Source organism: Sphaerodactylus townsendi, linkage group LG11 (assembly GCF_021028975.2).
Source record: "Sphaerodactylus townsendi isolate TG3544 linkage group LG11, MPM_Stown_v2.3, whole genome shotgun sequence".
NCBI classification, from domain to species: Eukaryota; Metazoa; Chordata; class Lepidosauria; order Squamata; family Sphaerodactylidae; genus Sphaerodactylus; species Sphaerodactylus townsendi.
The window spans coordinates 30,129,356-30,273,534 of NC_059435.1; the positions used below are offsets into that span (position 1 = coordinate 30,129,356).

The 144,179-nt window shown below is 42.8% G+C and overlaps 3 protein-coding genes across 7 annotated transcripts; 1 reads left to right on the forward strand and 2 right to left on the reverse strand.

Annotated features, from left to right (window-relative positions):
- The first annotated feature begins 4,728 nt into the window (after positions 1-4,728).
- ZNRF2 (zinc and ring finger 2) lies at positions 4,729-68,513 on the forward strand. Of its 2 annotated transcripts, none has more exons than XM_048511121.1 (5): positions 4,729-5,675; positions 39,025-39,120; positions 64,258-64,363; positions 66,625-66,699; positions 67,187-68,513. In XM_048511121.1, exons 1-4 carry the CDS (start codon positions 5,216-5,218, stop codon positions 66,680-66,682), a joined length of 720 nt encoding a protein of 239 aa, XP_048367078.1. In that variant the 5' UTR covers positions 4,729-5,215; the 3' UTR covers positions 66,683-66,699; positions 67,187-68,513. The 2 variants fall into 2 exon arrangements, with proteins under 2 accessions (XP_048367078.1, XP_048367080.1); XM_048511123.1 differs by having other exon boundaries at positions 66,625-66,695.
- A 16,231-nt stretch (positions 68,514-84,744) lies between these two features.
- On the reverse strand, positions 84,745-123,679 carry NOD1 (nucleotide binding oligomerization domain containing 1). The gene is made up of 12 exons (XM_048511739.1): positions 123,222-123,679; positions 116,570-116,909; positions 113,851-114,025; positions 110,416-112,219; positions 109,579-109,662; positions 106,019-106,102; positions 104,709-104,792; positions 102,292-102,375; positions 92,889-92,972; positions 89,343-89,426; positions 88,042-88,125; positions 84,745-85,964 (listed from the first exon to the last, which is right to left on the reverse strand). Exons 2-12 carry the CDS (start codon positions 116,783-116,785, stop codon positions 85,892-85,894), a joined length of 2,856 nt encoding a protein of 951 aa, XP_048367696.1. The 5' UTR covers positions 116,786-116,909; positions 123,222-123,679; the 3' UTR covers positions 84,745-85,891.
- Positions 123,680-125,495: 1,816 nt separating this feature from the next.
- Positions 125,496-134,765, reverse strand: GGCT (gamma-glutamylcyclotransferase). Of its 4 annotated transcripts, none has more exons than XM_048511929.1 (5): positions 134,667-134,765; positions 133,076-133,259; positions 132,271-132,416; positions 129,195-129,330; positions 125,496-125,666 (listed from the first exon to the last, which is right to left on the reverse strand). In XM_048511929.1, exons 2-5 carry the CDS (start codon positions 133,241-133,243, stop codon positions 125,520-125,522), a joined length of 597 nt encoding a protein of 198 aa, XP_048367886.1. In that variant the 5' UTR covers positions 133,244-133,259; positions 134,667-134,765; the 3' UTR covers positions 125,496-125,519. The 4 variants fall into 4 exon arrangements, with proteins under 4 accessions (XP_048367886.1, XP_048367885.1, XP_048367884.1 ...); XM_048511928.1 differs by having other exon boundaries at positions 134,654-134,758; XM_048511927.1 differs by having other exon boundaries at positions 134,638-134,732.
- Between the last annotated feature and the right edge of the window lie 9,414 nt (positions 134,766-144,179).

The following is a 144,179-nucleotide window of genomic DNA, read 5'->3' on the forward strand; positions in this document are numbered from 1 at the left end:
TCCCTCTGATTGGTTTCTCATTATACATTTGTTCAAGGGCACTGGAGAGTTGAAGAATTTCAATAGTTGGGTTTTAATTGTGCAGTTTGATTTACTTATTGTAGTAAATTGGTTGTTATGAGCCGTCTTGAACCTGTCTTCATGGAAAAGGGTGGGCTAAAAATCCAATAAATACAAACAAATACTCTAGTTCCAGGTTTTCAAGGTGATTAAAAATCAAATGATTAATGAGACAATCCAAATAAAGCTACCTAAACTTAGTTCAAACCTATAGTCCAGTGATAATGAGTGGTTTGTGTTGGCTGAACAGCCTATAATTTTGTGGGTTGGGTATACAAAGAAAAGAACTGATACGAAGGGTACGTTCCTTATCTTAAAGTCATTTGAGGCACTGAAGAAGAGTTGTGGAAAAACCCTCAGGCCGTTTCCGCACGGGCAAAATATGACGTCGTCGCAACGGAAAAAGAAGCGTCAGAGCGAGAGCGTTCGCACGCGCAGCGGCGGAGGTGCGCAGTCGCGCCGTCGCGAAAACGCTAAACCGGCGCGAAGACGGTGTATTCAGAAAACGCTTAAAACCACTCTTTTTCCCCATGTGACGCATCGACGCCGCACTCGTGCGAACAGCCGCCACGGAGCTGTCGTCACAAATGGCGTCGGGCCTGCACGGCTTCGCAAGTGCGCAGGCGCAACGTCGCGAGACGCCGCTTCCGCAGCGCTTCCGTGCGAACCGTCACATTTCTGCGGGGCTGCGGACGCCCGCAGCTCCGCCTGTCTGTGTGAACGCTTTTTTTGGGATGCGTCGCAATTTGCGACGTCATCGCGTCGCTGCTTTTGGCCGTGCGGAAACGGCCCTATATTCTATTTTTGAGAAACAAAACTTATGTTGACAAAGCAGCAGCCTAGTCTATAACTTCTCTGCCTACATAATGTCTTGAAAACTGGAACAAGGCCACTAGTGCCACAAAAAAGCACCCCCTTCCCCCAACCACAAACATTTGATGATGTTTACATTCCAGAAGATGTTGCTCAGGTTTTGCTGTGCAGCTAGCTAATTTGAAAGCACAGACTTAAAATTTGAATTATCATGCAAAAATTTCCATCCCATCCAGTATAACTCAAATATACATTATTCACTTTTAAAGTGAAACTTAATATTCAACCTAGGACTTTGCACATGTCTATTTGTCATGTTTTTAGAAGCTTTCCTTGCATGTACAGGTGTTTGCCAACAAATATACTATACCAAACTGCCAATAAAGTCATTTTTTTATGTTTGAGAGAATGAAATGTGTTTAATGGAGTTTGTGACTCTATAATAACACTGAAAAGCTCTATACTTTCTCTTAGAAAGCTTAGAGGAGCCTTTGCCTTCATTTTTTCCTTTCATAATGTGCATTATTTGGGTTCCAAGGTCAATTTTTGTGCCCATTTATTCAATAATTATATAGAAAGATAATGAAATCATTATTGAGAGCTATGTAGAAAAAAGCACCTACACATCACACATGAACCCTTTTTGATAGTGTGCACCTGGTTATGGCCATGTATAAATGGGGCTTTTAGATACTGCAAGTTCTGCTACTAACCATGCCTCCTGGTAAGGTCTGCAGATTGCTTTCCAGTATTTACACTGCCACCCTGCGCACTGACTCCCATGAAGTATTGAAGCTAAGAAAGAGCAACCGGCTCTTTTACCGGCAAGCTTTTACAGAAGGCCTCCCAAATCTGAGATTTTTAGTGCTGAACTACTCTGATTACTCAGAGCCACTTCACACATGACATTAGGCATACACGTCAAACATAATGGGCATTTACCAGAAATATGCACGGCCAGAATGCAGGTCTCCAATCCTGCTTACGAGTCTTTTCTGCAGCTTGCTGGATTGCTGGGGAGTATGTGCAGAATGTGTGCAGAAGTGGCTGGCACAGTTTGTCTATGGCTTCTTTAGGTTTATTTTTTAAACAATGGAATTCAGGCATTTTCCAGCTAGAGGCAGCAACACACCCCAAGGCTCTGATGTGTCCTTTTTACAGTTTTCGTTGCTGGTCTCGTACATACTGGTTAGGCAAGGTGAGTAACACAAGCCCAGGTGGCAGACAGAAAATGTCTATTGTTACATTTACATCTGCTGTATCAGAGGTATCAGATTTAAATGGCCTTCAACTGATACATATATAGTTATGATTTTAGGTTTCTGGAGAGTCAGTGGTTAGAGTGTCAGGATCTGGGCAACCAAGGTTCAAATCTTCACTCTGCCATGGAAACTTGTCTGATGACTGTTGGCCTAGTGCACAGCGGAAGGACTAGGTGCCAACTCACCCTTGTGGGGGGGTCATTCTAGACCAGCATATGACCACCTTGCAATTTTCAATATCCTGACAATGACTTTAGGCCAGTCACTCAGTCTCAGCCTAACCTACCTCACAGGGTTTTTGTGAGGATAAAATAGAAGAGGAGACTGTGTAAATGCATTTGGGGTCCCTTTAGGAAGAAAGGTGGTGTATAAATGAATCTGAAGAATCTGGCTTAAAGCATGGGTCATCTGGGCTTATAGCCAGAACCTTGCTTTAGGCACACACATGCATTTTGAACATGTGTACACTGCATTTTCCTTTCCTCTGGTTTAGCAAACCAAGCCTGCCTCTATATAAAGCGATGATTAGAGTTTCCAAAGTGGGATGAATGATTCAAACATGCTCTAGTCCAGGGGTAGGGAACCTGCGGCTCGAGAGCCGCATGATGCTTGCATTTCTCTACCTCTTGTGACCAAGGCGGCTCCATCTTGAGCCGGGAGCCTCCTCTTGGTCTCCCATCCTGCCTCGCCCTGCAGGCAGCAGGGTGGACGCATCCACGCGCTTCTCAGAATGAGCGGAGTAAAAGGTAAAAAACCCCAATATATACAGTGTTATCTTTATTTTAAATGTCAAAAATTATTTGCGGCTCCAAGTGTTTTCTTTTCCCATGGAAAACGGGTCCAAGTGGCTCTTTGAGTGTTAAAGGTTCCCTACCCCTGCTCTAGTCCTTTCTTTATTTTGCTTTGAAAATAGAGAGGTCCCTCTTTGCCTTGAACTGGGGAGAGATAGAGCAGGGCTTATTTATTTACTTTTACATTTTTAGGCAACCCTTTCTCCAAGGAAAAGCCCTAGAAGACAGCAAGAAATCCAAGGTCATCCAGTGAGCTTTATGGGTACAGAAAACTTATTGCCCCTGTGTGGCCCAGGTCAACACAACTCAAAGCAAAAGGAAACAACTTGTTCTCCTGTCTGATAGATATCCACAACTTACAAGCTTGGCTGCTCAGTACTTCTCAGAGATTTTAAAAATGAAAAATGTCATTATTAAATCTAAAAAATGTTTAAAGTGAAGATCTATATCAGTGTTTCTCAACCTTTTCGAGGTCAGGGTACCCTTGACCTCACTCTTCATATCTCACGGTACCCCTGCCGCCACCCTCCACCTTACCCTCCCATTGCCCCTGCTTGCCACACACCCCACCTTCCCCTGCCAGGGTGAAGGGTAGCACTGGGGGTGGTGGTGGCTGCTGACCTTGTGGCAGGCCCTACCCCATGGGCCAGCTTCATGTCCTTGCTGGCGCCAGCGGGAGACACCACAAAAATTGGGGGCGGGCGGTAGTGTTGCTGTGGTACCCCTGGGACATTCTCACGGCACCCCAGGGTACCAGGGAACCCTGGTTGAGAATGGCTGATCTATATGAATTATAATAGCTAATTTTACCTTTTTATGAAATCAATTTTACCCATAACTATTACCATTTTAACCTATAAATTTTTCTGACTACTTGTATATTTTAATTTTATGCCAATGAAGGTATTTGTGGTGTAGTGGTTAAGAGCAGGTGGATTCTAATCTGGAGAACCAGGTTTGATTCCCCACTCCTCCACCTGTGGCAGAGGCTTATCTGGTGAACCAGATGTGTTTCTGCACTCCTACATTCCTGCTTGGTGATCTTGGGCTAGTCACAGTTTTTCAGAACTCTCTCAGCCCCACCTACCTCACAAGGTGTCTGTTGTGGAGAGAAGGGAAAGGAGCTTGTAAGCCACTTTGAGTTTCCTTGCAGGGGTGAAAAGTGGGGCATAAATCCAAACTCTTCTTCTACTCTTCTACTTGTACTCAAGGGTGCAACAACTGTACCAGATGCAAGGCTAACCCTGAGGTTAACCACTGCACTGCCTGCTCTCTTATTCTTTTGTACGTGCGGACACATCCTTGATGCCCTGTACCCCTGCTCTGAATAAAGTCGCTGACTACATGTATATTTTAATTTTATGCCAATAAAGATATTTGTACACGTATTTATGGGTGCAACGACAGGACCAGATGCAAGGCTAACCTTGAGGTTAACCACTGCAATGCCTTCTGTTTTATTCCTCTGCGCTTGCTGAAGCATCCTTGATGCCCTGTACACCTGCTCTGAAAAATCTCTCTGCCTCCCGTCTTTAACACCCGCAACCCGGACAAATTAAAGGGGCGCATTTCCCCACGACTCTGCTAAGACAAGCTCCACCTGTTGAATTTCTGTCTCATGTCACAGAGAGAGAGAGAGTGCGTGTTCGTGTGAGAAGGGAGAGAAAGGAGACTGATATCCTCAGTTTCGTGCCAAACTGGGCTGTCTCTCGGGTGGAGGAGGAGGGGGGGGGGGATGTGACTTGCGGGCCCGGAGGCGGGAACGGGAGGCGCCTGAGCCTCCTCCTCCTCCCGCCTCCATGATGGCGCCGCGAAGGTAGAGAGAAAGGGAGCGAGGCCAAGGAGCGGCTGCGCAGAGGTGCCGCCCCTCTCGCCTCACACTTGAGCGAGCGCGGGGGAAAGTCAGCCCGGCCAAGGCGGCCTCTCAGGCGCTCTCGCACTTGGCCGCTGTTGTTGGGTCGTTCCCCCCGTCTGCCACGACGGGGGGACGGAGAGGAGGATGGCGGAAACGGCGGGGCTGAGCCTTCGGGCCAAAGCGGCGGCAGCAGCACCCCCCTCAGCGACGGCAGAAGCAGCGGCCGGAGGCTGCCCCGCGGCCGACAGGATCGCTCTGAGGGACTCGCCGCGCTGGAGCGACCCCGAGGACGCCAGTTGAGCGCGGCCCTCTTCGGGTCTTTCTTTTCCCGCCCCTCGGCCGCTACTGGAAGGACAGGCGGGCGCTCGGCCGGTCTCCACGGCGGGCCCCTCAAGGCGGCGGGACCACAGCGAGAAAGGGGAGGAGGCGGGAGCATGGGCGCCAAGCAGAGCGGCCCGGCCGCCGCCAATGGCCGCACTCGGGCTTACTCCGGCGGGGATTTGCCTTCCAGCAGCAGCGGCGGCGGCGGCGCTAACGGGACCGGCGGCCGGCCGATGGGTGGCGGGGGCAGGTACGCGCACTTGGCGTCCGGGGTGCACCACGCCGGGCCCGGCAGCTCTGCGGCGGCCGCGGCTCCAGCGCCCCGGAGCAGGTCTCTGGGTGGGCCGGCAGCGGCCGGAGCTCGAGCGGCGCACTCCGCCTTCAACATCCCCAACAGCAGCGGCGGCCTCTACGGCTCCCAGGACTCGGTGAACAGCACCCCCGAGGAAGGCGGGCGGGAGCGGCCCGTTGCGGGAGGAGGAGGCGGCGGCGGAGGACATGGCGGCGGGAGCGGTGGGCCCCGGCTTGTCATCGGCTCCTTACCTGCCCACCTTTCGCCTCACCTGTTTGGAGGTAAAAGTGCCACCGAGCAAGCACGGGGCGCTGGGGGGTGGGCTTGGAACTGGAGCAACGAGTGCGCCTTTCTGGTATTTTTTATACAATTTGGGAGTGTGAGAGAGGCAAGAGAGAGGAGAACCAATATTCTTTATCTCGCCAAACATCTAGGTGGCTGAAGTGTCAAGTACGAATCCATCTGTCTTTACAGCACCACCCCTAAGCATCAGAAACTAGGATAAGATCCTTCCATTGGATGCCTCTGGATCGCCACAGGAGATGTGACTAGCAGACCATTACTAGCAAGGCTGCCGCTGGTTATAGACACACCCCCTTCCAGCCCGGTCCTGAAAAGGTTTAATCGGAATTAGTCTTGTTGAGACGGGTGGAAGCTTCCCAGCAATTTGTTTTAAAAATTCAGCTTTTCTGGCAGTCGGCAAGACTCTAAGGGGCTTAAGTCAGTGAAAACCACATACAACTTTAATTAGCAGAAGTAAAAAGGGGGAAAAAGCAGACTGTGACCTCTGTCCACAAGCTATATTAACTGCATGTTGGAAAAAGTCTACTTTGTGAAGCCTCCAAGATCTCTTTATAAGGTCGGGTTTTCCTTGTATCCTTGGGAGACTTGTTCTGCAGCGCAGGTGCAGCCACTGGGAAAGCCTAAGGAGAAACAGATCTAAGTGACCTGAGTGGAGGACTGCTACGGTACTAATCCCTGGTCTGATTATCGGAGCTGCCTTGGGTGGAGGGGCTTTAAATAAGGACCAGGGAGGAATGCCAGAACCAGAACATGAAGACTACTGTGCACTTACTGTCAGTGGTCTGAACACCATTGGTTGCTTTAAAAAAAGGTTTTAATGTTGTGCTGCTTAGTAATCCTAGACAGGTAGATACTGTAGTCTCTTGCAGCAACAACAAAACTGGACTGTTGTGTAACAGCATTTTTTCCGGTACAAACTTTTGTAAGCCACAACCTGCTTCTTCAGGTGCAGACGTATTGCTTAGTTATTCCTACCCAACAGGAAGTGCCTATACCCGTGTTCTTAGCACAGTAACAATGATCAACAAATGGTTGTACAGGAGTCCTTGGTGATTGTAATTGTTGAAAAATGATTCCCCTTTTTGATGCACCTGCATCTTGCCACATTCCAAGAGATTCTGCAACTTTTCAATGATCAGTTTTTTTCTGTTCTTCTCCTTGATCAGTAAAAGACCTTTGAGTGTAATGTGTCTTGTTTTACACAGACCTGTGCTGTTTTTATAGCCACTTCAAGGATTAAAAAAAAAACCAAGAGAATCTTCCTCAAATTTGAGGGAAGTTTCTCCTATTCTTGTTTGTCGCTAGTTATGTTTTAAAAATACCCTTGAAACAGAACAGGAACTAGAAAAGTGAAACCGAGCCATCAGCACTGTTCTTAGTATCATGTGTGTTTATTTGGCCTTGCAGTGGCTGCTGTCGTTGGATCTGTGAATTCTCCTCTCTTCTACTTATATAATTGGACTTAATTTGATAGCTTATTCATGTATCCATGCAATGTATTTTAAACCTGACCAAAGTCTGTTTTAAGTGCTAATTTGAAACCTGAAAGCAGATGGTTCCTTTTTTAAAGGCTAATGAATTGCCCATACTGAGAAGTTATTGCAACTATTCAACTAGTTTTCTGCCAACAGATGAAATATTCTGATAACACATTTTGTGCTTTAAAAAAAATCCCCATAGTATAAATTAAATCTACAATATTGAAATACCGATGAAAAGTTGAGGCTGAACATTTTTGCAGTATTATAGCTTTCTATGTTAGGAGCAAGGGCTATTAAACTCAATTGGACAGACCTGAAAGTAAGGATACATTGAATTTCAGTCTCAGTGTAAGCATGCTTGCATTATCTTATGAGAGCATATCAAAGGTACAATACTCTAAAGCAGTGCCCAAATGTCTGCATTTTCTGAGTGTTGAGTGCCTGTTTAATGGCCTTGCTCTTAAGTCCATTTAGCACTGGAATGGGTAATGTGACTGCTGGTTTCTTTCTTGTAGTACATATGCTCTGTAATATGGTGGTAGCCTCTGGGTTGGAATGTTGAGTCTTGGAGATTCCAGTATGACAGCCCTGATATATAGGAGAAGCAGTTCTTGCTTTGCCTCTAAAATTGTGGAAGGTCAGTTTGTTGGACCAGCATTACAGCTACAGATCAGGAAATGTCCTCAATCACTAGTCCAGTGGGCCCACCACTGAGTTTCCAATGGCCAGTTCATGATGATGATTATTTTGTGGCGGGGGAGGGGGTTGCTGTGAGGTATTAGTGCCGTTTGAATGTGCAGAAAATGGGATAGGTGTACCTGGAGGAAATGTGAGACTTTCTTAGATAGTAATTAATAAGGTGTGGTGATTGTTGTGTAGAATGCAGGCACGCTAACGCCACAGGCCTGTGTTGAATATGTTTGTGATGTAACAGGAGTGAGTGACATTACTTTCCTCCAGTATGCCTGTACTATTCTGTGACATTTTAAAAAATTATTTGTAGCTTCTATGGAAAATATATAAGTAGAATGTATAACTGCTAATATTAATTCTATAATGTTACTCAGTGAAAATTTTGAGTAATGTTTGAAAACTGAAGTTCTTCCCAACCTTTTAGACTACCAGAGGCATATGTGAGCCCTGCTGAAAATCAAAACAGCTAGGAAGTGTGCCACTTAAATGTTCTGTTATCATGTATCTCTCAATTGAGAGAGGCTGGGCACAGCAGTACCAGGTATTGGCAATGTGTTGGGCAGGAAGTGGTAAACACAGCTGGTTACTCAGTAACTGTCACAGGGAAGAGCTTTTGAGTAGTGCCGACATTGAAGTGGTAACATCTAAACTGCCAGTTACTTATGCTTGCTGTGAAAACCACTAAAATATGTCAGTAGGAAGTAAATGCAGATTTACTTTATCTGTGTTTACATGCAAGTTTGTTCTAAATTTGTTATAAATTGCTCCCTCAAAGATGCTGTGGAGGAGTCATAATTGGAACAATGCATCTGAAATCATGTGTCCCCCCTCCATGGAGCATACATCACTGAACCTCATGGTGACCTATAACCATTGAGAATGAACATTGCCTTATTTGATGTTACCTTGGTACTTTTAGAATGGAATCTTACATGGAGATAAGGTAGTCCAATGGCCCACTAAGTTCCTAATGGTTGAGTTCCTGTTGACGCAGCAAGGGTGTGGCAAGGTCGTTCCTGGGGGTGGAGCCAATGTTAGTCAGCTTCCATCCCAGGTTTGTGGGGAAGTGCATGGTAGCCTGGACCTTGGACAAGACCATTGAGCTCTTTGGAAGGCTTTCTGGCGGCAGGAAGATTTTTGGGGTTTTCCTTTGCACAACCTGAAAGCCCTCTGGAGTTGGCAGGGCAGTGGCACCATCCTCAGCTGCTTAGGGCTCTGGATTGGGCTGCCAGTGTTTCAATTTATTCATCAAGCAGTTACCTTTTTCTAATTTAAGCCAAGGTGTGCATTTAGAACCAACTAGATTGAGCTTGGTTTCTGTTAAACTGAACAGTTTTGCGTAGTGCAGCCTATAAAGATTTGAACTCACCTGATTGACTTTTAGTGGCTCTGGCGTATGAAAGTCTGCATAGGATTTCAGCACTGTCAAGTCACAGTTGACTCATGCACTGATTGGTGTTTTGCACGGTCAAGTCACAGTTGATTCATGGTGACCCTGTAGAGGGCAAAACTTCTCACAGGTGGTTTGCCGTTGCTTGCCTCTGCCTCACGACATTGGTATTCCTTTCAGGCCTCCCATCCAAATGCCAGCCAGGGCCAACCCTTACTTAGCTTCTGAGATGTGGTGAGTTCAGGCTATCTAGGTCAGGGCGTTGCAGCATTCGACCCTTCTTTTTAAAAGAATAATTACAGTCTAATGCTGCAATTCAAAACTTTCAACTTATAAAAAAGCCTGCCATGTATACATATTGCTGTTGTTTGCATAACATGGCCCCACAATGAAAGCAAGCAGGGCTCCAGATCTAATCACACAAGTTTATTATAATGCTTGCCATGTGCACATGATCTCGTAATTTATATGTTAATAAAGATTGTCTTAGTAGTAGATGGGTTGGAGGGCTGCTAGCTCAAACTTGTCTAGGTGTGAGATCTTTCCTTGCCATGTATAGTGTGAATATGCTTGAGGTATGTCATCGTTTCATAATCTGGAACTTAAATCAAGGGTGGTTTTTTTTAGTGCTGAACACTTTGAAATTTGACTTAGCATTTGCGCTGAATCAAATTGATAAGCAAAAGCTTTGCTACCCAAGAAGCTACCAGTATCTTTTATAATTTAATTATTATTTCATTATGTCTGAAATTAATTTTGATCTTGGCTACAGTTGATTTGTGATTAGAAGTGAATATTCAAATCTCTCAGTTAATTTTGCAGCAGAAGGACTGAGATCTCTGTAAAGAGAATAAATCTATGTAAGTATTTTCAATTATGTTCAAGGCATTTAATACGTACTGCAAAACTGATACTTTCAATAGCTTTAAAAATAATCTAGCCTACAGGAAGTAAGGGTTTGAGTTGTGGTAGAACAGTTACCTATAAATGACAGTTTCAGATCTCTGAGTTTACCGTCAACATTGGTGCTGAATATGAGAAATGGAGCCATCACCTGGATGCCTCATGCAAGCCCTACCTCGGAAGCTAAGCAGTGTTGCCCATCATTAGTACTTGGATGAGAGATTATCAAGGAAGTCCAGCATTACTACACAGAGGCAGGCAACAGAAAATCACCTCCAATTGTCTCTTGCTTTGAAAACTTTACAAAGTTGCTCTAAATTGGCTTCAACATGGCACTTTCAACCATCATGAAGGATAGAAGAGCACATGGAAAACTCAAAAGAAAATTTTGGTCAGGATCTAAAGTGCTGTTGATTACCTGCTTGTGCACAGGGTTATTCAGTTCCTCCTTGGACTGCATTGTAAGTTTCTGTTGGAATCAAATATAAGCCATCCCCTATGCTTTCTGTGGTGCTTTCTGTTGAGTTCTGAGCCACCACCAGTGTCTCACTTTAACTAGGCCCTCTGTCACCAATGTGCATAGTATTAGCATGTAGAACTTCCCTGGGTCTGCGATGCTGGTGATGTATGATTAGGTGAGATTCTGAAACTGACTTTAAATCTGGCCATACATAATCAGTAGATGTGCAAATTCTGCATCCATGCCTGATAGGGTGTTCAAATTGGGAATTACTCTCAGATTATGCTGTGCAGAAATCTGATTACCATGCACACCTGAAACTGCCTTATACTAAGTCAGATCATTTGGTCAGTCTAGCTCTGCGTTTTCCACATTGGCTGTCAGGACCTCTCAGGATCTCACTCCATTTCTTTTTATATTCCTTTTTGACTTCCATCTTCAAAGCAGCTCACAGCAGTTCAATTTTAAAATCTTACGATAAAAACACTAAAACTCTGAAATGTAATGGGAAAAAGGAAACCAGGTTTTGAAAACCTTTAAACCGCTGACTTACATGATGTCTATAGTCATCAATGGGAAGCTTAGGAGAGGTTGCTGATATTCTTTGTGGCCTCTGCTTATCCTGCCTCTTCTCATAGGCATTCCGGCTTGGGCTTTACTTGTGTTTTAATACTTAGCTGGTGGGGGATGCTGTTGGTTTCCAGATTGTTCTTGTCATGCTGACCACCTTGGCAGTTCTTCTGAATACCTTTGATGTTTGTGTTGAGAGTTCTGTTAGCTCTCATCTAGAAACAGTTCTAGTATATTTTCCCAGTTCTAAAAACTGGTGGTGAAAGCTGACATTTCTTATTTCACTAGCTAAGCTCTGGGGGACGAGACAAATGTTTTCTTTAAGTTTGAAAACCTATCTTGTTGTATAGCAGCTGTTTTGAGAAAATGAACTGCAGGTAGTTATGCAGATGTAGTCTTTGTGCTTCCATTAGCCATATCAGTTACAAAAACTTGTTCTTAATACAAATATAGTAGAGGCTGATAGTGTTTGCAGAGTCTAAGGGTGTCTGGTTTTTTTTGACAGTTAATAGTATATTAATTAGCTGTTTCTCTTATGTGTATCTGTCAAATAAACTAGTTAAATCATGTTTCTGCAGGAATACGGAGTAAAGTTATATTCAAAGTGAAAACAATCTTAACACTTAAAGTTTAAAATGCAGGGAGCCCAAAAGATTGGACCAGCAGGATATGTGGTTTAAGTTAAGGGGAATCTAAAGAGATCCTCAGAATCAATAAACATTCTGAGATGCATATAAGTCCAGAAAAGGGATGCATATAAGTTCCAGAAAGGGGAGAGGAGAACAGTCACTAAGGGTGATGGTGTCCAGGAGTCCATGAAGGACAGGCTACACTGCGAGGGATGGTAGTCAACTGGGATGGGAACATTCTGAAATAAGGAAAGGGTTCTGCCTCTTGAGATCCTGAAGAAAGGGAAGCCTCCTCCTCCTCCAGAGACAAGGGACAAAGTTTCCCAAATGCTGCAATACCAATTTGTAACTCTGCATTTTGGATAAGAATTCATTGATTTGGTCTTGTTGAGATCAAATTGGATGAGGCCTCATCCCAGGCATGGAATTAAGAAGAACAATAATTACGATGGGCAGATCCGTGCAATCTACAAAGTGGGGGAAAAGGCACATACACCACCGATCCTCTAACCTGGATCACTCAGGCTAGCTAGATCTCAGAAGCCAGTCAGGGCTGGCCCTTGTCAGTATTTGGTTGGGAGACCACCAAGGAGTTCTAGGGTCACTATGTAGAAGATGGCTATAGCAAACAACCTTTGTTAGTCTCTTGACTTAGAAATCCCACAGGTTCGCCAAAAGCCAGCTGCGACTTTATGGCACTCCATGTGCACATTTATAATGATACATAGCTAGTCATTTATGACTAAAATGGTACATGCTTCACTACATATCATTTTCCATGCATATATTATAAGGGAGTTGCACCTGTCACATCAGGGCAGACGTTGTTCAGCCTGTGGAAGCAATCAGCTATGATACTAATTCTTTTTGAAAAGCCATCTTAAGTTTTCTAAAACTGAAATGATGGCACTAAGAACCAGATCCCAGGGACATTCCTTGGAACTGAAGATGGATGAGTGGAATTATTAAAACAGTTGCAGAGGGAGTTTAACTGGATAGGGTCTGTGCTTGGTAGAAAGGAAGGAGACACTGACCATTTTTAACTTACATGGATGCTTATTTGGGCTGTCAAAATAATGATAATATCAGGTTGCGTTGGCAGCTAAATTAGAATGTCTGTGTGAGTTTGCTGTTTTTAAAGAGTAAATATAATGTCTTGATATTTGTGAGTGTGATGGACAGGAGGCTGTCCTGCCCCTGAAGGGAAATCAGCCACTCAGATGAGCCCATAGGAGTGCTGCTCCAGCATCCAGTCATCTTTGAAAAGGGGGATTAGATGTCTGAGGGAGCACAGGAGAAGGGGAGTGGCATTTTGTCTCTGGAAGAGTAGTGACAGCTCAGGTCTGGCTCAGGAAAAAAACAGAGTAGCAATTCTGACTGATAGTGTGGTAGTCAGATAGTTCTGACTTGTACTGTGGCAGAGCAGTTTAGCTCTATCTCTGGGAGATAAGAAGGTGTTTGATTGTTAGACCTGCCTCTGGTGATGAGCAGACCTTGTACAGTTTAGTCTGACTCTGGGAAAAGGGCAGACTGGTGTGTGTGTGAGAGGATCCAACCCACTGGCTAGTCAATAAAAGTCTTTTTGTGGCTGAAGGCATTATAGAAAAGTCTAACTACTCTGTGAAATCATAACAAGTCAAAAACGTTGTGCCTCATCTGGCATCCATTTCTACTTTGTCTACCTAGAGACCTGTGCTTCTGGTTTGTTCCTTTAAAACTAACCTGGTAAATAAATAAATCTCAGTTGTTTATATAGTAATCCAGCCTCAGTGATCTTGATAATCTCCTTGTGCACCACAAAACATACCTCACAGCAGCAAACCCAACGCCTATATACTTGCCACCTGGAAACTGAGGGGAAGGTTTATAGGTCAGAACAAACCTAGATTACAAAAGTCTTAGGAGGCTAAGCAGAAAAAAAGTTTGTCACAGTTAGGTATACTGTGTTTGGGAAAATGAAGATAATGAGGTTTCTGATATCTTGAATTTTAATGTATTCTGCCCTCCCCCACACAGTTGAAGACCTGAAGTACTGGCATTCTTTCAAGTAGGATGATTTTAATGTACCTGATATAAAAGTGTGAGACAACTTTCAGCATCATCCCAACATGCTATATAGTTTTGACTTATTTTCAAGTATGGTTCTCTTTTTGAGATTGGAAACTTAAATACTTGCTCGGGGAACTGTGTTAAATAGAAGAGAACTGGGTGAATTTACTAGACAAAAAGGTTTCTTTTGTGTGAAGATAAGGTGAGTGTGTAAACAAGCAATAGCCTGTTCATTTACCTTGCGTGTGGATTGTTCTATGACCTTCAAAACAATTTGCCTGAAGTTTAGTTTCTATAGGTTTCTACTGCTAATGTTACTTTAGTCTTCTGTGAAAATTTGTTGAATACTCAAGCTCCTGTTTATCTGGCATTGGTAAATCACACAACATACCAAAGAAAGGTTAGACAAACTAGAGTGAACCTGATTTGTAATATGCACTGAGACGTCACTACTGAAACCAGTATTTCTGGAGGAGATGGAAATGTACTGGGAGAAAAAACCAGGATGTGAGAACTTTGATCCTGGGTTTTTCTTGTGTCAGATAGAAACAATTGCCCAATCACTGTCCTGCCTTCATAGGAAAATAGAATGCCTGGCAGCGGTTCTCTCCTTGGCACTATCTGTAACCCAGGTACATACAAAGTCTTGAAATAGTATGAAATAAAAGGGTGTGCTTTTATTTATTTGCTTCTTTCATATCCAGCCTTTCTCCCCAGTGGAAACCCAAACCAGCTTACATCAATCTCCGATCTTCATTGTATCCTCATAACAACCCTGTGAGGTAGGTTAAACTGAGTGTGTGTGACTGGCCCAAGATCACTCAGCAAGCTTCTGTGACAGAACAGAGTTTCAAGTTTGACTCTTCAAGATAGTCTGATAACTCTAATTTCTAGACTTCAGTGGCTATCTTTGTATATGTGGTAGGTCTTATAAGGCTTAGCTAACTGGCTCAAATCTTTATATATTTGTGGGTTTTAGATTTATCATGCTCCCCAGACATTTTCTATGTAAATTTCAATTTTTGTAAAGGTCTTTAGCCAAATAAGCAGAGTCCTTATTATCCTATTGCTTAAATATGAACATTTTACCAGTATAATTGCTGCTACGGCTTGATCCTAGTGAAAGAAATTGTATATTTAAGAAAGTATTTTTGTTTATATTAATGTGTTGGCACGTGTGATGATTCTGCTTCTTCTAATAAAGACCAGGCAAGGCTAAGAGTCCAGTAAGTGGACTCATCTCTGTTTCTCAGCATTCCTGTTGCTAAAGCCAATTCTCTACCACTCTGTATTATTAGCAGTAAAGCCCATTTTATGAAAAAATAAAATGGGCTCTAGATGGGGAGGGCGGAGGGCTTTCTAAAGGCTCCAAGATGAGAATTTGCATTCCCCTTCTTCCTGTTCCCCTTCTTTGCCTCAGCGAGTGGTATTCAAGCTGCAGAGGGCCTGTCCTGGCTGTGGAGTTCTCCAGCTGCTTGATGACCCTAAAGAGCAGGAAGAGCAAGTAGAAGAGTAGCACCAGGTAGACCAGCAAGTTGGTTTTGGAAGGGCTAGTGCCAGGCCCAGGAGGGTAGTGGGTGGCTTGCTGCCATTGCCCCTCCAGGCCTGGTTTGGTGTTTGGGGGGGAGGGCAGGCAGGGGAATGGAATGTGTGGCGATTGGTTAGAAGTGAGTTGTTGCCCCATGTTCCTTCCTTAGGCAATTATGTCTAAGGATAGCAATGTAGGTTTGGGGAAGAGGTTATCATACTTTCCCCTATTTCCTACATGGAAAACTGGTCTCTGAATTCACCTTATAAATCCACTGAAGACTAAAAGCTTCATATAAATGAATACTTCAGTACTTGCAAAAACCACAACATTTTGAAAATAATCCTTTGCAGGTGTGAGTAAAAATTCCTTGTAGTCATACTAACTTTTGTGCTGCAATTTTCCAGCTTTAAAAATAGCATAGGAGAGGAGTTGCTTAATGTAGTAGCAGCAGTAGAGCTGTAGAAGAGACTTACTTCACCCTGTTTCTGAAAGTAAGTGGATGGGAAAGGTGAGTAGTGGCCCTTTTCTAAAATGAGGCCAACACATCTGGTTGAAGCCATAAAAAAGAAGAAGAAAATCTTACCCTGCATTGTTGCATACAAACTGTTTTATCTTCTAGGACTATACTTGTATTACTTTCAAAGATCATGTTACAGCACTGTAAATTTATTTTCTCTGAAAATAATTTTCACAGTTAACATTTTTCTGTAATGTAATGAACCCACAAAGTCCATACTGTATAATCCTAGATTAAAGCAGCTATCACACTGTCTTAATCACAATAATGGAGGTTTTAAGAAATGACATAATATTTAAAGTAAAGACCAAAATTGTTAGGCCATCTCTTGCAATGGTCAATGATGATCCTGTGCCTATTAATAAAATAGACAATAGGATTGTATTGTCGAAGGCTTTCACGGCCGGAATCACTTGGGTGCTGTGTGGTTTCCGGGCTGTATGGCCGTGTTCTAGCAGCATTCTCTCCTGACGTTTTGCCTGCATCTGTGGCTGGCATCTGAAGATTATCCTCTGAAGATGCCAGCCACAGATGCAGGCGAAACATCAGGAGAGAATGCTGCTAGAACACGGCCATACAGCTCGGAAACCACACAGCACCCAAGACAATAGGATTTCTGTTAAATGAGCAGTCTTAAGCCTGTTCACCCATGAAACTGAATCTTGGTAGCCAGCACAGTTGTGGTTCTGGACTGGGTGGGCCAGATGCTATTTGTGTAGATGTGGCATAGAGTTTTGTGACTGGAACTTGTGACAAGTAATTTCACTCTAGAAGAAGCTAAGGGAATATATTTCATGAGGAAAAGGGAATTGCTGGAGGTTTAATTCTTCTCTTTCCTCAGGGTTTTCGTCCCAGTCCACATTGTGACATCCACTGCAGTGGTTTGCTGTGACCAAAGGACATATTAAGTATTCCACTCACATAAAGTTCACTGTTGTGTAGTCTAATTTTAGGGGTAAAAGGCTTTTGGGGAAAATGTTAAAGTAATTACACGTGAACGCTAAATATAAGAGAAACGGAATACAGTGGGCATTCTGATAATCCAGGGGTTCAAATGCTGAAGGTAGCTGTTTGATCAGATGTTGACAAATAATGATTAAGCTCTAATAGAGAACTATAATAGCAGATTTTTTTTAAATGAGCAGGTTGATCCTGTCCTCACATTAAAAATAGCTAAGAAAAGGATATGATTGATGCTAAATTTGTCGGGCTGGTGTAACTCTGTATGAAATTGCCTTGAATTGAGGCAGACTGTTGGTTCGTCTAACTCAATATTTTCTTCACTACCAATGACTTTGTAGGATCTTTGACAGAGATTCCTTTTTCTTACCTGCTGTCTGCAGTTCTTTAACTGGCGGTGCCATTGGTTTACTCTTAGGAGACATGCTTTGTGTGCAGAAGACATTACACATTACCTATCTTCCAGATTCTTCCTGCGCAGGGAAATTAGAAGGCTGTTGTTTAATCAGTGAATGTGAATACATCTCAGCATTCCATTATTGGTGTGTGTGTTGAGATTTGAAAATGTCAGTTGAAGTGGGTGAAGGAGAGTAACGGAGTTGGGGGAGGTAGGCAGGACTGAAAAAGGCAGCAAAATGAGACCAGTTGGTTGACAGAGAACAGGGGAAAATTTGGCATAACAGAAGGAAGAACAAAGGAAGAAGTAGTGTAGTGAGGAAAGAAAAGGACAGGCTAAGTAAAAGTGCTTAAAGGCATCTCAAGCATACTGATCATTTGAGGTGCATCTTCTGTATGGAGAAAACTGGTCAATGGAAGACTGAAGGTTGCCAATTGGAGAATAATTGTTAGCCTACATAGTGAGATACTAAGCAGTTATCATAACTTTTTTTTCTGCTCCAGCACAGGACTTCTGTCAGTGTATATTGTATCATTATTTATTTCATCTATAGACCACACTTCCCCTCACAAGCTCAGGGCAGCTTCCAACATACAAAAATACAATAAAAGCAGACTTATTGGAACTAGTAATCTATAACTGCCCTGAAAGATCTAGATGGTGGCTAAAAGTCACAGTACAGTAAATAGGATGCATTCCTATTATCCAAGAAAGAAAATAGGGTGGGGATTAGATAGTAAACTGTTGCGGCCTCAGCCATAGGCCTGGTGAAACAGCTCCATCTTACAGAATCAAGTCCCACTGGGCCTGGATCCCATTACACAAAGTGTTCCACGAGGCTGCCCTGGCCCTGGTTGAGGTCAGCTGGACATCTCTCAGGCCAGGGATCAGTGCTCTTCAGCGGATGTACTGGGAGAGACTGTCATGCAGATAGAATGACCCCAGACCGTTTAGGGCTTTGAAGGTAGGTATCAGATTTGTGAACCTGATTCAGTACTCTACCTGGAGCCAACGCAGTTGAATGTGCATCCACCACGGGGTACCAGTAAGGATCTGTGCTGCTGCATTTTGCACCAGCTGGAGTTTCTGGAGCAGCCCAAGGGCAGCTCTGCATAGAATGATTTGCAGTAGTCCAGTCCAAAAGTGACCATTGCATGGATCATTGTGGCCAGATTGGTCCCAGTAGCCAGGTTCCAGTAGCCCCAGGAGGTCCCAGTAGCCAGGTGCGCCACACGTGTGACTTGAACCTCCATGGATAAGCCACTGTGTGGTCAGATTAGTTGCTATGTGGTCAAGGATTGCTTTGTAGCACATGGTTAGTTCTTACCTAGTTGTGCAAATAGTTATAATAGCTTTATTCGTTTAAAATTAATTGTAATGTCGAACCTCAGATCAAAAATGTGTAATGGCTATTAGAATTGAAATATTACTTATTGAAACACAAAAGTAATCAATTGAAATAGCACTATTGTGTGGTGATATAGTGTAGTGATATAATAATGGTGTTATGTCCGTTGGCAAGAAACATGTGTTATCTCTTTCTTCTCTGATGCTGGAGGAAGGTAGGATCCTAGCAAGTTATGCTTATGCAAGTTCTGGATCTGGAGCAGTTCTGTTAACTGCTGTAAGATGGGACAGACATGTTATTGTTTTGTAACAGTTGACCAAGCTTTAAACCACTCTTATCAAATATTATTGCTGGTTTTAGGTGTTGTGATAGATACAAATGGCAGCAGTGTGCAGAAGATTTTACTGTTCGTGACTCTGGTTTGGAACCCCAGGGATAGCCTGAACAGTTACAGGTTTATTCAGAATGGAATTAATCATCACACTTCAGCTGTGGTTGTAATTATAGGGCAGGGAGTACCTGCTTCTGAATTAATGGAAGTAGGCAGAAGAGTATATGTGAGGCTGACGAATGGGTGGGGGGAAGGGATAAGTGTTTTGAAGAAGCACTTGGCTATGAAACATGTAGGTAGGTTGCCACCTGGATGAAGTATATTTTTGACATAATTTGACTATAGTCTTCTGTTATCAAATAGCCAATTGACTGGTCTCAGTCTTAGCAAACATGAGCTGATTAAGGCCTGACAACTTGGGAGCCTCATCTACATAGGTGTGCTTTTTCTTTCTAATCTTTCCAGCACACCTTATTAATTGAAGAAGGCTGACTTGCTATTCTGATTAAGCAACATTGATCAACATTGCAGCAACAGCCCTTGTGTATTTCCATATATACTATCTGCACACTTCTTTTTCCTGGAAGGGTTTCTTTACGGGAAGTGGATGCACCTCATTCCTTCCTGGTTACCATACATTGGACATAGATGCATCGTTTCTTTTTTTAAAGTCTGAAGCAATATGGGGACAGATTTTGCTCATGAAATGCTTTCCTGGGAAGTGCAGTGATAAAAATGCTATTGCAGAGTAGGATGGAACTACCGGTAGATAGCAGGATCAAACACACATGCACACCCATTCTTCCCATTTTTTCTTGAGATTCCACATCTCTGATCTAGCATCACACAAGATAGGAAACACCTTTCAGAAAAGCACGTTTCAAGTGAATTTTATTACATTAACTGTTCATCTCAAGTAAAAAGACAAAATATATATCTTTTGATGAGTCATATACATTCTTATTCCTAACCTGCATTTATGAACTTAGAACAATAGGCTAGTACTCCATGTATGTTTTTAACTTGATTCTCTGTGCAAGCTGCTTATGTTGCTTTTATTAGGTACTTATTATTATATAAGCTTCTGGTTAGGAAAGTTTGGAATGGAAGGATTCAAAACCAAACTATGACTTCAATGTAACAAATGACTTTCCCCAAGGACTTTAAAAGTTGCCATCAGAAAAATTTGGAAATGTTGAGGATTATAAAAAAAAATCTAGGGCCGTTTCCGCGACGAAGCATGGAAAGCGGCCGAATGCGGCATTTCTAACGGCCGACTGTAATTCAATCGACACTTCGGGGACCGCCCGGTTGGTCACAAGCTTCTTTCGAAACAGCTCGGCAGCCAATGACGCGAGCGCAGAGCCGACAACCAGCTCGTCCCGGACCTGCCCGCTACGTATTCAGCGGGTCGCCCGAGGCTCTGGAACACGCCGCCAGCCCTGCGCCGCACTGCTCCAGCAGGGCAGGCGATGGTCCCCAGAACTCCTCGGGCGACGCAAGGAGGCCAATTAAATAGCAAAGATAAGTGCTGGGTGAGGGGAGGCTTATTGAAGCCGCTGCCGCTCGCCGCATGGCGGAGGCAGCGCTGGTATCCTTCAAAAAAACGCTAGCGCTTCTAAGGAAAGCGCCCGACCATCCCGACTGGTGGCAGCTAGCGACTTTCTTGATGCAGCTGCGCCCTAATCGCGATGGCGGCCTGAAAACGCGGCGTTTTTACGATCTCCAGGCCGCCACGCCAAATGCTCTGCGGTGCAGATATGGCCTAGGAAATACTGGAATGCATGAAATACTTTTTACGATAAAGATTTACTCATTCAGAATGTGTTGAAAGACAATTATAGTGTTACATATCGTCTGTATATATTTACATAATAATCTATGAAAGATTCATTTTGTTTAAGCAGTTAAGGTAGGCTCAATAATTAAGTAGTATGGGTATTTTCAAATTGTCCCTCCCTTGAAGCCTTCAAAATTTCTGGGAATTTTACATCTCATGGTATAGATAGTAAAAGTTCCCACTTCCTAAAGCAAAAAAAACCAGACTGTCCATTCATCATATGGTGCCTTTTCTACTGAATGCCCTTTCTCCTGAAATAAACACCAAAGTCACCATTTTTTTAGCTGAAGCGGAACAGGGGACAGCTTCCTACTTGACTGGATTTTATTTACTTCGATTTTAATTATTTAAAGTCTTAAGAGTACATTTTATAAACTTTTGTTTCTTTTTATTGGATAATTTTATGTCCTAGTATCTGATTTTATAGCTGAAATACAATGAATATATACATGACATACCTAATAAAGGTCATATTGTGTTGTGGTGAAAGTTTTACAAAAATTAAGTATGTAAACAGCTTTATTTTTAATTGTTCTTTACTAGATGATGTATGTGTTTTCCCCATTTGCATTTTGTACATTTTTATATAGTTTGCAAAATACCCCATTGTTGCTGATTAGGAATAAATTGTTGTGCATTATTTCAAGAAGAAACTCCATGAATCAGTTTCCTTGTATGCTTTATAGAACTACATATTTGATTACTGAGTATATAGAGTTAGATTTAAAATTCAAAAATTAATGTTGCAATTGGAACTTTTTGTAATATATTTATTCACATAACTCTCATATCCTCCATTTTATACTCACAACAACCCTGTGAAAGATAAATTAGGTTGAATATATATAACTTATTTAGGGTCTTGGCAAGCTTCCATAGCAAGGTGATGATTTGAACATGGCTGTCTCAGAACCTAGTCTAACCACTAGGCAATACTGGGTGTTTAGGTGCTTGCATGAAGCAGCAGATTCTAATACATATCTTGGTGAGTTATGATTTTGACAGGCACATATGCAGAGTAAAGTCAATGGTGGTGGTGAAGAAGAAGACGAAGGTGAAGAAGAAAGAAGAGTTGGATTTATATCCCCCCTTTATCTCCTGTAAGGAGACTCAAAGGGGCTGACAATCTCCTTTCCTTCTCCCTTAGATCACAGTAGGGGCTTCAGACAGCCCAGGGAGACATAGGCTCTTAGATGTTCAGGAACTACCATTCCCATGGCCACAGCATGTGGTGGCCACACATGCTGACAGAGGCCGATGGGAATTGTAGTTCCTGAACATCTGGAGAGCCGCAGGTTCCCTACCCCTGCCTTGGAACAAAACCCTGTGAGGTAGGTGGGGCAGAGAGAGCTCAGAAGACTGTGACTAGCCCAGGGTCACCCAGCTGGTGTGTGTTGGAGTGCACAGGCTAATCTGAATACCCCAGATAACCCTCCACAGCTCAAGCGGCAGAGCAGGGAATCAAACCCGGTTCCTGCAGATTAGAGTACACCTGTTCTTAACCACTATTCCACTGCTGCTCCTGAAGGCAATGCTTTCCAAAAAGTAATAGAGAAACTTGATGTTTATGTTTTTCTGATATAATGATATTCTTTGAAAAAGCACTGTTGAAGATCAGAGCATCAGGATATAAAGTAGAAAAAGCTAGGAAGTATTTTATAGAAAGCAGTTGCCAGAAATTGTGATTATTTGCGAGGGGGAGGGTGTTTCAGTCTTGTGATGTTGAATGGATCATGGAAGGTGGAATCACCTTCACTGTATTTTGTGGAGTAGACAGACAGTTTTATTACGGCCATTAGGCCAGCAAAATTGTGGAGAAGAACTTGTTCTTTTGCTGACAATCGCTTAATCGCTTAATTCTTCCCATTAATGAAAAATCTAAGATGTGGAAATTTTCTTCCCCTTTTTCTTATTACTTTAACAATGTATTTAGTTGTGTGACTCCTCAGTAGGTATGATTAATGTGCATCTTCTGTTTTGCTGACAACTTACAGCAGGTAGAGCACTGAAATTTTTTGCCTGCTCGCACATATGATGGATTTTTTAAATTCTCTGGCTTGAGTCTGACCATTTCATATAGCCAGAAAAGCCTCCTCTGTCAGAGAGGTTTTATATACAGCTGTGCAGAGTACAAATGCAAATCTATATCTTTGCACACTCAACTTTAGTCTGTCATAGCAGGAGCAAGAGATTTGAGCAACTTAGCCTTCAGCTATAAGGTGGTATGGTGAAAAATGACCTCCTACTAACATTTCTCTGGCATGCAACTAGAAACATGAATTGCCCTCAGGGCAATTCAGGGGCTGTCTTGCCAGACAGGGGCTGTCTTGCCAGGGGCTGTCTTGCCAGACAGCTATTTAGGTCCTGTTGCTTGTTAAAGCCATGTGACAGTTGCTTCTTGGAATGCGCAGTTGTACTACACAAAACGTATTGGAGCAAACAGGCTGATCACAGCTCCATTCAGAAGGCTATGGCACCAAGAACATCTTTCAGAGCATGCATACTGGGGCCCAGTGGCAAAATGCATTTCTTCTCTCCAGTCTCTGTGAGACAATTGGAGTTTAGGTGGGATCAGGACTTTTCCCCCTCACTCAATTTGTTTTACCATTCCTACACAAGAGGCCCTGCTGGGCAACCTTGGACTAGTCACAGTTCTTTAAGAACTCTCACAGCCCTCCCCCCATCTCACAGTGCATCTGTTGATGGGAAGGGAAGGGAGGGGAAGGGAAGGAGTTTGTAAACCCCTTTCAGTATCTTACAGGAGAGAAAGGGGCTTATTGTTTGGAAGTGCCAAGAGTTTGGAAGAACTGTGACTAGCCCAGGGTCACCCAGCAGGAATTTAGGCGTGTGGAAACAGCACTGTCAGAAGTGGTGGGCGGGAGGGAATCTTTATTGGCTGCCACCACTCTGGTATGGACCTAACTCAGGAGGGCCAAGAACACCAAACTGCCTCTTTTCCCAACGGAATACATTTAAGTTGACCAAATGAGGCATGAGGACCCAGGCAAAATAACAAACAGTTTATTAGAGTGGTTTAATAGCAATAATCATTCAAGCCACATATAGGCCAAGATCAGTAAAGTCCACTAAACAAACTAATAAAAACCCTAACCAGTCTCTAGCTGTCTCCTGAAACTAGGCTTCAGGCCAACTTACCCCTTCCTGGATGAGGAATCCTTCTCTCTGCATCAGGCTCTCCACAGCCCTGCTCCTTAGAAGTGAACCATCCTACCTTTTGAGCAAGCCTTTCATGAATTCTCAGGCTGGCCTACTACTGATAGCTACTTTAATATAGGCCTCCCTGGGGCCTGTAGACCACACTTTCGGCCTAGGATCAGGATGCCCCCTTTAACGTGTTAACATGTATTGGTCTGAAAGCTGTACGGAGCAGAGCCTGTTTTTTAAACTATCTGAATATTCTTGGTCTTGAATGTGCAGTGATAATATCCTATAATAAGGATGGAATGTGTCTGGAAGACCATCCATAAATAATCTTTTTTGCTTTGAGTCTTTGAGAAAAGGTTGGTTTCAGGACTGAAGATTCTTCCTCAAACATGATCTGACAACTATCGATTTAAAGTCAGTGTGAATGTGGCCCTCACATCCCTCATGAAAGGGGACCCAGTTAAAATGGTCCACCCTTGGAAGCGCATGAATCTTACTGGATTCCAGAAGATTTTGGCAGGTTTTAGGATTCCAAATATCTGTTCTCTTGAGGTCGCCGTGAAATTGTGGAGCATGAAGGTCCTTGAAGCCATCAAGAAGAAGAGTAGTAGTAGTAGTAGTAGTAGTAGTAGTAGTAGTAGTAGTAGTAGTGTGGATTTATACCCCACCTTTCTCTCCGTAAGGAGACTCAGGGTGGCTTGCAAACTCCTTTCCCTTCCTCTTCCTTCTCTGAGAGAGTTTGGAAGAACTGTGACTAGCCCAGGGTCACCCAGCAGGAATGTAGGGGTGCGGAAACACATCTAGTTCACCAGATCAGCCTCTGCCACTCAGGTGGAGGAGTGGGGAATCAAACCTGGTTCTCCAGATTAGACTCGACCTGCTCTTAACCACTACACCATGCTGACTCTCAAGGTTGCCTCTTGCTGACTTCCGCCACCCTTGGTATGAAACCCAGCCTCCCTGGTTTGCCATGGAACTGGCTGATCTGACAGTGACTGAGAGATTGATTCTTTCAATTGTGTGCTGCTTCAAATAGTCTCTGATATATCTTAGGGAGATGCTTTTGGTTAATCTATTTCCAGTTTAGATAATGGATTTTAGAAAATCATCCCAAGTCTTAATTCTTGTGAAATTAGTTGTATTTTGAATGAATTAGGAATTCTGCTTTTTGGTTTTCATGCTACCATCTCTCCCCCCCCCCCCCCAGTTTTGTTTGTTGCCTGTGTAAAACATACATGTGTATATTTACACGATTGGTAAGTTTAGTCACTTGAAAAACATTGATTAGAACTTTGAAACTGCCAAGCTTATTTAATACTGTATTAGCAACTGGTAACTCCTCAGAAATGGATCCCCCCCCCCCCAAAAAAAAAAAATTGGGGAAAATAAAGCACTGTTCTGTGCTCCCCTCTGGAGGGGGGAACCTGCAGGTCAAAACCTGTCTATTTTTAGGTTGCTTTGAGTGTAATGGGCTTATGGAGTAGATTCATTGTAACTACCCACTTATGGAGACTCTTAGATACCCTAGGAATCTGTGCTGTGAGCTTGCAAAACATTTTGTGATTTCTGTGTCTCATGTTGTGAAAATTCCAACAAACTTATCTATTTGTGCAAACTACAACTAAGCAATGAACCTCCACAATTGTGATGTGGGGAAATGGATTGTGGTGCAGGAGGAAAGTAGAATAATGGATCTGCAGGGGACTGTTTTATTTGCCCGGGGGGGGGGGGGGTTGGATTAATTAGTATGGGAAATTTGACCTTCCATTTAATGCAGTTGCTTTGTTATACCATATGTGTTCTTTATTTTAGATAGTGAAACTTGTTTAGAGCTGCCTTTTATAATTTCTGGCACCAGGCAGCAAAAATAAGAAGTAAAATCTTGGTCACGAAGGTACATGTTTACATAATGTTTAGGGTTTTTTTTTTCCAGCTATGTGGAAGAACTTTAAAGAATTACATCAGTAAAGAACTAGATCAGTGCTGTAACCTCTGATAAGCCTTCTGAGTTTCAGGGTCAGATTGAATGAAACACTGGGAAATTGACAAGGGTTCACCTTACAGAGTCCAAGTACAGCAGCTCATGTCTCTGATTCAGATTGGGGCAACATGGGCAAAAGAGAGAGGGTTCACAGTTTTTACCCACTCATGGTTTTTATAAACTGAAACTAAGGAAAGAAAAAAATTGGCGTTGTGTCTCATCCTTAAAGGTCTAAGGCTAGCCCTTCCTCCTCACGTGACTCTTTTAAAAGAGTGAAAATTTTGACCTCTGTTTTGACCCTCAGATCTTTCTTGTTTGTGCTACTGGAGATCTTGTTGCTGAAGACTGAAGGTGGAACCTTTTATGTGAATTGCATGAAATTTGCCACTGTGCGCCTTACAAGCTTGTGCATTGACCAGAATGTGGCCCTCTGACACGGTGCACACAAGGCACATTGACTTGTTTCTTTTATGAAAATAAGTCACTTTCTAGGAGTTTCTTGCTTTCTGCATTTTCCTTTTCATTTTCCTGTTATTGAAATGAGTTCTAACTAAAAATGGCTTGCAGTTCATTTTTCCTATAGAAAAGGAACAAATGGTGGTCCTGTAAAACATTCATTAGAAAAAGCAACATCCTTAGCCCTTCAGCCACTGTTAATAAAATTACCAGAAGTACTCGGTGGATCAAAAATCAAATAAAACAACAATTCCATAATAAACCTCTTTCTTTGTACCGTAACATTAAACTACAATCAAGGGGGCATAACATTTTCAAATTAACCTATAATTCCCCATAATTCAAAGTACTCATACACACATTAATAGAAAAAGTTAGGAGGACAGGAAAGGAGAAAGGGAGGTTGGCGAGTTGTGTCCCATTTCTGTCTTCATCTGTATGTCTGGTGGAACAGCTCCATCTTACAGGCCCAGTGCAATGCTGGCTTTGAGGGCTCTCTGAAGTAATCTAGCTGCTTCTTCAGGGAGTCAGTTTCCTCATGGCATGCCTTGTGGCTTATTTCAGCATGCTGGGTTGTATTTTGGGTATCTCAGTATTAAGCTATGTGCTGGGCCTGCGTGAACTGTTGCTCTAAAGCAATAACTCTTTTTTGGGGGGGGTGGGGGGAGGCTGGTGGGAAGACAAGTTTCTAAATCTGCCTTGCACAATGTGGAATCTTGGCAAAGTGGAAGCGTTTCTAGCCACTTCAAAAGGCTATCCTGTACAACAGTAGTAGCTGCTGACAAGGCCCTTGATCTATCACCGATCTATGAGTGACTATCCTATTTACCCTCCAAGAGTGAATTAACAGTATGTGTTCCAGGTGCATAGTTGTTGCACTGGGAGAAGTGGTCCTACAGGTATATGGATTCCAGAACCTTGAACTGAACTCTGAAGCTAACAAGCAGTCAGTACAGAGATCTTAAAATAGGCTGAATAATATATGTCTGTTGGCCAGCCATAGCTGTTCAGTGGACTGCTTCATCTTGCACCAGTTAAAGTGTCTGAATTGCCTTCATGGCAGACACATGTAATGTATGTTACAAGTCTAGCCATAAGATTACTTCTGGATCAGCATGTCCATATTATCTGAGCTCAAGAAGAATGTGGTTTAGATGCAGTGGGAATATTTGCTTTCTCCTTCAGATGTCATGACCTAATTAGAGTTTGTTATTAGGTCCAAAGTGACAGATTGTGGTTTGTGCTTTTCCTTCAACCAGGATTCCAAACGTGGTTTCCATGAAAACAATGTTTAAAGCACAATCACTGTTTGCTGGCTTAGATCTAAGGGTGAATCTTGGGGGCCTGCAAAAGCAAAACACCTAATTAACTAGCTGTGTACATGAAAGGAGGTGGAAGTGGAACAGGAAAATGAGGAAGATCCCCCTTTTTTATTCACATAGAACCAAATTGTAGCTTGCCAGTAAATCTGAACAAATGATAGGACTTGGCCTCAAGTCCCTATCTGAGCCTATTAATTGTGCCTTTTGAAGGATTTCATGAACAATATTGCATTGATTTAAAATTAATGGGATATTGTATAGCTGCATACAGGCAAAACTGTTTTGCAGAGATATATTTACCACACACACATACACAAATTTTTAATAGAAGCTGAGAATTTAGGGGACCTAGTACATGGAATCTCATCTGGCAGAGCATGACATGAATATGAATTTTACATTCTAACAACACTTTAACATCCTTTCATTGTGAGATCTTAAACGCTAAGCAGGATCAGCCCTGGTCAGTATTCAGAAGGCCACCAAAGAATACCAGTTTGTAGAGACCACTAAGGAATACCAAGGTCGAGATACAAAGGCAGACAATGGCAAACCACCTCTGAAGGTCTCTTACCTTGGAAATCCCATGGGGTCGCCATAAGTCAGCTTTGACTAGACAAAAAAATTATCAGATTTAGTAATTCTCACTCTCCCCTTACTGGCCTGTAACCATGGTTGGTGCTAAACAGGGTTGTAACTTGAGCCAGTATATACAACAGGGTTGAAGTGAATTTACAAACCTGAATTTACAAACCATAGTTGATATTGATTTAATACAAAACTGTAGTTGATCAGACAAAGGAGGGGAGTGGGAAATTGGCATCAGAAAGAAGGGGCCAGGGAATGGAAGGAAAGGTGTTCACTTCTGATTGGCAGCGTTACATCAGTACTGGGCCCTTGTGAAGGAAAAATCGCACTGAATTCTTGGTATTCATCTAATAGAAGCCTCTATCACAGATATATGTATGCATTAATACTGAGTCTTTTGTCATTGATAAGGTTTTCCTTTCTTTCTTTATTGCGGCTGAGTTCCCCCAGGAACCAATAGGTACTGGTAAGTATCCTCTCAATCAGATTTTACAAAGTTTTGCCCTAGTAAGGACTCCTTACTCTCACTTGCTTTGGTGAAAACTTTGTCGACTACAGACAAGCCTGCTACCTCAGTTCTTTCTCAGATCTTCATTATTGCCTTTGCTTGTGTAGTGATAGAGTTGAGGCTCTCCAGGACACTTCGTCTTTGCCACGACCTTTTTTGTTGCGACCTTCCCCTGTGGCTTACCGGCCACCGAAACGGACGTTGCCGCTGATGACCAGGCGGTAGCTGCCTCAGAGGAGGCACTGGGTTGGTTGGTGCAGTGCAACCCTGTCTGGGTGGCCGCTCGAGTTCCCTCTGCTGCCGATCTACCAAAGGACTCCGGCGGTGGGGAGAAGAAACGAAGGGAAGCCATTTTGGAAGAAGGCTTTTGCGTCCTAGTTTTTTGGCGGGAAACGGATAACACGGGGTGGGTGGGAAGGGGCGACATAACACTCACACAAGTGAAGACTTTCACACTAGGATGGGTAATGATGAGGAAAAAACGACAATAAGACTTTTCTGCCTAAGCTGACTTGGAGCTAGCTCTCAAGACCTGCTCTCCCTAATAAGGCAGGAAGTATACTGGATCCAGAGGGGTGCCCAAGCCTTCTACAGGAAGTGACAACAAAATAAGTCCTGCCTTCCTGAGAATGAGTTGGGAATCACCCAATCAGGATGCCCTCGTCGCCCACCAAGAGAAGGCCCCTTCAGGGTAAGTATACCAAATGGACCGTTTTCAAGGATGTCTGTTCATTTGGAAGTCACATTTGGTAGTACCCTGATGTCTGCAGTTTATTCCATTGTCTTTGTCTGCTCCATTTTAAAATTCTGATTCTTCTGTGTTCTTTTATTTGATAAAAAGGCGGCCTTTTGTTACCCAAAATGGTGGTAGTCTGTCCCTTTTAGAATTGGGAACAAGCAAGAGCATACTCTTGGCTTAACGAAAAGTCAGGCAAGCTTGTGGTCTTTGTTGCCCATGTATACAGAAGTCAACTTTTGCAAGAAATCTGCAGAAGAGCGAAATAAGTTTGACAAAAATGATAAAAATAGCACAATAATTGAAGCCGCAGAACACACAGCCCTAGGATATAAGCAGTGTTGAGGGGAAAGGTTTGGAATTGATGAAGGAAATTAGGGGATTTTTAGGGGTAATACTGTACCATATCCTAAAGTGGCTTTGGGTCCATGAAGCAGAGTCCAGTGACCTGCACCAGGGTCCAAGGAAGCAGGGTAGAAATCAGATATCACGCAGCAGCAACTGAACCCAAAGGCAGGCTCAGAAGCACTGGGTCCTGAGCATTGGACGAGGGGCTATTTTACAGGGAAGGTTGACCTTCTGGTCATGCTAAGAGAGCTTAATTTTTCCTGGACAAAGGAGAGCTTTGTCTTTCCAGGGAAAGACAAGAGAGAGACATAAAACAAGTAGTGGAACATTTAATCGATTGAGCGCTTGGCTTAAGTGGCTAAGCTGGGAGTGCCCAAAAGGGAGAAGGCAGCTGATTAAGTTACAGCCATAAGACAATGACAATGCAAATAAGGTAGTCTTTAGAGGGATATTAGTCAGAAGAAGAAGTTTAAGCAAATACATTATCAAGTTTTTTCTCTTAGTAGGGCAGGTAGTCCAGTGCTGGAGATGGGAACACTTTCCACAGCAGAGGCATTATTTTCTCTTAGTCCCTTTAGGAAGGGTGTGAGGCAGGTACTTCATAAGACTATTATGAGCAAGTCCAGACAAGATTTTACTGTGTCCTTGTGTTTGCACTAGCCAATGCAGAGAATGGACTTCCCATTTGGCAAGGCACTGCTACACACCCCAAGGCTTCACAGGATGGATAGAGATGCTGTTGTCTTAAAACAGAGCCCCACCATGGGTCAGTCTGGTAACCCTTTTCTGATGTTAGTAAAACTTGTTACCAATGTTTTTGTTCTTAACTATCATCTAGTTCCGTGGTGGTGAACCTTTGGCACTCCAGATGTTATGGACTGCAATTCCCATCAGCCCCTGCCAGCATGGCCAATTGGCAGGGGCTGATGGGAATTGTAGTCCATAACATCTGGAGTGCCAAAGGTTCGCCACCACTGATCTAGTTATTGCAGTTTCACAACCTTTATCCTACTACTTGTTGTCATATGGTGTGTTGGTCCCATTTGTCACCATCTTCTTGTGTTGTGCTTCACAATCATGGATTTGTTACTGAAAGCTGGTAATAGCAATACTGTTTCACTGACTGACAAGGGCCAGGTGGTAACAAAGGTTTTAGATTGTCTTCACTTTTTGATATTTTGTCCTACTCATGGAGAACTACATGAAAGCATTTTTTGCGCTAAGAGAATGTTCTTTAAAATCTCTGTTAGGCAGTTTAAATAACTGAATAAAACCAACTTGTGAACCACTGTCAAATAAGTGTCAAATAATTTGAGTGTCTAAGTAGGTCTGAGGACTTCATATAGATTTTGGCACACCATTGTAAGATATAAGCATGATGTTTAACTTTTCATTCACATGATTTTCTCTCAATTGTAATCTTGTAGGAGCACTTTGTGTCGAATAAAGTGTTTGTTTGCAGCTGTAAGTTTTGATAGCTTGTATATTCGTGCATGCGTCTCCCATCATTCACTGTTTCTTTGTAGGGACTTCAGAGTAATTTCTGTGAGAGTCCTTCTTACCTTAAATGCTACTTTCCCTTTCATCAGGGTGACTAGGTTGCGTCCTGATTCCAACTCTAATTTAACATATTTATGCTTTTAAATTCTTTTAAAGCAAGAGTAAGATGTCAGTTGTTCTGTGTGATTTTAAGCTACTAAGTATCTGAAGGATGTAGTGTGATCATTGTTAAAATAAGTTATTCATTTTGCATTTTAATAGTAGTTCTTATGTGCTACTAAGATCTCCTTATCCCTGTGCCGTCAAAGTGGAGCAACAAGCCAGCAGTACTTCATCCTAAATGATCTTCTTCTACTCCCAGAGAGCAATGAATGCCAATCTAGGGTATTTATAGAGAATTATTGGCAAGCAAAGAGATAAAAAATAATTTCTGGCATCTCCAGCATCCCCATTTGTGAAAGGTTGTGTGTGTGCACAGCATTTGCCTGAATGAAATTATTTCTGATGTATTTTAGCTTGTGAGGCATCCAGGTTGAATTCTTGACATGCTGTGTAGACAAGGCTCTAAGGGGATAGATTTTAGTTACACACCTGGCTTCAATTATTCACAAAAAATTGGCATGAAAATTCTGAATTACTCTGATGCCACTTGCCACGTTTCTGGCACAAGACTGCAAGTAGAAGTCAGTGGGATTGTTTGAAAAATTTAACCGTCAATTTACAAGTTAAGAACACTTAATTTTGTGCAGTTTGTTGTTTGTGTGGAGAAGTTTTAAGTCTGCACATGTTCTGATTTTATTCTAGTACAGAAAGGGTACAAATGGAGTTAATGAGTACAAACCTATATTCTGTCTGATCTGGTTATCCTAAATCAAGTGAACTGCTGAAAACTGAAGTGCATATTTGAAGTGTATTTGTGTTCTGTTCACCACGTTTTTTAGCCTGTTCAATGGTTTTTGTTATTATAGGTTCAGAGTTTTAGCATATGATAGCTTACACTAGTTGAACTTTTAACGGTAATAATTTTTTTAAAAATAAGATTTATCAGTTTCTAATTCTTTCCCTCCTCAGGTGTCTGACTTTTGGTTCACTTCTTGTTGCCTACGGAAAAATGCATACACTAATCAATTGGTGTGCTTGACCAGAGGTGAAAATGGAGGAATGGCTTCTTGGATTTGGTTTTGTGTCTTGGAACAGGATTCTCTTTGTTGTAAGGGACGCTAATTTGAAGACCCTAAATCAGGGGTGGGCAACTATGGCCCTCCAGATGTTTGTGGACTACAATTCCCATCAGCCCCTGCCAGAATAGCCAATTGGCCATGCTGGCAGGGGCTGACCAAGGCTGTAATCCATAAAACGGCTGGAGGAGCCATAGTGCTACATGGTCTATATCATAAGGATCCAGAAGACTTGTTCAAGTACCTCTCTGTGCCATGTGTGTCTTTTCTATCTGTTTCTCAAGTTTAGAAAGGATACTTCCCATTCACTACTAGGCAGAAGTGTGGGGAGACTGCTGATATCCAAAACTTAGAATTACTTTCTTAGGTCAAACTGGGAAGAAAATCAAAATGAATCTCTTTGGACATGTAATTGTATAGATATCATAGTAGTCCATTGGATGTTTGTACTCTGGATCACTTTTCTCATTCTGAAGGATAAATGCTGTATAGCAGGCTATCATTTCTACAGTACGAGTAGCGTAGGGAACCATTGTATTCAGGTCATTATACTCAGACAGGTGCCTCTTCAGCAGGGACACAAATAAGATTAGTCTGTTTTGCCGTTAGTAGATAGACTGGATTGGCTCTGACCTTTTTTTCCTTTCAAGGAAATGCTAGTAATCCTTTTCCATATCTGTTGTGGAGTGAAGAGTTCTCTCAGGAGCCTTTTATTCTTCTGTTAACATTGAATACATTTTGTCTGAGAAGTTTCATAGAATCACATTTGCAGGATTTAAAAAATCAACTGTTTGTACATTCATGCCCCTAGTTGGTGGTGGAATGTATGTTTCTAGTACAGATTAATGGTTTATATCTGAGTTCGGTTTGCAATTCCATTTGACTAGTCAGTTCTAGCTGCTGAGGTTGGGAAATGCAGTAGAAATCAGTAATTGAGGAGGAGATAGTTGATACAGCAGAACTGGCAAGGAACTTGGGAATTGTTGCAAGGAAAAAGTAATTTCTTACAAGCTCCTACTCATGCCAGAATTTTCCAAGAAAGCTTTTGGAGGTACTGCAGGGTTAATAATGTATCAACTCACTTAGCTTGTTAGTCAAATGGTTGATGTGTGTAGTACTTTGTGCTGCTTGCGAACGGGTTATTTACATTTTTGTTTTGCTGTTCTATGTCTATGTGATTGGTTTTAACCTGTTTGTAAATCAGCTTGGTTCTATATTGGTAGAATGACAGGATAAAAGATTTATTTGACCGAAGTCATTTAAAGAACACTAGAGCTGGAATTTACATATTTTAATGCACACAAATGCTTAGAGTTGGACTGGAATTTGGGATATTTATGGGATTGCCTTATCTAATAAGATGACTTCTCTTAGCCAGGATTCCACAGTTTTTGGCTGCCCAGGCATCTTTTCTAGCAACCTCACGGCCTCCTGTGCTCCCATTTTACCAGATGCCCACTGAACAGATTTTACAGGAAAATATCATTACAAGAGGCTGCAGGCACAGCATGGCTATGTTTATAGCAACCCCTTTGCTCAGCTACATACTATGACTTTTATGTTGCATTCCAGAGAGCCAGCATGGTGTAGTGCAGTGGCACGGGTGCCAGAGGTGGCACTCAGAGCCCTCTCTGTGGGCACGCACAAACAGGGTAACACCCCCCCCCCCCAAATCTAGGCTGGCTTGGGCCACTGTGCTCAATTATTAGCATTAAACCTAAGATCTAATTTTGGGGAAGCAGTGTAGGTAACCCTGTTAAGCGCTGTTAAACCCCAGTGATTTTCATGCGAAGAACTAAAGCGCGATCCTTTACCTGGGAGTAAGCTCGGTTGCTGGCAACGGGGCCTGCTTCTGAGTAAACCCTCCTGGGGTCATGATTCACCCCGTTGGAAGGGTTGCATGGTTGCTTCAAAGCAAAGCCACCAACTACCACCAAGCTTACTCCTGAGTAACGCGCACCTCAGAGCCAACCGGTTTTTTCTAAACGAAAACCTCAGTATTCAGATTAAATTGCCGTGTTGGCACTTTGCGGTAAATAAGTGGGTTTGGAGTTGCAATTTGGGCACTCGGTCTCGAAAAGGTTCGCCATCACTGGTGTAGTGGTTAAGAGCAGGTATACTGTAATCTGGAGAACTAGGTTTGATTCCCCGCTCTTCCATGAGCTGTGGAGGCTTATCTGGGGAACTAGATTAGCCTGTGTACTCCAACACACGCCAGCTGGGTGACCTTGGGTGAGTCACAGTTCTTTGGAGCTCTCTCAGCCCCACCCACCTCCCATGGTGTTTGTTGTGAGGGGGAGAAGGGAAAGGAGTTTGTAAGCCCCTTTGGGGCTCCTTACAGGAGAGAAAGGGGGAATATAAATCCAACTCTTATTCTTCTTCAGTATGGTACCATACAAAGAATTGCCTGCTGCCTCCTATTTTGCTGGCAGTTTTTAAAACACTGTTCTTAGATGATGGAATATACTTGAGCTATTCCTTGCTGGTCACAATAGTTAAATTTCTGGTCAGTACTTAAAATTTTGGTGATTGTATGAGTGGATCATCAATACCAGAGTAGTTTGTAGGTTTCTATTCCTCTTGAAATTGTTGTGAAAGAGTAAAATAGATGTGCTTTCTGTATTTTCTGTTTACCACATCAGACCATGTTTATTAATCAATCACCCATATCCTAATGGGATACATAGTATTGAGTGTAGTGTCACATTCATATCATGCCATCTATTTGCCCCTTTCCTACTATTAACTTGGATAGTGAACAGATAAGATCTTTTAATAATTCAGCTTCTAATTACATTCATATTCTTGATTACTGGCAATCTGATGTTACATTAAAAGTAACTACAGTGGCTTCTGATAGAGATAATCTCAAATATAGTAAGGGGAGCATGTGTTAATCCCAGTGGGATCTGAGATTTAGAACTATATTTTTTATACTCTTAAATTGTGATAGGTAGACTGACCTATTGAAATACAGGTTCTTTTTACATATGGTCAAAAGATGGAACTGCACCACTTGTCTTTCTTTGATTTAAAGGTTTAATTAGGATGCTGTGTATCAATGCTAACCATGAAAATATAAATTCTTTGGTAGGAAATTATACTTGATTTTCTATAATAATGGCTTAGATGTGTATATTAACCCTGTCAGAAAGTCAGCGTTGTAGACGTAGTCAGCGTTGTAGACATAGACTTGCGCATAGTGATATGGTTAATATAATTGTTACATTATTTCTTTCTATTTTGATTTTTGTTAGTCTTCCTCAGTTCAAGATTGTCATAACTTCACTTTTAAAAATGCCTGGGCAGGATTAGTTTTGAATCGCTCTCTAGCAAAAAAATGGATGTATCTGCAAATTATGAAATTTATAAATTACCTAAGGGTTACTGGGCATATGACATAACATTTATTGGCACAAACCTAACAATACTACTTAGAGTTTTGTTACTATTTTGATTGTGAGGGCTTTTCTTGATTTTTAAATAGAACATATTTCCTGTATTTCTGAGTAGGAGTGTGCTAAAACATTAGTATTTTTCAGATTTTGGTATATTGGACCCCAAAAGTACCAGTATTCTTGAATTTCAGTACTGATATGGTATTGAGATTTGTGTGTGTGTGGGGGGGGGGGGGGTTGTTGTTGGTTTTGGAATCTGAACATTTTGGATTCATTATTCCACATGGGAGAAATTTCTAGGGGGCTAAGACAGTTTGTACAGGCACCAAAATAGAAGAGGACCTGTCTTTTAAATAGTCCCAAAATTTCAAGTAGATTGGATCAAGGAGTCCAGTTCTGTAGGACCCTGAACAGGTGCCCTGAACCATTCTCCATTATTTCCTGTGAAGGATAGGGACTGTCCAAGCTGCTTCCAGGGCAGAAACAGAAATTACTGATCAAATGTCTCTCATGGAAGAACCAACATCAAGCTTAACAGGACTATTGTAGAACCCAGTAATCTCAGTAGAACTAGAAGCCAATGTGCCAAGCAGAACAGAGCCACAGTTAATCCAGAAAATCTCTGCAGTGGAAGCTACTGGTGGAGAGACATTTTGCAAGCCCAACAGAACCAATTGCAATTTATAAAAACCCAGCAGAACTTTGGCCCTTTCCGCACATGCAGAATAATGCACTTTCAATCCACTTTCACAATTGGTTGCAAGTGGATTTTGCTTTTTCGCATAGTAAAATCCAGCTGCAAAATGCATTGAAAGTGGATTCTGCATATGTGGAAGGGACCCCAGATCCATTGTGGCAGTACAAACCCAACAGTCTTCCATCTGGGTGTTTAGGCTGTATTTTTGTTTATACTAATAGCATTTTTCAGAGCCATTCATTATTTTTTATTTCAATGGATCAGCAGTCTCCAGCCAACTATTGAATGTTCTTGTTCTCACAGAAGGATAGTATTTCTTAACTCAGCAGTATGTGCTTCAAATTGCCATTTGAAGTAGAATTGCTTGTTACATCCACTGACAATACCTCATTTTTATACCTTTCTTCCTCCTTATCTAGGCAATAATCAGTCAATCCTTACACATCAAGGACAGTTATTCTTCTTGGAGAATATCAATATGAATCTGACTATCTGACATATATAATTTTTTGAGGGGGACACCCAAAAAGGACAGTGATTAATTTTTTTTCTCATTGCTAAGTATACATACTCTTATCTTGATATCGATAAACTGTCTCTGCAGAAAGAGACATTCTCGATTCCTGATTTTCAGTTCATTATATCCTAAAGTGTTAAATAACAGGCAAAATTTATCCCCATGCATTCAGGGTGACTTCTCTATCATTCTTTGATTGTTTTACTTTTATGCTCTTACTTTAAATATGTGATTATTGTGAACTGTCTTAAAAATATGCTCAGTTCATGGATCTCTGCTGCTGACATCTAGGAACTAAGCTGTTTTTGATCTGATCTTGCAGTTCTGGAGAGCTTTTTTCTAGGAAGGGCATAGAAACTTTACAGCGGGTGCAGAGGAGAGTGATGAGAATGATTAGGGATTTGGAGTCTGAGAGCCCCATCCAAAGTGGGAGTGGCACATGGCTGCACCAGTTGCACCTGGCGAAGAGGCAGTTCTGCTGGCATGCAGCCACTGCGCCCCCGTCACATCTGCTGGCATAGTGGGTGGGCTGGGTGTTCCACTAGCGGGTCGCACTTCAGACTTAAGCCACCAAAAAAGTGGCATAAGTCTGTTGAGGCCCATCGAGGCTTCTCGGTGGTGAGGAGGCTTTTTCACTTTGCGAGCCTCCCCATGTCACTGGAAAGCCTCTACAGGAGCGGGGGCACTGCTCCGTTGGCACTATGACTCACTACCTCTGGTTTGGATGGGGCTGCCCTCCTTACAAAGAAAGGCTGCAGGAACTAGGAATGTTCAACCTGGAGAAGAAGAAGATTAAGAGAATATGCTTACTCTTTGTAAGTATTTAAAATATGGGCAGGGTGCTATTTCAGTTGGCAGTGTTTGTAATAATGGGATATTGATGGGATATTCTGAAAAACTTCTTAACAATAAGGACAGTTCAGTGGTGAAACTAGTTGCCCGAGGATGTTGTGGGTTCTCCCTTCTTGGAGGTGTTTGATGGTTATTTGTCAGGGATTCTGTAGGTCATCCTGCATGGGGCAGGGGGCTTGACTGGGTGGTCTTTTGGCTCCTAACTTTTTGGTTCTGTGATTCCATGACTGAGGGATCCAGCTAATGTAGCTCCTCCTTTTTAGATACTGAAAGAGCAAAACAAGGTTGTTCCATCTTTTTTTCAGATTGAATAGTGTCATCTTGATTTTGAAAATGGTTTGGCACATGGTACTCTGGAATCATTAGTGGGTGTTTGTTTTGTTTTGGGTTTTTTTTTCAGGACAGTTGGAATAACTTAAATGAGTTCTTGAATGTTTTTGAACAACATTCAGTTTTAAGTACAGCTTCTTTATTCATACTTCTTTAAAAGTGTTACGTTTCGGTTGGGTAATATGGGAGGTAATGTACAGCAGTCTGATCCAAGGAGACTTTAGGTATGAATCACTTTTATCTCTGAGGGAGATAGTGATTGAAACAGATTTTGACTTTCTGTCATTACTTTTGAATTTAGGCCCTCCTGTACTTGACTCTTTTTCTGTTTGACAACGCAAGGGTTGACACATGGTTGGTTACCCATTTAATGCACAGTAATTTATCATCCCCTTTGTCAGCATTAGGCCTAATGTAATGCTGAGCAGGACATTATCTGCAGACTTATTTGTATGGCTGTCATGTCTGCTGTGCTGAATCACTGACTTGATTCTCTCTAAGGTAGAAGCACTGGTCCTGTGAAGCAGCGGCACCCTTGAATACCTGTTTCAAACATTAAGTAACTATGTTGCTTTAGCTATAGCACAGATATCAATCTAGAACGAAGTTGTCATGATTTTTCTGAGTTTAACAATATTTTTCTTCACTTTAGGATTCAAGTGTCCTGTTTGTTCCAAGTTTGTATCTTCAGATGAAATGGATTTACATCTTGTGATGTGCTTGACGAAACCAAGGATAACCTACAATGGTAAGAAAGTAAGCGGATTACTTCATGTATTAGGGGAATTGGATTAATACAATGTTAGCTAAGCCTTACATTCAGATTTTTTTAAACTTGACAATGCAGATCTATAGCTACATATGGTTACCAGATACTGATAAATATTCTACCTTTCAATTGATCTTTTCTGGTGACTTCTCCCCCCCCCCCCCCCCGATTCTCTTTTTGTATTCAAATGTCCCCCCTTATTTCGCATTTTTAAGTGCCCCTGAGTATTGTTGGCCAGAACACTAGTTAAACAGACTCATGTAGCTGGGAACTGACTTGGACATCCAAGAGTTGGGATTTCAGTTGTTCGTGGCTCTTTTCCTATTTTTACACTTATTCAGTATTATCTGAATCTTTTGCAGATATCTTTCTCTTAGCTCTGTGCACCTCCACTTGAAAAATTACAGCTGAAGAAGAGAATTAGAAATTCTGACAACTGTTATACCACATTAAGGAATACAGGCTACCATGGAGGTCAGATAGATAAGGAGGCATAGAAATGAAAAATTAGGCATAGGCCACATAGGCTCATTCGTGTCCATCTTCTTGTATCCAATTTTGCATTGAATCCACTTTTTGTTGGAGTACAAAAGTATTGTAAGAAGCTGTGTTCGTTGATAATTTGTGTATCTGCAGTTCCAATTTTAGGACATAAATTGCCTGCTGTAACTTCTTGACTGCTTCAGTAGTCTCTCAAATTCTTTCAACATTTTCCTTTCAGTTATATTGAGCTGCACTTGAGTTTATCTTTAGCTCTGAGAGTAGTATTTGATGCGTATCTAAAGAGTACATTGTGGACATATTTGAAAGACAAAGTTTGCTTAATTTTTTGAAAAATGAGATACTGAGATAGTCTGCTGTAAATGTGGTTTAGAATTACTTATTTGTTTGTCCTTTAGTCATCTTGAAAGATGATTCAATCTAAATGTGCAACATTTTATCAGGAATATCTCATACTTTTGCTGTTAGTAATTCAGAGCACCCATTAGAGACAAGAGGCTTGTATTTCACAAAGTTGTGAATCTTTATGATCACTGGTGCAATCAAGTCTATCATTTAATCTTTCTGTATTCTTTTGCACCCATTTGTGGTAGGAGATTTCAACCAGTACAGTTAGATCAGTTAAAAATGAGGATCAGTTAAAAATTAAGAGCCTTTTAGCAAAAAATGCTGATCCAAGCATGAGTCTGTGTTGGCAGGCATGTTAATGTGGTGCCTAAATAGACCTTGATTAATAGCTCAAGCAGTTCTGATTAATATAATCTGATTGCTTGGTACTAGGTTTGTCTCTGCTTCTCAGTGCAGAATGCTTTTATTTCCTTTAAGGTGTGTTGAGATCAGGTGCAGTCTTCACTCTACCTTTTTTCATTAAAATGACCTTCTTGACTGCATGTACTCTTGCAGAGGAACAGTTCTTGGTCTCAAGATGGAGGGCAAACAGAAATGGAGGCTTAATAGCAACAATTCTGACTCCTACCTATTCATCTGGTTGCTTGCTATCTTATAGGTATCTGTGGTCTTAGATGCTCTACCAAGCCATATATACCAAATACTAGCTTACCATTGTGTACGTATGTGTAGCAACATGATCTGTTCTCCTGTTAAATGCTGAGAGAAATCTTACTGCAGTGTTCAGGAAGCCAAAGAGTGGTACAACCTTGTTTACCTGTCAGAATGATATCAATAACAAAGTAATTCCATGTGTGCTGTGGTAAGTTGCCCCACGTTCATCTGATCTCAAAAGCTGAAGTGGGCAACTTGCTGTTATTAGTGTATGCATACAATTTGCACAACATGATTTCTTTTTCATGCATTTCACTGAGGGGCATGTTGATATAGTCAGCAACTTAGTAAAGCTGAAGCACCAGGTGTAGTTGACCTTTTAAGGTAAACCTTCCCCCAAACAGCAAGAATACCATGTTCATACTCTGTCTGATAATGGAAGCAGCTCTGCCTTCCACAAGTTGGTAACTGGCCTTTTTAAAGGGATGGCATAAATGTCAAGTGATGACATAATGCTTCTAACTTAATGACTCAAGTGGCAAGGCTTCCTCATTTATGGAAAGAGTGTTTTAATTTCTGCTACCTGTCATTTTTTTGTTTCAGTGAGAAAGTATGCTGATGGCATATGCTGTTATTGAAGAGACAATATAGCACTCAAATATTTTCCTGTCACAGGTAGTGCTGCACTTGGCTTCAAATAACTGTGCTCCACTGTTGATAGTTTGCCTAGCCTTGATGGGAGTTGAGTGCAGCATGAGCCCCTGGGCCTGTGTGAGTGCGTGTGCAAGTGTATGTGTTTTGATCTCCTTGAAGTGAGAGCAGGGTTATGTCATTATGGTAAAATAAGGGAAGCTGAACTCTGACATTTGTAAATTGAACAAATATGCATGAATTTCTGATTTCCCTTTAAAAAATCAGCAACTTGATCTGGTTTTGTAGGTATGCAAGGGACTGTTTCCAAACAGTGAAAATCTTGAGTCACTAATCTGACTTTTTCGGTTTTAGCAGGCATTTAATTTAAAATGTATATCTTAGGCACTGTATGGACTGAAAGGGCGCTGTTTTTGGCCCTTGCAGAAATCGCCAAAGAGTGGTTCCCAACTGTTTGGTAGGGTGATGCATGAATCAGATTTCTTTGGTGTGGTGATCCACTTCAAAAACCATGCACAGATCAATAAAACCACAAAAGCCTGGAACCCGGTTCCACAGACTTTGCAACCCACTTTTGGGTCATGACCCACAAGTTGGGAAATGCTGCTGCTGCAGTTTCCTCTCATGCTGTCTAGCTACCACACAGTATAAGAGATGTGCTGATGCATACCGGTAGTCCTTATTATTCCACAGACTTTGCAACCCACTTTTGGGTCATGACCCACAAGTTGGGAAATGCTGCTGCTGCAGTTCCCTCTCATGCTGTCTAGCTACCACACAGTATAAGAGCTGTGCTGATGCATACCGGTAGTCCTTATTAAACTTCTGTTGTGAAGGTAGTTTTTCTTCATATCTGATGATCTCCCTGTGTTTTCATTTACCTCTCTTACCTTTATGCCAGGCTCTGTTGAACTTATTTCAATATCTGTCCAGGGCCAGCCATTTATAAATATGTAGGCCAGCCACTACTAAATATGTAATGTCTAGAAGGTGGGGGAATAAAACGTATAAAAATTTAACAGGACTTGAATGTCAGTACTTCTCTCTTTCTTTAAACCTTTCACATGTTAAAGCAACTCATTAAACAGGCTATCCTGTAATTCAGCTTATTCTCCCTGCCCCTGTAGTTGAATGTTATGAGAGCATTGATTTGAACTTTCTTTACTACTTCTGTTTTTCAGTGTGCTGTAAGGTATCACATGCTTTAGCGATTGTGTATAAAAAAAGGAAGCTGAAAAGGGAACCTAGCAGTCACAAGGACTCATAGAGGACTGGGCAAAGGTGTATGTCAATAGGAGGGAAAGAAGCACAGGTTCAATGGTAAACCAAGGTTCAGTTGAGAGCTGTCTGCAGCGGAATAGAGTACTGAGTAAACTTGAGCAAAAAGAAAAAAATTGATAACATTCGGATTTGGATTTTTCAGGTTTCCAAATTATTAAGAAACCTGAAAATCTGATTTGGAAAACTTTAAAATATTCGAATGTCCCCAAAAATGTGAAAAAAATTCTGGTCTGTTTAAGGATATGGGGATTTTTTTTTTGCTTTTTTGCTTTTCCACTTGTAGGAGTTGCAGTATTTAAGATAGTGACATCAAACTTTCAGGGTGGCTTCAGGAGAATCTCCTGATGAGAACACCCAAGTTTGGTGAAGTTTGGTTTAGGGCAGGGGTAGGGAACCTGCGGCTCTCCAGATGTTCAGGAACTACAATTCCCATCAAATTCCAATTTTATGGGTCCCGAAAGGGGGTGTTCCAACTCCCATTGTTTCCAGTGGTTTCTAATGAGAGATCAGGACTACCTCTTTGATGACCCATAGCACTGCCTCCCCCCAACCAAACTTCTCCAAGCAGGGCTACTGTTATCAGGAGGGTCTCCCAAAGGCACCCTGAAAGTTTGGTGCCTCTATCTTGAAAAATGCACCTGCTGCATACACCCCAAGAAAATTTCATGATTTTCCAATTAACTGACCTGGCTCCATTGTAACAAATGGGGAATTTCTGGGTGTGAATGCAGGGAGCACAGTTCTCAAGACAGAGGCACCAAATTTTCAGGGAAGCGTTAAGAGACCCCCCTGGTAAGTGCACTCAGGTTTGGTGATGTTTGGTTAAGGGGTCCAGTGGTATGGGTCCTCAGAGGGGTAGCCCCCATCCCCAATTCCCCCCTGAACCAAACTTCACCAAAATTGGGTGCTCTCATCAGAATCCCCCAAAGCCACCCAGCAAGTTTGCTGCCTCTGCCATAAAAATGCACCTGCAGATACCCCCAGAAATTTCCCATTGGCTACAATGGAACCAGGTCATGATCAAAGAATCCCACAGGCTTCAGCAACTATCTTTGGTGGGAAAATTTCCCACCGTATAGCATGCGAAAGAAAAAAAAGTATTATTTTTTCCTCCATAGAAGTACATGAAGCTTTCTGCTCTGCTTCAGTTGCACTGTGCTAGAGATGAGGTTGGGTGATTTTATTGGGGGTGGGTGTCTTGGTCTGGGTAGGGGCACCAAATTTGTTGCAGGGCTGCTGGTGATTCTTCTCACAGGAACAAACCAACTTTTCTTCACTTGGGTGCCCATAGCATTGCCCCCCCCTACCAACTTCAGCAGAGTTGGTTGGTTCCAGTGAGGAGAGTCACCAAAATCCCTGTGGCAAATTTGGTGCTCCTACCCAAGCAAGACCCTCACCAAAGCCCTCTCTCAATAAAATCTCCATCACAATGCCAGCTGGCCACAACAGTGAGTGCCCCCCCCCCCAATTTCCCATTGTATCAAATGGAGCAAAAAACTTTTTAAAACAGAGGAAAGTAGCTGAAATTTAGTCCAAGTCCTAAATTGGTATAGTAGTTAAGAGCAGGTGGATTCTAATCTGGAGAACAGGGTTTGAGTTCCCACTCCTCCACCTGAGTAGCGAAGGCTTATCTGGTGAATCAGATGTATTTCCGCACTTCTACATTCCTGCTGGGTGACCTTAGGCTAGCCACAGTTTTTCAGAACTCTCTCAGCTCCACCTGCCTTACAAGGTGTCTGTTGTTGGGAGAGGAAGGGAAAGGAGTTTATAAGCCACCTTGAGTCTCTTTACAGGAGAGAAAGGTGGTGTATAAATCCAAACTCTTCTTCGTCTTCCTACTGTGCTAGTAGTAAAAGCTGCCCCAAATTCAAAAGGAACCTGGAAGGAGCTGCTCCAAATACTCTTGAGGCTTTCTGCTCTGCTTCAGTTGCACTGTGCTAGAGATGAGTAGTTAGACACTAACTAAGTAGTTAGTGTCTACATCGCCTTTACACTATTTAAGTATTTGCGAACCCAAGAACCTTCACTTTATTTGAACCTGCTAATATCCTATCAAGAAAGAGACTGAAACCCTACAGCACTGAATTAAATGTAACTCTAACAAACCCTAAACCCTATCACGCCCCTTATAACTAGCTTCTAATTAAATTTAACAATTGGGAAAACTGTGGCTCAAATATAAAGAACCCAGAAATGTTACCACAACAATGCTACTCTACTTTTCTGAGCAGAAAAAAAACCCCTCTAAAAAACCCTATGAACTCATACGAGGAGACCCACAGGCCCACCCAGCCCACAGAAGCACCAGCCACAGAAGCAAACACAGAACCAACAGGAAGGAAAAATTCAAAGGGAGTTGAGGGTTTGTGGAGTCAAACCTCAACATTAAAGAAATTTGATTCTGACCCACCCATTACATAAAGATGCAGCAGTTACCAGGGTAATCACAATAAGGGCCAAACTAGATATTACGGCAGCCATTAGTTCAACCCATGACCACTGCTGCCAGTTTAGGGAAGAACTTGACCATTTAAGAAAGTGCTGTGAGGGTCTTAGAGGCGTATGGGGGGTAAATGACGCCTAGGGACAACACTTGCTCTGGGCTCCCGCATCCCTGCGCCCTCCTTCGTGTTCAGGGGGCGGGGCTCAAACAGGCAACCTGGCGCCTGTCAGAGCTCCCTCCCTGCCGCGCCGCGCCGCACCAAGCCTCTCCTGGGGGATTGCGCTGGTGGAGCACGCAGCAGGCGTGAGAGGCCTCCCGCAGCATTCCCAGCATGACCAAAAGGCTGTTTCCTCACATGCGTCCCCATGTCCCTATGGCAGTACGCCCCTGGAGGGTCCGATCTTGTGTGCCGCAGTCACATTTGGAAGGTTCTAAATTGTATCAGACCAAACAAACCGTCTTCTCCCAACTATGTAAGTTATGGTTAGTGGTTGGGATGTACATTGCTGTAATCAGATGGGCTGTTGTGGCTGCTGCAGTGACTTCAAAGCCTTGAACTTAGCTGAGATGCTGCCTTTCCCTTCAGGGAGAAACACATACTTCTCCAGTTAGCTGAGGGGCTCTCGCTGTTGTCACAGAGTCCCAGTTGCGTGCATTGTGTAGTGAAAAGGTAATTTTGTTCCCTGAATGCAGGAGAGGAGCTAAGAGCTAAACATTGTGTAGGTGCATGTATACATATAAAACCCAAGTTGTTGATCCATTTCCTACAGGATAATAAAACAATACCATCTGTTAGAACTGTTCCAAGCTACAAGCTTGCACACTTTATTATTTGAATTGCTCTGAGTAAAAAGTTTTACTGTATCAGCGTGGAATCCCACATATACATTTACTCAAACATTTTATTTGAAGAAGTTACTTGGGTACTTGAAACCCTAGGCTAGCTAGCCCTACAAATGCTAATGAGATACTAATTAATAGTTCACAAAAATCCATTTAATACCATGAGTGGACTGTTTGTGTAAAATTTTGCTGTGTAATACATGTTGGCTGGCAAGTCCTGACATACTTACAGCACATGTTCTGCTCCTGATAGCAAATGTGTAATGATTACCTTCTGCATCATGTGATAGGAGCTACCTGGAACATGCTATACTTAATCAGGCTCTAGCTTGAGAGGTCACTCAGAGGATGTCCTAAATTGTGTCCACAACTATTGCAGTCTTATGACTTCTGGGAGCTGGACTTTAGGGCAATCACTGAGTCACTGTATTTATGCAGCAGTTTACAATTTGATACTCCATAAGTGTCTCATAAGAGAATAGTAATTTATAGATAGGTTTTGTGATGCACCAATAAAATAGGATTCTTTCAAAGAGTGGTTTCAAACATGTATTTCATAAATTTGCGATTCTAAAAGATTAAATTCTCAATATGTAACTTCTTAATCTTCTGTGATGTGTATTTTGTTTAGAAAGCATTTGCCAAGCAGCTCAGAGATAAACACAAATTGATTCTGTATGGAACAGCTCCAAATGAAGTGATGTTGACTAAAGAGAAATGTGAGTCTCCATGATGGCTGAAATTCTTCTGATGTTTGGCTGATATGTTGTCAAGGCAGGAAACTTTTGTCAGCACTGCCTGATGTTTGAATTCATCTCAGAGTGCCATGATTCATGATGTGTTGTGCCAAAAATTTGGAGTAACTCACACACCAGGATACTTTGTTCTGACACTTTGTCCTAGAACTCAGTTGTTGACTTAGATTTATGCATCAGCATCAGAGCCATGTGATCCTGTAGTTCTAATACCACAGTTCTTTCTGTAATAATGAGTTTTAGAATTGCACAGCCATCTCCGATTAGATGGATCATAATTGGGTTTACAAGAAAGGCAAAGCAGGATCTCAGGTAGGTCTTCACACCTGGCCAGAAAATCCTCAAGCAGACCTTGCAGTTTCAATCTTCACCCTTCAGATTATGTGTTCCTGCATTTCAGGAGATGGTTACTTGATTCTTGGGAAAAATAAATAATTCCACATCTCTTGTTCTGGAAATAATGTAGTCGTTCCCTTGGAGTGCCAAGTTGAAAGTCATGACATCAGTCAGTACATCAAAATCCACTTCCGTTCTTCACCTTCCTTATAAGGATGCAACTTTTTCTTCAAGGAAAGCATTGATAGATTTTAGTAATTCTGCAATCTTGTTTTGCATTGCTAGCTGATAAGCATCTCACAACACAGTAGAAACAGATCTGTGGGTTTCTTTCAGCTGCAGCTCTTCAGTGAAATTTCTAAACTGCTGATCTTCCTGTTGAAGCATATGAAATTGACAATTACCAGGACTGTTTTCCTGCTGTTTTCTTTCTTGAAGTATTTGCCAACAAAATTATAATGCTGAATATTCAGTGAATAGGAAAAAAAACTTGTGATTACTTTTCAAGATTGTGACAAGGCCTACTTTTCTTACCATTGTTACAGGTGTTCCATCTGTTGTAACACCTACAAATGTATCCATTGGAACACTGGCACCTGCCCATACATTGTTATTTGTCTTCTTTACATCAGTATTACGGGCATTGGGTACCACTGCAGTCCACTCTTGTTTTAAATAAAATTATACCTGCTGAAGTGTAGCAACAAAGTTCCAGTTTGCCTTGTATCTCTTCAAGGATGAGGGATGAGTGCCCAACAACTTTTCAGATCATTTTGCATTTTATTTGCAACATCTGCACTGATCTGGGCAATGCCTCATAACTAGAATTTGTTTTAGTCATTGAACTTCTGCATTGTTTGAACTGCTTGCTTAGTGATTAAGTAACGCATTGCAGATAAAACACAAGGGTTTGCCTCCTTTTGTCAGGGAATGCAAGATCCTTCCCTCATTCTGTGTTACGAATTTGATTTTTGTCTTCAAGCTTGTGTTCCTTACAACTTGATGGCATGCGCTCAGAGGAGCCATGCATGTACAAAGTGTAGCGAGACATCTAATGCTGCTTACTGAAAATTCTAACATAAAATCCTTTCTGGGTTCCATAAACAGTCTTTATCAGTTTTGCAATGCTGGCAAGAAAAGAGTTGTTCTCCTGGAGGTGATCTCGGGCATCTTGGCTGGGTGATTTCCAATCCATACTCAGGGAGGCAGGACTAAACGATGTCACTTCCTGTGAAGGTCTGGACTCCATCTTAGGTCCCCAGTATTGTTCCTGCCTCAGCAGGGAGAGCAGTGCTTGTGTGGGGCTCCAAGCACTTTGTCTGTTTTTGATCTTTCTTCAGTCTTTACCTTCAAAATTTTCATTTGTCTAGTTCTTTTTGTTTGGTGTGCATGTTCCTCTTTGTCTCTCCGGGTGGTAAGCCTCCCTTCCTGATTCCCGCCTAAACGAGTGCACCATAAAATGGCCGCTCAGCATTTCTATTCATGCTCCTTTTCACCCCCGCCTGAAACCTTTGGCAGGTCGGCGGTGGAGAGCACCCGGGCAGCGACCCGCAGGTGTCTGAAACAGCCCGTTAACACTGGGACCTCGGGTGAGATCTCCCTTCCTCCTCCTTTGGCTGCCTTGAAGGGGCGGCGGTGGTAGTGGTAGAAGCCATAGTTTCAGCAGCGCCTCAGCACGTGGTGCAGGCTCCAGGCACCAAGGCTCTGGCAACAAAAAAGACGCGCCAAGAGTACTTGGGGGCCCGCGCCAAGGCGCAAGAGCACCAGCGTCCCAGTCAGGACCGCGGTGGGTGTAGCTCCTTCTTCCCCCCCACGCGCCCAAATACCACAATTCAGCCCTGCTGGTGGCAAGGGCTCGGGGGAACGTCAAGAAAATCAGGAGAGCGCCATCGGTCCGTTAGCGGCCGAGGAGAGCAAGAGGCCCTGATCCTCCACCAGATCTCCGCGGAAAAGGCAAGATCAGCGAGTGATGGTGGGGGAGGGAACTTCCCAAGCGGCTGCAACTCCTAATATTGCAGATCCTGCTTCCTGGACAAATCTGTCTGCCCAAGAGCTTATGAGCCTTTTCAGAACAACAATAAGGGAGGAGATCTCTTTCCATGATAGGGAAAGAGAAGCCTCTAAACACAGGGGGAGGCGCAGATCCCGGTCAAGGAGATAGGTGCAGATATCAATCTAGCTCTTCTTCCAGGTCTCCACCCCCATCCTCTACTTACAGAGATCCCTTGAATTTGCCAGAGGAGGAGGAGGTTAGTGCAGGAGAATTGGAGGGTTCCTCTGAACATTTTTCAGAGTCTGAGGAAGGCACCATTGAACCTAAGGGAAAATGCATTAGGGTTTTCAAAAAGGAGGATTTAGCTCTTATTATGGCTAAGACAATTTCAACTTTAGAATTGCAGGACCCAGCGGACGCTGAGGGTCCTTCCACATCGAAGAAACCAGTTAAAGGTTGCCCTAAGGGCAAGAAGGAAATATTTCCGCAGTCAGAAGATACCCCAGATGCCTTTCCCCTTCCATAGTATTTCGAGAAAAGTATAAAAACGGAATGGGTCAATCTGGAAGCCAGCAAGAGCTGCCCTTCCTATTTAAAGAGTCTGTATGTGCTCCCAGAGCATATCCATAATATTACAAAAACTCCTCTGGTTGATGCACCAGTCGTGGCCCTACAATTGGGTGGGTTAGTCACTAAGGATGGGGAGGGCATGTTAAAAGACGCTGCCGACCACAGGGGAGATGTATTTTTGAAAAGGATCCATGACAGGCTGGCTCTATGCATTAGGGCCCTCGCCCCTTCATCCACCATGGCCAGAGCCACAATACTATGGCTTCAGAGACTTCTCATCATGATTCCTCCCGAAGCACAAGGATTAAGAGAGGGTTTAGAGTGTGTTCTCATGGCAGTTTCTTATTGGGCTGATTCTACCTTTGATTCCCTCATGCTGGTTTCCCGGGCATTAGCATTGGGTATAGTGGTGAGGAGACAGGTCTGGCTGAGAGCTTGGTCAGCAGACTTCCACTCTAAGCAGGTGGTGTCTACATGATTATCACGGCGCTAGGCTCTTTGGAAAGGAGTGAGATGCTGTCCTAGTAGAAACTAAGGGAAATAAAAAATCCATACCTAGGTATGTCAAGTCAGATCAAGGGTCTTCTACCTATAAACTTTACACTACATTCCGTACACAACGTACACTTGCCTGGGCTCCCAGGGATGGCAGACGTTGGTTTCCCCAACAACAACAACATCAACAACAACAATCTTTTCACAGACGCAGCTACTTCAGCAGTTCCTTTTGCCCCTCCAATCCTCATCAGGCCAGCAGAGGGGCAAGTCCTTCCAGTCCGAACGTTCTTCCAAATCCTGACTGCCATCACGCCCCAGTCGGTGGTCAACTGCAGCTTTTTCACCACCACTGGGTGAAACGGCCTGGTGAACAAACTGAGACCGCTGGGACCAAGGAGGGAATTAAGTGACATCCAGGTTGCCCATCTTCTGGAGAATTGCGAAAACGCATTTCCAAGGCCCCGTTTCAGGACATATCCTCCCCAATGCAATCCGGACAAACTAAAGAGAACACAAGAGGCCATTCAACACCTATTGAACATCCAGGCCATCAAACCAATACCCACTTCGGAGCGTTCCTGCGGGGTTCACTCACATTTTTTCACAGTGCCCAAGAGGAACGGCAATTGGCGTGCCATGCTAAACCTTCGATATGTGAACAGGTGTATCCGTCTTCGGCGTTTCAAGATGAAAACACTGAGGTCCATAGTGGAGGGTCTTCGTCCAGGCGATTATTTAACATCTCTCGACCTGATGGAAGCGTACCTGCACATACCTATCAATCCTCTCCACAGACATTTTCTTCGGTTTGCAGTGGGGTCAGAGCACTTCCAGTACAAGGCTCTCCGCTTCGGGCTCGCCACGGCTTTGCAAGTTTTTTCAAAGGTTCTTCAACCGCCCATCATGGCTCTCTGAGAACGGGGTTTGCACATTCACCCGTATTTGGACGACATCCTGGTCCATTCCGGATCCAGAGAGCAAGCCCTTCGGGATCTGGATGTTGTCCTGCCTACTCTTCGTCACCACGGGTTTCTGGTCAACATGCATTCCCTGATTCCAGCCACACGAATGGAACACCTGGGGGCAATCATAGACACTGTACACAACCGTCTTTTCATTCCCCCCACCAAAATACTCAAGATCCAAAGGTTGGTTGCAGGCTTCCTCTTAGCCAGAAGGGCTTCCCTCCTTCAATTGGTGAGATCGATATGCTGCAGTGGGGGAGATTCCATGCATGGACCCTGCGAGAGTTCCTGCAGCCTCATCAATTCCAAGTTATGAAAAAGGAAGACAGGTCCCTGCAGATCACCAGCCAGCTTCACACCAGTCTTCAATGGTGGTCTCATTGGTGGAATCTCTCCATGGGAAAGGTATACATCTACCCACACAGACGGCAGCTGTTCACCGATGCCAGCCTATGCGGGTGGGGTGTGTCATTGCAGGGGGACATGGCCCAGGGTCTCTGGACACCGACTCAATCCCGGCTCCCTATCAACCTGCTGGAAATGAAAGCTATTCTTATGGTGCTCCAGACCTTTCAGCCCCAGCTTCAGGGTTGTCATCTCTTGGTCAGGACCAACAATATAGCCGCCAAGGCACACCTGAATAACCAGGGCGGATCCAGGTCCCCTCGGCTTCATCAGCAAGCGACGGAGATATTGACCTGGGCCTAAAAACATCTCTCGCTATCAGCAGAGCACATCCAGGGGAACCTCAATGTGCAGGCTGATTGGTTGAGTCGTCAAACAGTGATCGTGGCCAAATGGAAACTTCATCCAGCATTATTCCAACTGATTGTTCAAACCTTTGGTCGTCCCAGCATAGATCTGTTTGCCTCCGCACAGAATACGCAGCTTCCTCGCTTCTTCACCAGGTATTTTCATTCTCAGGCACTGGCGGTGGATGCCCTGGCAGTTCCATGGCCGAGGGAGCTTCTTTATGCCTTTCCGCCGACCCGTCATTCCGAAACTTCTCAGGAAAATCTGGTCAGAGAGGGCCGAGGTAATTCTGGTGGCACCATGGTGGCCCAGGCGTCCGTGGTTTTCCTCAATTCTTCAACTGACAACCTCTCCGACTACCCATACCCACCGACATGTTGTCTCAAGGGCCCATTGTACATCCCAACCTGAAGTTGTTCTGTCTGACCGTCTGGCGCTTGTGCGGAGCACCCTAGCCAAAAGAGGTTACTCCAAACAAGTCATAGCCACTATCATCACGTCTCGCCTACCTTCCACTTCACGGATCTACGATTCCTCGTGGAGGATTTCTCTATCATGGGCTCAGGAAAACAACATTGATCCATTGTGTCCTTCCGTTCACAGATACTGCAATTTCTTCAGATCGGGTTCGAGAAAGCTCTCAGAAGCGCAGCGCTCCGGAGGCAGTTAGCAGGTCTTACAACAATCTGGCCAAAACTGCATGGTGTGCTGCTTTCCAGGCATCCCGACATCCTGAGGTTCCTCAAGGGCGTAGCACAGAAACAACCTTCTATAGTCCACAGATTTCCATCTTGGAGACTCAATCTGGTTCTTTCAGTGCTCACCAAACCTCCCTTCGAGCTGATTTAGTCAGTGGACCTAAAGTGGGTTCACATGACACTTTCATGCTTAATTGCCATTACCATTGCAAGAAGGATATCGGAACTCCAGGCTCTTTCTGTTAATCCTCAGCTTTGTATTTTTCATAAAGACAGAGTGGTAATGCGTCTGGATCCGACATTTGTACCAAAGGTAGCTTCCACCTTTCACCTGAAGCAGGAGGTCATCATACCTACCTTTTGCCCATCTCCTTCCCATCCTAAGGAGATACTTTGGCATACATTAGATGTCAGAAGAGCTCTCAAGTCCTTCATTATTCGAACAGAGTCCGTCAGATGAACTGAATCTCTTTTTATAAATGTCCATACACCTAATCTGGGAGCCCATATGTCGAAGGCATCACTTAGTTACACACTCAGATCTTGCATTATTGAAGCATATAAAGCCTCTCAAACTCCTGTGCCTGCTGGCATCACGGCACATTCAACACGGAGTGCTGCAGCTAATGCAGCATTATATCGATACATTCGATGTATGCAGAGCGGCCACATGGTCATCTACTTCATCCTTCATAAGACATTATAGGCTACATACTATGGCGGCTAATGAGTCTGCCTTCGGCACTCAAGTGCTTGAACATATCTTTGGAGACTAAACTTCCCACCCGTTATGGGACACTGCTCTGGGAGGTTCCAGCCAAGATGCCCGAGATCGCCTCCAGGAGAACGGTCCATTGGTACTTACCCTGAAGGGGCCTTCTCCTGGGGGGCGATGAGGGCATCTTGGCCCTCCCTGGGGTTTTTTCCAGTCTCCAAAAAATCATATCTTTCAATATGGACATAATTGTTATTTACTCAGTTCTTGTTAGTTAGTTCAGGGTGATCTTGGAGTCCCTTACAGAATCTTGTCTTGTTCTGATGTTTCAGTGTTTATTATGTTTGTTCTTGTTACTTCCTGTTGTACTTCTTGAGCCAATTAAGGTTTTTTCCTACTGCTGTGTCAATCAAATACTGGGGACCTAAGATGGAGTCCAGACCTTCACAGGAAGTGACATCGTTTAGTCCTGCCTCCCTGAGTATGGGTTGGAAATCACCCAGCCAAGATGCCCTCATTGCCCCCCAGGAGAAGGCCCCTTCAGGGTAATTACCAATGGACCGGTTACAGCTGTCACCACTAGAAACTTTGTAAAGAATATAAAGGAATTTTTAAAAATGATCAACAGTGCCATCCTCTGTATACTTACTTGGAAGTAATTATTTTTATGTTTGATCTTATTCTGAAGTGAGTGTTGATGGCATTGCATGCCAAATGCCCTAGTAGTCTTGGAGGACACTGTGCCCCCCTTCCCCCAACCATATCTTAGTATCTTACCAAAAATGGGTAAACCGTAAAGCCCGTTCTGCCCCTTTTTCTGATCAATACATTGTCAAAGGTAAAAGGCCTTACAGACACAGATTTCCCGTGGGTGAGGCCTTCAGTGCTCGGATGGGGAGAAAGGGAAGGGAATGTTCCTATAGGCTGGCCTTAATCTTGGCAGGTGGCCAAGAGTACTCATGGCCACAGGAAAGACAATGCAAGAGCAATAAATGAATGCCTGTTTTTCTTCTCAGTCTTGGTAGCCAACTCTCTTTCCTCTGGTTTGGGCTTGTGTTTGTGTCTTTTTGGTTGAGCCTTCTTTGTTCATCACATGTCTTCTGCACTCTTTGGCAGCTGGATAATTTTCTGTTTTCTCTTTCTATGTTTTCCAACCTTCCTGGACAACTGCTTGTCTCCCTTAGCCTTACCATTCACACATCCTCAGCAGTTGCCTCTTTTCTTTCCCCTCAAGTTGTGCATGCCTCTTCAAATGCTTCTTCAAAAGATGCTCTTTTTGCTTTTAGCGCTGCCTGCAGGATTTCACTTTCAGGAAAGTGAAAAAGGCAGGGATTGCAGAGCAGTCCATCAGCATGTCCTGGAGGATGCTGAGAGACTCAAGCTGTCTGCTCAGCTATGTTGGCTCAATTGAACTGCACGTCTTTTCCAAACCATGCTTCTTGTTAACTTCTGATATAATGACGCAGTTGCAGGACTTTGAACTGATATATTGTTTTATCTTTGAAAAGTTTACATAACTTTCTTAGTTGGGTGCATTTTGCTGAGGAAGTTATTATGAAATGACAGGGTGAAATATGGTACTGTCTAACCATAATAATAATAATAGAATGCTTGTCTAAGCAGCCTTTGTTACAAGGTAATTACAGCAGAATAATCCCCCGATGTGTGATGGTGTGCTGATTTCACCAAAGTAAGCCAAAGCAAAATAGGGAGGGGGGGGAACTGTAGGCAAATTATTCTTTATCAGTTGCCATTCATCAAATAAAAAACCTTAAAATGGAAATCCTACTATGACATTAATGGATTAGAATTTATTGGCAAGCTTAATCATAATTGTTACCACAGAATGTAATGGAGACCATGTTTCTTTCTTCTGCTACAGATGTAAAATTAGCATAGATTAAATTATCCATTTCAGCCACCCAGTTATAAAATGTCTTGTAGCAGAAGTGAAATTCAAGGCAAGAATTGTGCTCTTGGCTTGAGGTTTGTGTGCTCACATTTGTCCATGAATACTGAAAAAACCTGCAGGTAGGATCATTATATGCAGATTGTATGCAAACAGTGTAGTTGGATGCAGGACTCAGCTTGCTCATCCTGGTGTGACTGTGACCTGTGATTCAGGCTGAAGAATCTTACTGGAAATCTACTATTTTGGTTCAGAAACTTAGATAATCTTGTGGCACCTGAAGAGCTAACAGATTTATTGCAGCATAAGCTGTCACTGGCTAGAGTTCAGCGCATGTGATGAAGTGGGCCCTAACCAATGAAAGCATAGGCTATAATAAATATGTTTGTCCTTCAGGTGCTTAGGATTTTGTACCTGTGTGTTAGCTGCAACTGACTAACAAAGCTACCTCATAGGACTTGTTTAGATCAGTATAGTAATACAGTTCTTTCAGATTGTTTCATGTGCCACTCTGCATAACTTGTTTCACTTCTCTCAGCCCAGTAGGAAACAAACACAAAGAATCGAGGTTGCCTCTCAAACATTCTGACTTCCCCACCCTCAGCAGCGTCCCATATGTCATCTGCCTTAGAAGAACAGGGTGCCTTTTATTGCAGGAGGCCTAACAAGCTGTCATCTGAAGAGAAGTTATGGCGGGGAGTCCTGTGGAATGGCACCCTTTTACTACACGGAGCCAGCATTTATCTGACATCAAAATGAATACGTGCACATTACTGGAGGGCATGCAGCCCGTTGGAAGAAATACTGAACCAGTAGTGCAATAACTTTTAGAAGGACCAACTAAAATGTCACACAGCAATTTTTCAGATTGCCCAGAACTCTTCAAGATAGTGTAAGAGTCTCTGTAAGCACTTTAAAAAGAAGGGGAGGGAAAAGAAACCAGCAGTCATTGGGATTCGTCTCCAGCATTAATTGAAACACTTCTATGACAGAAAAGAAGTTTGGCAGAAAAGTAAACTGCTGCATCAAAATGAGAGATTGCTTTCAAGAGGCATGTTAGCATCCCTTTATTTAGTGCTGAATTGACCATTTTAAGTTAATTAGTACTTTTGTAAGTTGTATAAATTGCATTGAACTTTTGAGGCTGTTAGCTATTTTAATTATTTTCATCTTTTTAAATGGCTGTTGCATTTAGGATGTGGTAAGCTACCTGGGACAGCAAGTACCGTTTTAAAACATTTGACACCATCATTCCTTTTCTCTTGGATTGTGATGGGAAAGTAACGCTGTGCAGCTGCTGCCTTTTCTCCCTGGCGTAATGTATGTTGCCATCTGTCCCCACTGTGACACTTTTGTCCCCAGCAAGCATCCAGACCAGGCTTTCTCCCTGCCCTCATAGTCTATCAGATAGAAGGTTAGGCCACAAGCAGAGGTGTTTCCCCATTAGACAAATCTTCAACATCTGCATCGGGTCCTCTGTCACAGGTATAGGTTGGCTGTGCTTCCTGTGGATTCTGCTTTTGAACTATTGTTATTGAATTAATGGGTGGAACCAGTTTGGTCCCTTAAAATTAATTAGACAACTTGCAGAATTTGACCCATTTTCATTAGATTAGCAGTGTGCATTCCCTGTACCAGCTCTACCTCTGTCCTGGGACACTGTTCTAATCCCTAAAAAGAGAAATCAAAATTGACCAAAATTAGTATTCGGGAGAACTTGGGAGTGCTTGGGAGAACTCAAGGGAATTCAAGGGTTCAGATGCAGAGGCAGGCAAGGGCAAACCACCTCTGAACTCTTTTTGCCTTGAAAATCTCACAGGGGTTGCCAAAAATCAGCTTTGTTGTGACCGCACCCCCCCCCCCAAACCCAATACAAGCACATACTCTGATATTTGAGGCTTTTCCAACTTTTTCCATTTTTGAAAAACAAAACAAAAACAGGGCTGGGCTATACTATATAACTGCAAAAAGATTGTACGTGAATTTGCTCACTACCTTACTGGAACTGATTTTGCATCTAATATAGCCATAGTTTGAGGACTTTAAAAGCTTACCCTGGTCTGTGATGTAAATGTAAGACAAAGTTGGGGATGAAAGCAACCAACGTATTACTCTTCACAATAAATGAAGATCTACATTTAAGGACATTTTTGTCTGCCAGTTCAAATTAGAGGTGTTTTCACTGGCCAGAATATAGCATTTAATGCTCTGCTGCATCTGTATTATTGCTGATGTAAAACTATTATCACTTCTGATTTTCTAGGCCAATGCACACTTGTGTTCCTTTTGTGTTCTGCTATCATGTGGGTTCAAGAACAAAAAAAAAGTATTCAGGTAATATGCCTGATCTTTATTCTGTCAACTTGTAGTGCTTGTCTCTGTCTCCTACCCAACGATCTCCGCACCTCTCCCCCCCCACCCCCCTTATGCTGAAAGAGATTGCTTTATGTTGAATGCTTGGTCTGAATGGCAGCTATTCCTGGTATGAAGTAGAGCATGGAATCTTGTTGGATGCTTTCTTCAAATCAGTATAGACTTTGGGTTTTGCTGTTTGCTGTGTTTGTGCTGCCCTGTCACATTAAAAGTATAGGCACTTGCTTAGAAAAGCTAATTTTGTTTTGCGTTTTGGCTGCATGGAACTTGATGCTCCTAGACTGTCTGCAGAAGTACATCGTGTATTGAATTATTCAGAATTGAGTCACTGAGAATGCAAACAGCTTTTGATAGATGGCCTTTAAGTAGATGTGTTCCCCAGTACCAAAAACATCACAGGTCATGATGCTAAATAACCTGTTCCAGCTTAACAAAGACCCCATATCTCTCTACTCATTTTGTTCTAACTAGTAGAATTAGAACAAAATATGTAGAGAGATATTTGAGGTCTTTGTTAAGTCCATTGCAGATTGTAAAATTTCCATCTCTTGTTTTATGTATTTACCCAGCAAATATGTGAGGAAACTTGTAGTTAACTCCTAAAAGTCTCTAGCCTTCTGAAAGTGTTGATGGAGTACCGGTACATCCCTTGTGCAGCTTCAGTAAAAATATCGGCTGTTTCTAATGAGACTCTCACTACCTTGTACTTCATCCGGTCTTTTAGTTTTTTAAGACTCAGGTTCATCCTCCACAAGGCAGATCAGAGTTGCAAGGAAGTCACATGGTGTCACATGCTTGATGTTAAGTACTGTCGTGTGTGTGTGTGTGTGTGTGTGTGTGTGTGTTGAAAGAGATGTCTAAGATTGTCCTCCTTGCTCTTTGAAAGCCACTCCTTCATTATTCACTTGCCTTTGTTAAACTTTTTCAACTTTTCACTTGCCTTTGTTAAACTTGTCAATGTCTCTTCTTTCACAGTCTCTGTCCTGTCACTTTCTGCTGTTTGCTTTTCCACCTTGTCAGTGCTCTGTCTCCTGTTTCTTTATTTTGCTCCCTTTCACAACCCGGTATCTTGCCCCGCCCTTATCGTGTTTGTCCCTTTACTTTTTCCAGCTTGGTAACCAATGCATGTGCCACTTGTTCTGGGTGTATCTCCAGGACTAATATTCAATTATACTCTTGCAGCATTGTCATCAGGAATTCTTCTTTTTGACTTCACGGTGATCGATGAACATCTCACCAAAGCTTAGAACTGAAAATGTGTCTATTTGGGGAAAGCACCACAGGAAAAGCCTGGTGGAGTGTAGGAATGCAGACAGCAAGAGGAGCACGGAAGAAATATAAGCTAGTCAGTTGTACTTAGAGCTGCATGTTGCCTTATGCGTGTTTACCCAGAGCAAAACCCTCGGTTGGTTAAGGGTGCATGTTCCTGAATAAATGTACATGAGCTTGCAGTCTTGTTAGCCTATTTGAGGGCTTAAGAAAGATCTCCTCTCTTCCTGCGCCTGCTGTTACCTCCTGCCTGCTCACTTTTCCCACCCATCGCACCCCCAGCCCCATCTGCACACACTAATTATCAGTTCCACGGCTCCTCACCCACACTTGGCAGCATACGAGTTCTCATCTGCAAAAATAGTTTTCTCAGGCAAAGGCCACAAAAGCACGTAGCAGTGCTGTGTCAAGCAGCTAGGGGAAAGGGGAGAAGACAAAGGAGAGCTTTTGTGGACGGGCTGGGTTCTGAGGTGCAAGCTCATACTGAGAGCATTGGATGACAGGATGGCTGAGCCAGGCTGAGGCAAATGACCAAAGGCAATGGTGGGAAGATTCTCCACACATGCAGTACTAAAACAGTCCTTCCCACTGTTGAGTGACCTACCATTCTTCTGCTTCTCTGTGCATGCTTGCACACCAAGGCAGGAAGAATCACACCGCTCGCCACACTAGTATCTAGTCCAGCGGTTCTCAACCTGTGGGTCGCAACCCCTTTGGGGGTCGAACGACCCTTTCACAGGGGCCGCCTAAGACCCTCTGCATCAGTGTTCTCCATCTGTAAAATGGATAAATGTTAGGTTTAGGGGTCACCACAACATGAGGAACTGTATTAAAGGAAGGCTGAGAACCACTGATTCAGTCCTTCTGGAAAATATCTCTAGAGAGGCTGATGACTTCCCTGGTAGGTTCCATAACCTAGGTTCCTGGTGGACCTGGTAGGTTCCATGACCTAGGTTCCTGGTGGACCTAGCCAGTGGGTTGAAGAGTATTGATCCAGAGCATGTAAATACATTTCTACATATAGAGATTAAAATAAAATTTGTAGTACAAGATTTAGGTGAAAAAATATGCCGTTCAGGAGTGCTTGCTTTAGATTGCATGTGAGAGGTGATCAAGCGCTCTTGCTTATAGAAAGTTTCTTGTGCAGAAGAATATAAATATTGAGGAAAATTGTAGCCTGGCTCCCTCTAACGTGCGAAGTTCCATGTGAATGCACGGGAAATCATTATCTCTTAAGTTCATGAAGGGTGAAATGCTCTTCTGTAGCCTACAAGATGCAAGGCATTGCATATTCTAGAATTCCCACAAATCTAGAATGTAGGATAAAAATCCAGCAACTTGGAAGACCTAACAAGGTGTTTTGAGAGGTATATAATTGCTGCTGCTTCATTTCTTCCCCTTCCCTTCCCATTTGTTGTAAAGTTAAACATACCAAATGAGGTTGTCATGCTGTGCATTGCCCTGCCTCTTTTGCTGAGTTGCAGTCATGTAAGATTTGGGCAGGGGATTAGTGCAGAATATTGGTCTTGTATCTTGCAGTGTGTCCAACTAGAGCAGGGGTCGGGAACGTGCGGCTTGGGAGCCGCATGCGGCTCCCCCGCCCCTGCACAGCGGCTCCAGACACAACACAGCTGTCCGGGAGCAGGGACTCTCCCCTCCCCAGACCTCACAGAGGTCAGCCCCCGACCGCGGGCGCTCCGGCAAGTGAGAGCGCCATGGAGACGGCTGGCGGCAGCCCTCCTCCTTCTGCTAAGGTCGGCACAAGCGGGGGAGCGGCAGGCGGCTACCGAGCCTGGCCCCAGAGGGAGGACAGGGCCGCTGGCGGCGGCGTGGCGTGGAGCCCATAGACTTGGCCGAATCGGCCAGGGCAGCGGGCGGCAAGGGGAGCCGCACCCGCTCAGCGGGACAACGGCCACAGCCGCAGAGGGCACCAGCAGGCGCTGGAACTGCTGCCCGGACGGGCGAGGAGGAGGGAAGCAGGAGGAGGAACCCAACGCCCAGACGGGGCCGAGGTGGAGAGGACTTGGCAAGCTCTGGAGGGAATAAAAGGTGGAGGGCTGCACGCGGAAAAGGGCAGTGTACTGAGTAGCGAGACGAAGAGGGAGAAGGACATGAGAGACCGGGAGAAGGAAAAAGGACGAGGTGGGGAAAACGGAGGAGAAGGTGGTGCCAGGGAAAGTCAGAAAGAGGACAAAAGCAGGGAGGGAGCACTCCGTGCCAGACAACTCAGAGGTCCTGGTGTCCCAAGCCTCACCCCAGCTGCCCAGGCAAGCTGTGGCCCCAATGGCTCCCACAACAGGCATGCAGCTGCCGCCACTGAGCCATCCACTACAAAAAAGGATTCCCTCCGCATCTTCTCTCCGTCCAGTGCACGCGCCCACAAGGCTCCACCCTTTCCCCGCACACCCGCACAGAAAATGTTCAAAATGTGTTCTCTACGCAAATAAAATACAATTTTCTCTATAGCACCTCATGGACTCCACAAGCAAAACACCACAACTGTCTACTCTATAGAAAGTGTAAAGGCAAAAAAAACCCCCATATACAGGGCTATCCTCATTTCAAATGTCAAAAAGTATCTGTGGCTCCAAGTGCCCTCCCCTCCGTGGAAAATGGGTCCAAATGGCTCCTTGGGTGATAAAGGTTCCCGACCCCTGAACTAGAGGTTCCAAGAAAAGAATGTCCAAGGAAGAAGAGACTCTGCACATGTATCATCTTGTTACGCCCTAAAAATCAGAGCCGTCTTCACAGCATTTTAGGCCCCCAGGCAGAGCAGTACACTGGGGCCCCTACCTACACAACCACACACAGGAATCAAAGTATAAATGGTCGATAAATTTGTAATCTTGAATAACTACTACATGCTTACCCTACAAATGTTCCCAACGAATCTCAGATTCAGTCTCTAATAACCAATGGCATATAGATATAACCAATATCATTTCTATTAACTATTAAGTGAGTTGAAGTGATATTAACATATATGCTTTTACATTATGTAGTGTATGAGATATATACATTTACGTTTAGTTGCAGAGATGACTATATTATATCAGAGGCCAATGCCAATGTCCACTTGCTAACAAAAAATTAATATTCATTATTTTTAGTAAAACACATGCTAACTATGCATTTTCCAGTAACAAGTACTTACTTACTTACTTACTTACTTACTTACTTACTTACTTACTTACTTACTTACAGCTAGTCTCAGCATACCTAGATGAGCATGAGGCCCATATGCTCATGGGGTCCCCAGGCAACTGCGCAGCATGCCCATGCGTTAAGTCGGCCCTGTTAAGAATTCCATTTTATTTTTAATGTTGAAAAGAGAGTTTAATCCTTAAGGCTACAGATGTATAAGAGGTAACAACTAGGGAAGGGCTATGCAGGGCTCTGGTGCTCTGTATTCCTGTTCTCCATGGCTAACAGAAATCTAATTGAGCAAAATAAGCCTGGTTGCATATTGCTTATTTTGTGTAATTATGTGTCCTTTTTAGATTTACATAGTTCTGCTTTTCTTGGCACAGTGGGGGATTTTTTGAGAAAGGGCTAAGGCTCAGAACAGAAGGAAATTGCACATTATCACAGCGGCTTCAATTCTGGCAGCATGTCTCTGTTTCTAAACTAGTCTAGCTATTGACTGTTCATTTATATGTATGATATGTTTCAGGAGAGGGAAGGGTTCCAGATTTCTTGAACAGTGCTGGAAACTAGCAGAAACGCTGTCCATTAGAGTATACTGGGCTTTTAAATAAACCAGCAGTAAGTGGCTCTCCCTTGGTCATTTATCTGTCCCAAATGATTTGAAGTGGAATACTCTAAGGCAGTTTCTTTTCTAGCCCTTTCCTAGATTGTTGTTGATACTTTTGTTTTAGATCAGGTACCTGTCATCATGGTCCCCCTTCCCTTGAATATTTTTTTTAAAAATATGTATGCAGTAATATTTTTGTTAATACGTAAGTAGTTGAAGTACAGGGTGACTGTTATACAAACTGAATAGGACCAGTGTTAACAGGATAAAAATGCACCATTCATCTTTTCCCCCATTCTGACACATAAAGTCTGCTGAGTGAGCTTGGAGCTAGTCACAGTTCTCTCCGAACTCTTTTCACCCCCCACCTGTCTCACAAGAGGTCTGTTGTAGAGAGGAGAAGGGAAGGTGATTGTAAGTTGTTTTGAGGCTCCTTAAAGGTTGAGAAAAGCGGGGTACAAAAGCCAACTCTTCTTTTTCTCTGCTGCATGTTGCTGATCAAGTCAGCCGTATACATAAATATCTAAATTAAAACATGTGTCTCCTGTAGTAGAAGATAAAGTCAGCAAATTCCTATAGCTGAGAATAATTTTAGTTGGCCTTACAGCATCCATTCAAGAACATATTACTGTAACCAGATTACAAGCATGAGGCTTACCTAAGACTATCTAACATTCATGGCTGAGGAACTTTACATGTTCTTACCTACTTATATCCAGATACATCCAGAAACTTTACATGTTCTACCTACTATGCCATCCCATGTCAAGGATGATCAGGGATCAGTAACAGACACAGTTTTTAGAAGGACACTTCACATCAAAGCGAATACTTCTGCAAAGGTTATCTGCAGTAGAAAATCAGAAGCTCTCCCTCTTCCCTAGCACGGTCATTTCTGCTCTTGATGAGGCAGTGCTGAGTTCTTTTCTGTTATTACCCAGGAGGTAATTTGTTGAAACTCTTTGTTCTGACTGGCTATATGGAAATAGCATGGGGGAGGGTCATCTCATATCTTTTTTTTTTTTGACATTTCCACCAAATTACAAGTTTGAGGGATTTTAAAGGGAAATCTGGTAAAACTGCTAGATTTAAAACTTTGTAGAATGGCTAGATTTGAAGTGTATTTTGGGAGTTGGCAGAATGTTTTGTCTAGTTCATAGCTCAGTTTTAGAGGAGTGTCAATCTTCCTTCTCCACAATCCTGCCTCCCTATCAAGTGTGGTGGGAAGCATCACCCAGAAGATGTCCTCCAACTCAGTGGAGAAGAGGCAGAGGACTCTAGACCTATTTTCTTAGAGGAGATTAGTGTGGGTAACTTATTAGTGTGGTGCAGTTTTGTCTGGCCCTTCTTCTAAGGAACTTTGTGCAGTGTGCACAAATCTCCCTTTGTGTGCTTAGCTTCACACAGCTTGTGACTTCCATGATGGAACAGAGATGGGGTTTGAATGCAATCAAAGTTGAAACTGTCTTTCCTGTCTGTATGTGACTGAAATATTAACAGAATTTTGTTTCATATCTACAAGCATGGATGGTATAGTTATCGGCTCACCTCTTTAATAGCTCCTGTTAGAGCACATTTCCGTTGAAATTAAATAAAACCCATAGTAAGGTTTGTGTCATGGTTCAGAAGAACTTTGTAACGTCCTTTTTAGCCCCCTTTCTCCCCAAAGGGATCAAAGGATTCATTTATGGCACTGAACTTGATGGACCTTGCCATTCTTGTGTATTTGCTTTAGGTATATTATTAACATCAGAAACCCAAATATTGCTGTCTTTTTTGTTGGTTTGTTTTTGCTTGTTTTCTGTAGAGGATGTGCTGAGTAAGGATGCTGGGGAGTGTGCAATATGCCTGGAAGAGCTACAGCAAGGAGATACAATAGCCCGATTGCCTTGTCTATGCATATATCATAAAGGGTGAGTGCACACAGAATTCAGTTCACTACGAATGTTGAAATAGGGCCTGCGAAATGTTTTTTGTAAGTCACCTTTTATTTCAGCATTATTTTTGTCTGTCACCTCTTTTGCCATCTGCCTTATCAGAATATTCAGTTTCTTCTCTTTTGCAAGAATCAATTTCAGAGTCAGATAGCTGTGATAAAACAGACCTGGTGCAAATATTGTCAGATGCTGGGAAGTAAAAATTGAAGAATGCTTTTAAAATTGTCTCCAGGCTGTTATAAAACTTGAGTAGAACCAATTTGAGAAATATTCTAGATTTCTGTCTCAGAGCTAGTGGTCATTTTCTCATCCTTACAAAGGGGGGGGGGTTGGAGTGTTCATGTTGTTGTGCATGTTAAAGGCAGAGCCAGGGGTCTTCAAGCTCAGTTTAGAAAAAGAAGAAGAAGAGTTTGGATTTATATCCCCCCATTCTCTCCTGCAGGAGACTCAAAGGGGCTTACAATCTCCTTGCCCTTCCCCCCTCACAACAAACACCCTGTGAGGTAGGTGGGGCTGAGAGAGCTCCGAGAAGCTGTGACTAGCCCAAGGTCACCCAGCTGGCGTGTGTGGGAGTGTACAGGCTAATCTGAATTCCCCAGATAAGCCTCCACAGCTCAGGCGGCAGAGCTGGGAATCAAACCCGGTTCCTCCAGATTAGATACACGAGCTCTTAACCTCCTATGCCACTGCTGCTCCTTCTGGCCATCACATTAGTTCAGTGCTGGTGCAGGAAGTCTTTGCTTTGACTTCTTAGTACAGTCTTTATTTATTCATGCTCTCCTACAGCTCTGTAACAATATCATGGTGGCAACTTGCATACATCTTAATAAACAATGATTAATATAATGCATCTAAACATATCAAAATATAAAACTAGACAGAATAAAACTAGAAGAAGCAACAAGATGTATCTAAAATTATCCTAGAAATAGCAATCAGAACATCTTAATGGACCTGCATTTTTTGTATGACAGGAATTTATTTTTATTTACCAGTTTTCCCTTTTTGGAGCAAGAGGACTTGTGTTGAAATACTGGGCTAAACTCTTCATGAATACAACTGGCTTCAGTGACTGCTTGACCAAACTTGGATTTGCTAGTGTAGACACTGGTCCATTAAAATAAGAAGAGTTCTCACAGCTGAGAAGTAGGCCCAGTTCTTGCAAACTCACTTCCTGTCAGCTGATCTCAGGCTTTGGTGCCCCTCCCCTTAATGATCCTTCCCATTCCCTTTTCATACCTGCAGATGCTCTAGAGCAGGAGTCAGTGGCAACTACAAAACTGGTAAACCAGTAATTAAACTTAGAAGACCATTCTAAGTTACAGACTCCTGCAGGCCTTTAGTGTCAGCTGCCCAAGATAAGACAGTCTGTTGTTAGATAGGGATGGGGCCGTGTTGGATCATATGACTGTGCACCATACTAGAGCCATGCATATGGCCTCTGAATGGAGAAAGGAGCCTCAGGATTTGAGTGATTCTGACATCAAGCAACGATTCCATGGCTTATGACTCTTGGACGTGCTGATCAGTGCAGATTCCACAGGCCCACTGCCTTGTTCCTCTCTGACAAGGAAATCCTTGCTTTTCTTTCTAGTTTATGACATAAGTAACTTTACTGTTAAAAAGAAAACAACTGAGATTTTTCTTTCATGTGTGAGAATCACAGCCAATGGAAACCCAATACATCTTTTAAACTTGCCTATTTAAATGTTCCCTAAATGTAAGGGTATTTAATGGGATTTGAAAAAGGCAGGCTTAACACGGATGTGTTTCCAGGATAGTTTTTATTTCATGCAATCTTAGTGGAGCAATTTATGAGTCACCTTAAGACACAAAGCAATAAAATAAACCTTGGTTTCCTATGGTGGGTTTTAAACTTACCTGTAATTGAAATCATTTTGGTTGTGGGAAATTACTTAAATCAGAACATCTCTATTCCCCCATTTTACGAAAAATAAAAAGGTGTCATGGCCTCTTTCTAAGTGTGGCTCTTATTTACTGCAACTTCTCAGTAAGAAGAAACACTGACTTTTATTGCATGACCTTGTCTCCATGGTAGATAGCAATACGTAAATTCAGTTCCTTCACTAAGTAAATGAATTAATGAAAAAGTCATTAAAATAATGACCTTGGCTTGATTTTTACATTTTGATATAAAATTCTTGATTTCACAGGAGAAAACTGTCCAGTAACTATGCCGCCTTAGTGATATTCTTTCTTGTCTTTTATTCTAACAGATGCATAGATGAATGGTTTGAAGTAAACCGGTCTTGTCCTGAGCATCCTTCAGATTAATGGTTTCTGTTTTGTAGGTAACTGCTGCTGCTCTTTCATATTAATTGTAATTTGTTAAAAAGTATCACTAGCCAAAGCTTGTACAATTTGTAATCTGAAAAGCTGTGTAATTTCAGTGAATGAATTATGTCCTGTGACCATAATTACGTTGCCCTTTCTTTTAAACTACATTCATAGAATGCTTACTTCAGGGATTAGATGCAGTTTGTTCATTTGATCCTTGCAGATAATAAGACCATAAATGGTACCCTGTTTACCTGACTAAGGAAGACTAAGTTTTTTCCCACTTGTGCTGCACTTGTGCTGCTAAGGAACCGGGGGTGGTGGTGGTGGTGGTGGTGTCATAATACACAACTTAGTTAATATGCAGTAATAAAATCCCTTTTGTGTGTAACATTTTTGTTGATGACTGAACAAGGCCACTTGTAGAGTGGTTTCTGTTGTTTAAAGATTTTACTGGGCTTTGAGGAAAATTAAGTTCCTTCTCTGTGGCTTTCCTTGTAGTCTCTTACACTGATCAACAGATGTAAAGGATTTGAAGGTCTGTCTTCAGAAGTTGATGTGAAACTGGACTTGTGTTCATTTTGGACCAGGAAGGCAGAGATGGAACGTTGCCCAGATCACATCTCACAGTGTACCAAGAACTTGCCTAAAGGAGACACAGGGATTCTGAAAATGCTGCACAGGAACGATCCTCTTCCTTTATGGACTTTATGGACAACATTTTGTATCTACAGGCCAAAGTTACTAATTTTCAGTTTAATTTTTTAAACGCTATCTACAGAAGCAGAATATTGTTGCATTCTTTCCTGAATGGAAGCTTTGTGCCCTAGATCAACACTATGGAACATTTACACAAGGAAGATGCCATTCTTGGGTTGGAATATTTCTGCCCTCCTCACCCCTCCTGCACTGAAGAAAAATAAGTGGCAAACAGTGAAGTACAGTCAGATGATGTGACCTCACTCAAGAAATTCCCCATCTTGTCAATATGCCATTCACACTTTTTCTGTGAAAAGAATGCAAACATTCCTTGACTTTATCAATTTTTTTGAGGAAGTAACTCTTTGCCAGGATGCAGCCCAATGGGCAGATTGTTAATTGACAGGCTAAAGAGTTGTTGAAATCTCTATACTGTGCTCATTCCTGTATAAGTCTACAAAAGTCCACTTTTACTGCTTGTGGATATCAATGCAGCAGCAGCGAAAATTGGGGGTGGGGGCATAATTTAGCAGCTATGCAATTTTTTAAAAAACAACATGGGAAAATAAGAGTTACCATCTCAAGTGCTGCCGATCATGGTAATTTTAATGGATATTTTTAAACCGTTTCAGGTAGTTATTTTCTTTGTAATACTTTACTCTCCAAGTTGTGTAACTGCAAAGATCCATAAGGCGATATGATTCCTGAAGTTTTCATGGGAACGATGGGACCGGATTTGAATTCTTGTGTGTATTGTTTTTAAATCAAAGGTTGTTTCAATGACAGGTCATAGTAACTTGCATCCAACACATAATTCTGTGTCCAGTGGTTCATAATTCATACCAATATGGGTTTAAGCATCTGCTGCTGGGCAGAGAGATTGGCTGTCTCTTCAGTCATTTAATTCATTACTGTTCTATTGCAGCTTACTATGAATTGTAAATGGAGGTATCTGGGGGTTTGGTGGGGAAGAAGCTCATTAAGAGAAATTATGAGTTTAATATATTTGTTTCCACAAGGAAAGGGGGCCTGTTTGGAATTTATTAAAGTACCTTGTGAAGTTTGTAATAAGGTGAAAAAGTATTGAATAAAGGTGACTGAAAATTTTAAAATGTTTAAATAGAAGAAATAAGCTGTATGTCACATTATTTCATTATTCTTCTGTTGACTTCAAGAGGCATTTTTTTCCTCTTCTGCTGGTTCTCTTGTTTTAACGTGCAGGGACGTCAGTAGAGACATTTGCTAAGCTCAGAAATGTATGCCCCTACTGGATGCTCAGTGCCCTTGGACTCATCTCTGCCCCTTGGGAATCCCAGACTGAGTGTACAGCCCACTGATCACTCCAGTGACAGCTAAACTGGTCTAAGCCTTTTAATAGTAATGTGGGTTTTCTGGGGAAATTTTCCAGAAATTTTTCTGCTTCAGGTTTGAATAAATAATTTAAATACTTAAATGACATTAGCAAGATTTAAATAATGCTTATACAAATAGTGCAAATACAACATGTACTAGCATGGATCATGTACAAGCACTAGGGTTCCCCCATGCTTTGCGTCCTACATTTAGCCCATCCTGCAAGGCCGATTTGCAGTCCTGACAACTATAGACAAACTGGCTACACAGGGTGAGAAATTTTCCATGAAAAAATATAGCCTGAGAAAATTTGCTGGAAAGTTCTCCCATTTTGGAAAAATGTTCTGCTCCATATCACTGGCCTATAGTATAAGTATGTACCAGGTGCTGTTATCAAGAATCATTGCTGACTCCAAGAGGAGGAAAAGTAGGTGCTTTCTTTATTACTCTCACCATATCCAACATTCTCTTGTGGGCAGAAATAGACGTTTGGAAAACATGGGATTCACTATTTCCAATCTGCATATGATGAATAATGAACACATGTAGGGAAGGAGGCGGCACAGCAGTCTTCTCTTGCAACTTTTCCTGTATCCTTCAGCCCTGCTAATTTTTCTCATTGGACTGATGCCAGTTGATCTGAGCTAGGCTTAAGGGTAGCAAGCCAGCAGGAAGACTGCAGAAAACAGAAATGTGGAGGGTGGGTAAAGAGTGAAATATATTTCTTTCCTCACTATTTGTGTCAAAGACAAATCAAAGATGGACAGGAAGCTTGGGATTCTGAAGCACCTAATTCCGTCCTCTGCAGGACAATGACAGGGTGGTTTCTAGTCGACAGGCATTGGTTTCTAGGCTTGTGGATTGAGTACCAGAACTGTAGTGCAAGGCAGAAGCATAGTACAATTAAACCTGGCTTTAAATTTTGCACTTGTACTTTGAAACATTACACATTCATATTTTTCCACAATATCCCCACCTGCGAGTTTAAATCATCTCTGCTGCATCCGCTGAGATTCCAGAATGTTATAGGAAGATCTACTGTGGTGTTTTGTGCTGAGGTAGGGACAATTTAAACAAACTTCAGACTTGAATGTACTCAATACTGTACTCACTTTTTTAGCTTTCTCAAGGACCTGTTTTAACATCTTATGTAAACACCTGAAAATGTGAAATGTTAATGTGAGAGGCAAAACGTAATAACGGGAGACAGTGCACTTCCTTGAAGAACAGAGTATAAAAATGCTTCATCAATGAATGATAATAGGTCAGCATTGCCAGAACTGGTTATAGTTCTCTGTCAGGTGTACAATCAATGGCTACCTGGTTTTGATCCCAATAATATGAAAAAATGGCTCTGAAATCAGAATACGTGGGAACTTCTCAGTTGTAATTGTCTCTACTAATTCAGAATCCTTCAAGGAACTGCAAAACACTCATTCATTTGAAGCCTCAAAAGGCTTCCCCATTTACATCCACCTGCTAACAAAAGCAGATGTTTTCATTAAGGCTTGTTAATATTGTTTGCTTGTTTGAATACTTAAAAAAAACAGAAGCCCATCATTCATGTCTCTGTATGTCCACACCAACCCCATTTAATTCCTCATCTGCTTTTGAGCCAGAATGAGAATTTCCCAACCCTGTCTTGTGTGTGGCTCTATGATGCAGACGTGTTGGTATGGAAATTCCCCACTTCACCGTTGCTGGTGAGTTAATCTCAGTGCTGATCTTCTCAATAGCATATCTTGCTATTTATACTTCCTTGTCTGAGGTTTTAAGCCTCAAATCTCTTTCCTTTACTTCCTCCTCGTAGCCCGTCTCACTGTACAGTTTGAACATTTTTTCTGCTCTTTCTGAGCAGCTCTCTTTTTGACCTCAGCAGTTCACTGCACAGGCCTAGCCAAAGGAGGAGCTTTTTCCCCATAACTTTGGGTGCAACTATTTCTTGGTGTCTAATGGGGTTAACTTGCCTTAGATGACTGTGGCCTCTGATCCAGCCCAGGGCAGTGAAACATAGAGCAAAATGCTCAAAACTACCCCGGTTGTTTTTTTAATTATTTATTAACTACAGTGGGTGCACTGTGTTCTGCTGGATATACTGAAAGACAGAAGTGCATTGTTCTAAAATAGCTTAGTTATGAAGCTAAATTCTAGTATATGGAAGCAAAATGGGAAAGGTTTAGGATGATGTTCCTTGAAATTCTTCATGCTGCCCAGTGGAGTTTTATAGTGAGGACTTTTGTCTGTTAGTGCCACAGGCATTCAAATGTAGCATGAAACAAGCAAAGCTACCCGGAGCTGTGTATCCACCATTTGTTTGGCCCCGTTTTAGTGGCTGCTTTGTCTACAACAGGGGTCTGCAACCTGCGGCTCTCCAGATGTTCATGGGGCCGCAAGTTGCAGACCCCTGGTCTACAGTGATTTGCCAGAAAGCCCATTACCTGACCCTTTTTAAGCCTTCACAGATATGTTGCAGTGGTTGCCTTCAGCGACCTGCAGTACGAGTTTTTATGCACCTGTGGCAGTTCTTGTTTTCACTGGATGTTTCTTTCCAAGAATTTTCCTTCTTGGCCCAGGGCTGAAAGGTTTTTAATTGGTAGATTAATGGACTAAAGTGATAGTTGACAGATCAGTAGGGGGCAGTATTATGCATTAAATTTTATCAACCCGTACTAGTTTTTTCCTACTGTCCCTCAAAAGAGCACAAGGATGCATAGTGAGCCCCGTGGCACAGAGTGGTAATCTGCAGTGCTGCATTCAATGCTCTGCTCACACCCTGAGTTCAATCTTGGTGGAAGTTGGTTTCAAGTAGCCAACATAAGGTTGACTAAGCCTTCCACCCTTCCTAGGTTGGTAAAATGAGCATCCAGCTGGGGAAGGCAGTGGCAAACCACCCAGTGAACATAGTCTGCCATGTGATGTTACATCATGTGTCAGTAATGACTGGTGACTGCACTGGGGACTACCTTTACCCTTACCTTTTTACCCTGGTTAACAACCCTGAGATAGCTTGAGCTGAGAAGGATGGAGAGGCCCAAAGTCACCCAATTAACTTAATGGCTGACTGGTTGAATTCCCAACATTTGATCTGCTGCTCTACACAAACTCTCCGTTTAAACTGGTGAGTCTTAAAAGGTACACTGATATTTTTAAAAGGCAATTTTGGTTCTGGGATGTGCTTTAATAGGAAATGAAGATAGTTTTTCCTTCTGATGTGTTGGCTTTATTACCTTACTTGTATATCTCTAAAAACACATTCTGAAATTTTTATAATGTTGAAATATTCCAAACCAGAAATTGGTTAAAAGCCATATGATTGACTAGTCCTAAATCTTGCCCGTTGCAGCTATATCATTAAACCTCGTTTTCCCTTAAAATTCATTTCATCTTCTTTTAGATGTCAGCAGTGGCAGAGGGTTTTTTAAAAAATGTAAATGTAAACATGATTCCTGGAGAAATGGCATATTGAATGCTACCCCACAATATAATCTACTGCAGTGGTTTTCAAATTTCCTATAGTCGAAGAACCTTTTTCACATTGGCTTTTTTGCTAAAGGGCCATTGTATGTTGCCGAGTATCTCAATGAATGATGTAGAACACTCAAGTCACATGGAAAGGTCTTGGGCTGTCTTATGCATGGAAAGAATGCTTGCTTTGTAATACACCAAAAATTCCCTTGAAGGTATGAAAGCAATAGCCATTATGGATCTTGTAACTGAAGAAACTTCAACAAGCTTCTGAAGTTGAGGCCTGATGTATGTACTTACGTGCAAAACCAAATTATTTCAGCTACACTGTAATCTGTTTCACTGCCTTAATAAAATACCACAACGGTTTGACAAACTGGTAGGCACACTTCAAGTTTTCAAAGGAACTTTGTTGAATGAAGCTAATTCTAAGTTGCTAGCCATAGTTTTTATTAACAAGCAGTTGTTAATAGCTTTTATTAAAAAGCAGTGGTCATTGACCGTAAATAAAGTCGTCGCCTTCTAACAAGCAGTGATAGGGGAGAACTGTTAAAGACTTTTGGCTCCTTGGAGTGTTCCTCTGCTGGATTGAAGTGCCCATTTCCAAAGCATATTACATAGAACTCTGAGCATGAATCAGCTTACAGAAGATGCTACCAGAAACAGTGATACTGGGCAAGATGTATTCCTTTGTTCCCCTGCTGATATATGAGAATGTAATTAGCAACATCTAATGTAAAACATGTTTGTACATTTTTAAAACTAAGATATGACTAGGAAAATTATTTGAGGGGTTTTTAAGGTACGACTTGTTTGGTTTGCCAGTACACAGTCATACAATTTTTTTCTTTTTAAAAAAAACTGGACTCTGTTGTACGTTTTAACATTCCATTTGTGTAAAATATATACAAAGATATGTTAATAAATCTTTTGAAGCACACTTTTCATCATGACTAGGGCGTCTGCTGAGCTTTTTTTTACCCTCAGATCTTAGAAAGCTGTGGATTACAAGGATGATTAGGTGCCTTTCTTCAGTTGATGGCCTTTCAAAGTGATTTAATTAGGGAAACCTGTGGTATGCCTTCCCTGATCTTGTCAGATCTCATAAGCTAAGAATGGTGGGCCTTTGTTAGTACTTGGATGGATAGACCACCGTGGAAGCCCAGAGTTACCACACAGAAGCAAGCAATGGAAGACCACCTCTGAACATCTCTTGTGTTGAAAACCCTACAGAGTCACTGTAAATCAGCTGAAGCTTGATGGCACATTCCTCCTCCACACCACCACTGATATTCCTTAAGATCTCATTCTGCTTTTACTGTCCTGGGGTGGCGAAACAAATCAGTTTTATGTGTCCTTAGCTTAGCTTTGGTGCCATTGACTGCAGAAATGTTCAGATTCTGACAATGGAGAGAAGGCAGTAACTGCATAATATGATGGAAAAAAATTATTCATGAGGTTACAGGGCTTGTATGGGTGAAAAACTGTGAGTTGGGTAGATTGCTGTGAGGAGGGAGGAATGAACAACTGAATGGTTAACTGGTGTCAAGGAGTAATCCCGTATTAAATTATTTTGATGAGTTCTAATTCTTTTGTCACTAAGTAAGAGGTATTGAAATGTTTTTAGTTTTCTGAACACCATAGGAAAAACAGACATTCGGGTTTATGAATCGCTCTACTCTGAACTCTGCAGAACTTTCAGAGTCCTCCAGTGAGATGTGGAATCCTACCAAGCAGTGTCTTGGAGAGGCCCTGATGTTGTGCATATTCTGTTCCATTTCATTCTCTGGAGCTGTGCTTTCCTCCCTGCCCCCACCACAAGCCTGGTGGAATTCATTTCTGTTTCCTGATATGCCAAAGAGAAGCTCTTGTCAAACTTTCACGTCTCTCCCATTTTGTCATGGATGTTTTCAAGCCTTAACTGTTCCTGGTAAGGTTTCCCCCTCCCCACCCCTTCAGCCCTTCTGCAAGCCCTGGAACTATAGGCAGCGACCTTAGGCTGTGCCAGCTGGATTCCTCCAAATGATATTTCCAAATGAACCCTGCAGATTCACCTCAGTCAAATGCAGATGCAGCATTCATGTTTAGCACTCTGCTTCTTTTAAAAGCGTTCAAAAGTCATTCCACCTCCCTGTGTGATGACTGTTGAGAGGCCTGGCTGAGTACAGTGAAGGCCTGTTAGCACTTATAAATCTGTGTCCAAGTTGGTGAAGCTTATACTCCATTGGGGTGTATGCAGCGTCCTCAGTAGGTTACCAGGTCTGTGTTGGGAAGTTTCTGGCAATATGGGAGTGAAGCTTGGGGAGTGGGGGCAGGTTTACAAACTTAATTAGATTGACTCCGTACCAATTTATATCCTTGGACGTTGTGAAGTGGCTTCATTTTAATTTTCTTTTAAAAAAAATAAACTTGCTAGTCATAAATATATGACAAAAAACAGGAAGTAGCAACTGTGTGTGTATAAAGTGGCATCAAGTCCCAGGCAACTTATGGTAACCCAGTAGAGCTTTCAAGGCAAGAGACTGACAGGCGGCTTGCCATTGCCTGCCTCTGCACAACCACCTTGGCATTCCTTGAGGGTTTCCCATCCAAATATTAACCAGGGCTGACCCTTCTTATGCTTCTGAGAGTAACAAGATCAGGCTAGCTTGGGCCATTCACATCAGGTTAAACAGTTACTGGTACAAAAGTATATTCCTTTCACAGTTATCAGGAGTTCACTCTCACTTGGTTTGGGATATTCTGGCAGCTGAAACCCCCTCACATTTTTTTAATGTCTTAACAAATGAGCCCCTTGCTGTGAAATGTGAGCAAAGCCTTGCTGTGTGGATTTGGTTTTCTCTCGAACACACTGCACTATTCACTCATCTCTTGTTGGTTGATTGCAAGGTGACTTAACTCCAACACAAATTGCTCTGCTTGGATTGCAGCCCATCACTCTGCTCCAAAACAGATCAATATCTGGGCCTCGGCCTAATTCTTTAGAGGGAGCGAAAGCCACCCCATGGGTTAGTTTCTTCTTTGGCTTGGCATCTGAAGCAACCAGGTGTGACAGCACAATCTATAAAGTTCATCTGAGAGTGCTGGTGGGCTGAGAGGCTGCAGAGGCTGAGGCAACAGGATCTCAATTGTCATACCTGCACACCCAAAGAAGCTGTTCCCACCCATTGGCTGATTTTATCCAGTATCCAGGAGCAGCAGTGGCGTAGTGGTTAAGAGCAAGTGCATTCTAATCTAATCTGGAGGAACCGGCTGATTCCCCGCTCTGCCATTTGAGCTGTGGAGGCTTATCTGGGGAATTCAGATTAGCCTGTGCACTCCCACACACGCCAGCTGGGTGACCTTGGGCTAGTCACAGCTTCTCGGAGCTCTCTCAGCCCCACCCACCTCACAGGGTGTTTGTTGTGAGGGGGGAAGGGCAAGGAGATTGTAAGCTCCTTTGAGTCTCCTACAGGAGAGAGAGTGGGGGTATAAATCCAAACTCCTCCTCCTCCTCTTCTTCTTCTTCAAAAGAAAGAGAGAGAGAAAGAGCCAGTGGTTAAAAGCAGGTGCACTCTAATCTGGAGAACTGGGTTTGATTCCCCACTCTGCCACTTGAGTTGTGGAGGCTTATCTAGGGAACTAGATTAGTTTGTGTACACCAGCACATGCTAGCTAGGTGACTTTGGGCTAGTCACAGTTCTTTTGAGCTCTCTCAGCCCCATCCACCTCACAGGGAGTTTGTTGTGCAGGGGGAGGGAAAGGAGATTGTAAACCCCTTTGGGGCTCCTTACAGGAGAGAAGGGGGAAATATAAATCCAAACTCTTCTTCTTCTTTGTGTAGGGTTGCCCTCTCCCCTGACAGGAAGTGGTGGGACAATTGACTTTGGCTCTGAGGGACATGCAGGGCTGGAGGGCAGAAGGGAGGTTTGGGAGGGGCTCTCCCTGTTTTCCTTTGCTGATGCTCCTGAAACCTGGAGACACACGACTGCTGACCATGTGTAATGAAACTGGAGCAATGAAAAAAGACTGAAGGAATGATCTTACATCTTGAGGAGGGACTCATAGTCAAAATGGAGGAGACATAGTCCAAGTCCAGATCTAAGTTCACCCCACCATTGTCCTGGCCAAGCAAGTTCCTGCCCTGCCGCCATGCTGGCAGAGGAGTGGCATACTGCCAGTGCTAAAACTGCTGGGGCTGTGGGGATCACATGCATTGTACCCCCCTGACTCACCCCCACTACCCCGTTCCTTATGCCAGGCCGGGGCTGCTGATGTATTTCCCCTCCTGCTGCTTCATGGCTCCAGTCAGGCATCTACTGCCATACAAAATTGTTCTGCCAAACTTGAAGGCAAGCAGGTACCAGCCCCACACATTTTCCTTAGAGTCAAAAGCTAGTGTGATGTAATTGCTAAAAGTGTTGGACTAGGACCAGGGTGACTGTTCACATCCTTACTTGGCCATGGGACAGTTGCCCTCTTTTAGCCTACTCTGCATCACAGTTGTGAGGGTAAAATGGAGGAAAAGGGAGAAGCTTGTACACTGACTTGAACTTCTTAGAGGATGAGGGGGTAAAAATGTAGACAGGCAAGGCTCTCTGCCTTAGTCTGGCTCTATACTGTACCTTGCTCAATCTCCATTCTTATTCTTTGTCCCCATCACTCACTGAGTTGGAATGCTTGCTAAGGTGGGTTGCTATCGTCTTAGAGAACGTCGCTTGAGTCTTAGGCCTACAGATTGTAGCAGAAATGGGACTCAAACCAAATCTGTTGCTCAGACTCTTTGCCACTTAAGATGAGCTGTTTTCCAGTCACCTACAGCTTCGGTTTCTGGATTCAAGGCTAGGAAAAGTTGAGATGTAAATATGTCAGGGAGAAGCTCAGAAATCTCCCGGCGCGTGCAGCTATCCTGACAGCGTGTAGATTGGGTAATAGGAATCCAAAGTGGTACTTCATCACTACTTCAGATGAGTAATGTGGCAAAAGACAGGATGTTTTCTTCAGAGAAATTGAAAGGATTTCCAGATGAATTCTTGGTACGCTTTGAGGACTCTGCACAAAGCAGAATTTTGCATTTAATTGCATTTAAATGTGTTAAGTTATACAGACCTGGCATCTGTACATTTGCCTTGTGAAGAAATAGATCATATTGGATCGTGCCCAAACAATGAGAGCACAAATCGTTGTCATCCAGCACTTGGATGGTCTGCAAAAGCAAAGATTTTTTTCTCTAGAAGCAATTGTACTTACTCTAGTGTTACAAAGCCAGTCATTCAAAGGTTTGAATGCGTCAGGATTAATTGCATTCAGGCCCAGATATGCCTTTGGGGAATACTGAAAAACAATCACATTTTAAAAACCCTTTAAGTATTTGTAAGGACCTGCCTGCTGAGTAGTCCTCATGGGAAGCCACCAGATCAGCACCAGAGCTGACATCCTTGGAAAGCTTTATGGGTCTCAGGATCTCATAAGGCCCACTGCCAACCCCTGTGACCTGCTGCCTCTCCTCTCTTTGTGGCAGGCGATGTCTGTGTTCTCTCTCTGGGCCTTTGTGCTGTGCATCCACCTCCTCTTTCTCTCCCACAAATTGCAGCAGTGGGAATGGCAGCATGTGCAAGTGACATCACTCGTGGGAGATAGGAGCCACCTTTGTCATCTCTCCTTAAGCAAGTAGCAATGGCACTTCTACTAGTTCTGCCTTGGCACTGGTGGCACCTCATGAAGGGAGTACAGAACACCTCCTTCACGCTCCTTTCTCTTGCTACACTGAACAAGGAGTGGTAGAGATGGCGTTCCACTGCTCCCACAGGGAATCACACCACAGAGAATGACGCAGGAAGTTGCCCTAGCCACTGAGTTAGACTACTGGTCTATCAAGGTCAGTACCATTTACTCTGACCAGCAGTAGCTATCCAGGGTCTCAGGTAAAAGTCTTTCACATCATTTACTGTCAGACCCGTTTTTATAACAAGCCAGGGACTGAACATGGACCTCTGCTACTGAGCTACACCTTCTGCACAAACTTTGCCCCAGAGGCTCTTGTGCTGTTACGGGGCGGGGGGGGTGGGGGGCAGGGGGCGGGGGGAAGATGATGACATTGACAAGATCAGCCCTCTTTTTACCTAGCAAATGTTGGAAAGAGCATTCTTTCTCCAAAGAGCTACCAACTGTGGACTTGGCTGTTTGTTTTTGAAGCGCTGCATTATAATGTGGGACTGTGGGAGGGGTGGTATCCCAGAGACAAGAGATGCAAGGAATGCCTTTATGTTTTTGTGTATAGCAAGGAGAGTAGAACAGTATTCTAGCTCCCTGAGGGGAATGGTCTGTTCTCAGCCCCCAATAAACCCAGCGGCATGCTTTGAATATTGGCTTTTCAACTTACTGTTTTGTACAAGAGAGAAAGAGTCAGAAAGAAAGCAGTCAGAGTCAAGGCTTCTGGACAACTAAGGCAACTTTTTACAGAGGCAAACAGGTGGCTATAATCCTCTGAGGACATAATTTGGGTGCACAAACTGGATACATGCAGGTGTGTGTCATCTGTCCTCGCCCGTTTTTCCTTCCTTCAAGGCTTGGTTGCTTATTTAGTTTGAACAAAAGGGCTCATAATAAAGAAAAGAACGAGCGTGTTCCCTCCCCCCACTGTCCCCCCCCCCTATAGTATAGCACTGTGACATGTAACATTGTTTTTTCAGGTGCCTGTCTCCTCCCCAGGGCATGGTGCAGCTTTCTGATAAGCCTTTTATTGCACGCACCTGCCCGCACACACTCACTCACTACACATCAGGAATCTGCACAGGATGAGTAGCGTTAATAGAATTTCTGGCATACACACTACGGTGCGCATAGAGACAGGGAGATAGTTCACAATTAGGCCTCTGGGACTTTGATGCTAATCCTGATGTCATCTCCCACATCTCTCTTAACTTGCTGGCTCCCCCCCCCCCCCCCACTTTGAGCTATTTTTTCACCTCTGACTCAGCAAGTGGCTAATGCGTACTGGTGAGCCAATTAATGGGATGAAAATAGCCCCTAGGAGCTCTTTGTCAACGTACTGGAAAAGCTCAGTGCTGGTTGGGCAAAGTGCATCAGGCAAACCTTTCTGCATGTCTGAGGGACAAACCACACATTAGCCTCTGAACTCCTACATTTCCTCCTCCCTTGCAAAGTATTCTGAAGGGAAGCAATTTGCATCACAGCAATGAGCAATTTGCATCACAGATGGCATGGGGGCGGGGAGGGGGGGCAGGAGAGCACCATCTCCCACCCATTAAAAAAAATTGTTTTACACCTTAAGTGAATAGACAGTTTTTGTGTCTCTGGACTGCTAAGCTCCACTCCCACTCACTTTGGGGTGCACAACGTAACTTGAACATCCTGTTTGGAATGTGTCAGTTCTATCCAGGCTTTTCCTCAGTCATCTTTGAATGTACTTTTAATGACTTTTGTCATTAAAATTACTTGCTATGAATTCCTTATTTATTGTTCAATAGATGGAAGCCTTCTGTTGCTCCCATTACCTTGCAGATAATATATGTGCAGTGATCATGAGGTTTCTAACTGATGGTTCTTCCCTCCTCTGTATCACAAAACCCCTTTTGCAAAAAAGGCCTTCATGCTTTGTTTCCTCTCCACCCCTTATAATATTGTAAGTTACTAATTTTTTATTGGTGGTGGTTAGGAAGATTTTGTGAACTATTTTGAGGGTAAGCTGTCTCTTCTTTCTCGTGAGTTAAGGAAGAGCTAACACAGCAGTGGGGAGATGGCCTTGTATAACTAACTGTACACTAAAATTGCCCGCAGAGATAAGGCTCCAGTTGTGAAGAATATCTGATTGGCTTCTTACTTCCTTTCTTGGCTTGATGCCAAGTCACATAATGTAAATCAATTGCTCATTCTGGTGTGTGTGTGTTTGTGTGTGGGGTGGGGGGGGGGGGGGAGACAGCCCATTTGGCCTAAGGCAGCATCTTGGACTCTGCCTGGTCCCTAGGAAGAGGGCAGTCTGAAGGTAACACCACCAGCAATTTTACCTGGGTTGGGCAGTTGATTGGTCCAAGGGTCTCACTCCACGCGGGAATTCTTGATAAAAATACAGGTTCTACCTATTTGTGGTGTGCTCTGTGAGGCCTTACAGCAGGATCCAGACTTCTGGATTAGAGGGTCAGGATCACTCCAGGACTCAATGGTCAGGCTGTATGTGGCTTTAATACCAAATTCAACAGACCCTTTGAGACCACACTATCAGAGAAAATTAACTGGGCCTGCCCCATAGGGCTGGTTCGTCGCTTTGTACCCAACTTTGAGGCAGAGCTGGAGTTCTGGCAATCAGGAGTTCCCCTTTGTTTAGAGAAACTTCCTAATACCATGTACTCCTGAGACAGCCTAGCCCTGCAAAAATATTCCTTGGCTTAAAAGGAAGACAACACACCATTATATCCTTTATAAACATACCATTTTTTCCCAAGAAGCAATATCCAGATACTGCAACAAAGGGCAAACTTGAATTGCTCAGGCCCCTTCTGCACATGCAGAATAAAGCACTTTCAATCCACTGTCAATGCACTTTGCAGCTGGATTTTACTGTGCGGAATAGCAAAATCCACTTGCAAACAAATTGTGAAAGTGGATTGAAAGTGCATTATTCTGCATGTGTGGAAGGGGCCTCAGAGATGATTGCTTAACTTCAGATAACTAATCCTTTTAAATTATTCTGAGTATTCATATGGAATATAAAGACTAGAAAATAGAGGTGGTGAGTAATAGATCCAAGGTGAAGGAAAAGAGATTCCACCTAAACATTAGGAAGAACTTCCTGACTGTCAGGGCTGTTCAACAGTGGAATTCACTGCCTCAGAGAGTGGTGGAGTTTCCTTCTTTGGAGTTTTTTAAACAAAGGCTGGATCAGCATATGTCAGGAGTGCTTTAGTTGTGTGTTCCTGCATTGCAGGGGGTTGGACTTGATGGCACTTGTGGTCTCTTCCAACTCCATGATTCTACGATTTCTAGTATTTTGACAATGTCTGTATGTTAGATAACCCTAGGTAGAAGAACATAAAAGACAAATTAAAAAATTCTTGCTGAATACTTTTGGTCTTAGGTATAATTTTGTGGAATGTGCACATTTGAGTCCCTGAAATGTTTAAATGCATGATTTAAGAACAAATTAATCTTTTCCACAATGGAAGATAAGGATCCCCAAGGTCATCCGTGCCCACCTTTTTCTCTTAATTCTTTTCTGTTCATCAGATCATAATTAGACTCAAATTATAAAATAAATCAGGATTATTAGTGAGAAATCTGGACCATCAAACTAGATCAGAGAGGGACAAAAGTAATAGTTCCATTAGGACTTCATTTGACCAACCTCCTTGCAAAGCTTGTGAGATGACTGATTAAAAATGAACAGTGAGAACTGAAAGAATCCTCTAAGGATAACGTAGAACATCACCAGAATTTTTATTTTTATTCATCAGCAAAACAGAACAGGACTCTGAGAAAACAGCAGTCTGGGTATTTTTTCAAACAAAACTGTGATTTTAAAAAGAGTACTGTAATGCTAAATTGTTGTAATTAATATATGGGGGGAAATGTAGGGCTGGATGCAGACTAAATTTTCCTGCCCGCCCCTCCCGGTAGCACATCTTCACAAAATGGTGCTCGTAGGGGTTAGGGGTCACTGAGGAACAAGGTAAGGGGTGGGCGTCTGTAGCAGAGAAGGGTAACTGTATATTTTTGTAGTTTGACTTTTTCTCCAGGGGGGCTTTCGTACTGCTTATTGGCTGGTTAGCAGATACATTGGTCTGTCTTCTTGTTCATTTGTTGTTCTTGTGTTATATGGCTGTTACACCTTGTTATTAAATGAGCACTTTGCATCTTATTATTGGTTGTTTTTTCACTAGCCAGTAGCTTCAGAGTGGTAGGTATCCTTTTGGTTTGATTAGATATTAGGTCCTGCCATTTCTAATTCTTTAATCGCTGCAAGGGTGAATTCTAAACGGCAATCTAAGCTTGAGTTATACAAGTTGTAACTTCATGCTGCCCAACTGTCCTGTCCAAGGAAAAGCTGGCAGTTTTGCTGGTCGTGCTGTACTCTTATTCATATGCACCTGCTCTTACCACAGCCCACAACTGGCACATTCTGAGCACTTACAAGCCTCCTAGGCTTGTCCTAGGGCAACAGCAAAGCCAGCCAGTGTGTTGCTTGAATTGTGTGTAACTCAGGTCTGATTTGCGAGTCACAATTAAAATAAGCAAATCAGAAAGTTGAATAACATTCTTCAAGATGAATTTACTCACAGGGTGACAGACCCCTCTTCTCTCCCAGTAAATGTTTGGGAAGGATTTTAGCCAGCTACTGGATTTTGCTATGTACTGATCTATTTTAACTTGGAACTTAAACCTATTTTTATTTCCAAGGTCTTGAATGCTGCTGAATAAAGCCCCCATTGTAAGCCTCCAAACTGAATTCACTGGAAAAAGCCTATTCCCCAAACTTGTTATGCCAAGCAGTTCAAAATGATTCAAGTAGCGAAGCTCTGTTTTCCAAGAAACACAGTCAGACAAAGTTGGTGAAGTCACCCTAGGATTTCTAAATAGTCCACTGTAGCTGACCTTGTCATCAGAATCAACCCTCTAGCTTAGTGACTCTATTTTTTTCAAGAATGAAGAGCAATTTAACTCCTGATGCTCTGAATAATGAACTGGGTTTCTATGCAGTTTCGGAGACTGAATACTGGCTGAGGTTATTGGGGAAAAAGCAACACTTTCCACTCATTTTCAGAGGCAGAGAACATGCATGGTCTCCATATGAGACATCTTCCAAAACTATACCCAGCTCAGAGGGTGGCATAAGTCTTCTCTGACCTTGAAGTCTAAAATCCTTGTATGTATAAGAAACAAGGGAGAGGAAGAAGGGAGAAAACTGGGAAAGGATCTGTAATGGTACAGATTGTTGCCCCACCCCACCAGTGGTAAAAAGGCCTAGGGCAGGGGACTGCAGCCTGCAGCTCTCCAGATGTTCATTGACTACAATTCCCATCAGCCCCTGCCAGCATGGTCAATTGGCCATGCTGGCAGGGGTTGATGGGATTTGTAGTCCATGAACATCTGGAGAGCCGCAGGTTGCAGAACCCTGCCCTAGGGGCTGAACAGAGAGTGAGCAGGAACACCCCCAAGCTCTTCAGGAGATCCTGACAGGCTTATTCTTTGCTGCCACCTCTGAGGGAATATTGTTAACACTGTGAGATTTCTCTTTTCCCTCCAAAATTGATTTGCTCTTATCAGGCACACTTAAATTACTTCTGAAGCTTATTAACAAACAAACAAGATGGAACATTTATTTACAGATTTACGAGAACAGATGTTACAGAGATAGTTAAGCTTTTCATTTTCTTAGGCAGGAATACTTAAATAAATCTTTTAGTTGTTGCAGACACACATTAGTTGTTACAGAAAGATCTTCAACTCAGTTTTAATAAATTTTTCTTCACTAAACTACTTTCTTCAAGGGAAAAATCTTCCTTTCACAGATTCAGACAAATATTTAAATATCCTACTCTTTCCACTAAAGAGAGACACACTGGGCTTCACAGAGCAGGGCTCTGCGGTATCACAACTAGAACCCACCCCTAACTCTGACAATTAAATAACAAACGCCCTCAGAGACTCCATGGTCTTGTATCTAGGGCTTTCTCTGCAGAGATCTATAATCAAGCCCTCTGTGTGTTGTAAGTATTATCCCTGTGATGATATTTCTCTTGGAACTTTAACAAAACTGGCTATACAGCAACGCTCTTTCCCTCAGCTTTCTGGCTCTCTGCCCTTTCCCCATCTGCCCCACAAACACACACCCTCTGGGCTTTATAGACAGCTGCAGTACCAGCCAGCCAATCAGGTGGAGCTCTGGGTTAACTTATTAGATTATTTTTCTCTGTTAGAACTGCGCTTTGAAATTAACCCCTTTTCTGCAGTCTGTCACAGGATTTTTCTAAATGAATGCTGGCAGATGGAGCTTTTGTTAAAAGAGGCTAAGAAACTGAATTAAGAAGGCACTTAAATTAATGGGTATATGGATAAACTGGAGAATATTTGTGTGCGTGAGGATATTGCTAAGGGGGAGAGTGGTAGTACAGTGGTCCAGAAGAGAAACGACTTCACACTCCTGTCAAAGCCAATCACACAATCTTGTATATCTAGAGGTTGAACACTAATCATGATGAATGTTGTGATGTGAAGGAGCAGGGCTGCAAAGAACCACCACAGGCCCTGGAAGAAAGTTTCCTTCTAGGCCAACCCTTTCATGTAGACCCAACCCAAACACTGTATGAAGGAGAAATGATATGAGTTGCTATACAACTCAGTCCCCAGGGTGATGAGGAGCTATGGACATAAGAAGAGCTCTGCTAGAAGAAGAGGAGGAGTTTGGATTTATACCCCACCTTTCTCTCCTCTAAGGCAACTCAAGGTGGACTACAAGCTCCTTTCCCTTTCTCTCCTCACCAGACACCTTGTGAGGTAGGTGGGGCTGAGAGAGTTCTGAAGAACTGTGGCTAGCCCAGGATCACCCAGCAGGAATGTAGGAATGCGGAAACACATCTGGTCCACCAGATAAGCCTCCGCCACTCAGGTGGAGGAGTGGAGAATCAAACCTAGTTCTCCAGATTAGAATCACCTGCTCTTAACCCCATTACAATGCTGGCTGTCTTAGAACAATGGTCCATCTAATCCAGCATCCTGTCTCACACAGTAGCCAACCAGTTATTATGGAAGGCCAATAACAGGGCATGGAGGCTGGGGTATCCCCCTAATGCTGCCTCCTGGCACTGATGTTTAGAGGTTTACTGCCTCTGAATGTGAACGTTCATTGGAATGTTGATCCCGCCCCCCAGGAACTTTGGCACAGAGTCTCAGTCCCCATGTAAAACAGGCAGACTAACACACCAGTCCCTGTTCCTGTGTTCAAATGTGTGTGGCCACTTAGGTGGCTGCCCATGTAGATGGAATGACTCTCCCATCTGTACCACTGTGCCTCACATCTTTGCAGTACATTGGTTTTGACAATGCAAATCAAAAAGGGTGACAAATTGAAGCAACAGCAATAAATAAGTCACCTGATGATCAATAATAGTCAACTACTTGATGAATACCAGCTATTAGCGTGTGGATCTTCCACTTCCACATGTAAACTCCCTCCATAATAAATAAAGTTAGACAGACTTATTTACATTTATGTACATCACTAATATATTAAGAACACAGAGATGATGCATGTTTGACCACTTACAAAGAGACCTTTTTCTGGAGAAGTAGGGTGCAAACTAAGATAATGTTCCCTTTAAGATGTAAAAGCAAGAGTGGTGGTTTTTTCAAGAACACACAGAATAATGCAGGCTTCAAACAGTTGGATTAAATGATATATGAACCATCTATGATCTGGGTCAATACCCCCATCCCAACAGCAGCTTTGAGAAGGAGGGGATTTAATTTAGAAAAACCCAGAATTAAAGATGAGCAAACACTCCAGCCCAGTTTTGCAAGACTGCTAAAGGAACAACACTAGGAAGTCTTATCACAAGCTTTCTATCCATTTTTTACATTGACTGTAGCGTACTCTAGCCTCACATCCAATTTGAACTGCTGTAGGTGTTCTGGCTTCAATTGCAGTGGCAACAGCTCTTGACATACAGGCAAGTATCCAAACTGGAAAGTAATTTCTCAAAAGCAAATGATCCTTTTTTCATTTTCAAAAGCTTTTGCTTCCTCTTGGCTTATTAGGTTTCCATTTAAGCTGTTGGAGGTAGAGAGAGAGAGAAGGGGGAAATTAAAAAGAAGTAGCTGTTTCTTCAGGTTTTTTAAAAGAGCATTTCCCATTTCCTGTTTGTTTTGGGAAGAAAAGTACAAGATGCCGCTTCGTTCTGTAGGGCAAGGAACTGGCAGAATGGAAAAAACAGTATTTGAGGAGCCTTTCCTGAAATAGAATGGCTATATAAAACCTGGACAGTTCTAAAGTTAAAAATGACTTAAATTGTTTAGTTTAGAGAAGGTAGGCCTCTTATTTTTCTGAAGAAAGGTATGCCTATTGGATTGCGAGTAGCACAGGCTGTTCTGTTATACTGCTTCTCGCCAAGTCAGAACTTTTCTCGAATTCTTTGGAGAGGGGAGGATAGCTCTGCCAACCTCTCTGGGTAAGCTGCAATTGGCGTAATAGAGGCTTAATGGGATGTTATTTACCTCCTGCCATTAAAAAAAGTTTCAATTGCCCATTTCCATACATGGACAGTGCAATCTACCCGGGCGGGGGGGGGGGGGGGGGGGGGTTTCATGGTGTTCATGGTTTCATGGCACCACCTCCAAAGAAAACTGGGGAAGTGCAGAGGAGGTGAAAGGAAACAGAAAATCTCAAATCCCACAACTCATCATTGTTTTTCAAGGGCTTACACCTATTATTTTCATGTTGTAAGTCACCAGCAGGTGTAGGAAGCATTTCTGGGCTGAAATCCCCACAGAAGCAGACTAACGTCAGCTCCTTCCCCATGAATGCCCCTGGAATGCTCCACCTGCGCCAGGGCAGGCTCCTGCACTGGAGAGCTTCTAATGCTGTGGCAGCTTCCATGTTTGGGCAACACAGATCCATGCATTCCCATTTGCCACCCTCACCAGTTCATTTGCCCCTTGCACCAGTGTTAGGCGTGCCCCACCCCCACAAATTGCACATAAATCTTTTTTAAGGGCTAAGGCCTTTTTTTCTCCAGGCCTATTGGCACCCCTAAGCTGCAATGATCTCATCATGTTCTCATCTAACCCCCACAAGCAAGGTCACCAGAGAAGGCCAGGTTCACCATTATCGTGGGGATCAATGCTACTTTAGCAGCCCAATTCAAGCTGTGTTGACTCGGAAGGAAACTGTGGTATGAACAAAAAGTCGACATGGCTGTGCGCACTATAAATCAGGGTTGGCTATCCTTTTTTTCATGAAAAATATCACCGAAGTATACAGCTGATGAAATGTACCTCAGCATGCTACAAAGTTTTGTTCTATAACGAGGAGGAAGAGCATTAGAAATGAAGCTATCAGCTGATCAGCACAAATAAAAATGTAAGAAAGAAAAGAATATTTTAAAACAGAAAAGCACAGAGCAGACTTTTTTCTGGGTCTTTTAGGGGATGCACAAGCTACTCTGCAGCATCCAGCTGGCAGTTAATGAAAACCCCTGGCATAAATGTATTAAAGGATGGTTTGCCTATCAGTTCAGCTCATAAACTAGCTACAAAATTAATCCCCAGTTTTGAGGGCCACACACTTCACATTTGGCCCTATAAAGCATATACTTACCTACCCTTAAAAAAAGCCAAAGCCAGTACTGATAACAAGGGAGTCCAACTAGTGATCGAGTGAAGCTTAGCAATGGTTGTTCCAGTGTAAGCCACCACTGCAGCCTTTTTTCTCACAAGGCTGTTCCTGTGGCTACCTTCTGAATTCCTGGCTGAGTTTTTGCTTGTGGGGCAAAGGAAAGGGGGGGGCGGGGCGTAAAGCTAAAGGAGTCAGGTTAAAGAACAGTGGAGCTACAAGCCTTTGCCTGTAGTACTGGTCAGAAATTTTTTTTTGGTCTGTTGCCACCTTTATTGCACACCTAAGTGGTACACGTAAGATATGCACACTACTTTTCATCAACCGTATACTTCAATGAGAATCTGGATTAGGATGGGTGAAATAACCCTGAGATTATCAGCGTGCTCTTTTTTTTACTTAACTTTCTTGGGGATTAGTAATTTGCTGGATGAGGCTTGGCGCACGTATTACACACGCAAAAGCTTGAGGAGCCTTCTGAGTGTCACCCTTCTGAAAGTGACAGAACTGTCCTTACCAGACTTCTTTAATGGCCGTATTGTCCTGCAGAGCATCAGCCAGGCACTTGGCTCCTTTGGCAGTGATCTGATTCTGGATAAGCCTTAAAAAAGAAAAAGAAAAGCACTTTGCATTGGACAGGCTCTCCTGTTTGCGCCTGGTTTGCAGCATCCTGCCTGTAACACACTTGGCTTGTCCCCGGTACAGCTGAGGAGGAAAATCAACGCTCCTTTTGGTGAACACGGCTGGTAGCATGCCAGGAAGCAGCGGTTTCTGATTTCCATCTGCATGGCTGCCCTGTTTGGAATCAGACAATTCCCCCATAGAAGCATGGCCAAGAGGCTCTGAGCCTCTTCAGTCTAAAGTGCCCGGGCGTCTTTCAGGGTTACTGAGAGCAATTGTTTTCTTGACCACACAGCTGCTCTCTGATCACAGCACAGCAGCTGTCTGGCGGATTATTCAGGCTGGATCCAAGCTACTGCTGGAGGAGGCAAGTCACTGGCTCCCTTAAACTGGCATGGCACCATTTAAGAAGAGATGTGAAGGGCCTAGTCAGAGAGCCAATAAAAATGAGGCGAATCATTTCAGAGAGTAGCTGTTGTTCCCCCTCAAGTTAAAACAGGAGCTCTCTCTTTCTACCCAAAACAGAGAACTCATACACAGAGCTGTTTTACTGCACAGGTTACATCCCATTTATCATGTTTTCTAGCGTGTTTCTTCCCAAGCCTTTTTCAAGCCTGAAAGCTGTGCTTTTCAAATTATATGAGCCTTTACAGATACCCAAACTGGCTCTGGCTGAGTCCTCTCATCTGAACTTTCCCCCCAAGACCACCGTCTTATGTTACTCTGGAGGTAAGGGAGTGGTGGATCCCTCTTATGTTTGTTGGGTAATGACAAGTTTGTTGGGTTTATGGGAGTCACAGTGAACTGGCCTCTCCACGTGCTAGTAGTGATCCCGACATGGCCATCGGATCAAACCACACATTGTGTTATGTAATGAGTGGCAAGGAACGACACTTTAATTGTCTGCAGAGATCCCTGTAGGTTTGGATTTCAGTGCAGGGGGAGGAGGGACTCCAGTGTCTCCTGCACTGTTTTCCAGAGCTGAAACAGCCCGGGGGGAGTTATTTGCCCCATTTTGGAACTGCATGTGCAAGTCTGGCACTCCAAGATGAGGCCAGTAATGCCTCTCCAGGCCTTTTTGGCTCAGGAAAATGGCACAGAGGGGGATAAAAGGCAGGAGCTCCTCCACCCCACCATGCCACAGTCCTAAGCTGAATTAGGCCTCTAAGAGATCCTCCATGAACCAATGTAACTCACCAAAGATGGCCCAACTTCTTGTTGACCTTAAGCATTTCGGCAAAAACCTCAGCTGCTTCGTCATTCAACTCGTTCTTTGTCAGCCTAATTTGAATATAAAAGGTTTCATTCATGAGAATTTGTGACTGTTCTGCAGTTCAAAATGTTGGCAAAAACCTCAGCTGCTTCATCATTCAACTCGTTCTCTGTCAGCCTAATTTGAATAAAAAGAGTTTCATTCATGAGAATTTGTGACTGTTCTGCAGTTCAAAATGTTGGATAGTTCTCTTTTGGATTCTGTGATGTCTAAATTGCCAATGATGTGCAGCTCTGGTGACTATTGTTTTATTTCAGAGGACTTTACGGTTAAAGACTGATCCAAATAAGATACAGAAAAGTGAGACCTGTTATCAATATGATGCTAAAGATTTAGTTTTGCTTTGATATTTAATGGCCAAATGCTGAAAGTTTAGTGTTTAAGTTTATTTGGTGCAGAGGAAACCAGAAGTCTCTGTGAAATAAATACTTGATAACTTGGTCAATGTTTGTTTTTTGTGTACATTTTTAAGTAGAAATAAAAGTTGCTACCAGAGGACTTTAGGGCTGGATGGCAGAACATTTTCTTCAATGATCTTGCCGGCTCAGAATGAAATCAAAACACTTCAACAAGATTCATATCCCTAAGTGACCTGTCCCAAATTAGATGCTGCTTCGGGGAGTTCCCTGACTTTCAGAAATGGCTTTTGGGAAGGGTGCATGGGATGGGCTGAAATAGAATTTCAGGGTCTAAAAACACCAGTGCATAGTCTGCAACACATCTAGCTACTTGAATGCTGGACTAGATCTGTATCCAATCCTTTCCAACTACCCATCTAAGTGAAGGCTGTCTATGGACGTGTTTAGTTTTCCCAATAGGCCCCTTTAAACCAATATTAAGCTCTCTGGAAACCAAATCTGAGATCTGCAGCTGATCTAAACTTTTATTTACTACTTATTTACTTAATTTATATCCTGCCTTTATCCTCAATGGGGACCCAAAGTAGCTTACATCTTTCTTCTCTCCTCATTTTATCTTCACAACAAGCCTATGTGGTAGATTAGGTTGAGATATTATGACTGGCCCAAGGACACCCAGTGAACTTCCAAGGTATGATCTTCCAGATATGAGTCCGACGCTCTTAAGCAGTATGCCACACTGGCTTTGAGCAATGTTGTTACTAATGTTTATGCCCAATAATGAATCAATTATGTGAGGAAACCTAGTGCATGTCTGCGTATCTTTTCATGTTTTATTTTTCACAGAGCTGGGGCAGGCCCAAATTAAGTGCATGAGAGCCCTAAGCCTGTTTCCCAGCATTTTAAAATTTTGCTTTATTTGTTGAATTCTTCAAAGAGGTTCAGGGCATCAAACAGAGATTATCCCTCCAGAAAAGCTACACTAAGAGAGACAGTGACTGTCCACTAAGTGATCATGAGGCTGAACTGAGGGCCTAATAAAATACAGCAGTCTGAAGCCACAGCCCTGACCTGGATAGTCCAGGCTAGGCCAACTTCATCAGAGGCTAAGCAGGGTTAGCCCTGGTTAGTACTTGGAAGGGGGTCTACCATGGAAGTCCTGCACTATAACACAGAGACCAGCAGTGGCAAACCACCTCTGAATGTCTCTTGCCTTGAAAACCTTATAGGATCACTATAAGCTGCAACCTGGCAGGGAGGAAAAAGGCTATAGCTTCATCAGCCTATGGGTTAGTCCAACCATGATGAGAGCTGTTCCTAGACTGCCAACATGAACTGAGACTTGAGCATTTTTTCTTCAGTAATCCCAATAAAAGGCATGGACAGTTCTACAGATAGCCTTGCTCTAGGTCCCATAACTCTTTGCTACATATACATTGCCATGTGCAAAGTGTTGCCCATCTACTGTGTTCATGCACTTTCAGGGCAATGCAAATTGGAACATGTTTCCTAGCATGGTTGTTCAGTTCACTTCTTTATTGTTCATGACGTAAAACTGCAGTCACTGCTTCCCAGAGCCTTGCATCAGACCATTTGGGGTTCCGTCAAGTTTCACCTCCCCTCTTATCAGCCTCATGACTAATTGTTCAACATTTTGTCACGGCCAGTCATGCATTATTAGACCCTATGGTGAAATAAAAGTTTGTAGAGTTCAGACTTTCATCACTTTGGCTGGAGTAAGAGTTTGCCTCCCTGCTTTAAAACTGGCCTTGAAGGTAAATGTGTTTAGGACAGAAACTAAATACAAAGAGTTATTTACCATGTTGATGGGGTGTCTGTTGAGAACACAGCAAAGACTATAAAAATTAGGTGGCTACTTCAGGGAATGCACCCAGAAAATTCCATTGATCTTTGTTTGATATATTAACCTGAATTCTGCATTGCTCTGGCTGGGGCTCCTCTGCCACTTTTGAGCAACTGCAAGAGAACACGAAAGCCCCTGATGGCACAAAAGAGTAACGATTTCCCCAAGGCAGTTTATATTACCTGCTGTTTATTCTACTATCTGGATGTGACAATCTGATTTTGCTTTCCTCCAATCCTCTAGAGAATTTACAAGAAAAATTCTTCTTGGAAAGCCCCTAAGCTACATTTCTTCCTTGCATATTTACTTGTCTTGACAAGACTATGTAGGTAGAAATGGATTCCTTCTCAGCTGCCAGTCTCAACTGCTTTTCTGTGGTAAGGCACGGCCTTCGTTTCTCCCTGGAGTGAAGAAATGGTGCTTTTTCTCGACTTTGGATTCATTCAGACAGGTCTTATTTCAGGGATTGAGAGCATTGGTCAAGACTTTCCAGTCCTTCAGTACAGAACCATGGCACCCCCTCCCTTCCTGACTGACTTGCACTAGAATTGAGTCTTTCATGAGGGGCTTGTGCTTTCATTCAAGGGAGAAGTCATCAAAATTGTGGCCCAAGGGAATAAAACACAGAATTCCCACAAAAACTCTTGGTTTTGCCTGAACACTACAGTGCTAAATCAGAAACATGGGAATCCAGCCCACCCCCACCCTGCAGGATGAAGTATCCTAAAACTTACATCTGAATATATTTCCTGTCACAACTGAGAAGGCAGATGAAATACCTGTCACTTTTATTCCTTTCAACTGGGAAATATGTTCCCTCTCCCTTCTCTCTACTGCTTAAAAATACTAAATTTTCGTTTAGTTAGGAATGAATAAGGTGACATGTCTAGAAATCCCCCAGTTGGTTCACTCCCAGCTTTCTCCTTTCCCTCATTTTCTCCATCTTGTAACAGGCTCAGTGTTCATTTCTCCCTCACCTTATGCACTTTTCTGTTTTCCTCACAAACAAGCAAAGCCAGGTAAGCTTGTACTGAATTAGTCTTTCTAGTCTAAGCTAACTCCACTAATACCCCCATCCTTTCCAAAATATGGAATACCTCAGCACCTGGAAAACTCTGTTAGTCCTACTGACTTCCTTCTTTCCAAAGTATACAGACCCAACACACAGCCCGCATACCCCTCTTCCTAGTAAATCTGCCCTTTCCCCACTAGGATATTCAAAGCACACATGGCAATTTGTTCCTCACCAAAATATATTCACAGTGCTGTTGTGCTTCATTGCTTCTGCAAGACATTTGCCCCCTTCCGTAGTGATACCACTGAATGCAAGACTGTGAGGGAAAAGAAAATGTTTGAAAAACACATCAGCAGTAAATATGTGTTTTCTCCTTAACAGCCAGTAACAGCCAAAGCACTCTCAGAAATGACAAAAATGTTTATTCACACTGAAATATCAAAACTATGGTGTACTGCAGGTCAGGTTAAACTTTGACAGCTCTCTAGCACTTTTGTATGACAGTGGGGCGACTAAGCTTGTGACAGTCTGGGTTCAATTATGATGCTTACAAGATGACTCTGGTGACTGTGTCTCAGCCTAACCTACCTCAAAAAGTTGTTGTGAGGGTAAAATGGATGAAGCAGAACCATATGTTCTGCTCTAATTTCCTTAGAGAAAGGACCAGGGGGAAAATAACAGATCAATAGGGAGAACTGCAGCAAAACTGTTGTCTTGGTCTTCTAAGGCTTGAGAAACATTTTACCTCAGAGGCATAGGAGCCCATTTTCCTGTAAACTGCTTCAACCATGCTCAACTAAGACTTTGTTGGAACCAAAAGGGCAGGGGAAATAGTGGTCCTTCCCACACGAAGGAAGAGATGCCTGCATGGCAAAGAACCATACCATTCACTTGTTGTGTGGTTGCAACATGTCAGCTGTGGCACTGGATTAGTGTACCCCAAAAAATGAGCAAGCAGTTCTCATATTGCTAAAGACAGAGTATAAATTGTTTGTCAAAAACCTGCTCAAAAGATACATATATTGTTCCTCAGGGTAAGGAAGATGCAGGATATCTGTGAAAACAGTGTAGTTTTTAACAGGGTTTTCAATACGTTCACCATTTTGTACAGAGGTTACCAGCTTTTAAATAAGGATTAGACAAATTCATGGAGGATAAGTCCATCAACCGCTATTAGCCAAGATGCCTTTGAATATTAGATACTTAGGCCCCTTCCGCACACGCAAAATAATGCGTTTTCAAATCATTTTCACAACTGTTTGCAAGTGGATTTTGCCATTCCGCACAGCTTCAAAGAGCACTGAAAGCAGTTTGAAAGTGCATTATTCTGCATGTGCGGAATGAGCCTTAGAGAGTACAATAGGGGAGGCTTTGGTTTCTATGCTCTGCTTCTAAGCCTTTTAGGCACATCTTGGTTGGCCATCTTGGAGAACAGGATGCTGGATCATGGGGTTTTTTGTTTGTTTTCAACCACTATATGCTCTCCCCTACAGGTCTGTTTTTTTTTACAAACCTGATGCTTCACAGAAAGGTATATGCAAAATGCAGATCCAATACAAATACAATAAAATAATACAGCTACCTTGGGATCGAGTATAGCTGTGAGTGCTTATAAATATTTTAAATTGAACAAATGTATTCAGGGAAAATAGTCTGAGTTCATCTAAATCAGACTATTTAGTTGCTTTGGAGAGGAAAACCAGAAAGCGTTTCCAGTTTCCAAAGCTAAATCTGTGGTAAATTCATATCCAAGTAACAGTCAGCTTGCTGTGAAGAGAGGGAAAAAAGGGGCAAAACCCTCCCTCTTTTCCCCAATGCTTGCTTTGACCTTTCTTATACCCAGAACACAGCACCCTGAAGCGTTTTCAATGTGGAAATGCAATAGTGCATACTAAGAAATAACGCTCCAACAAAAGGCCGGGTGGTTCAGAACAAATAACTGGAAGTAACCACTTCCAATCCATGGCAGTCTTCTCTATTAAACCAGCAATTCAAGGGAGACTTCTCCATTAATTTCTAAGCACCTGGAGTTGGGTTCCCAGGCAAGTGGTATGCCGGCTTCTTCCTGAACCTGCGATGACCTGTTCCATTGCTCAGCTGCTTAAGAACAGATGATTTCAAAGCTTTTAGTAAAAGCCACAGCCTCACTAACAGAACTTTATCTTAATTATCTGTAACTTAAGCTGGATCTGAAATGATATGATAGCATGTGGTGACAGTATCATATTGTACAGCCACAAGGTGCAGAATTGCTCAATGGGCAAAATTCTCCAGGGTCTTCCTGTTAAATTCTGCCAGATGCTGGATTAAAGTACTGGTGTAATTACCACAATATTGACGATTTACAAATCATCCCAATCTATATTTTTCCCCTAATTCCAGATGAGCTGCTAAAACAGCACGGTTTACAATCCAGCACCCTGCATATGAATGAGCTGCTATCTCTGCTGACGTTCTGCAGACGTACAGAGCTCTTTCCACTGCTGTGGGGCTGAATCACAGCCGTTATACAGAGAGGTGCTGAGCATTCACAATTCCCACTGATAACAGTTGGCGCCTGGTGATTCATACACTAAACATCCAATCTGTTCTAATGAAATCCATTATTAAACTTCCTATATAGTATGTTTTATTGCTGCACTGAACCTCCTTGGGGTCTTGCGGAAAATGCATGACGTATTTTAGTGGCTATTTTTATTTGTAGGGGAGAATAAACTAGAAAATTAGCAATGGAGCAAATGCAAAGAAGGTGGTGAATGTTCAAAATATACAAACATTTATTGAAAAATCTACCCTGTCTTCCTTTGAGCCAAGCACACGAGCCATGCATCTAACTGTATCTTGACGAGAGAGAACAAACCCAGTAATTAGCTCAGGAGACTTTCAAGCAAAATATAAATAATTTAAATTAAGAACTTGAAGGTAACAATTGGGGGTAGAAGTTATAGTGATTAAAAATGTTCATTAGAGCTGGGATCCAGAGGACTGAACAATGGGTTGGAAGCTTTAGCACTATGTTAATTGAACAGCAGTGTCCCAGGCTGTATGGGAAATCATTTGTAAAACTGAGAAGAACTTAAAAAGCCACTTGTGAGAGTAAAAAATAAGTTTAAAACCTTGTTGGACATGCTCAGGTCTTTAAGATGGATCTCAAGAAGCTTGTTACACCAAGGCTGTTCCCTAGCCCTTTTCACAAGTACAAGAAATGCACAGACAATCTGTATATGGCATATATTTGACTTTTCTTTATACGTGCTTTGAGGAGTTCTCATGTTACATTTCCAGTGGAAGCCAAAAACATTACTTTTTTATTTAACTGAAACATTTCTATTCTGTGCTTTCAGTTAATTGGCTCTGGAAACAGCTTCCAGTTTCCAAAACAAAAACAACACCACACATAACAAACCACAAGCAATTAAAGCAGACCACCTTAAAACATCAACACACTAAAATGATAGACAGCAGTATAAAAATAGCTTGAGGTTCACTAAAGGTGGTACTCAGGGTTGTCAGTTCTGAGTTGGGAAATTCTTGGATATTTGGGGGTAGAGCCTGAGAAAGGAGGAACCCAGTAGGGTATATAATGCAATACAGTTTCTCCTCCAAAGCAGCCATTTTCTCCACAAGAGAAAGTAGTCATTTTCTTCACAGTATTCTGAAGATCTGTTGTAATTTTGAGAGATCACTAAGCCTCCCCTGAAGACTGGCAACCACAGCAATAATCAATGTGAAAAGACGGGCCAAACTCACAAATTAGGTGAAAGGGAGGTTTCAGTTTTTAAAAAATTGAATTAAAAGGAATGAAATTACTTGGTTGAGAATGCTCAAGTAGCTTGGACCCAGGCAAATAGTTGTGAGCAGAAGAGTCCCGAAGTTGAGGTGCCATGGTGAAAAGGCCAACTGTAATAGGCACTTGTTTTTTTTTCCAGCCTGCCATGGCAGGGGAGAGTGGGGTAATAAGTCAAATTAATAATAATAATTAATTAGTTCATTAAATGTGGGGACACATGCCAAGTCTCTGTAGATGCTCCTAGATTGGCTCTGTTCACAGAATATATGCTAAACTCACAAAACTTTCAAAGAACAAACTTTTCAAAATTCAGACCATTTCCAAACTGCTTTTGAATATCTTCCATTTCAGTGGCATTGGAGCGGTCATTTGTTGCAGCAAAGATAGAGTCTCGTGGTCAGGGCTGGAGTGAGGGGGAACTGTGCCCGGGGCACATGTGCATCCTGTGCCCCTGCCGCCACCACCCTGCCCCCCTGGAATGCCCTGGAACGCCCCTACCATGCTCCTGTCCCCTTGGTGCTACGCCACTGCTCGTGGTACCTTAAAGACGAACAAGGTTTTTTTCGAGCAGAACCTTTTGTGAATGTCCTTGTTCAGGTGCGAAGCATATGCATCTTCAATTTGAAGAAGCAAGCCTTTATTGGCATAGACAGCAGTACAACAATAATAAAAACAGATTTAAAAAGAGCATATGCATCTGATGAAATAGGCTCTAGTCCTTAAATGTTTATATAGGAATCAATAAAATCTTATTTGTACATAGGGTACCACTAGATTCCTGTTTCAAATATTTGCCATGTAACCTTGGAGGATGGAATGCTGTTATTTCACAAACACAAATCCAACTCCCTCATCTTTGAAACAGTTGCATGTTTCCTAGGGCGCTTTGCCATTGTGCAGGCTCAGCTGGACATTAGCTTAAGTATGCAAAGTGATTTCCATACTCCCATGCCCAGGTGTGACACAGCTGAAAACATGAAGGTATTTTAAGCTTGATGCTTGCATGCTAAACACAGTCTTATGGTGAGCCAAAAGGCATAGCAGTGCTTTCTAAGTAATAGCCTGTTTCCCTGAAAATAAGACCTACCCCAAAAATAAGCCCTAGCATGATTTTTCAGGATTTTTGGAGGATGCTTGAAATATAAGCCCTACTCCAAAAATTAGCCCTAGTTACAGATTCCCAGGCGCAGCTGATCTGGTCATGTGGGGGGCGCAAAATCATGGGGAAAAAATAAGACATTCCCTGAAAATAACCCCTAACGCATCTTTTGGAGCAAAAATTAATATAAGACCCTGTCTTATTTTTGGGGAAACAGGTAACTCCAAAATATTTCTCTGCTTGGTCTTTACTGATTTGTTTTTGCAAAGTCTGAACTTTTTTTGTCTTCAGAACAGCCATTTAAACAATGGCCATTTTTGTTTGGGTTATGTTGTCCCAAGTACAATGGGGTTGGGAAGTGTTTTTATTTTCCATCAGGGTACACTTGTGCACCTCTGTGGGTTTCCCTGGCTTTTCTTTGATCTTTCTCAAACCCGCTTCACTCCAAAGTTTTGGGAAAGACTGCAGTGAAACCTGAATGGCTATTGCATGGGTAGGAAAAATCGAATTCCCCCTCCCACTATGTGACAGCCAATTTTGTTCTAGCCATTTTCTCTCCCACAACTGGAGGCTTTTTATTTTTATTTTTAAAAAACGGCACTAGGATATCATATTAACATACCATTGTGACAATAGGTGTAACACAAGGGTCCCCAATCTGCCGCCTCTGGGCACCATATCACCTACTGACATCTTTTCTGGTGTCCACCAAGTATTTTCAGGAAGTGAGGTAGGGCATCTGCCCAACAAGGCTTCTGATTGGCTGAGCAAATGTTTTAAATGTTGCTTTGGCGGCAGTTGCCACCACAGCACAAGAATTGATGCTATGTTATGGAGGTTAAGCTATGGCAATTTTTTTCTGGCTAACTCTACCAACCGCAGCAGCTGTTGTGTGGCAGCCATTTTATTGCTGCACCCATTATGGTGTGCAGGAATTCCAAATGGGCCAACAGGCTCAGAAAGGTTGGAGACACCTGGCACAACAGGTCCTCTAAATTCTCCACTTTCAGTTTTTTAAAAAGTGAGTATACAGCCTCTTCCCTTATTAAGATATAAGAGGAAAGACATGCTTTCATAATGGAAGGGGCTACAAACTTATTTCAAAAAAAGAAAAAAGAAAGGTTGGAGATTAACAGAACTAATTATTACAATAGTATATCAATATAATGATAGTCTAGTGCAGATTTTTAAAAAATTGAAAAAGCCCTCGTGGCCTTGGCAGGCGGATGACAATTGCTGGGGGACTGGGGCAGGGAGACTCGCCACATGGCAGCCCTACTGCTGCTGCTGCTTTACTTTATCTCCAGCCATGGCAAAACCACACAAGCTCACCCAGCCCCCTCCCCGCACCCTGCTGTGGAAACTACCACCATTTCCTAGTTCCAGTCCCTTTGTTGCTGTGTTGTTATGCTAGCTGTGATGTTCCTTTTTCTATTATTTATTTAATTAGATATACTCATGTTATTTTTGTACACCACTTTCAAAGGCCTGAAAATATCTCTATATTTTGTAAACAAATAATGAACACAATAAGTTCTTTTGGGGATAATAGGAAGGTACTGATGGGGAATGTTGTGTAAATAGATCTTCAGGTGCACACAGGGCCAACATGAGTAGTCCAGAATGCAAAAATCAGGCTTGTGACAGGATGACACATGACAACAATGCTGAAACAACTACACTGGCTGCCTGTTTGTATCTGGGCTTCATTTCAGGTGCCGGTTCTTACCTTTCAAGCCCCTCATGACTTAGTACCCACATCTCTAAAGGCCCATATCACATATGAATCCATGCACAAGTTGCACTTCTCTGGTCAACTCCTCCTCCTGATGCCCCCTCACAGAACTGTTCTCATCTAATTGATGTAAGGCATTTTTGGCCACTGGGCCCATGTTTTCAAATGAGGGAATGAAAGAGGAGGTTCTGAGGGTATTGCCTACCTTTAGGAGGGCATGCAAGGTGCCATTTCATGAATAACACTTAGGATATCAGTTTGTGTACAAAACAAATTATTATTGTCAAGTTTGTATTGTCTCTGAGATTGTCAACTTCAGAGGTTTTTTGGAAGGGGGAGCGTTTACTGAAGTTTTGACTGTTTCTGTGTTTGTCAGCAGCCCTGAGTAACTAGAGAAAGAAAAATATAAACTTTCCAACAAATAAATAAATGGGCTGCAGAACACTGAGAAGAAAAAATGGATTATACCATTTCAGGCAGTAATTATTGATGGCTTCCTCCGATAAAAAAAAACAACCACCTGGAAACAGAAAAATAGCACACTGCTCTGCCCACTAGGACCTACTAGCTGTGTGCCTCCTCTCTAGGGCACACTCAGTAACAGTTCTGGTGCAGAAAATTGTGGAACTCTCTCCCAAAAGAACCCAAGAGGATTTCCATCCCCCTCACATTCCAGCAGGCTATGCAATAAAACTACTTTGCATAACACTGGGTGTGGGCCTTTCTCCCATGAACAGCTTATCACAGATTTACCCAGTGGCCAGACCTTTGTATGTTACAGATGTTTTCTGTAAAATCATTCTTCACACCCTCCCCCCTGTCATTTGAGTCCCCCCACATGTCTCTTCAGTTGCATTCATTCCACATGCTACTGCTAAAAACTTACAATTCCTAATGTGGTGGGATTTAATCCATGATGCAGAAGAACAACTCCTCCCCCCCCCCCTTTACTTTTGAGCAGGGTTCTAGTGTTGCTGTGCAGTTACATTTTAAAGCAGCAATTCAAAAATGTCTCTTCCTCTATTTCTACTATTGAGAACTACCAACCCAAAATGGAAACCAAAACAACTCTTGGAGCAGGCACCATTACCAAAAGGGAAAGAAACACATAACCCACCCCCTTACACAAAGAACTATATTTTTCAATCAAATTTGAACTGCAGTAACACACAATCATTACTGCAACAGTCCCCAATTACATCCAGTGATTACTCTTAGTATTCTTTTCAATTGTCCCTAGGTTCAAAATTGTTCTCTGTCCTTATGTTACATTGGTAGTTCGATAAGAAATTGATAAAGCTCATCCATCAACCATTCCAGTTTGTATCTCAGCCTGAATGTTAAGATTGATAGTTCTGCATAAAATTGACAAAGCTGATCCAATCAACCGTGCTAATCATATGCTCTGCCTGAATATTAAGATCGCTAGTTCAATGTGAAATTGGCAAAGCTAATCCAAATGACTACACTAGTTTGTATTTCTGTCTCAGTGTTACATCTCAAGTTTGATATGACAAAGAGAATTTTTTAAAAAAAATCCTTTTGGTAATGGAAAACAAGGGGGAAGAGAAAATGGATGAAGGGGAGGTTGGACAACTACACAGGGCATGGTTTCCATTTGCACAAAATGGAAGCCAAAAAATAAAATAAAAAACTCCTGGAACAGCCCCCATTACCTGAAGGAACAGAAACACATAACCCATCCTACCACATGCATACAAAGAACCACATTTTTCAGCCAAATTAGAGTTGCAGTAACATATAATTGACATATATAATGTCAATTTCCTCCTGCAAAAGCAAGTTCCTTGTCAATTTCACTTGCTTCTAAATGCAGACACATGCATTTCTACCACTTCTGCATTCTTTCATTTTAACTTAATGGATGCAGAGACCCAGCTTTTGGCAGCTTGGGACACAAGCAATGACTCTATTATTGAGCTGCTGAAGTTGTCTATAACATTGCTCCCTGATTTCCCGCACCAAGACCCACACATTTCTTTTCACTGGCTACTTGCTGTCTCCTGAATGTTCATGGATATGTACTTTTGCATGTATGAGTTCATCACATACTTACTTTACATTTTAAAAACATGCTTAAAGTAACACAGGTGTGCGCCTAACTTACATTTTACCCACAGTTCTAAACATACATCCTGACTTAGATAGCCCAGGCCAGCCCGATTGTACCAGATCTTAGAAGCTGAGCAGGGTCTGCCCTGGTTAGTACTTGAGTTGGAGGTCAGCAAGGAAGTCCAGAGCTGCTATGCAGAGGCAGGCAATAGCAAACCACCTCTCACTGTCTCTTGCCTTGAAAACCCTACCGGGTTACCGTTAGCTACACCTTGAAGATAGTTTCCGCCTCCTAAATATGACTGTCCATCTTCCCTTGAAGAACTCTACTAAAGTTTGCCATCTTGTGGGAGAACCTGAGAATGGCAGCTTGTTCTCATTGAGTGAAAAAAACAGCAAAGTTTATGATTTGGCTTTGAGATGAAACAAAAGTGATTGACAACTGCTGTTTTTTTTAAAAGGAAATCTGAACCTTAAAAGCTTTTCTTTCCATTTGCAGTTGCTGCTAATGCCAGTTCCATTTTTAGTTATTTTTACAGCCAAATATGGACTGGCAGTACTGTCTTCTCACCACAGCACCATATTTTAAAACATCAATCATGTCTGACTTTTAAAAGGTCGATGCTCTAAATGAGGAACTAAATGTATTTGCCAAGAATGTACCAGTATTGACAATACAGACAGCAGTAGACTAAAGAAAGATGACACAGGCCCTGCCTGATGTGTCTGACAACCTACACAGCACAACCCACTCCATGTCCTTATCCTGGGGCCAGTTACACAGTCCTGTTCTTTGGCCCTGATATTTGGGTTGCTGCCATGTTTCATGGTGTGGAAATCTTCTGACATAAGATTTTGACATAAAAAGTTAACCTTTGAAAATAGGGTCACCCAGAAAAACAGAATGGTTGCAGTGTTAAGTTGACGCAATTCCTTACCTGACATTTGTTAAAGTGGGGTGATTCTTCAGTGCTTCTGCAAACGCCTTTGCACCTTCGTCCCCAATCTGATTACCCCACATTCTGTCGAGGAGAAAAAGGCAGGGCATGTGAATAAATGCTGGTTCTTTACCTTTGCTCTCACAAGGAACAACACTGTGGAAATCCAGTTCTGAAATCAGATTGCAAAGAGTGTGAGATGTCAGATAAATCTGGAAGTGAGTTACATCAGAGAAGGTTGTCCAGGAAATATTTCCACAGACCAACAAATAAGTGGGTTCAGACAGGAATTCTATACCCTTCGTCCCAGGAACAGGAGAGGAGTGTTTTAAATTTGGCTAAGACAGGAATTGTATCAAGATAGGTAGCAGAATTTTTAGCTAAAACTGAAAAATAGCTTGTAAAATAAGGGATATAACTGAACTGGTACAACTCTTCTGACAGATACTGTTTAAAACTTAATGGTTAGGCTGTAAATATTTAGAATCGACATATGGCAAAGAAAAAAATATCACTCAGAATCTGCATTTTCATAAATAGTCTTAAGACAGAGATCACCACTTATCTCTAAAAACAGGAGACGTCAAGTAGCAAATGAAGAGACCCGTGAATGGTAAACCAATTGTATTGTTTCTTACTTTTCTTGGATTTTCTGAAAAGTGATTTCAGCCCCTGTGCACAGATTTGTCTCTTGAAAAGCTAGAGTGGCAATTTAACCAAAGCAATGTTTCCCTAAATGTGTGCTTCAAGAAGCCCCCGATGTTACACTAGAAGAGGCTCTGGCTGCCTAAATGAGATGCTCATAATACAATTGATTCTTGGGCATTAAAGGCCAAAACAGAGCCCTGGAATACATGTCTGCCTCAATATATTACATTACCTGCTCATAACAGCCAGGGTGCATATCAGACCTTGCATTCCAGGAAACTTGGGAGTTATACCCACAAATGGACACATGTTGTGTCTTGGCTTTCATAAGCTGTGAATACTGCATGGCCATGATGGTGGCGCCACAAACAGTGGACTATGATTTCTAACACACAGGCAGGCCACACTCTGCAGGGATGCTACTTAAAGCCATATGCCCTTCAACTTGTTAATCATCCCAGCCATAACATTCTATGTACACAATCTACGCTTTGCCTCTATTATGGTAAGCCCTGAGCAGTGCCCTCCAGATGAAGGGTTTATTTCTTTATGTATTTATTTATTACAACATTTATATCCAGCCTTTCCTCGTGATTCAAGGAGGCTCCTGATGAATCAAACAATGAGTACATTCAAGAGTGTCCAGGAATCCAGTTATCTGGATTTCACAACAGGGGGTTTCCCCCTTGCTTGGCAGTCCCCGAGGAGCAAGGCACAGGGGAAAGAACTGGCACCTGTCCTGAGTATAGTGGAACATGGACAGGTTCAGCACAGCCCTGAGCGCCAGCACAAGTGTCCTGCAGGACAGGCAGGGCTCAGGGGAAGATGCAGCACAGCAGGAACCAGAAAGAAGGTTAGTTCTGCCCTTCCCAGCTTCTTGCCCCACTTCAAGCACAACAGAGCTGAAAAAGAGCAAGAAACAGAGACCAAGAAAGAAGGGTGTGAGGCTGGATGTGCTCGCCCTTTCAGGGACAGGCAGGAGAGGCAGCTCTTGGGGAAAGGGCATTGGGGTGAGCATGGAGAAGGGCAAGGCAGGAGCAGTGGATGGGCCCTGTGTCATGGCAGGGAGAGGTGAAGTTGGAAAATCAAGGCAGATAGAACAGGCCCTATTGGAAGGGCAAGAGAAAGGGAGGTGAAATAACAGTCTTATAAATAGGAAAATAGGGAGGAAGTCATCTAGAAGATTTGCTGATGTAGGAACTGGCCAGCCAGGGAAAGGAGAAAGCTAGGGTTCTCACACCCATTCTACGACCAGGGAAGCAACCTTGAAATAGCTGGAATCACGGTAGACGGCAGGAGTTTCGACAGGTGGCAGACTTGCCTCCCAAAGTCCTGCCTCCTCATGGCCACATCTGGGATCACTCTTGAGGTGGAACTACTACTGCTCAGTGGCACAGCATCTACTTTGCATGCAGAAGACCCCAGGTTCAATCCCCAGCATCTCCAGGAAAAAAGGAGCAAGGCAGTAGGTAAAAGACTTCCCCTGAGACCCTAGAAAGTCATCACTGCAGTCTGAGTAGACAATACTGACCATGCCAAGGGTATGAGTCATTAAGGCATATTCATATGTTCAGATCCGAATGCAAGGGAGTGAGTTCAGGTTGGCTACAAAGAACTCAGTGGTGGGATCTGAGAAGAAACTTGACCCATCTAGAGAATCAGGCAATGTGAACAAGCAGTATTCAGAAAGGTAAGCACTTGCGTATATCCAGACATACTTTAAAAGACAATCATTAAAAACTGACAGGAACAAAAGTGATCTCACTCACCCAATTTCATACATAGTTTTACTCTTCTGGATGGCATAAGCGAGGCTTTTTCCTCCCTCGGTAGTTATTTTGTTGGCTCCTATTCTGCACAGAAATGTATTAATTGCATGCTTTTAGTCTGAAGACAAGTCAACAGTACTTTCAAAGCTATTCATTTCTCTCAGACACTGACCACAGCACTAGCGCAGATGCCTTCATATAGATCTCAATCACTCAGCTCAAATGTGCACAGGGCAAAAGACACAGATTTTACTTGGGAAAAAAAACAGATCAAGACGCTAGACATGTTAAAAGGCACTCCCTGTATCCTCCTTCCATGAATCTTCAAAATAGCTCTTGAAGGGAAGCGCTAGTCTTGTACTTATTGGATTGGGTCCAGGCTAAATTTGCAATTTCCCTTGTGCGCCTTCTCATATTGACCTCCTCACGCCACTCCTCTGGGTTCCCTATTCTCCGAGAGCAGCATTTTACATAGGTCTGTGGGCTGCAGGTGGGGGGGGGGGGAGTTCCACTCTGCCAGTGGAAAATAAAGGCCGTTTGATATCCCAGGAAGTGAACAGAGGGATGGCTCAGATACTAAATCTGAGCCATCCCTCTGTTCACTTCCTGGGATATCAAACGGCCTTTATTTCAAATTCCATGTAAAAGGGAATGAAAACATTTCTGACCACTAGTGTATTAGGAGAAAGTAATGGGTATCACATGATTTTTCTTTCTTTGTATCTAGAGAAAGTCTGGTCCCTAATTTTTGCTTATTTAATAACCAGCAACAATGATGATAATAAATAATTATAAACAAAGGCTTGAAAGAGAAAGGATTTGCTGTTAATTAATAATGAGTAACTACCACAATGAGGACAGTGTCGATGGTAAATGAATTACCAGTATGAATTCCACAAAGTGGTAGTCATGAGCTGCTCCATAAAGGCTAGTGTTCAGAAGCAGCAGCATTGGCTTGGATCCTGCCATAAAGATCTGCTGATAGAAAGCAAGCTTTCTGTCAGGGATCTTGATTTCTCTCCCTCCTTCTCCCATGCCTTCTGAAATGCTGCTCCTTGGGGTCAGGTGTTCCCCTGGAACATCTCAATGGAGGGGACAGAGGTCTGCAGCAAGAGGGGAAATTGTCAAACATCACTTCTCCCTTCTGCATGTGGCAGGACCCAACCTACTGCCAGTCAGAGGCACATATGGCAGAAATAGCAGCTAACCATGACTGTGTCAGTCAGCATAAGAAAAATTATGCTTCTCCATACTGGCCGAGTTTCTCTTGCACCAAGATATGTATAATGAGAGAATATGCAGATACCTACTTAATGTATGTGAGGCTTGGGCATTCTTCAATGAGTCTTGCAACATACTTGGCTCCAATGTCAGTGATCTGGTTGTTATACAAGCTTTTGGGGGGGAAAGAAATCCATGAATACAAGTTTACATTTGTCATTTTGAACTGAAACAGACTTCAAAAGCTTATCATATATGCATGATTTAATTATTTAAGTTATTAGTTCTTTGGGGCACAGCTCTGTTTATTGGTCAAAAAGGCACCTAGTAAGTATACTGTTTGGTGCTACCTACCCAAATTAATTAAGCAGCCCATCACAACTGTTTCAGCTTCCTCAATCATACTAAGGACATCCCTCTGCATAACCAGTCCACAAGTGTGGATGTGCAATCATAAATGCATCTGAATGTCGGCTTGACATTGCTTTGGATGGGATGAACATTTCAATATCCATTTATATATAATCTCTAACTCTGTACTAATGAAACTAGTTGCACATTATCATGAGCACTTAGATCTGAATCTGGGATTCTATGTGATTGAATGATAATATCATCATAAAATCAGGAGATCTCTTTAAGACTCAATTTAGGCAGGATAAAAACTTTTTCCTTTTAAGTAAACTGCTTTTAAGGACTATTGCTCAGATTATAACTTATAATTAATTAATTTTATATACCGCCCCTCCCCCGAAGGGCTCTAATGACATTAATAGCACATTAATGACATTAATAGCACAAAACATATTAAATGGCCATCGCAAATGAGAAACCTTTCTCTTGATGGTACTGAGATCCAAACTTAAAATACATAGACATTGCATTCACTTTGAAGGATGAACATGTGTATAACATGCTGTTCCCCTCCAAAAACTTAAGATGATAAAGTGCTGGCAACATGGTCAGAAGAATCCAAATACAGTTGTAATTGTATTTGGGCCCTCCAAAATACTTGCAAGAAGGCCCCATTCCCTCCTGGATGCCATTCATGTGCAGTTTGAAAGCGTAAGCTCTAATGTACTTATGTGAACAATTTTCTTACTTGCATGAGGAATCACATACCAAACTACTTGGAGTAGATTTTGGAGAGGTGGTATGAAAATTTTTGCAATACATTAAAAATTTTTTAAAAAATGAGAACCATCCCAAAGCACTCAGCCACGCAGCCTGGTGTTGACCTGTTAAGGCTCAAGAAGAATTTTTTGGCCCTGTTCACACATGAATGTACAACATATGCACATACATGCATTTTCGTTTGTATTATACTTCTTATTGTATCATTTTGAATTGTAATCTGCCTTGAGCCTCCCAAGAGAAAGGGGGAACATAAATGAAATAAGTAAATAAAGGTCCAACTGTTGGTGACTACAAGATCAAGTTATAGGAGAAACCCTAAGCAGATCTTTCTCAGAAGTAAGTCCCATATTTTGGGGCTTACTCCCAGAGGAGTGTCTTCAGAATAGAAGCCCATGACTTCCATGTATGAATCATCACAGATTGAATACCAGAGATAGAGGTTTCAAATTGCCCCACACACACTGCTTTCCAATGGAAGCAGATCACACAGTCAGTTGTAAATCAAGTGTTTTGTAATCAAGCATGTGTTTCTCAATAATCCCTTGGGCTTGGTGAAAAGGGACCAGTTTCTAGACAAATTTGTCGCTCTTCTCATGGTAGCAGAATATTTTATTTAAAATATTTAGATTCTGCTTTTCCACCAAATTTAGGCCTTCAAACTAGGTTAAGAACACCAGCAACATATAACAGAAATACAAAAATATTATATATTTTTGTTTATAATAGAAATGGAAAGGTAAAAACAAAAAGCAGATCCAGTTGTTGAGGAAACCAACAAAAAAATCACACCAGTTGAAACATGTTTTCTGTGGCATATAAAATTAATAAAATGTAGCTGGACAGGCTACTCTATAACTTCATAATAGGGGACTCAGAAAGGTCCTCCAGACCCCTGCCTAAACAGGTCCTAATCCCTCCCTGATGGAGAACAAAGTAATCTTTCATATTCTGACTCCTAGACCCTTCAGGCCTGTAAAGATCAAACTTAGTGCTTTGTACTGTGCCAATAAACACTGACAGCCAATGTAGATCTTTAAACACAGGTAATGCCAACTTCATAACCTACAGAGTTAAGCTGTAGCAAACTCCAAGCTGTCCTCCCTTCCTTCTGGCTGTCCTGGCTTGCAGCCATTTGCTCCCCAGCCAGAAAATTGTCTCATCATAAACTTGTATTTCATGTCAGGTTGAAGGCTCCCTCCAGCTGCCAGTTCCTTTGTATCCACGTTTCACAGATAAGAGTATTTAGCAATGTGAGGAAAAATCTGCCAAGCTAGTCATGAGCCCGCTGAGAGGAGAAAGGCAGATGCAGCTTGAAGAATTATAAAGCATCAGTGGCTTGGGCCTCATGTTGTAGTAATAGTTGTCGTCTGATAGGGAAATTAAAACAACAACAGCATCTTCATGGCTTTTTTTTAAAATGGAGAACCATCCTGTTATGGAAAGATGGCAAATCTAACACCGAATGGTGATCCAAGATGTCTTAGCAAAGTGTGAACTTACTGTTATTTCAAGCGGCAAATTAAAACACCAACATCTTGTAAACAGTTACGATCTTTATTTTAAAAAAATCCAAACTGGGGCTTCTTATCTGTCTGTACATGCTAAGGGCATGTGATAGGGCAACCACATGTATTTATTCACATCAGTCCCATTCACATATAAAGCAAAAAGTGATGGGCAGTAGTGTCTATTTTTCACATGGAAGCAAGCACAGAGGAAAGCTCAAGGCCTCCCCTTACCTGCCCTAACTCACTGCACTCCATTTCTCAAACCACTTTTCTCCGAGCCCTGTTCCCGAACTGAAAGTGAGTTGAGTTTTGGAAAGAAAGTGTTTAAAGCATCAGAGGACAGGTAAAATGGGAGAGAGAAGAAGCTGTTGCTCCCCTTACCTGTATGCTCTGTTTTCTTAAATTTTAGAAGATGACAAAGAAGAAGAGTTTGGATTTACACCTCACCTTTCTCCCCTGTCAGGAGACTCAAGGTGGCTTACAAACACCTTTCCCTTCCTCTCCCCCCAACAGACACCTTGTGAGGCAGGTGGGGCTGAGAGAGTTTTGAAGAACTGTGACTAGCCCAAGGTCACCCAGCAGGAATGTAGGAGTGCACAAGCTAATCTAGTTCACCAGATAAGCCTCCCCCACTCAGGTGGAGGAGTGGGGAATCAAACCCAATTCTCCAGATTAAAATCCACCTGCTCTTAACCACTACACGACGCTGGCTCCTTATAATTCTTCTTTAGTATCTTCAGGGAAGAAAAAGTCAACTCGCATAACTAACTGAACCAGAATCTTACACAAGCAGAGGCTGAGTGGATTGAAACTGATAGGATTGTGAAAACATGAGACTGATTCACCCTTTGCCCAGTTGTACACTGCATGCAAGCTGAGTGGATATTTGCAGAAATTATCACAATATTGCTTTAAAACTGTACCCAATCCTATTCACAATCCTCCTTTCTGTCAAGAGAATGTATTCTTAATATGACGGCTAGCTGTGTATCATTCATACATACCCCAGGTAAGTCACGATTTTGTACTTTGACAGCTCATCATAAAGTACTCTTATTCCTTGATCTGTGATCTGATTAACGCTTACCCTAAATTAAAACAGAAAAAGGGGGCAGAACAATAGTTAGCTCATCAATGTACATTAAAGAGCGATACAAGCATTGTGTAACAACAACATTGTGTAACAGCTTTGCAACAGCATAACTCTAAGCTTGTAAGTCATATACAGAGATGGTTATGTTTATAAAAAGCACATAAGAAGATAATCTGGGTATTGTATAAAACTACATATAATACAGTAAATGAAAAATCTACAAGCAGGCTGACATCTTCAACATCCCAAAGGTTATTCTTAATGGGCATCCCACAAAAAGAATCACATGTGGGCCTACCTCCCCTTTGGTGAAAAAACAGGGTTTTATATATTCATGTATTCTTTGATTCTAGCCAAGTACCACACAAGTGCAAAGTCTGTTAATGAGTTCAGACCTGAGTGGCGTCCTGAGAAATTTAAGCTTTGATTATACAATAAATAGCAAGCTTGTAAAAGCCCTAAAGGCTGAGAAGAAAGACTTCAGTGTATGAAGATGTGAAAGACTGAGGATCGGGGCACTTCCAGTGATCGGAGCGTGCGGCTTTAGTGAGCTGCACAGCTCCTCTCCTTTCTCTGTGATGAGTTAATAAATGATGTGAAAAAGGAAATCAACATTCACAGAAATCAGCTCTTCCTAGCATTGTTTACGTTGGTCTAGAATTGTTTTCAACATCTCTCTATTTGGAAGCTTACAACTGACACTACGCAGGGACTGTCTGAGAAGTATGTGCTTAGTCCAAAAGCTCACCTGAGCACAGCCAACCTGCTAAAGCAAGGCAGAAGTTGCTTTATCCCATAATCGTTGATATTGTTGTTATCCAGGTCCAGAGCCAGGCGCCTCTGGAAGTGATGCATGACAAAGGAAATGGCGCTGCAGTCAGCAGAATAGGCATTGCAGTAGGTCAGCTTGATGTAGTTTGCTCGCATACTCTTGGCAACCACCTTCCCCACCTTCTCATTCTGCGTCTCATAGATACACCTCAGCATCCAAACAAAATTGGGCATAACTTGAACCTGTTTGTATTCTTTTATTCTTGCTCGGGTGAGGCTTTTAAGGTGTGACTTCATGCTCTCAAAAAAATAGGTAAGCAGCACCTTCCTTTTCTTCTTAATAGACGCTGGTGAGACCAAATGCCTCAAGAGCTTCTGCCTGGCCTCGGAAAGCAAGCCACAAAGGAAGAGGTTGGTAAAATGAAAGTGCTCGTTATTGCGGAAAGGATCTTCTCCTGTTGGACGGTAATTATTCAACCAGCTGATTGGAAAGCAAGTTGGAAGGACGGTGTCTGGAGTTGAGCATTCAGCAAAAAACTTCAGTAGATCCTTGGCACCCAGTTTGTCGTCAGTAACTAGGAACAAAGCTGTGAAAAAGGACTGCAAAGTCACATGCAAGAATTCATAGGAAGACTGATCTCCACAGTCTCCATAGCGAGGAACAACTCTGAGGAATCCTAAGTGTAAATCCTGCTCGCACAGGCTGGTGTTGATCTCCTCTTGGTCAAAAACAAAGACAGACTTCTCCATCCCCATATGTGCAATTCTGCTCAGTGTAAACAAAGTGTCTTTTTTGGACTTAAATGTCTCCACTTGGCTTCGGCTATTCTTCTTCAACAACTCTGTCTTCTGTGTTCGATTCAAGTGAACTTCAGTCATGAGCAAGAATATATCTGTTAAAGTAACGTTGCAGTCAGGGAGCTCATGGTTGTCAAATGCAGAGTAGAAATGATCATAACATTTGAAGATAATCCAGCAAAATAAAGGCACTGTACATAAACTGCTCATATTGGGGTTGGCTTCCAGCTGGTTCAAAACCAAAGTCCGACATCCTTCATCTTTGAAGAACGTTTTGGTATACTCTTTCAAGTTACTGCTGGAAAACCCTCGGAGATATACCTTCTTCCTGATTATGTTTTTATGGATTTCTGTACCAGTCCTTGCTGTCAGGATTTTCTTAGATCCTTTCAGAAGTTTCCCACTTAGGAGGCCCACCAGCAACGCAAGAGGGTGTATAGATTCATTAGGTGAGCAATTCTCAGGCACACTGCTGAGATCAAAGTCAAAATGAATCTCATCAAAGCCATCAAATGTAAACAGGACTGTGTGAGGGAACTTCAGGATGAAGTAAAAAATCTCCTCCGGGTCCTGATCTGGAAAACAGTTGTATTTGAACAGGAGGTCTTTTAAACATATAGCTTCATCCTGTTTAAAACAACTAAACATCCGGCATCGGAAGCGGAAAAAAAATTTGGCTTCTACACTGAATTCGCTCTTAGACCACAGATTCTGAATCTTTTGGAGCAACATAGATTTCCCAATCCCTGCATCACCAAAGACATAGACTGTCTCACCATCCTTATTAATTAAACCCATGTTATCATCAAGCAGGTCTTCCAAGCCATTCACACTACCAAGTTTCTCATTGTTGTGATTGATCAGTTCCATAACGTTAGCAGAATATGTTTCTTCAAGCAACATGTCTTCCTTCTGGGCATATGAAGAGATAAACTTTGTGTCTCGTCCCAATTCATCTCGAAGTTTCTGGTGATACCTACTAACTAAAGACAAAATAAAGCATTACTGAAAGGATAAGCATATACAGTAGGTTTTTATATCTTGTTTTTCTCTAACTTGTAGTGTCTCAATGTGGCTTACTATTGCTTTCCATTCCTCTCTCCACACAGACACCTTTTGAGATAGGCAGGGCTGAGAGCACTCCGAGAAAACTGACTGGCCCAAGGTCTCCCAGCAGGCTTCATCTGGAGGAGTGAGGAATCGAACCCAGATCTCCAGATTAGGGTCTGCCACTCCTAATCACTACACCACACCGGATCTCATAACCAGCATGACTACTAAGAGCTGCTTTGGACTTTACAAAATCCCTAAAAAAATAAAGCCTGGGATATAAAGATCAATTGCACAATCCCTGGGGTTCTTTGGGCTTGTGTTTGTGGAAGAACACATATCTTCATTTGACCCCCCAAAGGTTCTGTACCAGATAGGTTTCTGTTTATCAGCACAAATATTTCATTCCTTGCTTCCAAAAGTGGAAGCACACATAGCAGGCCCTCCAGATTTGATCTTAAATGTTGGTTATAAACAAGAAGGTGCCCCTTGAAACACCAAGGATCCAGGCCATTTAATTTCTGATGTCACATCACGTTTACTAGGCAGATTCTGTTGACAGCGTGGTTGCCATGACTTAGAATTCAGAGTCAGAGTCTAACTATGCACTGCATTGTCTTCACTTCCTCCTCAGGTCTGCCATGAAGACAATGAGATGTGCCTGGTGGCTTCCATGCCTGGAACTCAATTGCCAGTTGTACGGGGGATATGATTCATATCGGGAACAAAGTGAATGTGAAAAGGAAATAGTTCAGAGGAGCCACAATTTGCTTCACTGGGGGGGGGGGGGGGAATGCCTAATGGGGCAAACAGTGACCTCCAGGGCCATTTTGGAAATAGGGAAAATTTCAAAATCTTTCATTGAGAGTCTTATCCTCTCTAATGTTTACGGGTGAGGACTAGACCACCCACTTGGCCATCAGTGACAGACAAGCTCCCCTCCCATCATCTCCACTCAATCCTTTAAGCAATGGGAGAAAAAGCGGGGGGGGGGGGTAGTCTGACAGCATAGATGCCGTGACGTCACCTCTGGGTGATCACTTGGAAACGATGTCACAGTAACACACACACACACAACCTGCCCAGGCCCCACTTCACCACAGTTTCCAAGATCAGAAGGTCCAGAACTAGAAATCCTACTGAGTGCCCATCAGAAAGGCAGTGAAATACAGACAGCTGCAGACCAGATGGAAGCTTCTGTATACCAGGGAGTGGGGGCTCCAGACACATAAAGGAAAAAAAACTGCTTCTTACAGTAAAAGGAAATCCCACCTAACTCCAAGTGGCCAGATGGGAAGAGAATACGCTGATTTGCCTTGGCATGTTAAAAACAGTTAAGAATCAGTCAAAGGAACAAATGAAAGAAAGGAGAACAGGAAATTGGCCAGCTCAAGCCTCTTAACTTGTAACAGTCTGGAGGATGAGGGTTTGGCTGGGAAAGGTTTTCTCCATCATTTCCTCTCTACGCTTGATGAGTCCTTGTGGGCAGGCTCATAGCAGCTCATCTCACATTTGACCAACACTTGGAACAGAGAACAACAAACTCTAAAGTAGGACCTCCTACCTGGGTCAGTATTTTCCACAGGTTTCTCACTAATGACTTCTGTAGGGTGAAACCCGATCTCTTCCAACCATGGATGAAGATCATAATATGCATCAGCGACTTGCTGCAGAACATAGATGCAATACTCCGCAACTTCCTCTCCTTTGCTCTGGGCTAGATCCAAAATTTTACGGACCTATTTAAAGACCACACAGACACTGAGGCTGCTGCATATGTTATGTCTCTAAAACACTGATCTTTGGAGCAGAACAACATTGCCCATCTTTCCCTTAGTGCTACTATTGCGTTAGATCCGATTCAGGACTAATAACTAGTTAACTATACAAATGTAGCAGGGGAAGGAGTCTGGCTTGAGGAGATGGGGAGAGAGGGTTGTTTGCTTATTTTTCCCCCAATTCCTGATTTCAGCTGCTTCTGGCCCTACAAGCATCAATCAGTGAAGTTATGGAAGTGATAAGAGGGGGTAGCAAACAGCTTCTGATCTAGTCCATTTCACTTCAAGGCCATATTTTTAAAAAGTGCTTGGATAAACGGATTTATTGGGGCTGGTAACTGAACAAGATCTGATCAACTCAAACCAGCCTATTGGAGCACTTCCTAAGGAAGTAGGCCATGGGCCTCTTGTTCATTGGCCCTGTTTTCCCAATACTCAACTATCTATGAACAAATTATAAATATTTTTCTGCCAAGTGAGAAGTTAACATGGTGAGAACAGGTACAGTGATCTATACTGAGCTGTCCTACAACTACATCCCATGAGTGTCCACTACATTGAAGTTTTGAGACATTTTATATCCTCTCCCTTTATAGCCTGTCTTGTCTTGTGGCTAACCAAGCTAATTGTTCTGTGGGATGATCTGAAATAATCTGTCTGGCTTGCTTCTCTAATCACACCTTAATTTGAAAACAGAACATGCACCAAGGGCTGCTTCATATGTCATTACTTCAACAGGTATCAAACAATACAGGTCTTCAAGGCTACAATCCAGCATATTGTTACAGCTACATTACAAATCCCATGAGTTAAGGACTGTAGCATAAAACTGCAACACCTTTACACCCAACAGTCTTTCTTTCACCTCAAAGCATTTCACAAATATCTGAAATGTGCAGCATTCAATCACTGTTGAATATTGAGCTATACTTGTGCTGTAGCCATCATTATCCGATGTGGACAAGTCAGGCCATTTGTGAAAAATTACCATAGAGCAGTGGAGCCATAATATCCAATGACTTGTTTTCATAAATTAATGTTTTCATAAATTCATGCATGTATTGTTGTTGTTATTATTATTATTATATCTGTTTACATCAACCCATGCAATTTTACACATACCAGTATCCAACTTAACTCTAATAATGTGTGCCACAGTCCTTAGAGTGGCTTGATGTATACAGTAGCCACCATCATCATCCCGGCCACAATACATGCCATTGTGTAAAGTAATAACTTAACACGCCAGCAAAAAATACAGACTTTCTGTAAAGCCAGGGAAGAAATGGGCTGTTCTGTTACAAGCTCTCTGATTAGCAGCCAAACAATGTAAATGCATTTCCAACAGAACAATCAGAGTCATTAAGAAGCAAGGAGGTCTGTCCCATGAGGAATTCATAAACACACAAACATCTTGACTGACCACAGAAAAGAGCACAGAAACTCTGAACTCTGAATAACTGGTTCGTCAAGTAAATCGGTCAGAGAAGGTTGGGAAGTAATAATTATTAACTGGAAAAACAGCCCAAGAGGCGCCCATTTCAGTTTGTGAAAGAATTAACTCTTGAGGCAGGAAATCGAAGGACTTGCAGCTTTTGAAAAGGAAGAAAGCATCAGCCCTTCCAGGCAGCCAGCATGCGTATGGACTTATTGACAGAAGGAAACAATTATTACTTTGAAATGGTGTAATGAAGACTCATTATCTCTGTCTCTTCACACAAAAACAAGCTGAGACACAACACTGAGGATTCTGCCTCCGATGATATCCGTATCAGCAGAGACAATGTACAGGCAATTTTATATAGTGTATTCCAGTGGCCATGCCTGAACTCTACTAGTCACTCTCATGCACAAAGGGGTTGATCCACACTAATGCTTCCCCAGCACAAGGATTCCCATTCACACAGCACCATTTTCCCACTTCCTCTCTCCCATGGCAATCTGAAATGCCCCCCCCAAAATCTTGTTTCTGGGGGTCCCCTCTCCTCAAAGTCCAGGATATGGTGGAGTGGAGGTACAGACTTCAGTAGACAGGGGGTAGGAAAATCACTCTCCGTGAGTAGAAATCTTTGTGCCTGCAGAAAAGTTTAGTCTGGATTCAACCAACAGAGACTATAATTAATTTTCCACATTACCCAGGGAACCTGCTTTTCAGAGAAGTCAAGTAAGATTATTCCAGAGTTCTCCTCTGCTCAGCTTTCCAAAGATGGATTTTTCCTCCAAGGCGGGCTAAAGCACCCTAAGAAGGACTAGGTCTAATCTGGCACATTCACATGAACAATTCAGGTGCGAGGTTATTCCTTTTTTGCCTCCTGGTTTTAATGGGCTCTGAGTAGGCATGATCTCCCAGAAACAGAATGGAACATGTATGCTCTAAGCATTCAAAAGAGGAAGCAGCAGGAGCAAAAGATGGATGAGAACACGTAGCCCCCATTACATTACCAATCACACTTTAAATAAACATGCTCTGGGTGTAAAACAGAAAGCTGAAACAAGATCCAGTACCTTGTCTGCTTGTGTGGGATACTGGGCAACAATTTCTGCATCCTCAGTTGATAAATATTCATTCTTAATCAAGTTGTCAATCAAACACTGGGTGTTGCGGATTCTGCTGACCAGCAGTTCTCTGTGTACTTTCAGTAAAGTGATGAAAGATGGTGGGCTGGATCCTGAAGGTGCTTGAGATCGATTCTCTACATTACCAGTCAGCTGACTTTCCATGGTGATGACAGCAAGATGCCGTTTGTTCCACGATCATTTTTGGAAAGGTGCAGAAGTGTGGTATAAAGTCAAGTTGAGTGCTAGTTTCAAGGGGATCACAGGATTGTCCTTTGCCTTGCTGGACCTGCAAACAGCACACAATACCCATTCAATACAGCCAGAGCAAAAAGGAAACATTCTCTAGCACTGTTTCTTGCAAGGACATTTGTAGATATTTACATAACCAATTAATTCATGCAGACTCTATAGAAAAGGAATATCTGCTATGTCTTCAGAAACATAACTCTCTGAATCATGCCTATTTTACCAAAGGAAGTGTGCTCAGAGTCTCATGATTTGTGGGTGAGTGGGTGGGTGGGTATCTGTGTGTAAGAATCTGAAGATCAAACTAATGCAGCCACAGGCGACCACTAAACCGTTAAAGTGTAGTGCAAAAATTAAAACAAGACTTAGCTGGAGTGGGTAGGGAGAACCTCGGTCTGTGCTACTGAACCCTGCTGGAACCAACTCTGTGGGATCAGTGCAGTTCCCCTTTCTATTTTTAGGGCATGTTTAGCAAACTGCATGCAAAAAAGCTCTTTTTTTGTTTGAATACAACACTCCTTCTGCAAGAGAGGAGGGACAGTGAAACCACTGGCACACATGTGTAAGAAACAATTAACCACATTGCAGTGAACTGCTTGCTTTAAGTTTAAAATGCAACCCCTGAGCTTCCTAAGAAACCACTAGTGATTGAAAGACAAAAGCAGTCACACTTCCCAGAAATTGAACAATTTTTTAGAAAATCTGAAATATGCAACCTAGAATGACCTAACTCATGATATGTTCTTCAACTTTATTCATTAAAAAATGGATGGCTACAGTTTTAATACAACATAGAAAAACCCTGCTTGCAATAGAGGGGCAGGAAATGCAGATATTCCAAGAGCATAATAAGAAATACTCAAAGAGTACCCAAAATACCCAAAGACAGGAAAAAAAGAGAAATGGCATTTATGTTTTTGGATGCAGAGCTTCTGACAATGTATTTTAGTTATTTCTAATGAAAGTCTTACAAAATATGAACTGTGCAACAGATTTTTTAAACGAGATGCAAGGTCTTTTTCAAAAGGGCAAGCTAAAATGTTAATAAATAGATCTGTAATGGAAAAAAATAGCAAAAGGAACACAACAAGAATTTCCAGTATCACTCATATTATTTATTCTGGCAATGGAAATAACAGTTACAAATAATAGGCAAAATATATGGATCTCTGGAATAAAAACTGATACAGATGTGTATAAAATGAAAAGTTATGCAGATAATGTTGTATCAGTAATAAAAACCAAATATCTCTTTGAAATATATAATGGAACAAATAAATAATTTGGAATATTGTATCTAGTTCTGGGCACCACAATTCAAGAAAGATATTGACAAGCTAGAGAGTGTCCAGAGGAGGGCGACCAAAATGGTAAAAGGCCTGGAATTCATGTCCTATGAGACTCAGAGCGCTAGGTATATTTAGCTGGAGAAAAAAAGATTAAGGGGTGACATGATTGCCATGTTTAAATATTTGAAGGGATGTCATGGTGACATGTTGATGTCATGCTGAAGAGGAAGCAAGCTTGTTTTCTGCTGCTCCAGAGACTCGGACACAGAGTTGTGGATTCAAACTACTGGAAAAAGATTCCACCTAAACATTACAAAGAACTTCCTGATGGTAAGGGCTGTTCGATAGTGGAAAAGGCTGCCTCAGAGGGTGGTGGAGTCTCCTTCTTTGGAGGTTTTTTAACAGAGGCTGAATGGCCATCTGTCGGGTGTGCTTTGATTGTGTGTTCCTGCATTGCAGGGGGTTGGGCTTGATGGCCCTTGAGGTCTCTTCCAACTGTTAATTATTCTATGAGGTGACGTAGAAATATCATAAATAAACCCCAGGACATGACCAAAACTCCCATGATTTAGCAATCTGTGCTGATCAGACACATCCAGCTTCATTACAACTTTCCATTTTACTCATACAGCTCTGGTAGGTATCTTGGTTGCTGCTTACTCAGAGGAAACTGATGCAAACTGCTATTAAAACATTGCATTGTTCTTGACGTTACAACACGCAAAGGAGTGCTACCAATTTAAGGCAGAGTCGATATAGCTCTTATGAAGAGAAATATATCAGGACTGAGAGATGAAAATTTCATCATATATCTAATGCCCATTTAAAACACGAGGGAACAAACTGTAATCAATCAGGGAAAAAAGAATAGGAAACATACATCCACTTTATCCTGTGCACAATTTATTTTGGCCCCTTGTTTTTTGCAAAACAATTTGAAAAACACTATCTTGGAAGTCCTTAAATAAAATTGCACAGTAGTAATCTGTAGGAAATCTTTCTTGGCAATTAGGGACAGAAGATTGAAACTGTGGATTTTTCTCTTCACTTGAGGGTCAATATTCACTGTTACCTGTTCACTCTTGGCTGTCTGTCTTGGAGTTTTGGCTAAAGAGTGGCTGATGCATTTCAGTGTCCGAATTGCCTAACATAAACATGACACAAATTGGTTCTGGTGAGTTTTCCGGGCTGTGTGGCCGTGGTCTGGTGGATTTTGTTCCTAACGTTTTGCCTGCATCTGTGGCTGGCATCTTCAGAGGTGTATCACAGAGAAAATTCTGCTTCTCACAGTGAGAAACAGACTTTTCTCTGTGATACACCTCTGAAGATACCAGCCACAGATGCAGGTGAAATGTTAGGAACAAAATCCACCAGACTACGGCCACACAGCCTGGAAAACCCTCCAGAACCAGTTGAATCCGGCCATGAAAGCCTTCAACAATACATTACACAAATTCCTGAGACGAGGGTGTGCCTCTTTCCATAGAAACAAGAAACTCCAGGACTGGAATGTAGCCTCAAAAAAGCAGGAACTATGTTAGTATCAGTGAAGCAATTACTATTAAACTTTCTGAGTTTACTATGCATACATAGAGAGATTTAATTTTTCTACACATGAGAATCATGTTGGGAGAAAAAAATTACTAATAAAGTCTCTACATTTTAAAATGTTTTCATGGAAAAAAACTGACTTAGATGCCTAGGCACTGCTCAGTCTCGACTGAAAGCTACCTTTCCTCCCCCTAAGCTGCTAATGTTATAAACAGATTTTCAACTTATGGAAACTCAACACTGACCAACTAGCAAACTGGAAGCAACAATTCACACAACTTGGCCAAGCAATCATCTGGCACCTTTATCAAGACTAACTGGAATTTTTCTTATCCCAAGATCTACCACCACAATCCTAAACAGAGTTACAGCAGTTCTGTGTATGGTCTAGTGGAGACACAGGGGAGGCAAAGTCATAAGCTAACCAGAAATCCTTCAGCTGACCCTGCCAAGGAATTGCTAATATTTAAAAATGTGTATCTGCCTTATATTGACTCAGACCAGTCTTCCATCTAGTTCAGTATTGTCTGCTCTGGCTGGCAATGGCTCTCCAGGATCTCAGGCACAGAAAGGTTTTTTTCCAGCACCTGTAGTTGAAGATGTCAGAAACTGAAGCTGGGACCTTCACACAAAAAGCATTTGGTCAATAACTGCCCCTCCTTTCTTTCTCAGGAGGACTGCGGGGAAGTAGCACACATGACTGAAGTTGGGTCCTGATTTTCTAATGAGGGTTAACAAGAAGTCAGCATTGCATCAACACATGGTCATTCTTGAAGATGAAAAAAGTCCCATCGAGGTGCAACCAACTCATGGTGACTCCATTCACTGAGTGGTTCAGGCAAGAGACGAACCACTGCCTTCCTCTGATTCTTGCAGAAGTAGCAGTACATTTAAATAGTAAGCTTGGAGGCTCAACTTGATTTAATTGTAAAGTTTTGTAAGCAACACATTTGAACATCATGTATAGGAAGAACTCTGTTGCATCAAGCCAAGGGTCTGTTAAGTTGAATTTCTTTTTGAATCACTGGCTAGCCAGATTACCCCGCCCCCCCAAGAGCCCAAGTAGGATAAAGACAACAGGAAGTATTAATCACATGCCCACTGCCTTTAAATCAAGAGGAGGGGGAAAAGAGTCTGGATTTATATCCCGTCTTTCTCTCCTGCAAGGAGACTCAAGGTGGCTTACAAACCATTTTCCCTTCCTTTCCCCACAACAGAAACCTTGTGAGGCAGGTGGGGTTGAGAAAGTTCTGAAGAACTATGACTAGCCCAAAGTCACCTAGCAGGTTTCATGTGCAGGAGCATAGAAACAAATCTGGTTTAGACTCCACTGTGCATGTGAAGGAGCGGGTAATCAAACCCGGTTCTCCAAAGTAGAGTCCACCACTTTTCACCACTGCACTATGCTGGCTCTAAAGAGATTTGTAGCAAATTATTATTGATGGACTTGGTGGTGGAAAGTGTCATCAAGTAAGTGTCATCAAGTCAACTTATGGCAACCCCGTAGGGCTTTCAAGGCAAGAGATTAACAGAGATGGATTGCCACTGCCGGCCTCTATGTAGAAAACCTCGGCTTCCTTGCTGGTTTCCATCCAAGAACCAACCATGGCTGACCCCGTTACCAAGGTCTTATGAGATTGGGCTAGCCTGGGTAAACCTGATCATGTAACTGATAGGCTTAGGCCCCCCATGAATTTTCTAATCCTCTTTTAAGATAATAAAATGAAACCACATAAGGGCAATCTGAGATGACAAATTAGGACAACATACTAGTTCGGTTACAAGGCACCTGACCTTGGTGAACCTCTGGGCATTTTGAGAATTTTGAGAACAGGCAGCAGATGTCACAACAAAACAGCTGCGATGGGGTTGGGGGTCCAATCACAAAATACTGGGCAATGCCAAGCATCCTATTATGTACATGGCTGTGTCCACATGGGTATTCCCTGCAAATGAAATGGCTCCTGAGCTCTTCTGAAGAACTTCCTACTCTAGTGAAACTGAGGAAAGCCATAGTTATTGGCTCTTTGCTCTGTGGGAGAGATTCTTTCAGAAAGAAGCAAGTTGACACTAGACAGCATGTTAGTAGGTGCTACAGCATTCACTGGCACTGAGGCCTGCTGGGTTAGTCAATTACCTCCCTCCCCACCAAAACACTGATTAGAATAAAGAGGGCAGAGGACGCAAACAGAGTTTCTGTGAGCCAAGAAGATCAACCCAAGGTGCTATCTGTGGAGTATTTTAAAAGTCAGCCTGATTGTGAAGGCAGCAAGGAAGTGAACACCATGTTGCTACAATGGACAAGAACAGGAATGGCCAAATTGAGACTGCGGCTAGTAAGATTTTTATTGATCTTTCATGGAGGCCACAACCACCTGAGTTGTCCAGAGAGCAATTCAGCCCAGATGGGTGACTCCTGAAGTCTGTTGGGTGGGTTTTCAATGCGTGAATGGGGAACCCTCTCCCTGAATTTCAAAAGGCACTCCCCTTGTTAGGCCGACATAAACCACAACTTAAAAATACAAGAATGATCACCCAAATGCTACCAAATTATTCCTCCAATTTCAGCCTTCAAGGAATCTGTGAATCAACACTGGTGTTAAAAAAGAGGTTTCTGGACTATTGGTGACTTCTCTATTGCTTATGGAAATAAACCATATATTGCTCCCGGCTCCAGACATGTCAGTAGGACAATCTAATACATACAGCCTCCTGTCGGTTCAGCCCTTTGCAGAGGATGCTGCCAAGACCAGCTCTCAACATCAGTGCCCTCCTGGGTCATCTCTTCCCCCACTTTATTATTTTTTTGTAACATCCAGTCTGATTAAGAGTTCTGGGGACTGGAAAGCTTGCACGCTCTTTTGCACAGTGCTGGTTAGTTCTTCCTCAAAAAGGGTATCCCTAGACAGAGTTCTTGGTTTTTGATTTTGCCGAGGATCCAGCAGTTTGCAAACAACTTTCTCCTTTCAAAAGTGCGAGAGGGGAGTCTCTCGGCTCCGTCACACTGAACTCTCTCCTGCTGCTAGTCTACATGATTCAATCAAAGCTCCATCTTCTTTCTTTTTAAAGATTAGCATCCTGAAATGTAGACGGAAAGCGGGGGCACAGCCCTCTGGGGGTTTTCCAGTCCACCCGGCGCCCCAAAACACCCCCCACTCTACGCCACCGAAACCAAGCGGCGCCGGGGCAGCTAAGTGCCACTCCCTTGGCTTTTAAACTCCCATCCGGGCTTCCCCTCCCCTCCCGTTAAAAGATCACTGGATCCCAGGAGCCACTCCAGGAGGTCAGAGTGGCGATCCGCCACAGGGGCGTGGCGCGCAGCGTGAAAGTCCACGAGCGTTTAGGTGGGGCTGCTGCTCCAAGTCCTCCAACCGTTGGGGGGAGGGACACGGACGAGATGCTCCCCTTTTACTCTCTCCAACCCCCCCCCCCCCCCCCCAGTCATGCATTTGCATTTGGAGGGGCGAATCCCGCCGAACTAGTGCGAAGAGCAACTTTCCTTGCAAACTTACCAGCAACCGGACGAGACGAAAGGTGCAGGAGGCGGCCCCGGCGGCTGCTTCTCCCAGACCTCCTGGCCCTGCCGGGCGTCCCTCGAAGCCGCCGCCCCCGAGACCGGGGAGAGGGAAGGGCTGCCCTCCTTGCTTCGCCTCGCAGTGCCCTCTGCAGGAGCCGCGCTCCAAGGCCAGGAAGGGAGCGACTGCAGCAGGCTGGGTCAGGGTGGCAAAGCGGAGGCAGCGCGGCCTTTAGCGGTCTGTGACATTTAACGTGCAAAAATAACCAGCTTGTGCAGCAGGCGCGTTGTGCAGCAGACGGGACCTTCCTGCGTTTTGCATGGGGTGGGGGTTGCCGCCCTAATTTGCTTTGCCGGTAAATCCCCTGAAGTTTAACAAGTTGGTTTCACTGTTGCGAACAGCGCGGGACGCACTGCGCTGAATGGCTGCCACAAAAATTGCTGCCAACACCTTCCCTTCTCTCTCCCTTGTGCACTCCCTGCGTTTTGTACAAATGTATTGGCACAGATCAGCAGTTTGGGGGGGAAGAGAAAGAGGCTGGGAAATTTGAATCTTTCTAGGATTGTGAAACAGGTCGAATCATACAGAAACAACTGACTGGAGAATAAAGCAGGGGCCGCCCAGTCTAAGCTTCTGCTGTTTGGTTTTATGGCATTGGATGGATCGCTCTGGAATTATGTCTCCCTACATTTTAGTAAAATGTCTGTGAAAAGATTTTTAGATAAATAATGCAATAATGACAGTAGACACCATGTTAAAGACATTTGAAGCCACATGTGCAGCAATGGAAGAGTCACATGAGAAACCATTAGGGTACTCTCACTACTGCAACTGGAGTGTTAGGCTAAGATCTGGGGAACCCAGTTATGAATATCCACTCTGCCATGGAACATTCCGAGTGACCTTGGGCAAGACCACTCTTTCCAGCTGTGCCTACTTCACAGGGTTATGATAAACTGGGAAGGGGAGAATGTGAGCTGTTTGGGGTTCAAATTGGAGAGTAAAGAAGGAAGCAAGGAGTTAAATCAATAAGAGCCAGACTATGTGGTGGGCAGCGTCATCTTCACATGCTATTTCCCTTCACAGTATGAAAACAAGGCAGGTAGTCTGCTAGAGCAGAATATTGAGCCACTATCTTGCTGACTTTCATTTCAGAAACTTCAGAAAAAGCAAGAATTAAATACAATGAGTTCTCCAGCACCATGTAAACACTGCAAGAGAACCAAGATCTAAATATGAGCAGTCAGTGTGATGCAGTGGCAAAAAAGGCTAATGCAGACATTAGGGGTGTATCAACAGTCATAATATCCAAATTGCAAGATGCCACAGTCTTGCCAGACACCGCATTGATTGGGCTGCATCTGGAGTATTGCGTGCAGCTGTAGAGGTCTTATTTCAGAAAGGATGCAGACAGAATGGAATGGGTGCAGAGCAGACAACGAGAATGATCAAGAGCATGAAGACCAAGCCCCACAAGAAAAGGCTAAGGAATTTGGGAATGTTCCGTTTGGAGAAGAAGAGGTTGAGGGTGGAGATTATTGCTCTTTTGAAGTATTTCAATAGCTGTCACTTAGAGGAGGGTAGGGAGGTGTTCCTGTTGGCAGCAGAAGATAGGACTCACAATAAATGGGTTAAATTATGAGTGAAAGATATTGGCTGGATAGTGGGAACAATTATTTATAATATGAGTAGTTCAGCAGTGGAATCAGCTGCTTAGAGAGGTGGAGATGAGCTCCCCCTCACTGGCAGTCTTCCAGCAGTGGGTGAAAAAATACTTGTCAGAGATGCTTTAGAGTAATTCTACGCAGAGGTAAGGTGAGGGGAAACTTCGCCCGCAGTGCGCATGCGCCCTGCATCCCTGCCACGGCAGAGCCTGCCTCTGCCCTGGAACGCCCCCCCCCCCACGGCCTGGCCACGCCTCCATCCGGGGCATCACACCCCACCCTGTTGGCGCTATGCCTTTGCACCTATGTTGAGCAGGGAGGTTGGACTAGATAGCCTGTGTAACCCTTTCCCATCTTCTAAGATGGTGGAATGGTAGAATAGAATCATAATTTCATAGTTTATAGCAAAATTCCAGGTAGCATTATTTCCTTATAATCCACTGAAGTCAAGGAGTTTAGAAGGGTACAAATTCTAATTTGGATTATCCTGTTAATTAGGAATACAGAAAGTACTGCAGGGTACTCCATTTGAAATGCATGTCAACAATTATAAAAATCAGTGTGCAGATAACGCTCAAGTAGAATCAATGCAGATGAACCAGAACAGAGCGGTTCCAAAATAGTTAATTTATTATGTTGTCTTCTCAGAAGCACTGACTGCAGCTTCAATTTCTTCAAACACTGGTACATTTCCCATATAGTTGTTGGTTTCTATAGTGTCTAATTTCTTCTGATAGTCAATCGGCAAACCATTCTGCTTTGCCCCCATACAGATGACCTACAAACGAAGGCACAAGTGGAGTTACAATCTAATAGTGACATTTTATCGCCATTGATCACAAAACGAAATGGAAAATGGATTAAGGGAATAGATTGTGGCCCTTTCACACATGAATGTATACTACCAGATTTCTCTGCATTTGATGACTGGTAGCTGAATGAGTAAACTCAATCTACTGAAAGTTACAACATATATAAGAATTCTTCCTGCTCTCGGAGCAGCGATAACTCATTCATACATACAGATCACCACTTGATGCTGCAAGTGATAAGCTTTCACACATCAAGGACAAATTCACATCAATACATTGCCTTGTAGCCTAATACTAAGCACAGCAAAAGTTGAAGACTTTCTCTAGAGTGGTGAACCGACTCAACCAGGATCTTGGGAGTCCTGGATTTAAATCCCAACCCTGCCACAGAAACTTACTGGTGACCTTGGGTGACCAGCAAGTGACTCTACCCTCACCTTAAGCTACCCTCAGTAGGTTGTTGTTATAAGGTCAGCAAAGACAATGATGTAACCTGTTTTGAGTCTTCCATTGGGGAAAAATAGGGGATAAATATCTGATCAAATAAATACAGCACAAGTGAAGGGCAAGCCGTTTGAAGCCTCCATATGCTTTGCTGAACAGTCCAATACAAGCCACAGTGCAGGTATCACCCTTGACATGCTGATTATTGCCCTATGCAAGAGACAGCACTGAATCATCTAAATTCACCTTAAGATCCAAATGTTTCACATCCAAGGAAGTTTTTGTACCATTTCATATTTTATACACGATCAGCAATGAAAGTGTATTATGTGTTTTCCCTACTCACAGATAATATTTACAGGGGTGGTCTTAGCTAATGGCCAGTAAGGGTGGCTGCTCATGGACCAATACTGGGAAGCCTTAACCACCTCCAGCCCTGACATACAGATGTAGCTGACTTGGAGAAAGCAGCTGCTTTTTCTCCCCGAAATGGGGGTGGTACCTCCTACGGATATGTTTTTTCTGTCACACCATTAAACCGAATGTGTCAGAAAAACAAGGGCTGCTTTCAGTCATGATGGGTGGGATCCAACCATTTTTCCCAACTGGTGAAAAACAGAGGAGGGTCCCCCTTTAATTATAAAGAAGACACTGGTAGGGATTGTGAGAGATGTGCATGGATAAAAGCCATGTGGGCTGGGGGATATAGTAAACAGGAATTAAGCGGCATTGAGTGAAAAAACAAACTGGATCCATCCCTTTGAGAAGAAACTCTTTCACAAAGGCCCTGCAGGTATGCCCCATTCCTTCTTACAAACATTGAAACAATAATAGATCACCCTATGGCACACTAAACACCATTTACCATTCAGATATCATACACAACAGTTTTTTAAAAAGCAGTTTCAGTGTCTTCCATTCTCAGCATTTGCCAGAGCTGTGAGAAGCAACCCTAATAATCAGAGATTTGCATTCACCGTTGTCAAAATGTGGAGTTCTAGTAAGAGAGATGCTAATAAGTAGAAATATTTCTAACTGCTGCTTGACTTATTAAAGCAGGAAGCTGTACCCTCAGCATGATATGATTGTTTAAAAAAAATACCAGTAACAGCATTCAGACACTGACTACAGCACAAAATGAACAGCCTCAAATGATTTTAAAATAACGTATTTTAATGTACATAAAATGCACAGACAGATAATAGGGAAATGAATCTAGAGGCAAGCAAGATAATTTTTTTTACAAGCACAACTGAGAAAAGGGAACGGAATCTTAACAAGCCATTCTAAACGAAGTTACACCCTCCCAAGCCCACAATGGCCTTGGTGGTAGAAAGTGTTCTCAATTTGTGGTGAAACCATAGAGTATTCAAGGCAAGAGACCAACAGAGGTGGTTTGCCATTGCCTTTCTCCTTGGTGGTGGCCCTGGATATCCTTAGTGCTGTCTCATCCAAGAGACAACTTAGGACCAACCCTGCTTAGCTTGTGAAATCAAGCCAGTCTGAGCCATCCAGATCAGGACACAATTTGCTCAGGACGTAACTCTGTTTAGGATTGCACTGATCATCTTGACAGGCAGGCAGATTTAAAAATACTACAAGTTTGGAGAATTTAAATGTAAGGTGCAAAAAAGTCAACTAGCTGTGTTTATTCTACTAACATCTTTGGTTCCAATATCCACATACTATAGCTGAAAACAAATAATGTATTGTGGACTGTATGTGTCGTTAAGCGTCTCCCAAACCATTTGAGACATGCAGCAACATTACCAAAGGAACAGATCTTGCAGGTTCAGCTAGTTCCAAGCATTCGTCATGCATATGGAGCAAATTAATATGACTAGTGGATCTCTACAACTGGGCTAGAACACCTCCTCTGCTCTCACTTTTCACCTCTGTGCAACTTCCCACCCAAGCTAACAGGAGTGGAGAGAGGTATTTCAACCGCACCTCATCTACATGCCAGTTTGGATCGTGCACAAGTTTGGCAATGGGAAAAGAACCACCCTTCTGTGCACCATTGACTGTGATGAGGCTGCAAGCAGGCTGATGCCACATCTGCTGGCTCAGCTAGTAAAAGAGCTTTTTACTGTTCTCTGCTCAGAGATACCGGTTTCTGCCATAGTTATAGTGTAGCAATAACTAAGTCATGTGTTCCTAGAAGTTAAAATTCATTGTCAGACAATGGGCAAAATACTTCATTGGCTCAGTTTCCTGGAACTAATACCAGTGGTGTATTTGCCTAGGGACAGGGGGTACCTTCTGTCCCTGGGCACCACTGATCTGGTCATGTGGGGCCCTCCTGCAAAATCAGCCCCCCACGCAGAGGCGTAGCTCCAAGGAGATGGGGGAGTGCAATGCACCCTGTGGGGGGCGTGGCAGGGGCATTCCAGGGCGGATGTGGCGTGGCTTGGGCAGAGGACACACCAGTGCACTGGGCGCTTTTCCCCCTTGCTCTGTCCTTGCCCCCATGTGACCAGGAAGACGGAAAGGAAGCAGGAAGTCCTGCTGCCTTGTCGGCTTCTGGCGTCTTCGGCACCACCCATGTCATTATCTAATGAGCAGGGAAGCCAGAGGACCCCCCAAGCCTCGCCCCCCTCCCAGCTGCCAGCTCTCCGCAAGCCCCGCCCCCTTCCCGGCTGCCAGCTCTGAGCCGGCAGTCTCTTCTGCCAAGCTTATAAAAGCAAAGGCCCCAGCACAGAGCTTTCCAGTTGCTTCTGTCCTCTCCAGAGGGGAGAGCAGAAGGGACCGGCAGCTGGGAGGTGGCAGGGCTTGGGGGTTGGGCTGGGGGTGGGCCAGCCCCAGGCGTAGCAGGGGGCGCCCAGAGAACGGATGTCTCCAGGCACCATTCTCCCTGGTACGCCTCTGATTAATACCATAATGCAACTCTGCTCTAGATGAGGAACAATGTTCTCATCAGCTCACGCACAAGCTTTTCTCTCATGCAATCCTAAACAGTTACGCCCTTCTTAGCAAAATTCATTTCTGTGGACTTGGAAGGGTGTAACTCTACTTGGGACTGCACAGTTAGAATCACAAAACATACTTACTTTTTTATAGTGTGGAGAAGGAAGATTCTGTACATAGTCATTCATCTCATAACTTCGACATCTGAGTGTTTTACCTTCTTGAGTGTTAACATTAACTTCTATCGGGACATAAAGACCACTTTCAACTCCCTCTTGTCTGAAACAGAAGTCACAACTTTCACATCAAACCAAAACCATGAAAGCAAATGCAATAATTTGTCTATTTAAAGGTTGTTTAGTGAGCACTATGCAATATCAGAAAAAAAATATTTTAACAATATTTTCCAGGAATGTTTTAACCTCAGACTGCCAGCAACACCATGTTTATGCAACTAGGTTGTGTCCCAACAGCAGTTTTGTGTGCTGCTAGCAGCAAAATTTACTGTTAAATTGAAAGTGAAAGAGAAATAAAGTCTTGCAACATTTTATAGACAGAACAGCTCTCTATGATAACCCTGTTAAGTCTCTTAATCTCCTGTGGATACAGAAAGGATCAACAGAGTTTTCACATGCTGGCGGTCTGGATGTACACTGTTTGTACATGCACATGCACATACCAAATGATTTAAAAATAAGAACCAGTCATTTTAAGAAATAAGTTACAAGACATGGGGTTTTAATGATGGTACCCTTGCCAGAAGGAACGACTATCTCCTGTAGACCTTTCCCTTCCTAGTTTGGTGCATCCCAAATAATCTGCAAAAATACACAGATGCACATGTTCAAACCTGTGATGGGTTGAAATCCCACCCCAGATCACTGATGCCCAACTTGGTACTTTTGATGAATTCTTCCCAAAACCACAATCCCAGTCCTGGCATTTCTCCACCACACTGGAATAGGACACATTTCAGAAGAACCCCCTTCCCATCCCTTATGCTTGCAGGAAGCAGCCATTCAGAAACAGTTGCCTCCATTGTAGGAAGATGCTTGGCTTGCAACTTCCCAACATGTTCTGATTGGTCTAAGCCTCCCATGTAATTGACATGGCCCACATAGTAGCCACTGTGCTTGTGCTTACTACAACTCCAAAACTGCCTACTGACTCAACAAAATTGAAGATCCCTGTTTATCAGGGCATCTTCCTGGGGTGGATTGAGAAGAAGATTCCTTTTCTAGCTATTCATTTGCATATCAAGCAGTACTGGCACAAGAAAGCAGCGCCCTCATGCCAAACAGGGATGGTAGCTCAGCACCTCTGAAGCAGCAAGTTCCCCTTTAACAGAGTTCTTCCTGTTGCCCCACCCACTGGCGTAATGCCCATTGGGCAAGGTGGGCAGCTGCCCAGGGCATCACCTTGTGGGGGGCATCAAAATGCTGGGTTCGTTTTTGGGTATTTTAGTGGTTTTCCATTTTTGGCCTGCAGGGGGTGCAGTTTTTAGGCTAGCGGCACCAAAATTTCAGCGTATCATCAGGAGACTGTCCTTATGCTACCCCCCAAGTTTGGTGAGGTTTGGTTCAGGGAGTCCAAAGTTATGGACTCCCAAAGGGGGTGCCCCTACCCCCCATTGTTTCCAATGAGAGCTAATAGGAGATGGGGGCTACAGTTTTGAGGGTCCATAATTTTGGCCCCCCTGGACCAAACTGCACCAAACTTGGGGGGTATCATTAGGGCAGTTTCCTGATGATATGCTGAAGTTTTGGTGCTGGTATGTCTAAAAATGCACCCCCTGCAGGTACCAATGTCCTGGTGCAAAAAAAAATTGGTCGTGGTGGAGTGGCTGCCCATGGGGGGGGGGGGGGGCATCCAACTCAGGTTTTGCCCAGGGCTACAGTTTGCCCGGGGCTGCCTCGTTACGCCCCTGGCCCCACCACTGCTGTCAATTAAAAGTATCATGTGAAAGCACCCAGAGTAGAGCCCTTTATAAGAAACAAAATTCCTTACAGTGCTGTCATCCATGACTGTGTATCTTACACCTCCTGCAGCAAAAATCAAACATGAACCCTGGCTCTCACTAAATCACACTCTGTAACAGAAAATTAAGATACTGTCTAGGTTTTTAAAAATCCTGAAGTTATGAGATTTAGAGCACAATCCAGATGTGTGGGGGGAGCACTGAGGTAGCCATGATTCCTCCAAAGGGGCTTCAGGCAATGCAGAAAAGTACAGTAACTTGAAAACCCTCCTGCCACCAAATTGCCCCATAATCCAAACAGGCTGCGGACTGAGTGGGGAATGTTCCCAGGCTGAAACTCTGGTAGAAGCCTATTACAGTAGCTCCACCCCCAGGAACGTCCTGTCCCATCCCTCCCCCCAGTCCCAGCATTCGCTCAGATCAGGGGTAGGGAACCTGCGGCTCTCCAGATGTTCAGGAACTACAATTCCCATCAGCCTCTGTCAGCATGGCCAATTGGCCATGCTGGTAGGGGCTGATGGGAATTGTAGTTCCTGAACATCTGGAGAGCCGCAGGTTCCCTACCCCTGGCTCAGATGCATACATAGCTCCGCAGTGACACCCACTTCTGAGGTTGGCTGCCGTGGAGCTGTGGGGCAGCCAGACACCAAAGTGTTGGCTCCCTCCATCAGCATGGGTGCCCCTTACGCTGGCAGAGGGGGCAAACACATTGGCGCAGCCCTCTACCACTCTCAAAGACCATTCCCTCCCCAACCTGGGGGACCCAGCAAGATTTTTTAAAGATTATCATTTCTATTTTGTAACTTTTAATTTAATTTTACAAGTTAGCACTTCAGATCTATGTCATATTTGTTCCTACCCCAAAATAGTTTTAATGTACCATTCCAGTTTGACAACTGTTTTGCCAAGGAATTGGCACCTTACTACAAAAGCATCCGGAACAAGACCATTAACAATTCAAGACTCAATTAATACACTGGCAGGAGCCAATGTGGTATAGTGCTAGAATTTCCAACTAGGATCTAGGAGACTCAGGTTCAAATGCCCACTCTGTTATGTTAGCTTGCTGGACCTCTTTGGACCAGTCACACACACTCAGCCTAACCTGACCTATCTCATGGGGTCATTGTGAGGATAAAACGGAGGCAGAGATTAGTATAAACCACTTTGAGTCTCCATTAAGGAGAAAGGTAACGTATGAATGAAATAAAAATAATTATGTGCAATCATGAGCCATTTACTTGTCCAGAGAACTTAAATCACTCCTTTTCATCAGCCACGCTACTCCCCAGACTTCATCACCAGGGCTTTGCAGAATAGTAGCTGTACTTCCATGCCAGGTCAAACTCAGCTTCCCTTGAGGAGAGCCAAAAGCAAGCTTGTAATCCTGTAAATTAAATAAGGGAAATGATCAGTCTCTACTTATTTATTTGATGGTTTTGTCTTGACTTTATCTTTCTATTCAGTGTTGCAGTTGGCGTGCAATTACAAACAGTATAAGAGACAGAACTTCAAAAAAGCAGCAACATAAAGGTATGGTTTTGCTGTTCCCATGGTGGAATTAATTGAAAGACGCTTACAGACAGGAAAATCACTGCCTTGTCAAGTGCCTAACTGGAGCAAAACCTTTGTGTGGAAGCAAAGTTCAGTTTTACCACAAATTTGCTACATTGTAAGGTCCCAAAGCTGATCCAGAACCCACACTCTGTAGTGCTTACAGTCTGCAAGTAACCAAATCACAGTCATGTTGTTGTCCCCTTGATGCCAACATATTTGCCTTTCAAATCCTAAATTAGAACAAGACTGTATCTTATTAAATACTTTTATTATCCTGAGAACTGCAGGAAGATAAACAGTTGCTAAATTAACATTATTTATTTACTACATTTACTACATTTTTATTCAGTCCTTATTCAGTCCAGAAACTGCTTGTTTGTTGGACAAACGTTTTGTTCACGATCACACATCTCCCACATGCAGCAGTCCCAACTTAAGAGGGCAACAAGTGTCTTCGGCATATGGGGGAAAAAACCTGACAGTGCCTACCTGCAACTTAGCCATGGCATGAAAAGCTGCAGATGGGTTTCTTAATGTTATTCTCTCCCGTAACAAGTTACTCCCATAGGCAAAATACAGGAAATGCTCTTCCTTGCAATTGTGGACTCCCAAGTCACCACCTGATCCAGCATCAGTACAGCACTTGAGGGTTTCCATCTGTCAGAAAGGGACTCTGTGAAAAGGAAAAAGCAGTTAAACATTTGTTTCTGAGGACAGGACTTTGTCCCCGAAAAGACCACTGAACCGTGGTTCCAGAGTGCCACAGCATTTAATTTCAGGCCCTTAAGGAATATAATATTCTCCCTCCCCATGCTTTTGCTAATGAAATTTGCTAATTTCTTGGGGTGGGGTTACTCTCTACCTATTTCCCCCTGGGAAGAAAACAACCTAAAAATGACCCTCAAAACTATGCTTATGCAAAAAGCTCTCTTTTACAGTAACAACTACAAGGGAGGGAGGAGTTTTACAGACTCCAAAGCAAAGAGACTGGGGCGTCTGCAGTGCTAAGGAGGGGAGAGAGTGCAAAGCAGTTGTGCAAAAAATAAAAAAAGGTGTTCCCTGCTAAGGTAAAGCTCATCTCTGCACAGAAACTAAAAGGGCATTGGAGAAGATCCCTGCAGTTTGTACTGCAGATTTCTTGTTCTTGGCACAGAGCAATGGGTGTATGGGAGAAGTACTTTTCCATGGACACACCTGGGATATGTGGAGAGGCTGAAAGAGCAGCTTACTAATCAGACTTGATCCAGTTTAATTGAAGAAGCAAGAGCAGACAGCTGCAGCCGTTTTCCATTCCTCTCCCTTCCTGGTAGAGTGCCTCCTTGGCAAGATCATAATTCTAAGTTCATATCTCATATTCAAATCAACTTCAGATAGGATTATCAGATGGGAAGAAAGGCAAGTTATACATGAAGTAAATAAATATCAAGCCAAGGAATCTTTGCAACTGTGCTCTCGTGAATTGTCTAGGAATGCCTAATAAAGGAACCACACGTTGTACTTTCCTGCCCCCCCCCCCTTCAGTTTCAGGCAGACAATGTAAATGTGTCCTATGCACAATTAGTATTTGTTTCAGAAGGGGGGGGGTCATGTCACAGTAGATTTATGATGACCCAATTGGACTTTCAGAACAAGATACTTCAGGGGCGGGGTGGTGGCCTTTCGCCACAGCACGCCCTGAGTGTTCCTTGGAGGTTGCCCATCTAAATACTAGCCAGGTCTGACGCTGCTTAACTTCTAAGATCTGACAAGTCAGATGAGGGCTGTTGCACGTAGCCATTATAAACTCTGCCGATGTCTCTTACCAGCACTACCACAAACCTTAAAATAAACCCAACCCGACATTTCAATTCAGACCCCTCCTATCACCGGAGGGCTACTAATTCCTCCAAGACGTTACAATCGCAGCCCCTCCCCAAGAGGTCAGGTTATCCTCCTTCTCCACGCAATAAGGCAGCAAAGTAACCCCTCCCGCCCTGCAATTCTTCGGGGCTTTGGTAAGCTGGAGGCAAACCCTGGCAGACAGCAACACCCCCTTCTCTGACGCCCCTCACCCTGTTTGAGCATCACCTGCAGCCCCCACCTCCAGTTCGCCTCTCCCTTCCTCGCTGCAACAACCACGGCTGACCTCACGCAAAGAGCGAGCCGCAACCCATATAGTCTGCGATAGCGATACTCATTGGCTGAGAATGTTTCAACGGCTGTCGCCGACGCTTCTGATTGGTCCAAGGCGCCACCGGAGTACTTCCCCTTTCTCTTTGCGGTGAGGGGTCAGTTTCCACGCAGGTTCAGCAGCTTTGAAGTTTCTTGGTGCCATCAAGCTACATGTTAAATTGCGACTGCTCCGGTGCGCCCGCCAAAGCCACACACACACACACACACACACACACACCCAATAATTCTTATTATTTAATTAACCCAATGCTGGATGGACACAAGCCTATGCATGTGTTTATTTGGAAGTTGCCCACAAAACTGGATGCACAACAGCCCTGTACAGCAGGTCTTCGTTGTTATCCCATTATTGCAAATGGGAGACTGTGGCTGCTCACTGGATTCACAGCAAAAAGATTATTCGAACTCCGATGCTGTAATATAGAGACCTCTTCCGCACGGGCAGATTAAAGCACTTTCAATCCACTTTCACAATTGTTTGCAGGTGGATTTTGCTATTTCGCACAGTAAAATCCAGGTGCAAAGTGCATTGAAAGTGCATTATTCTGCATGCACAGAAGGGGTCAGAGTAAGCGTCTGATCATGTACAGAATGGGTTTTTTTCACCATTGTGTGCTGCCAGAGGTCTGAAGTTAGTGAACAGAGTAGTATGTATGTTTCTGCCAGCTTATTTCCTTACTTTCTAGCCCCGTGGTGGTGAACCTTTGGCACTCCAGATGTTATGAACTACAATTCCCATCAGTCCCTGCCAGGATGGCCAATTTTGCAGACAGCAGACAATGGCAATTGCAGAGGCAGACAATGGCAAACCATCTCTGAACTTCTCTCGCCTTCAAACCCCACCAAGCGACACCATAAAAAATTGGAGAGTCATGGCAAGATTTCAGAATTATAAGGCAATGTAATAAAAGCTGTATTAGTATAATGAAATACGGTCAGATTAAGATTTGAGAAACTCAGGTTCAGATCCCCAGAGAAGTTTGCTGCCTGATCCAGGGCCAGTCACACACTCTCAGACCAACTGACCTGCCAGGGTTGATGTGAGGATACGAGAGCTTCCAATTGCAGTCAGGGAGACTCCTGGGGATTTGGGGGCAGAGTTTAGGAAGGCAAGGTTTGGGGAGGGATCTCAACGAGGTATAATGCCATACAGACCATCCTCCAAAGCAGTCCGTTTCCCCCAGGGGAAATGATCTGGTGGGCCACTGCGAGTAGCAGAGTGCTGGACTAGATGGACTCTGGTCTGTTCCACGCAGGCTCTTTCTTATGTTCTATGTTCTTATCTCTGTAGCCTGGAAATTCTGGGCCCCACCTGGAGGTTTGTAACAACAACTGCACCAATGGCTCAAAACTCAATTATAATGTATTATTCTTAGTTAATAAATATTTTGCCAAATAAGTCTCTGCATACCATTTAACCACTCATTTACAAAATCAACAGCAAACTTTTTTACAGAACTAACAACTTATAAACCTCTAAACTTTTTTTTACAGAGGTAACAATTTGTAAACCTCTCCTTTTTAAATGACAAACACCAAAGTGTTGTAGGGAAGACTCCCGGGTTGGGTCTCACCTTATCACAAAGACTTTGTTTGGTCCCTCATATATATAAAAGAGAGAATTGCAATGTAACCCATGGAATGAACTCAACAAGTAACCTAAATGCATAATGCAATGTACAAATGCACTTACAGTCTCACTGTTAACAATTTCCCAATACAATTTCTTTGTGCACCAATTGCTGCTATCGTAAGTTTCTTCAGGACCGTCTCCTAGGAAACATTAATGACAACAAAAGTTATATCAGTGAAATTATATGCCCATAATTGCTCAGAACAATACCATTTCTAATAAATTCATCTACCATTGTACATTATTGTTTCTTAGGAGAGTGTTCTGAAGAAACTTGCAAAATAACTACTAAAACACACCAGATTGTTATTGTAAAGATAATATGAAAGAGGACAGAAAAGTATTGTCACTCTGAGTCCCATTGGGGAGAAAAGCAATGTATAACTATCTAAAAATTATAATAAATAAATTCTACCTCTAGAATATATGTAGCATCCCTCTGTTACCTCTGCTTTTCAAAAAGGTAAAAGACCTCTGACTCTGCTGGATAGGATACTTTTAAGAGACAATTAACACTGAATTCAGCAGATGTCAATGGGCTGAAAGTGGGCCTCTTCGTGTATTCGAGCTCTTTCTAATAGAGTTAGACTATTCACTTACCTTATTGTTGAATGGCTTGCTTTTAGATCTAAGCTACTTGTTTGTTTGAGAGTATCTCCCAAACTGCTGATGGTGCTGTAGCCATTTAAGTTGTGTGAAGTCGTCTCCAACAATTGCTAATTATTTGAATACTCTTTCACATGAGCAAAATAAAAAAAAAATCCTACTAAGCACAAACAGTTAACTGAGTATTTGTTTCTCCAGGGTCTGCTAAAATGGTACTGGGTGGCTGGTGAACGAATCAGTCTGTAATGGACACACGCGTACAGTAATAGACAACTGGTGGAGAAGGCAAATAAGGCTTTGAATACGAGCATGGCAGAAATGTATTTTGTTCATTATTCCTGTGGAGATTAAAAGTACTGGATCTCCCCTGATTCTCCACAAATAATGTCAGCAGGAATTCTTACTTACAAATTAATGTAGACAAAGAGATTTCATATACAAGCAATTTGTGATGTATACAGTCTAATCATTATAATGCACACTTATTTTATTGTTTCCAAATGTTTTTTAAATTTTTTAAACTAGGGCAAGTGGCAGTTCCCTTATTCTCAATGCATCATGCAATTAATGCAAATTAATCTGAAGACCTCTTAACAATGAGGGATATTAACATGGCTAGTTCTTGAGCAGCATCACTCATTCTCACAGAACATTTGTGAGAGCCAGAAGGTGCTTAGATAAATTATGTGGGACAAACTTGGTCTCCTGACCTGGATAGTCGAGGCTAGCCTAATCTCACTAAGCAGGGTTGACTCTGGCAAATATTTGGATGGGAGACCTCCAAAGAATACCAAGGTCATTAGGTGAAGGCAGACAATGACAAACCACCTCTGAACATCTCTTGTCTTGAAAGCCCCACCAGGGCTTGCCGGATTGGGGTGGGGAGAAGGGAACACTGCTGAGGCATTCCCAGGACCACCATCCCTGAGTAAACCAGAGAGCTTCTCACAGCTGCTGTTATATCCCTTTCAACAGAAAGAACTAAGTGAAATTGTAACTTCATCCACCACATGGTGGGCCATCTTTGTTTTAGAATGTTGTTTTAGAATGCTCCGTTTCAACAGACTACTTTGTGGGTCTCAGAAACCTGACTCCTCATCTGAAAAAAATATCCTGTTTTCATAATGGATGGATCAGCTCTGCTTTCTTAGCTATTTGTTCCTTTGTATAATAGATGTCAAAATATTCTTCTGGAACAGACAACTTAAGGATACCAAGCTTCTCCAAAATCTGTTTGATCATTACCATATGATAATGCTCATTGGCAGAAATCTGCCCCAGAGCTAGCATGGCATAGTGATTACAAGCATGTGGACTCTAATGTTAGAGAACTGGGTTTGATTCCCCACTTTTCCACATCAGAAGCCAACTCATGTTCAATCCTCTATTTGCAAAACCCACAGTGGCCAATTTTGCTGTAGGAAATGCCCACCGAATATTTGAAGGTATTTCTTTTGTGCAGATACACTGCCTAGGAGGGTTGCTCTGTGTCATATTATTCTGACATATTATTTAGGCCAGTTTAAATCCTTGCCATCTTTATTATACTTTATTATGTCATTGTAAAAAGGACTAATATTTGGCATTGTTAGCTAAAGAACATCATTACAGAATGGCATTTTCCAAACAGTGAATGGCAAGAGAAGATTGGGGCAAAAATCGTATCCTGTTATAGAAATCAGCTTTTCACCACCTCTCCACTTGATCATTATACATTGACTTTATGACTCCCTGGGTGTTGTGTAAGTGCTAGTCAGAGGTCAGGGCCACATCCCTCCAAAACGTATGCCAGTAATAAAGTGTTGTCACCATTAGGTGCCACTCTGACTCTACAAAAACAATGCTACAAAGGATGACTGAAGCTAGCTCTTCCCTGTTGAAAAACCGTTTAAAATTCTCTTCATTTTCTCTGCTTTATATTGACTTCAAGTGCTCTGATATCTTCAGAGCAGTATTCTGATAGGTACATTTTGCCGTGTTTTTGTGTTTTTTTGGCACTCTATAGACATCCTTTCTCCCCAAATTGATTCCCAACTTTTGTAGAGTTGTGGTAGGTGCTTGGGATAACCTGGTCTCAACTGTATAACATTCAGTTCTGGATGACTCTGCCGAGGGTTACCAACGTTAAGGAGGGGCCTGGAGTTCTCCTGGAAACACAACTGATCTCCTGGAGGAAATGGCATCTTCGGTGGACAAAGTCTATGGTATAGCATAAAGCCTAGGAAAAACAGAATCCTAGAGTGAAATCACATCCTCACTGAGCCATAGGGTTGCCAGGCATGGATGGCTTTACAACTAGCAGGAGATGGGGGAAGGCAGGTACTTACTTTGGGAGGATAGCATGTGATGGTGTGACTTCCACCATAACCCGGAACCTCGAGCATCACAGCAGATGTTTCCAGGTTGTGACAAAGACTGTCCCTTGACCAGATGAATGTAGGCACCAGCAACAATTACTAGGACAGATTTGCCTGTCAATAATGGCTACCAGGTAAGTAGAGTTGCCAACCTCCAGGTAGTAACTGAAGATCTCCCAGATAATAGAGATCAGTTACTCTGGAGAAAATGACTGGGGAGTGAGCATTATACCCTGTAGAGCATTATAACCTGCAGAGGTCCCTCCTGAAACTTCAGCCCCCAAATATCCAGGTATTTCCTAGCCCAGACCTAGCAACTCTACTGATAAGTTTACTGAGCTCCCTCCCCTCTCCAGGCTGCACCCTTCCTGATACTGCCCCTAAATCACCAGGAATTTTCCAAGCCAGAACTGGTGTGTTGTCAAACTGATCTCATTTTTATTTATTTTGAAATTTTATATGCTGTTTCTGCAGAGACCTACATTCCCCTACTCCTTTGTAAGCCTGAGATCAAGAATCTGTGGCTCTTAAATATCACAAGTAGCTTTGGGAGACACAAGTAGCTGAAAAGCAGAATATAATAAAATAAACAGATGCTAAAAGAAGTGCCTTGTAATGGGAATTCATCTTTTCCAAGTGGAAGCAAGGTTTGGAGTACTGTATTTACTGTGACCTTAAATGAATTTTTTGAAACATTTTAGGTTCCAATCACTTTTAATTAAAAGTTGCTATGCCAGAAAGGTAGCTGTGGTGAATTCCACACAGCATATGTATCAAGGTTGCAGTTGTTATAAAGGAACACGCTTTCCTTTTTCCCATTTACATGTGTGCCCTTCAGTCATCCAGGCAGGGATTGGAACCCATGGAAACAATCTGGGTTGTTTTCACGTTTTCATTTGGAGAGGCTCTCTATTTTTTTAAATTTCCTGCAACACATGCATAACTGCATAGGCATACAGAAATGAACCCCTGCAGCCATGCCAAGTCCCACAATACAATTGGCTGCACCTGCATAGCTGCGCAAGTGCAACACACACACACACACAAAAGAAAAACGGATCTTCCTGCAATGGCCAGGCAATATTGAACGTGTTCCTGTAGATTGTTCATACTTGCTACCATGGGGAGAAAATGTGCTTGGGGGACTTTGTACCCCATCAGGCACTCAAGAGAATCTGCCCACAACCTGCTGGGCGCCCTACACAGAATGGCGGTGGATTCTCCCTGACAGTGGACAGTGTGGAACTTAAAGTGACAGGGTGGAAGCGAGGGAAATAAAGCATCTCCTACCTGTTGTGTTCACATAAGAGCTCCTCCAACCGGGGATTGTGCAAAATAATCGCTGGTTTAGCAATTTTCCAAAATCCTGGATTGATGGGAATAAAATGGGCCAAACTCCTGTTTGGAACGGGACCTGTGTGAAGTCCCCCCACCCCAAATACTTTATAAAACGTCCTACACCCGTTATATGTGGCCTGTCTGGAATCTACCTGTGTTAGTCTGCTACAGCACACACACACACACGATTAACAATTTTTTAGTCTGGCATAAACTTTCATGAACCATAGGCCAATTCTTTAGATCTAAGAAGAAAAGCTTCACTGTACAGTTATTTAATGCAGGTGGTATAAAAATAAAGAGAAGTACTGGGTGAAATGTATTTATGTACATTTCAGATCTAGGCACCAAAAACAGATACCATTTGCGAGTTGTGTTAAACCCATTATAATCTGTGATGCATTATTCTTATGTTCTTATCCCAGGTTTTGCTGAAATAGTTAACAAATTTAATGAGTAAGAAATCCCAAGTCCTAGCTCAAACTTGATGGGTAAGTGAAACGTCATAATTAATTCTTTTAACAACAGTTTCATGTAGCAGTCTTCCTTTAAGTTCTTTTATTGATGAATTGTGACTTTTAGATAAATAACATAAATCCCCGGGAGGTCAAAATATCCTCTCACTTTTTTCTGGATTTTGCAATTTTAATTTCAGATTTACAGTATCTGTATTTTTGTTGCTATTTGGATTCAGTGCTTTCATCTGAAGAAGCGACCTCTCATCTGCAACTGTATATGCCAAAATAAAATGTTGTTAGTTGTTAGTGTAATACAAAACTGTTTAATTAAGAACTACAATATCATATACTCTATTAACAGTTTCAAAAGGTGTTCTTAGAGTGGATTCAGGGGATTGAAGAACTGCATCCTGGAAAGTCTCTATAAAAGGGTGGGACTTGGTCACCTGCCACTTTAATTCATGTGCAGTTTATCATTTCCCTCAATCTTTAATAAAGATAACAATAAGCACTGTTATTAGGTTACTGGTCCTTCCTTCATGCAGGACTCCTGGTAGTTTCAGGAAACCATTATGTGATGTGATTATGCTGCACTCACAGAATTGTCTGAGCAGTCATCAGTCAAGAATCTTCCATTTGTCTCTTGAACCAGCCCAATAACATCCTCACTGCATTCTTAAAACCTAATTCTTATGAGTGTGAATATCCTTACTGGAAAGTATAGAAAATATAACATTCTAAATTTATGTTATTTTACCACCACCACCCTCTTCTTGGCCTAAATTGGGCTCAGGGAGGAAAACAATAATACAATTTACATCAAATATCAGTTAAAATGTCATCAATACTACTAACATTAAAACTTGACTACCTTAAAGTGGTGTCCTAATGAGAATCCCCTCATTGTGTTCAATTTTAAAGTATTGTGTATAATTCAAACTAGGGCTTCCCAAAGTGAGTGGTACCCACTCCCCAGGGGCGTACTGCTCAGGGGGACTTATGGGGCAAATGTCCCCGGGCAATGCCCATTTAGGAAAATTGCCCCCCACAGTCCTCTGGTGGAGAGGCGCTCCCACCCAGCTTTTGTTTTGCCGGCTCTCAAGGTATGATCCAGCAGGCAAGGAGGCGGTGGTGGCACTACTCCCCTCCCCGGCTGGGTGAGTCCTCTGTGAAGCCAGGAAAGGGCAGTAAGGCACTCTCGGCCAGGGTCAGTTGTCTGGGCCTGAAGCTGCGGGGCTCCCTCCTGGGGTTGTGGCTCAAGGGCAGGGTGAGGCTCTCCCCTCCACTGCTGGCTGTAGCGGCCCCCTCTGGACTCTCCCAGTCTGTTGCAACCTTCCTGGCTTCAGTAGCTGCTGCGCCAGGGGCGTACTCCAGGGGTGGCAGAGCAGGAGGCTTTGGTGTGCCCGCAATTGGCCTCCCCTTGCCTGGACTGGCCTGACCACCTTTCCAGCTTACTCACAAGAAAATTGCCACCCCACCACTCCACATCTTTCCAGCTTACTCACATGAAAATCGCCCCCATCCCTCCACATCTTTCCAGCTTACTCACAAGAAAATTGCCCCCCACACCCCTCCTGTGATGGTGACTTTGAGATGACCTGGTGCAAAAAAAAGTTGTTTGGTTGTGGTGGGGAAGGGGAGCTTCCCATGGCGGGAGGGAAACTCAGATTTTGCACCAGGCTACATTTTTCCTAAATACGCCTAGGGCAAGTCTTTTTTTTAATGAAAAGCAGTACTCTCCTCACTGTGTAGCCCTGGCTGGTGGGGAGGAGCCAAGGCAAAGAACCCCGCCACTGCTGCTTTGCAAGGCAATTTTAAAAAAGAAAAGCAGCAGCACTCTCCTCAATGTGTAGTGGGGGTGGCAAGGTGGGTGGTGGGAAGGAAGGAAGGCAGGCAGGCAGGCAGGCAGGCAGGCAAAGAGACTGCACAGGTATCTTTATTACTAAATTTCTGTGCTCCATTTACATGGTTCTCTTGAAAAGACCTTCCTGACTACTACAGTACACTATGGGATGAAGTCAAGGTGTACTTTATTGCCTTCCCAACATTGTATTTTCTATAGCAGGGCTTCAGTACAGTCACCTGGCTTCTTTCCAAGCAGAGAAACAGACTGAAAATTACCAACTGTGAGGGTTGAATACTTCTTCTTTGTGCCTGTTGAGAAGCTGATATCCCTGCACTAAGTACTATTAAAGCTGTGAGATGCAGAAATGCCCATGTATGTTGCTAAACAACTCAATAAATTGGTTTACTTTTACTGGGTCATGTTTTATTTGTGAGATGTGTGTGTGTGTTTACAGTGTTAGACGTTGTTGTAGTAGACCTAATATCAACAAATATGTGGGGTGGGGGAGACTCACTAGGGATGTGACCCAGGAGCCAAGGGGGCAGCAGATAGAAAAAGTCTGGAAATCACTGATTTAAACTGATCCTTAATGTGAGTGAAGTTAGTCCCAGGGAGCAATAGCAGGGAGACCGAAGGGACCGAAAAGGGCAGAAATCTAGTAGATCCAGTGTTTGTACGAGAGAGTGATTTTGCTGAAAGGTTTTCAAGGCAAGAGAGATTTGCCATTCTGTGCCTCCACATGGACTGACAGAGTACTGTGAATGGCCCACTCAGCAGGCTTCATGTGGAGGAGTGGGAAACCTGTTTCTCCAGATTAGAGTTTGCTGCTCTTATCACTACTCCACACTGGTTCCTAATAGATCCAATAGGGTCCAGCAACAAAGCACAGGGGATGGAACAATAAGGAAGGGAAAGAGAAAAAAAGGAAAGGGGAGGAGGGAGAAAAGAAGAGTGGCCAGTTGATGTACATCATCACTGCCCTTAGCCATAGGCCCAGCAGGACATCTGCAGTTTCTTATGTTTGATAATTTGTTTCATAGGGCACATATCTGGTTTTCCAAGGTTGTGTTGTCAGTTACAAGGTATGCCACAACATCATGTCAGACTTTACTGTGTGATTTTTGTGAAGGGTACTTACAGGCCCCGTGGAACTGAGCTAGATTTCACAGGGCCCAAGTGTCAC

What these genes read in the sequence shown, in the direction of transcription:
- ZNRF2 (XM_048511121.1), top strand. Translation starts at nt 5,216, where the DNA reads ATGGGCGCCAAGCAGAGCGGCCCGGCCGCCGCCAATGGCCGCACTCGG. An exon ending in ACCAAGGATAACCTACAATG is followed by an intron (nt 39,121 to 64,257) that starts GTAAGAAAGTAA and finishes TGTTTTCTGTAG; the next exon opens with AGGATGTGCTGAGTAAGGAT. An exon ending in CTATGCATATATCATAAAGG is followed by an intron (nt 64,364 to 66,624) that starts GTGAGTGCACAC and finishes TTATTCTAACAG; the next exon opens with ATGCATAGATGAATGGTTTG.
- NOD1 (XM_048511739.1), bottom strand. Translation starts at nt 116,785, where the DNA reads ATGGAAAGTCAGCTGACTGGTAATGTAGAGAATCGATCTCAAGCACCT. An exon ending in AAAACTATGTATGAAATTGG is followed by an intron (nt 102,376 to 104,708) that starts GTGAGTGAGATC and finishes TCTCCTCGACAG; the next exon opens with AATGTGGGGTAATCAGATTG. An exon ending in AGCACTGTGAATATATTTTG is followed by an intron (nt 89,427 to 92,888) that starts GTGAGGAACAAA and finishes TATTCAAATTAG; the next exon opens with GCTGACAAAGAACGAGTTGA.
- GGCT (XM_048511929.1), bottom strand. Translation starts at nt 133,243, where the DNA reads ATGGAAACCCTCAAGTGCTGTACTGATGCTGGATCAGGTGGTGACTTG. An exon ending in GATTTAAGTTCTCTGGACAA is followed by an intron (nt 129,331 to 132,270) that starts GTAAATGGCTCA and finishes CTTCTGTTTCAG; the next exon opens with ACAAGAGGGAGTTGAAAGTG. An exon ending in CTTCTCCACACTATAAAAAA is followed by an intron (nt 125,667 to 129,194) that starts GTAAGTATGTTT and finishes CTTCGTTTGTAG; the next exon opens with GTCATCTGTATGGGGGCAAA.